The following is a 123,304-nucleotide window of genomic DNA, read 5'->3' as shown; positions in this document are numbered from 1 at the left end:
GGGCAAACCTTAAACAAATTGAAACTACAGGGGTGTATTTGTCACGTTTTAAACTATAGGGGTGGAAGTGGATGTGTCAGAAACTAGAGGGGGTGTAAATGTAATTATCCCAATACAATAATAAATGAAGAAAAGGGAAATAATTTTCACACTCGCCTGCATACTTGCATAGATAATGACGCCCCTAACAGTATCAAACATAGTCTTAATAGTTAATTAGTTGTTAATTGCTTAATGTAATTAACAACAGGTACTTGGAAAAGTACAAGTGAAGAGAAGCTAAGGTGTGCCCAGCCAATCTTCTCTATAAGATAATCCTAACCCTTTGATTTGTCGAGGTTTAAAATGCACGGCATAGTATAAAAACATCCATGGATCAAAGAGGATCATCCTATGGAGAAGATATTCTATTCACATCCTATCTACATTAGAGCCCAACAAATTGTTGGGGCCCGGGTAGAACTCACCCTCAAAAGCTAGCCGTTAAGGGGAGGGTGCTCGAATCCTTTTAAGCCCATCCACATCCACTCACTTATCCGATGTGGGAGTAATTGCTTTCACGTGGAACCCCCCCCAACAATCTCTCCCTCCACGTGAAAGCACCATGGACAATCTTGCCCCTCCACACGGAAGCAACGTTTCCCCTGAGGGATTTTTCTATCCTCGGAGGCATACCGGGGTTACCGAGATTCTTCCCCGAGGGATTTTTTCATCCTCAGAGGCACACCGAGGTTAGCACACCCTAGCTCCGATACCACTTGTTAGGGCCGAGTAGAACTCACCCTCAAAAGCTAGCCTCTAAGGAGAGGATGCCCAAATCCTTTTAAGCCCATCCACATCCACTCACTTATCCGATGTGGGATTAATTGCTTTCACGTGGAACCCCCAACAATCTCCCCCTCCACGTGAAAGCTATTGGTTGAGGAAACGTCTTCCCCGAGGGATTTTTCCATCCTCGGAGGCATACCGGGGTTACCGAGATTCTTCCTCAAGTGATTTTTCCGCCCTCAGAGGCACACCAAGTTACCACTCCGTAGCTCTGATACCACTTGTTAGGGTCCGAGTAGAACTCACCCTCAAAAACTAGCCGCAAAGGGGAGGGTGCCCGAATCCTTTTAAGCCCATCCACATCCACTCACTTATCCGATGTGGGATTAATTGCTTTCAGGTGGAACCCCCAACAATCTCCCCCTCCACGTGAAAGCACCATGGACAATCTTGCCCCTCCACGTGGAGGCAACGTCTTCCCCGGGGGATTTGTCCATCCTCGGAGGCATACTGTGGTTACTGAGATTCTTCGCCGATAGATTTTTCCGCCCTCGGAGGCACACCGGGGTTACCACGCCCTAGCTCTGATACCACCTATTGGGACCCGGGTAGAACTCACCCTTAAAAGCTAGCCGTTAAGTGGAGGGTGCCTGAATCCTTTTAAGCGTATTCACATCCACTCACTTGAACACAAACACCCCCCCCCCCCCCCCCCCCAACAATCTCCTCCTCCATGTGGAAGCACCGTGGACAATCTCGTCGCTCCACGTGGAGGCAACGTGGGAACTATGAGATCTCCCCCGAGGGATTTTCCATCCTCGGAGGCACACAAGGGATTAATGAGATTCTTTCACGAGGGATTTTTTCAGCCTCGGAGGCATACATGGGTTACCGAGATTCTTCCCCGAGGGATTTTTCCATCCTCGGAGGCACGTCGGGGTTACCACGCCCTAGCTCTGACACCACTTGTTGGGGCCTGGGTAGAAGTGTAGAACTCACTCTCGAAAGCTAGCTGTTAAGGAGAGGGTGCCAGAATCCTTTTAAGCTCATCCACATCCATTCACTTATCTGATGTGGGATTAATTGCTTTCACGTGGAACCCCCCCAACAATCTCCCCCTCCATATGAAAGCACCGTGGACAATCTTGCTACCACGCGTAGGCAACGTCTTCCTCGAGGGATTTCACCATCCTCGGAGGCACACCGAATGAATTGTTTTGTTGACCCAAATAATGTGTGCCACACTTTATTTATGAGCTGCACGTATTAAATAGTGTCCACATCATGAACCAAATAATTTCCTGAAAGTGGAAATTAAGGAAATAGGGCTAATAACATCACGAACTCTTAGTTTGGCGGCCGCCACATCTCTTATCTTCTTTTCTTTTAGGTCACATTTGGATCCCACAATATTTAGATTTGGACTTCTCACATTTGCAGTTGAGTTTTGGATCTTGATCAAATCCTTAGATTTCTAAATCAGCTACAACAATGGAAAAAAATCCGATTTTCAAATCTGTTTTGCAAGACATTATTTGGAAATCAATATTTGTGGCGATTATCTTCACCCTCGCTACTCCTCGACTTTGCTGCAGCAGCAGTGAGACGTCCCCCCCCCCCCCCCCCCTCTCTCTCTCTCTCTCTCTCTCTCTCGTACAGCATGAGGATGATTGATGTATTTTGTATTCAAAACTCAAATCCAAATACAAACACAAAAACATGAGGTATCCGAACATGACCTTATTTTCTTGGAATGACACACAAAAGGGGTAGAAATGGTGAGAAAGGTCGTGGAACTATCATTCACCTTATGAATGAATTGCCTGGTAAACATAAATGCCGAGTAAAAGGTGAACCAGTCAATTGCTCGAGAAGAAGCACACAAAGTCATAAAAATTATTGGAGATCTGCAAATTTTCTTTTTTATATTTTGAATCTCAAACCTAGAAAACTTGGGTGGCCTTGAGGACATTTAAAACCTTATAAATGCAAGGTTTCCGCTGACAGTTAAATATCATAGAGTAAATTTGTTTATAACCATTAGGGATCTGGTAGGCAATTTCATGGAAAGCCATTTCATGGGTCATTATTGCATGACAGAACAGCCCCATCATGTGAATTAAATGAATGAGACAAAATCTGCTAAAAATTTAGCCTTTGCGGCTGTTCTCTCCTGCACAAGTGAGCAGCGAAATGGCTTTCCGTAAAATCGTCTAGCAGATCCCTAACTATTAAATATCTTATACATGTAAATTTCTTAATTGCTGTGACCATGTGGCTAGCACTAAACCAAGACCATGGGAGTTGTTTTGTGGCCTCAATTGTATACACATAGTACCGTGTAAGACCTAAAAATTGATTGGTGGCATTGATAACAATTGGAATATTGTGCAGTTAGTCATTCTCATTTTTTTTTTATCAAGCCTCCGTTTCTTGCAGAATAAAGTAGGCATAGAACCATTAGAACAAATTTTACAGCCATTCTTTCACTTAAAAATGGCCGTAAAATTTGTTTTTATGCACATTTTGCAAGTGCCTAAAGTAAAGTACACACACCAACCATTAGAAAGAAGTGAAATGCAAATGAAAATAAAAGAAGCAAACATATTGTAAAAGTTCTGCAATCTAGGGCTGTCCTACGATCACTTTTCTGATATATTTTCATGGGATGTATATTCACCCCCTTGCCCCTTTTACACTACAAATGGGTGGCCCAAGGAAGAAAGAGAGGGCAAATATATAATTTCCCATTTTCTTTCTCAAAATACAGGGTTTTAACTTTTAAGTTTAAAAATGTCAAACATTTGACTTGTAAATGGTCCGGTCCAAAGACTATGCAGTGGGCCCCACCAGAGCGTCACATGAATGGTCGACGTAAGGGGGATAGGGTCCACACGCTTTGATGTCTCCATCTGACTAGTTCTTATCGAGTCCAATGTCATTACTCTTTGGAGACTTTTCTTTTACATTAAACTAACATTTAAATGAAGCTTCAAGGTCTTTTCTCTTTGAGAGCTTCAAAGAAGCCACGTTGCTTCTAACACGAGTAGGCTAGCTTTATCTCTATAAATGAATGAAATTTCACCATTCATTCATCAGTAATCTCCTGGGTTGCAAGAACAATTCATTTGCCAGAAACCCATCTAAGATTTTCCATTACTTATAGTTCTTCTTTGTTCTTGGAATGCAAAAACAAAAGTCCTAGCTAGCTCTATCACTCTATTTTCTAACAACCCATCTCTATTTTTGCGGTGTTTTTTGTTCTAGCAAGCTTAGAATTGAGAATTTGAGAGATGGGTACTCTCCTCGATTGCCGAAGACTTCTAATTACCTCTCTTGTTTTGGCTTTCTTTGTCTCTCTAACAACTCCAACAGTTGAAGCTAAAATTCGGCTTTACAATTGGGAGGTGAATTATAAATACATGTCCCCAGATTGCTATCAGAAGCTTGGGATTGCCATTAATGGAAAATCACCAGGCCCTACTATCTTGGCTCAAGCAGGCGACACGATCATTGTTAACCTCACGAACGGATTGGGCACTGAGAATATCGCTGTTCATTGGCATGGAATTCGACAGGTAATTAACAATGTTCAAGTTCACTTCTATGGTTTTTCATTCAAGGTTCAAGAGTTTTTAAGTTCGTATATATATACATTATTTACATGTATAACTTATATTGTGTATATTTATTTATTTATTTGCTCGTGTTGGACCACAGATTGGATCGCCATGGAGCGACGGAACGGAAGGTGTAACGCAGTGTCCGATTGTGGCCGGAGACACTTTTCAGTACAAGTTTGTTGTTGATAGGGTGAGTTTTATTAACAAAAATCAATTTTTTTGCTTAATTTCAGATTGTCTTTTTCCCTCTTTGAGCCCATGTTCGTAGTTGACATGAAACAAATGCTTAGAAAAGTTGAATTAGGTATATATATATATATATATATATATATAGAGAGAGAGAGAGAGAGAGAGAGAGAACATTTCCTACACACTTGTGTAGGTAAGTTACCTACACACTACCTTAAAATACAGTGGGGGCCCACATTGTTTGGGTGATCCAAACAATTCATTTGAATGGTCCTCACATAGATAGGGTGTCCACAAAAAATCAGATCCATAGGATCATCCCTACCCTTCGATTTGTGGAGCTAAAATGGACGTGTATAAACCTTCACAAATTAGTCCATTTTTTGCCTCCATAGTTTGAATGGTTAGGATGATCCTATGGATAGGTGTCCAATAACTAATTGTATCATATCATGGTATTGTTTTAAACATGGAAGTAGAGATAGGTGTAACTCACCTTCTATTAATTTCTTTGGAAAATGACAGCCTGGGACTTACCTGTACCATGCTCATTATGGAATGCAAAGAGAAACCGGGCTCTACGGCTCAATTCGGGTGTTGGTTAAGGACGGTGAGGTCGAACCCTTTTCGTACGATGAAGATCGGAGCATTATCCTTAACGATTGGTGGCACAAGAGTACTTACGAACAGGCAACCGGCCTATCTTCCATACCCTTCCAATGGGTAAATGAACCTGACGTAAGTTTCTAAGCTCTACTTTGCTATAATTATCAGAACTCAGTTTATAAACCAAATCTAGCTTCTAATGAACCTAAAATTTATCTGATCCATTGTCTTTTCAGTCTCTTTTGATACAAGGAAGGGGACGATTCAATTGCTCTCTAATGACTCCTTCAAGTCCGGGTGCTGGAATTTGTAACATGACAAATCCAGAGTGCTATCCTTACCACTTAACAGTGGTGGCTGGGAGAACATATCGCCTACGGATTGGAAGCCTCACTTCTTTATCTGCTCTCAACTTTGAAATAGAGGTAATTTCTATGGTCCCTTAAGCACCTTAGCTATGTACCCAAATGACATTATAGTAACAAATTTTCAACACAATAAATACACCTTTACTTGAGTGTATTATCAATCATCTACCGTCCATTTGGAAAAGGATGTCGAGTTAGTATATCACAGTTAGATATTGATACACTATCTTGAGATCCATTTTCTTGAATGGTAGAGGTGCTGGCGGATAACATGACTGTTGTGGAAGCCGATGGGTACCTTGAAATCACTAAATGAATGGATGGTAGATGATCGACTATACACTAAATTTTGGTAATATATCCATGACACTTAGCACTTAAGTTTTGTGAGTATTGCTTGCTAAGTTTTCATTTTTATTGTTGTTACAGGGCCATAACATGACTGTTGTGGAAGCAGATGGGAACTATGTGGAACCCTTCGTGGTAAAAAATCTTAACATTTACTCCGGTGAGACATACTCGGTTCTGGTGAAAGCCGATCAAGACCCTTCCAGAAACTACTGGGCTGTGTCACACGTGATTAGTCGATTACCTCAGACCCCACCCGGTTTGGCCATCTTCAATTACTACCCCAATCATCCACGAAAATCCCCTCCCACTCCTCCCCCAACTGGGCCCCTCTGGAATGACACCCAAAACAGATTTGATCAGAGCCTAAAAATAAAAGCCCACCATAATTATATTTACACCCCCCCTCGTACCTCAGACAAACAAATCATCCTCCTCAACACCCAAAACAGAATTGATGGCATCACTCGATGGTCCCTAAATAACGTGTCCCACACATTGCCTCATACCCCATACCTAATCGCCGTTAAAGAGAACTTAAAAAACGTTTTTGATCAAAACCCACCTCCAGAAACTTATGATTATAAGAACTTTGATATCTATGCCACCCCTAATAATTCAAATGCTACATATGGGAATGGAATTTATAGGCTAGAGTTCAATTCTACAGTGGATATTATTCTACAGAATGCAAACATGATTAGTGCTAACAGTAGTGAGACGCATCCGTGGCATCTTCATGGGCATGATTTTTGGGTGTTGGGTTATGGGATTGGAAAGTTCGATCCGGAGAAGGATCCGAAGAATTATAACTTGGTGGATCCGATAATGAAGAACACGGTCCCGGTTCATAAGTACGGTTGGACGGCATTAAGGTTTATAGCTAATAATCCGGGTGCTTGGGCTTTTCATTGTCATATAGAATCTCATTTCTTTATGGGTATGGGTGTGGTGTTTGCTGAAGGAGTGGAGAAGATCGGAAAGTTGCCGGATTCTATCATGGGTTGTGGTGAAACTAGAGGTTAACAAAGGACTTAGGGGTCCGTGGTTGGCTAGCCGAACAAGCCCATTCTTCTGTATTCTTGTTGATTATTTGTTTTGACGTATTTTTTTTTTTTTTTTTTGGAATGATTTATTTGTTTTGATGTGTCTACACTCTACACTATATAAAAAGGAAAATCAAATGGAAATTACTGACTTTCAATTTCATATGAGCATACACTCAATCTTTTTGTAGCCGTTCTTTTGAAGAAAAAATACTGCCCTTGATGCCACCCTCATGGAATGATTTTTGTCATTTGTAAAGTACGATAAAAAGCACAAGTCCTTAAATCGATCATTTTTCACCCATAAGTCTTAGAAGTGAGATCTCTGTTTATCATCGGTGTTAGATCCAGTAGTTTGCCCTGTGATAGCCCGTCAGATCAATGGTCCTGATCATCAAGCACATATGCCACGTGTGCAGTGGATCATGATCGTTTTCGTTCATATTATCTTGCTGATCGATCTCATAAAATTAACTCAAAATAATTTCATTGCAAATAAGTACTGATATTGGTAGTTCATAGTGTGAGTACTGAGTATGACTGGGAGAATGACTATCCCTTTTTTTTTGGGAAGTGATATATACGCCCCTGTTGATTACTTGGGACACCCAGCACCAGTGTATCAATGAGTGCAGAGGGGCTGATGTACTTCACGTCGGAGGGATTCTATGGTTCTGATTGCCACACTGCTGCTCGGTGTCCCAAGTAATCAAAAGGGGCGGATATATCACTTCCTTTTTTTTTTCTTGTAATGCTTCTTCTGATTAATTATTGAGAGAGAGAGAGTATTTTATTTCTTACAGCCAACAATTTATTTTGTTTTGAGAGACATAGCATCTAGGTAGAGAACATGAAAACACAAGGAGGCACATGGACAGATCTATTATTTATGACACTTAATTAATGCGTGTGAGGGGGTAGAGAGTATTTTCAGGAATATGTGGCTAAAAATAGGCTGAACAAAGATGTGGATTATAATTTGAAAATGATAAATGCACTGGGAGATGATATTTTCACCCCTCTTCGGTACGCATTCGCCCCCTCATAACGTGAACAGTAGGCAACTTAACACTTTTTGACGGCAAATCACGTAAAAAGGGGCGAATGCGTACTGCATAGGGGTGAAAATATCATCTCTCTAAATGCGCTCCTTTTCTTTACATGGGACAGCCAATTTGAATCCTTCCTGCGCGGAGTAAATCAGCCGCTTTTCTTTACATGGGACAGCCAATTTGAATCCTTCCTACGTGAAGTAAATCAGCCCCTCTACAGCCATATATACACAGAGGTGTGTTAACGTTGGCTTCAATTTTGCAAGTCAGTTACGTCACATGTTGGGTTTCCTTGTTAGATAAAAATCATTATTATATTGGGACTCTAGGATTTATCTCTTTAGAAGATAATTTCGAAGAGGATTTCTAGATTGAAGGGAGCCCTTGCAAAAAAGAGGTGAAATGAAGAAGTGATGTATGAGATTTGGCTAATAGAGGCAAGATGAGTCTCGGCAAGTTGGTTTTTTACATTCCGGGAAAAGTAAAAAAACCGTACAGTAAGGTTAGCTGTCACCCTCTTAGGGTCTGTTTAGTTGTGCGTAGGAAACATAAATGACGTGGCAGAATGATATGGAAAGGAAAAGAAACTGCTAAGAAAGCAGTAGGAGTGCGCATTCAGTTGCCATGAAACGGAAAAGAAACAGTAAAGAACAAATCTGGAAAAAATAAAAAAAGAAGAAGAAGAGGGGTTTGATCGAACCATACAAGAACAGATCCATAACTGGTCCGGAAAAAATACATACAAGAACATATCCACAAAGATCGAACCATAAAAATACATGCAAGAAAAGATCCGAAAAGAAGAAGAAGAGGGGAAGGCGAGCACGAAAGAAGTAATACCTGGTTTTGCAAAGGATGGAGAAGACGAAGCTTCCACTGACGAGTGGCGAAGATGAACCCTCTTCTTGGCCTTGCAAAGGATGGACAAGATGAAACCTCTTCTCGATGGATAAGAAAAACCCTATTTCCACACACCGTTTTTTGAGTCGTTATTTTCCAAGAGTCACGTTGTCGCGGAATTTTTTTGGAATCCGATCGTTTTAGTAGGAAAAAAAGTCACGGAAATGGGGCCTCCACGTAGGATTAGACGGATTTCACGTCATCCTGGCGCTTCCTGAATCCTAGCAACAAAACGGCGGTTTTGTGCCCTTTTCACGGAAAATACACCTATTTTCCTTTCCATTTCCGTATCTGAGGCGCAACTGAACAGACCCTTAAAGAAATTTTGATTTTGGTGAGTTGCCCCGTGACATTAGCCATAGTGCGTGAGTTTGTGATCAACAAAAAATGTGAAACGTCTCCAAGTGTTGGGTATTTTCCACACTCTTTAGAAGAAGAAATTCTAACCGTTCTTCTTGGGCACTCTCTTGAGGAAAGCGAAGGCGCTTGGATTCTAGGGTTTGATATTGGGTTCTCTCTTGGGTGAGAAAAGAGGAAGAAGAAGCAAGACTATTCTAGGGAACGAAGGCGCTTGGATCCTAGAGGACGTAGAGATTATTTCTTTTGTAATCCGGAGAGAGCTTGGGCTTTTGTAATCCGGTGGGTGCTTCTTGTAACCCAATTATTTTTCACTCTGTTCACTTCTTTTCCCCGGAAAGGAAAGGAAAGGATTTTGTTTTCCTTTCCTTTCCAAGTGACATGGCAGAAGGAAAATGAATCTAGGGAAACTGTCAAGGAAAATGTTTCGTTTCCCTTGGAAAGCCTCTTTCCGATATATTTAATCAGAAACCAAATCTCGAGTAACAGGGAAAAAGTTAATTTCCACATCATTTTCAGCTTTTAAATAAGAAATTCCACATCTGATATTATTTTTCTTTGGAAAAGAAGTGAACACAGAAATTCTGTCTTGTCAAGGTCTTGTCAGGGAAAAAAAATGGTGTTTTCCAAGAAAAACAGTACTAGGGAAAAGAAGTAAATAGAGCCATAGTGAAATCTTTTGAAGTCTTCTCCCGTGGACGTAGCCACACACATCGTGTAGTGAACCACGTAAAATCTTGGTGTTCTTGTGTGCTTTTGTTTGTGGTTTGGCTTGCACATTTATTTATTTGTTCTTGCAAATTTACTTCGAGAGCACTGCGTATTGTTAACATGTAAATCCGAAAACGCTTTCGTGTTCGGATGGTTAACTTGTCCCCACGGAGGGCTGATTTTGAGCCCCAATTCCGCAACAAGGTGGCCATCCCAAGTAAATAAAAGGGGCAGATATATCACTTCACTCATAATAATATGGTCAAATCTCTTCTAAAATCATTACTAATTAATTACATCCATTTACTTCTTAATTATCGGGAAAGCAAATTAATGATGATATCTTACGGTTCAAGTTTAGATTTGACTTTGTGCAACATAGAACAAGACAAAATGATTTCACACTCCCCTGCATTGATAATGACACTCCTAACTTTATCGATCACATTCTTGATTAGCTGTTGATTGCTTCATGAGGATTACAACAGCTACTTGCAAAAAAGTATAAAGTAAGGAAAAGAGTATTTGTCTGGATTTGCTGGGCAATTTCACAAAAAAAGCAATTTCACAGTTTGCTTTTGCACGGGAGAACATCCAACTCGGATGAATTAACTGAAGAAGACAAAATCTGATGAAAACTGAGCCCTTGTGGCTGTTCTCTCATGCAAAATTCAGTTGCGAAATGGCTTTATACGAAATTGCCTAGCAAATCACATATCTTTATTAAAACAGTGACCACAAAAATCATTTCACAAAAGGAGGAAAAGGGCATGGGGCTAAGCTACTTGAGCGAGTCATCTTAGAAAATCTAGAAAGTCCTCGTGAAAGCAATCGGACCCACATAGAGAAAGGGCCTCTTTGGATATGCCGAGCAATGGCAGAGGAGAGACTTTGCAGTTTCTGATCAAGTGGTAATCGATTTCAAGCACATTGTTGTTTGATCACCTGTTCCACGAAATACCCCCAATGAAAAATTTATTATAAATGCACATTTTTTTATATAGTGGATAGGACTAATGATCGAGGGCGAGCCTTGGCGCGATGGTAAGGTTACTCCATTGTGACCTGATGGTCACGGGTTTAAAAGTCACCGAAACAGCCTCTCTGCAAAGCAGGGGTAAGCCTGCATACATCTAGCCCTCCCCAGACCCCGCAATGGCGGGAGTCTCGTCCACTGGGCCGCCATTTGTAGGACTAATGATGATGACATGGGTAGCCTTCGGTCCCCAACACATGTACAATCTTGTATGATGATCGAGTTCGTTCATCTTGTGGGTAGTCAGTTGATGTCAGGTCTAATTGGATGATTTTAACCCATTGATCAACACATGGTTAGAAAGCCACCATTTTAGAGGCTTACACATTTCAAAAAGAGACCGAAAGACGTGTGTTCATCAACCATGTTGCCCTAAAATTCTTCGCTTTAAACCAAACCAAAATTAGAACAATTGGATTCCGTCGACCGTTAGAAACATATGATAAATTCACACATTCACCGGAAATCACCTCATTTTCATTTTTCATTAAGGCTCCGTCTATTTCGCCGTAAAAATGGACGTAAAACAAATTTTATACTCATTTTTAGGTGTAAAAATTACACCCAATTTAATTGGAAAGAAACTGAGCCTAAAGTTAAATACACGACATACAAAAGATGGGTGATAAATGCCTCCCCTGTCACATTTAGTATTTTTGTGACATCTTTCCATGGTTCTGAAACACATGCGAGGAGTGACCCTGGTTAAGAGTCTCAATGTACACACAGTCCGATGGATAAAAAAATATCTGAATATTAATGGACAGGATTTGGGCATAACAGTTTCATCCAAAAGTATCCATTGGATTAAGATTCGAAGGTGTGAAATTATCTCTAACGGTGACCCATAACGGATCAGAATTGACACTGACCAAGACACATGTGGATCCGATCCGGATTTATCCTACCATCACTTCTCCACTATTATTTTCTTTCTCTTCTAGAAAACCTGGCTTTTATGTTCCAATGTCAAACTTCTGACTTCTACACAGACTCGTCAAAAAAGACTGTCTTGATCGCCACTAGATTATGGTAACCAGGAGAAGGAACCTTTTTTATCCTAAGGTCCACACGCTTAGATATCTCTCTCTGACTGCTGCTTATCGATTCCAATGCATTCCTCTTTCGGTGCATTTGGATTGATGGAATTAGGAATCGATATCACATTCAAATCCTATTCCAATTCCCCTTTAAAGGGTATGATAATTCGGATTCTAGTGTTTGGGTATGCACTGGAATTCATCAAAGGTATCTGTTAGAGAATAAATCAGATCTTAGATTGATTAGGCCTAGTTTAGACAACCCGATTTGTTTAGGTAACTAGATTAGATTATGTTTATCTCTTTCCCTTCTTATCATTATCCCTTCTATGTATATCCCTACAAGTTTTCTATATAAACACTCAATGGGCCCTTTGTAATTCATCCAAGAATTAATAGAAAATCTTCCCTTCCAAATTATCATGGTATCAAAGCGGGTCGATCAGACCTCGCTGTGCTGATCACAACACACCATGGTTTTAAATTTTGGTTTTGGTACCGGTTTCGGACTCCACTGAAATCGAAATTTTGGCCGAAATCCGGCAAAACCGGAAAAACAATATTTTATTCGATATAAAATTTCGGTCAAAATTTTGGTAAAATATTAATTTAATTTAAAAAAAAAAGGTTTTTGGGTGAAACTTTGAAGGCAAACGAAATTTCGACCGAAATTCCAAAATTTCAGATGAAATAAAATAACGTTTCAGGTATTACTGATTTCGGTGTCGGTCTCCACCGAAATCCGAATTTCGGTTGAAATTTAAAACCATACAACACATGCATCGTTGTTCTCTGGTGGACGGCCGATCGATCTACCCGTCCGCCCGACAATGGTAATCCTTTAATTTATTTTAGCATTCCATTTTTTTAATCCTCGTACCAGTTTCATTCATTTTCTGCTTTCTTCTTTTGCGTTCTCCCTCTTCTTCACAATTGGATCGTCTTGGTGTAGATTAGGCAAGTAGGTTAAGAGAGGCAACCTAGCTAGATTAAGCAATAAAATTGAATTAGAAATTAAGTTAGATTAAAATCTTCTATTGTAACACTTTCCCTAATTATGTTGATTTCATTCTATATTTATCATGTAAGTGCCCTATATAAGCAAAATAGTAATCTATCCAATATCAGTGAAATCTTCTTCTAATTGTACAAGTCAAGATCTTACAAGTCAAGAAATTAAGCTCGATTAGAATCTTCTTCTAATATTAGTGAAATTTTCTTCCATCTGGTACCTTCACTAACATTTAAATGAAGCTTCAAGGTCTTTTCTCTTGAGAGCTACAGAGGAAGCTACGCTGCCTCTAACACTGTGAAATGAAAGTAATTTCACCATTCATTCATCAGTACTTAATGTTTCGGGTTGCAATAACAATTCATCCTCTAGAAACCCATCTAAAATTTTCCATTACTAATAGTTCTGCTTTGTTCTTGGGGTCCAAAAACAAAATCCTAGCACTGCCATTTCATTTTCTTGAAACCCATCTCAGTTTCTGTTCCGGGCGTAGTGAAATAAGAGAATCCAAGATCTATCACTCAATTTCCTAAGAACCCAATTCATTTTTTACCCTTTTTTTGTTCTAGAAAGTTGAGAATTGAGAATTTGAGAGATGGGCACTCTCCTGGATTTCCCAAGATTTCTACTCACCTCACTTGTTTTGGTTTTCTTCATCTTTCTAACGACTCCAACAATTGAAGCTAAAATCCGGAGGTACAATTGGGAGGTGAAATATAAATACATGTCCCCAGATTGCTATCAGAAGCTGGTCATTGCCGTAAATGGAAAATCGCCAGGGCCAACTATCTTGGCACAGGCAGGTGACATGATCATTGTCAACCTTAAGAACGGATTGATCACCGAGAACGTCGCAGTTCACTGGCATGGAATTCGACAGGTAAGATTAATGTCCAAGTTCACTTCTATGAAGATCTTGTTTTTCCTTTCAAGGGTCAGAGTTTTTACTTGATTGGGGCTAATCACCGAGATATATATATATATATATATATATATATATATATGAGAAAACGGTTCCTACACATATGTGTAGATAAGTTATCTACACACTAGCTTAAAATACAGTGGAGGCCACATTATTTGGGTGATCAAAACCATTCATTTTTAAGGCCCTCACATAGATAGGGTGTCCACAAAAAATCAGATCCATAGGATCATCCTAACCATTTGAACTGTGGAGGCAAAAAATGGATTAATTTGTGAAGGTTTAAAGACATCCATTTTACCTCCACAAATCGTAGGGTTGGGATGATCCTATGGATCTGATTTTTTGTCGACACCCTATCTATGTGAGGGCCTTTAAAATGGATGGCTTGGATCACCCAAACAATGTTGGCCCCCACTGTATTTTAAGCTAGTGTGTAGAGAACTCTCTACACATATGTGTAGGAACCGTTCTCTCTCTATATATATATATATATATATATATATATATATATATATATATAACGGTTCCTACACATATGTGTAGAGAGTTCTCCACACACTAGCTTAAAATACAGTGGGGGCCCACATTATTTGGGTGATCCAAGCCATCCATTTTAAAGGCCCTCACATAGATAGGGTGTCTACAAAAAATCAGATCCATAGGATCATCCCAACCCTACGATTTGTGGAGGTAAAATGGATGTCTTTAAACCTTCACAAATTAGTCCATTTTTTGCCTCCACAGTTCGAATGGTTAGGATGATCCTATGGATCTGATTTTTTATGGACACCCTATCTATGTGAGGGCCTTAAAAATGAATGGTTTGGATCACCCAAATAATGTGGCCCCCACTGTATTTTAAGCTAGTGTGTAGATAACTTATCTACACATATGTGTAGGAACCGTTTTCTCTCTCTCTCTCTCTCTCTCTCTCTCTATATATATATATATATATATATATATATATATATATTAGGGTCTTGAGTCTAAATCCCTTCTATTTAAGTATGTACATATACATTATTTGCATATATGGGTGTAAATGGATATTCGAAAATTCGATTACCGTCCGCATCCGAATCCGTTTAAAGCAAATATTATCCGGATCCGTTTATGAGATATCAGGCTCTTAGCGGATGCGAATCTGGTAAATGGTATATCTGATCCGTTTAACATCCGAATCCGAGAAGTACATCATTTTTATTTATTATTAATAATATTATTAATATTTATTTTTAGTAATGACATACTATCTTTTGTTTCTAAAAGAAAAGTGAATTTTCTTTTTAGAAAAAAACAAAAACAAAAAGTATTTTGGGCAAGAAATGAAGTAATCTCTCATTTTAAAGGCATTCTTGGAGTTTGACATGGCTTCTTTATGAAGCAACAAAAGTGGGTTGTAGGATGAAAGAGACAAATGGATGATGGTGATTGAATGAAGATGTCATAGTTTCTAGAGAATTCTAGAGCAAAAAGGCCATAGTCATTGATGGTAAATGGATGGCCATAGAAAGATAAAGTGCTGCAATAAAATGTTCGAATTTACCGGATAAACGGATACGGATAATATCCGAATTCGAACAATATCCGACGGATACGAATTCGGTAATAGATATTAAATATCTGTCAAATTCGAATCCGAATCCGAATTCGGATATTGTATACTGTAATCGAATTCGGATATAGTTATATCCGATTCGAATTCGATCCGTTTACACCCCTATTTGCATATATCTCTTATACTGTGTCCATTTATTTATTTATTTGTTCGTGTCTTACTGCAGATTGGAACGCCATGGAGCGATGGAACAGAAGGTGTGACGCAGTGTCCAATTTTGCCTGGAGACACTTTTCAGTACAAGTTTGTTGTTGATAGGGTAAGTTTTATTAACAGTAAAACAATCGTTTTGCTTAATTTCTGATGTTCTTTTACCCCATTTTAAACCCATGTTCTTAGATACACCATGTAGACCCTGCTGAAGTATAAATGATTAAATAACACCATCTCTAAATTCATGAGGGAAAAGGAATTACAAAACATTAAAATGAAACATGACAACTCAGTATCCACAAGGGAAAGGAAAGAAACTTAGAACAAGAAATTTCACTTCAAATCTATATGATATAAAAGGAGAGGAAGAACGGCCTTACTCTTCCGAGGGTGTTCTTCTCTTCTCAATGAAGGAAAACTCAACACTCTACACAAACAAAACCAGTCCTCAAGAGCTCTATGCCCAGTCCTTAATTTTGCATATTCAAAAACTCCCTCCAAATGAAACCTCCTACCCTATTTATAGAGTGAAGTAGAACCTTCTAGGCTTCTTGGAAGTTAGGCTATCTCCTAACTCTTGATGAGTTGGCAAGGAGCAACAACCAATGACCACCTATCATGGCTTAGATGGCAAGTTTGTTGCACAAAGCCACATGGGCTGTGACATCCTCAATAGTCCAACTCTCTTCACCCTCTTTACTTCACTTTCTTGGCTCCACTACAGAGTCTCCATAAGCCAAAATTCACTCAACACCTACACTGCCCTATCACAATACACATATGCACCTCACTACCACATGGGCACATACTTTAATCAACACCCCTACACACTTACAATGTTGAAAAAAACACATTACACCTACACACCCTACACCCGTGAAGAAAAATATAGCTACCCTAGGTTGAAGAAAGTAACCTGTACTCCTTGGCCGTCCCTGTGTCCATGTCACCAAGGAAATATATCCCCATGGTGAACAGCCCCAATGAGAATTTATACACGAATTAAACTAATGTTATCCCTCATTAATTTCTTCAATCTTTGCCTAAAACTAAAAGTAAACAAAAACATTGACATTGATTGGCCGGTAATGTCTAATTTCTCGGATTAGGGTTTAATCATCGATTTTGGAATAGAAAATAATGGTTTAAAGCACTGATTGTTATCTTTTCATTTGAAAAAACAAAAGATACAGTGTGTTAATAAAATGGGTTTTCTTATTCCCTGATAGCAATCACAACTGCTTTGCTCACTGAAAAGTAAAATCTGTGAAATCATTAAAATTAAAGATAAAGATAAAGGGGAAAAAAGTTTCATTATAAGGTTTGTTTGTTTTTTTTCTAGTTGGGAACCAATTAAATTAAAATAATTCAAAATAGAAACTCTAGCTTTTCACGAGGCCCATATGAAGCCCAGAGTACTTCCCTCTTCCCAATATTATCAGGAATACTCTGTAATATTATAAAAAATTCATGATATATTGGCATATGGTGTTGAAAAACAAAATCAAAGCACAAGAACACACAAACCAAAAGCCGCAAAACAAGAACAAGAGAGAAATTTTTCTATTTGAATATCTTATTTCAAAGCTAAACTGTTCACCACTTCTCTTCTCATTCTCGTTTTTCTTCGTCAAATATATAACAGAACTAAAACCTAAAGTCCAAGTAGTATTCAAACTCCAGAGAGACCAAACACGTCTCCTCCACTTTGTAATTCCTAGATGTAGACGTTTCATTTTCTTATGCTGTACGCAAACAAATCATAACAAAACACAGAGTCCTATCATAACTGCAACTTGTATTCGATCTAACTCATTTAATACTAAATACAACTAACTAACTACAACTAACGATATGCGGTTTCCAAATCCAAAAAATTAGAAATTTCTTCACTAACCTAACTGCGAAACTCATCACTTAGGCCCGGCCCCTCCGACGACGACTCTCAACATATGGGAGGGGATCCAATACAAATATAAATCGAGTAATTGCCTTATCTAACTCAGCTTCTATTGATTTCTTTGGAAAATTGCAGCCAGGGACTTACCTTTACCATGCTCATTATGGAATGCAAAGAGAAGCCGGACTCTACGGCTCGATTCGGGTGTCGGTTAGGGACGGTGAGAACGAACCCTTTTCTTACGACGAGGACCGGAGCATTATCCTTAATGACTGGTGGCACAATAGTACTTTAGTACAGGCAACGGGCCTATCTTCCATACCTTTCCAATGGGTAAATGAACCTCAGGTAAATTTCTCTGCTCTACTTTGCTATACATCTAAACTCAGTGTATACACCTTATCTAGCTTCTAAAGAACGTATAATATATCTGATCCATTGTTTTTTCAGTCTCTTTTGATACAAGGCAGGGGAATATTCAATTGCTCTCAATTGAGTCCTTCAAGCTCGGATACTGGGATTTGTAACAACACAAAGTGCTATCCTTACCATTTAACAGTGGTGCCTGGGAGAACATATCGCCTACGGATTGCAAGCCTCACTTCTCTATCGGCTCTCAACTTTGAAATTGAGGTAATTACTAGGGCCCCTCCTCAAGCACCTTAGCTATCTACCCAAATCACATTATAGCAACAGCATTTTCAACACAATAAATACAGGAAAATGTTATCAGCACAATCATATTTTGATATTTGCACACCATTGCTGAGTGTATTATCAATAATCTACCAACCATTCTGAAAAGTATGTAGAGCTAGTATCTCACCTTTAGATAATGATACACTATCTCTCGAGATCCTTTTCTTGAATGGGTCAGATCCACCTATGTCAGGTCATGATCTGTTTGGATCCCTTATTGGTCGGATTCTTTTGGACCCGACCCAACTTTATGAATCTTGGTAACAATTTATATCTCCCTTGGTGTGTCCTAGGTCCTGCTTACATTACACATTAGGCCTTAGGGTTAGAGGGTGGTAGAGGGAAAAATGAGAGATAAGGACAATCTTCATTGAAATGAAATATTGTTCTTCGTTTTGAGAAGGGTTTTTCAATGAAACAAAAATACCACTCCTGAATAGGCACAATGAATAAAAATTGAAGGGCATTTTCATAAACGTAATTTTCAGTCCAATAATTGGTTTTCTGGCCCTTTATGCAAGGGCTCCTTGCATCTATCATTCCTAAGTAACATACTTTTTTTTGTGAGTATTACAAAGCAACTTACATTTTATTTTTGTTACAGGGACATAACATGACCATTGTGGAAGCTGACGGGTACTACGTCGAACCCTTCGTCGTAAAAAATTTGAACATTTACTCTGGCGAAACGTACTCTGTTCTGGTGAAAGCTGATCAAGACCCATCTAGAAACTACTGGGCTGTGACAAATGTGGTTAGTCGGCCACGTAAACCTCCGCCCGGTTTGGCCATCTTCAATTACTACCCCAACCATCCTCGCAAATCTCCTTCCACTCCTCCCCCAACTGGGCCCCAATGGGATGACACTGATTACAGAATTAATCAGAGTCTAAAAATAAAAGCACACCGAGATTACATTCATAAACCCCCTCAAACCTCCGACAGAACTATCATTCTCCTCAACACCCAAAACACAATTAATGGCTACACTAAATGGTCTCTAAATAACGTTTCCCACATCTTCCCTGAGACCCCATACCTAATCGCCATTAAAGAGAACTTACCACATGCTTTTGATCAGAACCCACCTCCTGAAACTTATGATTACAAGAACTACGACATTTATGGTAAGCCTAATAACACCAATGCTACATTCGGCAATGGGATTTACAGGTTAGAGTTCAATTCTACAGTTGATATTATTCTACAGAATGCAAACATGATGAAAGAGCACTCGAACGATACGCATCCGTGGCATCTTCATGGACATGATTTCTGGGTGTTGGGTTATGGGAAGGGAAAGTTCGACCCGGCCAATCATACGAAGTTTAACTTGGTTGATCCGATAATGAAGAATACGGTGCCCCTTCATCAGTACAGTTGGACGGCCATAAGGTTTATAGCTAATAATCCAGGTACCTGGGCTTTCCATTGCCATATAGAATCTCATTTCTATATGGGAATGAGTGTGGTGTTTGCAGAAGGGGTGGACAGGGTTGGAAAGCTGCCGGATTCTATCATGGGCTGTGGTGAAACTAAAGGCTTGCGAAGACCTTAGTTGATAGGTCTTTCAATGAAGATTTCCAAAATCCACATATTTCTGTGAGGGAAAAAGTGGGTCGGTGGATGGCTAGCAAAACAAGCCCATTATTTTGTTTCTTTGCAGTTTATTTGTTTTGATGTATCTATAAATTCTATACTATATAAGTTTCAATTTTATATAAGCATACCTTCAAACTTTTTAACCGTTCTTTATAACAAAAAAATAACAGAGGGGAACAAAGATGCTTAACTATGGCCAAAACAGGGCTAGAACATAAACTCACAAGGCAACTGAGACCTGGATACAGAAATTAAAACTAACCAACCAGAGCCTCCAAAACTGAATGAGAAAAGAGAGAAACTCCATAGAAGAACCGAGGGAAGGAGCCAGGAATGTGCCTCAGGGGCAAACAAAGGTTGCTACATGATAAACAATAAATTTTACTATGTATAAAAACGGATACAAACACTAACTCCAACTGTTTTCAATTAACAAAATTAATTAAATTTATTTTCTCGGGGCTACGAAATCAATTACTTTCCTTCTTCACTTAATTCAAAAGTTTATAGTCTTTCCCTACAGATTCCCACTTAATTGTTAGGTTACATAGACATGTAAAATTTCAAAAATCATCTTCACAATTTGCATTATTTTTCTTAGGTTACCAATAAATATAGAAGTATGCAGTTCTCCACGGTTGAGCAACAAGTAATAGAAATATAACAAATCAAACTTGGAATTTTCCACAGTAAAAACAAAGGAAATAAAATGGAATTATAGAAGTATATCCAATCAATATAGAAGTTATATAAGTACAGCTAATCAAAAGGAAACAAAATACTAATTGTTATTTGAAGAATCTGAACGAAGGTAATGAATTGATAATATACAACAGATAAAATAGGGCTGGCAACGGGGCGGGTCGGGGCCGGATGTTGGGGTCCCCTACCCCTTCCCCTCTGCGGGGAATTTCCCCCCTCCCCTTCCCTCCCCTCTGCGGGGATGGTGGGGAATCCCCCTCCCCTCCCCGCGGGGAATATCTAATCCCCTTCCCCTCCCCACTTTGGGGACAAATCCCCGCCCCAACATCACCCCCTCTTTAGTCATTGATACACTAATGCTGGGTGTCCCTAATCAACTTGATGCAATTTCAATATATAAAAATGTTATAAACTAACAATCGATAGGCTAGCTGTTAATTAAATTAGCAAGAGATTGGTATAAGGAGTTTGTCTTCTCTTCTTTATATATTGATTGAAATGCTGGGCAGCAACGAACGTCCAGATTTCACTTGTTTGCAGTGTTTTTTTACTTGAAGATTTAATAAGAGAGGGCAGATCCATATTCGGTATTTGTGTGTGGACGATGGATGGATGGACCCATTGGACCGACAGTAGCTGTTGTTGGATGATGGGATTTCCGCACATTGCTAATTGGATTCGATCCAACTTCAATTTTAGATCAAGTGGTATCATAGCCTGCCACTTAGAGTACCCAACATCCAAACCCCATTTTGGATCATTAATTTTGGGAAATGTTATGAGCACTACTGTATTTTGATGATCGCACTCCTGACTTTATTAAAAGTAAGGTATGGCCCGCACCATAGGATGATCCAAACCGTCCATTAGATGGTGCACACCCTAAATAGGTTGCGCCCAAAAAATCATTTCCTTAGGTTGATCCTAACCCTCCGATCTGTAGAGGTACTGAATGATAATATTCCTCTATAGATCGGAGGGTTAGGATCAACCTATGGAAATGATTTTTGGGGCACAACCTATTTAGGGTGTGCCCCATCTAATGGATGGTTTGGATCATTGTATGGTGCAGGCCATACCATACTTTTAATAATAAAATGCAATTTATTTTGGCTACCTATGTTGGCACTACGATTTTTTGATAATTGCATACACTCACTCACTCAGCTTGTCTTTATTATTTTAACATCTGTCAAAAGGTTATTATAGTTCCCAAAATGCTCTCAGAAGCTAATTAAAAGGAAAAGACAAGCTAAGTCTATGTTTGGGGGAATCTTATAGCCGATCCACAGAGTTTCTAGTAGTTTTCCTAAAAAAAAAACACTTAAAAATATACAAAAAAAAATAGCATTGATTAACGGGGCGAGGCGGGGCGGGGCGGGGCGGGGAGGGGACAACTCCATCCCCTTCCCCTTCCCCTCCCCGCACCGGGGAATTTTTAAAATCCCCTTCCCCTTACCCTTCCCCTCTCAAATCGGGGAATCCCCGCCCCAAACGGGGCGGATCCCCGCTTTTTCGGGTGAAATTGCCAGCCCTAAGATAAAAGTGCATGAAACTAATGGAAATCTTAATTGTAAGGATAGTGGTTTTCTAGTGACTAATATGGGAAATCTAATAGAGGTTAATTAAAGTGGAATGATGTTGGAAATCATTAGAGGTTAATCAAATGATGTTTGGTAAGGAGAAGGGAGATTCTTGGTTGGGAGAAGGGAATGTGAAGTTCTTGGTTTAAAGAAGTATAGGTTGAATAACATGAAACGATAGATTAATTGTTTAAAGAAAAAGAAATGGATTCTTGGGTTGGTTGTTAGTATCATGAAAAAATCTTGGGTTGTTTGGAAGTTAGGAAATTAAGGGCAGTAATCGAAGGTTATTGGGTGGCATGGAAGATGGGTTAGAGGTAGTTATTTTCTAGGAAAGATGGGTATTGGGATTGGAAGAAAGGTAGGTGTTCTCGGTTAAATTGAATGGATGGCAATTTGGCAGAAACATGGTTAAGCCCAGAAACATGTAAATAACAAGGCCATTTGCACCCTTTACAATACACACAACATACTTTAGGGAAATAAAGGGAGGGTAATTTGGACATTTTTTAAAAGTAAGTGATATCAGCACGACCATGTTCTGATATTCTCACTGACGCATCTTATCTTCTAGTGTTTAAAGATGTCTTTTAGTATTCAAAGAGCTATCAAAAGGTTATTATACTTCACAACAAGCTCTCACAAGCCAATTAAAAAAGAAAAGACATGCTGGGACAGTGCAACCCTTTAAAAACTAGTATAAGAGTTCTTTAGACTTTTAGGTGGGGGCAACCCAACAACCCATTTTTTGCCAGAACCAATTGAGCAGGGTGATCCACAACCGATGATCATGGGACCCGCTTCCTTCTCTCTTCTTGTTGGGGATTGGTGTGTACAAGAAGGGACCCGAGAGTCTTTCTTATAGAAGTTGATGGGAGGAACTTAACTCCTAATCACTCCTGCTCCCCTCTCAGACAACTCTTGCTTGTTTAAACCCTTTCTGTTAACAACTGTAACTGACCAACTACGTCAATATGGGCTGTTGATCTTGCTAAGGCCGCAACCACGGTTAGGATCATCTCATAACATCTCTCTCATATTTTTTGTGTAGGGGTTCCTTGCCAGAGCAAATATCCAACATCGGAAAAGTGAATAGATGTGGCAGGGCTTATAAGGACCTGGGCACCTTCCATTAATGTCTAGCTTTTAAGGATGACTTCTACCCCGGTCCCAACATTCTGGCCATAAAAAATCCAGCCTGCTGCCCTTGATGCCACTCTCATAGGACGAATTTAGGCATTTGATAAAGCCTGATTAAAAAGAAGATGTTCTTAAACCGTTCATATTCACCCCTAAATCTTAGGAGTGGGATCTCTGTTTAGTATCGGACTTAGATCCATTAGTTTGCCCTGTGATAGCCCATCATATCACTGGTCCTTATCAACAAGCACGTATCCCTCGTGTCAGTTGGATCATGTTCGTTTTCCCTCTTCAATACGATATTATCTTGCTTATGGATTTAATAAAATTAACTCAAACTAATTTTATTTGCAAATAAGGACTGATTTTGGTACAGAGTAGGAATGGTAAAATGGCTATCCTCTCTTGTAATGCTTTATCTAGTTAATCAGAGTTAATCAGAGAGAGAGAGAGAGATTCCGGAACAACAGTTTATTTTATTTCCAGAGACAAGCACATCTAGATAGTAAACAAACACGTACACGAAAACACAAGGAGACACCCGACCACACAAACACTTTATTTTCAGCGTACACTAGATCACAAACAACTACTACATTTGGGTGAAACCCATTGCTCCAAGTGGCTCTTCTTCATTGGTACCGTTGGCCTGGGTCCCATCTTGCTGACTAGGCAGCATTGATGACATGCCATCATCCAGCATTCCCTGTTCTCAGAATACTCATATTGGATTAATAGACTTCACAAAAAAGAACATAGTATTATTAAGTTGCAATTAGGAGTCAAACCTGCATTGGGGAGAAAATAGGTCCAGACATCAAGGCGATTTCATCGCTGAAGGTCAACAAATGCTCATCTTGCTGACTTGGCAGCATTGATGGCACATCATCACCCACCATTTCCTAGTGCAAAAAAATTGGATTGGAACGTAGGCTCCACAACAGTAAAATTAAATATATCATTAAGTTCTAAGTAGGATTTAAACCTGCATTGGAGAGAACATGGGTGGCAAGAGAAACTCAGTTGAGGTGAAGTCTTCTTGCCATGTTGGTGGGTCTCCATTTGCCGGGTCGCTGGCAGCGCTCACGCGACGGTCGCTTACAGGGTCCACAGGAAACCCATTTGCTTCATTGTGTGCTTGATTGAATAAATCATCACTAAAATGAAAAACCAACATAAATTATGTGCTTACCTAGAAACATAAATTGATAACTTATACTTTCATAAACTGAATATTTCCTCGTTTACTTTAATCAATTATGCCATGGTCATAAAATGAAAATTTCCTCCCTTGTTTTTATCACTTAGGCCATGTTTGGCAACCATGAATTTTTTCCTATTTATTTTCAGTTTACTCAGTGGTGACTAAGGGTGGGAGAGAGGGAGAGAACTAAGAGGGAGTATGCAAGGGAAGGCTGAAAAACAAGGGGGGGGGGGGGGGGGGAACTGTACTCAAGTCTCAAAATATGATTTATTTTTCCTTATTTCTTGGCCTTTTCTTCACCCTTTCCCCACTCGTGCCCTCTCAAATCTCTCCTTCTCTTACCCTTCTTACCCCAGTCATTGTTAAATTTTAAAGTGTATTTTTTGGGTAGCTTTATTTATTTTTATTTTCAGTGTTGTAGTGAGGGGAAATATGTACTTTTGTGTCCATGGGCATGTTGGTCTTTTTGCCTAGCTTGCACATGTGCGAGCCACACATGTTTGCTCCATCTTTTCCCACTACCTACCTATTTCAAATTCAAACCTTTACTTGGAACTCCAAACCAACTACTTCCCTAAGCATTTAAGACACCACTTTCCCATACCCACTACCACTTACCTAAGCTATCTTCTCTTTACTTTCCTTGACAAGGACTAATTCTTATTACTTCACTTTTGTAGAGATTCTCCACTACCTAGACCTCCATTGAAGCTTCATTGAAGCTCTCTTGTGTGCAAGCTTTCCTCTTGAAGCTTTTTTTTTTGTGTTCTTTATTTTGTATGTTTTGTTTTTCTCTCATATATTGAAGCACATCTTTTTTGGGCATTGTTCTTCTTCTACTTTGGTTGTTGTTCTTAGGCTAGTTTACTACTTTGGTTTCACTATTTGAGAAGAGGATTTTCTGGTGTTGTGAAATCCGTCTTTCTCTATAGTCATCACATTACGAACTTGTATGTTGTTGAGTTGGTTGGCCGTAACATATATTCCATTGAAAAACATTTCATGGTCACCACACATTGACGTAGTCTTATATTTACACCATCTATCCACAAGATTACAAATTTCAAAACCCACAAGGTCTCAAAAATTCATTTATTCCCAACCTAGCCCTCTATTAGATTGCTACATTGGCACCATTTACCCTTAAAAATTAAACCCTCGTACCATATTTCATTTGTTATCAAAATAACCTAGCCCATTTGAAAGAAATCTTTTGCTAGCAAGCAATGAGAGTAAAAGATATTCCCCTAGGGCCCGTTTGGATGCCTAGACAATTTTGATTTGGATTTCTCACATTTGCCGCCCTTTTTGGCTTGTAATTTGGATCGGATCAAATTCTTGGATTTCTAATTCAAATTTGAAAAAAACCAAATTTCTAAATTTGCTGTGGAAATAAGAAATTGGAAATCCATAGATCTGGCAGTTTCCTTCACCCTCTTTGCTCCTCAACCTCTTCCCTCCACTAGGAAGTACCCCCTTCCCTCTTTGTCCCTCTCTACATGAGTTGTCGGATCTACTCAATTTTTATTCAAAACTCAATTCCAAATCCAAATACAAAATGGGAGGTATCAGTGCTTCTCTAAAACTAATCAAGTTGGATCAATGACATGCATTTCTAAAAGACTAAAACTAATCAAGGTCAGATTTTGTAAAACTAATCAAAGAAAAAATGTTTACCTTGCAGGGACCAACGGATTATGCATCTCGTGCATCCAATCCAGATCATCAAGGTCAAATGAGCACAATAATCGATCGTGCGAGTCCAAATACACCTGTTTTAATTGATAGTTAACCCGTTATCATGATTACTGTTTTATTCCAAAGAAAATATCCCTTGCTTCCTCTCCTCTGTTTACCTCATTGTTCTCATCATCATTTAAATGGACGTTGCCGCGTATTAAATCTTCCTGTAAACGAAAAATTAAAATTCGAAAGGAAGATGGTTAATCACCTTGTTTTAGCTAATAATGAAATTTAGTTGATTAGTTATGGTTTGCAAGACAAAATTGTAAAACTATACCTTTATCTGAGCGATATGTTTCAGCCCCTCGACGAGAAAATTCTCACATTCTTCAAGTTGTTCCAACGAAGTGATTGTGTCGAGTTCTGGCTTGTAGTTCCTACAATGTTTGGGATAAGGTTAAAGGAATTGATCATTGAGACTTGTTCATTTTGGATTTTGAGAATTGATTTCGAGTACAAAACTGATTAATGGACTCATTTTGCGTTTAATTTTGAGTTCAATAATCAATTTTAGACTCATAATCAATATTTCTCAAAGTCCAAATAGAACGGGGCCTAAGCTATCGAAATATACCAAATTTTAAAAACATCAAGGGCACGTTTGGCAACCATGAAAAAAATTTCATGAAATTTTTTAGTTGGAAAACAATAGTTTCCATTGTTCGTTAATGCCTTTCTTTAGGTAAAATTATTTCAGGGAAAGTTTTCTAAGATTAATTTTCTAACAAAAGATCTTAGAAAGTTTTCACATAAATGATTTTTGCCTAAGGTCATGTTTGGCTACCATGATTTTTTTTCCCTGGAATATTAGCGTACCCAATGGTGAGGGATGGTGGGAGAGTGATAGATACAAGAGGGCATTGGGTGAGAAGAGGGAATCAACCATGTCCAATTTTTACATAGAGAGGCCTTCAATTTACGATAATATCCCACTCTAAATTTACCTTAATCATATCATTTTCCTCTAAATTGTGGAAAGAAAAAACTTTCCCAAGAAAATATTTTTCTTTCAATCCAAAGTTCCAAAAAGGGGCATGGAAAACAAAACATGCAATAAAATATAGGTACAGCCAGACCTTAGTCGTCCTTCAACGATTTCCAGTTGATGCTTCAGAAAATCGAACTTCTTTTGAAGTGCCTAAAAATGAGGAACACAATTGAAATGAAATCAATATAAATTAATATCAGAAAGAGCTCTTTAATAAACTGTCACTAGATAAACATCAAACTATTACCTCCACTCTGCGGTAAGAAAGCCGGGGGGAGTGAGACATACAAAAACAAAAGTACTTATTAGAAAGAAAAATAAGTATACCCAATATGAAAACATATATAAAGAGAGGTATTTAACATAAAGAAAAAACTATAAATGACATTTACCCCGCCTTTAGTTTCTGACACATCCACTTCTACCCCTATAGTTTAAAACGTGACAACTACACCCCCAGTAGTTTCAATTTGTATAAGGTAGGCCCCCTCAGTTGACGGTTCGTCCATAGATTGAAGGGATAGGATGATCCGATGGAATTGATTTCTTAGGCACACCCTATCTATGTTAGGGCCCATCAAATGAAAACTTTGGATCATCCAAACAATGTGGGCCCACTGTGTTTTTGGTAGTGTTTGGATTCGGGTATGGGCCCACATTGTTTGGATGATCCAAAGCGTTCATTTGATGGGCCCGGACATAGATAGGGTGTGCCCAAAAAATCAGCTCCATTGGATCATCCTAACCCTTCAATCTGTGCACAAACCGTCAACTGAGGGGGCCTACCTTATACAAATTGAAACTACGGGGGGTGTAGTTGTCATGTTTTAAACTATAGGGGTAGAAGTGGATGTGTCAGAAGCTAGAGGGGGTGTAAATGTAATTTTTCCTAAGGCTCTGTTCACTTCTTTTCCCTGGAAAACGGCCTTTTTTTTTCCTGACAAGACCTTGACAAGATATAATTTCTGTGTTTACTTCTTTTCCAGGGAAAAATATTATCAGATGTAGAATTTCTTATTTAAAAGCTGAAAATGACGTGGAAATTGGCTTTTTCCCTGTTACTCGAGAATTGGTCTCCGATTAAATATATCGGAAAGAAGCTTTCCAAGGAAAACGAAACCTTTTCCTTGACAATTTCCTTGGATTCCTTTTCCTTCTACCATGTCACCCGGAAAGGAAAGGAAAAAGATTACAGAGCCTAAAGAAAAACTATAAATGACATTTACAAGGAAAACTATAAATGACCATTATTCATACCTAAAACAGAGAGAGAGATCTCTAACATGCAAATATGGAAACCTAGTTTAGTAGAAAAATGTAAAAATAATAGCAAGAGAGAGACATGGAGAAAGAAAGAACCACAAACTTGGCTATCCGGGCTGCGATTTCTCGTACACATTTGAGTTCCCTGAAGCTATTGATGAGCTGCTGCATGCATTGTCGCCATGCAAGCAAAAGACAAACAATGATATTTAGGGTGACAAATACCACCATTGGTGGTGAAAACCGAGCTCTAGCTGAGTAGTGTATTACGTCCCCATTTTGGATACGGCTGAAAAAATAAACACCAAGAAAAAGAAATAACAAAGATAGAAGAAATAACAAGCTTAAAATAAGGGATACTTAAGAGAAATCCCCAAAAAGAAAAAAACAGCAAATCTAGTCATTCCATACCATCCTCTGCAATGATCTGGCATTCCAATATAACGGATAATGACATCTTCCACCCTATAAAACCCACAAAGAAATGGTAAGAAAAACATAACAAAAAAACAGAAATGATGGGTTTTGTTTAATTTTCTCTTTGGTACCTTCCATCACCGGCAAAACAGATAAGCCGACCGGTTGGTGTGAACATGATGAGGGCCACATCGGTATCACAGAGAATAGCAAGCTCTAAAGCTTTCTTAATGAGCCCATTTCTCCTCTTTGTGAATGTCACTTGACGAGTGGTTGGGTTCTCTATCTTCATAATGACAAGTTGACAACCCTGGCCTTACCCATGGTTTTCTAAGAAAAGAAGAGAAAGCAAAAGGAGAAGGGAAGGGCAGCTAAACATGGAAAGTGGGAGGTTTGGGATGCTTGAATCGAAGGAAGAGGGGTTGATTTTATAGGAGAGGAATTTAATGTTGATTCCCTCAGTGGGTAAGACTTGTCAAAATTTCCTCGGGGTTTTGGCTGTTTATGGGACGAGTTAGTTTTGGGGGATTTAGTCATTAGGCTTTTAATCTAGGGATATATAAGGGACATGGAGGAAAATAGCATGTTATCCAAGTTGTTGGGCGTAGTAGTGGGTACGTAACATTTTTCTTCAATTTTTCCCTTTCACATTGGGTAAGTCATTAGGATAACTAAAAAAATAATCCAATATATAGATTGAGATGAAAGGAAATCCTCGGAAATTGCTAATTTTACTTCTTAATCCATCCTTTCATACTTATAAAATAAATAAATATTAAGGATTATCAAGAATGCACATCTAAAGGCTGTTAAATATCATGGATTGCATAGTTGTGACACATTTGAAATCATGGTTCTCTTGCAAATCCTCATTTGGGCTATAGATGAGGCTTGTCTTATCTCTAGCTTGTGCAGTTAAAATTCTTGATTATTAGTTTGAAAGATCTTAGTCAAGATGCTATTCTTTGTACATTTTTTTTTTTTTTTGAAATGGCCACATTATATTAAAAAGAGAGAAAGAGCCACAAGACCGAGATGATCTTGGGGGAAATACAACCCACAAGAAAAAATAAAGTTGGAAGACAAAGAAAACACAAGTCATGGCAGTTCATTGTACACTAGAGACATTAATTTTTTTTAATAAGTTTGCTATGGCAGCTAGGTAAGCTTTTTAATCTAATTTTAATTCACAAAGACAAAAATGGTAAATTATAATATATATATATATATATATATATATATATATATAGAGAGAGAGAGAGAGAGAGAGAGAGAGAGAGAGAGAGAGAGAGAGAGAGAGAGAGAGAGAGAGAGAGAGAGAGAGAGAGAGAGAGAGAGAGAGAGTTTTTATATAATGCCCGACCGTGAGGTTGTAAAGGGCGGAAGGAGACAAGACCTCCTGCCTTGGTTTTTTAACCAAGGAAAAGTTAAAAACGGTGCTTTCCCTTGGATTAAAAATCAAGGGAGAGAGGTTTTCTCTCTCTCCGCCCTTCATGATAACGGTCGGCCACCATATAAGTTCTCACGAATATATATATCTTTTCTCCTCTCTACTTTATGAAACATTTTTAGCATCGTGGGCTTGACACTACTTAGAGTGCAAGATGATTTTTAGTTGTTTAACTGTTGCTTTGCAAGTTTCTACTTTTGTCTCAACGATAAATGTTTCTTGTTTTTATTTGTCGTGATTTCTCATACTATGACGACATCCTGGCCAACAACGGACATGGATACCGGAGAAGACCTTAAGACACATTTTGGATTTGAAGCAGATACAAAACAACCAATCCAGCCTTTTTTAAAGATTTGATGGAAACACGTTTGATATATTCTCTTCCATCCCCAGAGTGACAATTGGATGAATACGACATGAGCGTTAAGATTATGAATGAGTGAAAAGTATCATCAATTTCGTTCAAAGGTAATATAGCTAGCCACACTGTTATTCAGTCGATACGCTTAAGGGCGAGGAATGGCTATCAACTACGTACCCGATTGCCGCCTTTTTAATTTCTTGTTTTTGCCGATAAATAATGTTCAAAGAATCCATCTTGAGAATTTCAACACACTTTTACCTCATGTTTTACAAATATTCTTCATAAAACATTCATATTAGGATTGGTCCACATGGATGACGTTGATGCGAAATTCCACTATTAAATTTAAAAGATCGTCTATTATCACTAGATTAAGTTGCGACTCAAAAAATCATCTGACTTCATTGCTTCTAGATTTCCCAAAATTGCTTCTAGATGTTGATAATCCCATTATTACATATTTTAATACAAATTAAGAAAGAATTAGCTTAAGTTTTCCTTCTTTTTTTCCAACAGATAATATCTCCAATCCCTTGTCCTGATGTTGGGAGTCTTCTCTTTATTTTAAAATTCTTTGATTGGTAAAATCTTAGAAGTTTAAGTACTGAAATCTCCCATTAACATAAGAAACTTACTATGGTTTCAACGATTGAAATTTTTGTCCGTTAAACATTTGAATGAGTAAAATGACTGAAATGCCCTCTATTTTCAAACAGAACTTTTTTGCAAGGAAATGATTTGTCCGTTTAATTACATTAAAAGGTAAGCCTTTTTGACAGGGCCATATCTTTACTGGTTTTGTCCTGGAGCTAACGGAAATGCGCCACGTGTCTCCTCTGTCTTGAACCTATCGAAAGACTCGCGAGACGATATTCCCGAGGCCAAACATTTCGGACTCGTGCCAAAAAAGTTTCGGTCCTTGCATTTTCCGTTACGAAACTTTGCACGTGGTGATACGACTCTCTCCATAAAACGACTGTTACACTTTTTCCGTCAGGTATGAAGACTTGAAGAGACGCATCCTTACTGGGGCCGTACATCTGTGGGACCCACATTGTATCTAAAACTGATATGTCGCCCCACTTTTCTTTCCCGGCCAACCCCTCTATCAATATGGGTCCCACAGATGTATGACCCCAATGACAGGGCGTCAATGCATACCTGACCCCAAAAAGTAGGTGCAACTTGGGTCGGGTTCAACCCGAAAAAAACTCGGGTCAGTTTGAGCTCGGGTTCGGGTTGAGGGCTTGGGCAAGCTGGCCCGAGTAAAACCCTACATTTTTTATCATTTTATTTTTTAGTAAGCTTAAAAAGTCAGGTCGGGTTGAACTCGGGTCAGGTCGGGTTCGGGTTGGAAAAAAAACAGTCCTTGGGTTGGGTTGAAGCTCATCGGGTTGGAACTCGGGTCGGGTAGGGTTCGGGTTGAGTAAATGTTCGGGTCAGGTTCGGGTTGGACCTAACCCGATATAACTACATAAGGAATGCATGGTTAGTATTAGCGCAATGGGCCCGTTGTTTGGTTTATCTCGACCACCCATCAGGCAGGCCTATGCCTTATGTTGGCCCCTCATGGCCCAAAGATCTTGCCAATAGAAAAGTCCTAATCATCAATTAAATTAATTTATTTATGACCAATTAATGAAACTCCTTTTTTATATATATTATGTTCTACATTCCAAATTTGACAACCAGGATCGCAAAATCAATGCATTTTTCATTCCAAATTGAACAACCATCTAGTAAATAGGGAAGTGATATATCCTCCCCTTTTGATTACTTGGGACAGCAGAGGGGTTGATGTACTTCATGTCAGAATGATTCAACAGGACTGATTGCCATGTACACTGGCCCTGGCTGTCCGAATCCCTTCCCTAGTGAATAATCTAATCATTATAATGGAGACTAGTCCTGATGTGTGAAAATAATTGGAGGATTCTTTTGCATATTCAGGAAAGAGAGTTCAACCAGCTCTTTCATATTAAAAAAATGTAATCAATCTATAGAAGAGTACTTCAAGAGATTTAAAATCTCCCATGATGAATTATCTACTACTCCAAAGGCCCCTTCAAACTCAGATAAGGTTTGCTTGGCCATATGTAGGCTCCTTGATGAAACCTACTCGATTCTTTACAAGAGTCTGTCACTCGGATTAGGGTGTCACGTTAATAAAACCCCTTGTTTGGTTGCCAATATTAGCATTAAAATCAAGGTTTTTTTTAATCATTGAATGTCTTGTGATTGTCAACCCTTGTCTCTTCCCTATAAAATCCAAGCCAAAAACGACAAAAAGGTGAAGTTTTGCTTGGATCCCTGTGGTGGAGTTTTGCTTGGATCTCTCTATATTGGTAATGACACCCCCTACTACTATTCTACGAGGTTGACATCCAAACACTACTACTATTCTACGAGGTAAGTTCAATATTGTAAATCCAAACATGATTGTCTCCTCTGTGTTAACTACTTCACCATCTTGCTTTGGGTTGCCTCCTTGTAGTTCACCATTTAGACCAACGGTAGATAATAGTTGAATTTTCTCATGAAGTTCTGTAGAGTATAGATACTCACGTACCACTTAAATCTACGAGCAAACACTTCAATCCAAATGTGTACTTGTGAATAGGCTTTTTATTCCTATTGCACCAAGTTTTCATATATATGATGATCAAGACAATTCATTGAGAAAAATAATCTCAAAAGAAGATGCTTGCATACGTCTATATAATCTGATAACCATATTTGAGTATGTTTCATTTCAAAACTGAGAGAAAGTAATCAGAAGGAAACATCTATATATATGCCCCACCTCAACAAACACATATTCAAGTATGCACCAACTAAACTCATTGTCCAACCTCCTATGGGTGCATTCAAAAATAAACCCACAAGCAAATTACTCCATATACTAGTCTCCCAAATAAATCCTTGGTTATACTAAGAAAACCTCATTAGTCTGAATCATGTATCCCTCTCAGGCATTAGTCTAGTGATTTCTCCTCTTCTAGCGCTTATTTCTATTGTGTTGGATCCAAAGGCAGATCGATGTCCCCGTTTCCATATGCAGCAGCATGTAGAGCTTATCTTGCTCTTCCAATTCCTGTTGGCCACAACGGTTCCAATTTAGTCCACATAAACTGTATCATAATATCTAAGAATCAGGGTTTCAAAGTAGGATTTAAACCTCAATTAGAGGAGAAAATGGTGATAAGAAAATTTTGGGGATCTCTGACGATGCACGATTAGTGGTCGATCTTCCGTTTGAGCTACTGGCATTGCTGGTCAAGGATTTAAATAGACGTAGGTGTGGGTCCACTGGTAAACCAATTATTTCATAAGCAGGGTTATATATGGATGATGGTGGAACTCTAGGAATTAAAAAATACATAGTAATGTTACTAGCTAAATGATATAACTTCATAATAAAACAGAGTGGATTTTCTAGGGCACAACAAGGATTGTAATGTTAGACTACGCTATGAGAGTGAAAAAATGGTGGGGCCACCCACCTATACCAAATAAACATTGTTAAACTTTGCTTACTAAATCCTTCCTCAGCATTAAAAAATAACTAAAATTCATAAAATAAAGGAATCGATATCCGCACTCCCTTGTTTTGATACTAGCGGACCTTATATTTTAAGCTTCTATAATTGGCTATCGATAGCTTGTTGGAAAATGTGATGAGTCGCACAAAAAAAAGAGGAATGCCGATGCCCACATATATTATTTTCCTAATAATAGTTCTAAAAAAAAAAAAAAGGGCAGCCTAGTGGACGAGGCTCCCGCTATTGTGAGGTCTAGGGAGGGTTAGATGTACGCAGCCTTACCCCTGCTTTGCAGAGAGGTTGTTTCCGTGACTCGAACCCTTGACCACGAGGTCACAATGGAGCAACCTTACCGTTGCACCAAGGCTCGCCTTCTACTACAATCAAATACTATATATAATGGAAAAATATGGGTGGCCGTGATGAATGATCAAAGTAAGAAACACATTGAAAAAACAAAAAAAAAAGGGTTACAAAAGGGACGTAGGCAAGGCAAGCCGAAGCTTTCTCTTGCACACTTTAATTTCCCCACTTATGCTGGTGGCTACCACGGAATACGACCCGAAGATATAATGCCTATGCCAAGAGCAAGGGTTGCACCCCTAGTTTAAGACAACCAGTATGCCCTCACTTCGAGGGAAAAAAAAAGAGTGAAAGAGGAGAGAGCCTTATTGAAAATGAAACCCTAAGCCTTCTCTTATAGAAGATAAAAAAGACATGAAGGCACTCTTTCAAATGAAAGTACCCTTTCATTTAAAATAACTCTTTTGCAAGATCATGATGTATTTTTACAATAAAAATGTCTTTTAAATGGAAATATCATTTCACAAAAAGAAGTGTCTTTGTAAAAAAAACTCATTTTTATATTTAAAAATAAAATATTTTGAAAATATCCAATTGTGGACATTGCAAAAAAAGTTATTTCAAACTTATGAAAGTAAATTTCCTTCTTAGTTATTAAATACGTATGAATTTACATTCTTTATTTCCATTAAATGCCAATGAGACCGGTTTCACCCGATTCCGACGAGAAACAAGCGACTTATGGCCTTTAATGTGTGAAAAGTGAGAAAAATCATGAAATCGTACAAAACCAAGAGTCGCACTACTGGTCGATTGGGCCAAGGGCAGTCGACTGCGCGAGACGCTGGTTGACCAGGCCGGTTGATCACGGGATGCCGGTCGACCGGGGCGGTCGATCGCATGAGGCTCATAGTTTTATTTTTAATTTTAATTTTATAGTCGCCCTTTGGCAGTCGAGTTTTATAGTCGCCCTTTGGCAGTTGACTACGGGATGGCTAGTCAACCGAGCCTGAGAAAGTGCCCGTGGTGTTTTGAAGGGGATTTAATGTCCCAAGTGAACTCCCTTGTTCCCTAATCAAGTGTTTAACCCCTTTAATCATGTTTTAGTAATGAGAAACCTTGTTGATAGGATTTGGACTCTGATCTTCAGGAGACTATGAGTAGGGCTACCTTAAAGGATTGTTCGGATTATGATTTGCATATCGAAGGAAGGTAAAAGATTAAGCTCCTTATTTAGTACTTTCCCTAGTGTCAATTGTAGTCGGATTTTCTTCCAAACTTCTTTATTACATGAAAGGATTCACAAGATATTTTTGAAAAAAGTATTCTCATTATTTTTACGGGATTTCTCCTGTTTATTAAGACTGTCGTATATTCATGTTTAATCGTTACAAAACAAGCATGCTAGTGTCATTTTTATGCAATAGTTATTGATTCTCAATTGAAATCGTATTTTATATCGAATATTGTTGAAGCTAGTGCATGTTTTTATGGGTTCCCATCACCGGGGTTTAATACTCTGACATAAGATTCTGTCAGTGGGGGTTAATATGCTGGCACATGGTCATATTTTAGACACCATATAATGACCTATTCTAAAGTGAAAGTAAAATATGTTCGTCACAAAGTGGTGACCAAGTGAAAGTGAATTGTGCAGTGGCCTTGTCACAGGGTTATAGAGTGGTCGTGGTTCCAATGATTGTACATTATTTATGAATAGATAGAAGTGTTTAATCTATTCTTAGTGAAATTGCAAAAGAGTGATGTTTACTGATTGATTCATTTTCTTAAATGCAATTCCTTAATTGTCAAATGTGCATTGTTTTTCGAAAGTGATTGAATTTCTCATATGACAAGCCAGATCGATGTAACGGGCAAAGATGTCTTCAATCCTAAAATAAAATTAAGCACATAGAAAAAGGGTGTCTAAATAAGAAAATGGGTATTGAGTAATGGAAAAAATGGAGATAAGGGTTTTGTTCCCTGTTGCAGATTATTGACCTTTTGTGTCCAGAATAATGGGTGGGACGACCACAAGGAGAGAAGGTAAGTACAGCGAGGTCAATGTCACAAAGCAAAGAGAGCTCCTCTGCTTTTTTTATGAGGCCGCTTTTGCTCTTAGAATATGTCACTTGACGCTTAGTCAGATTTCCTATCTTTTGCGGCTCAATTTTCTGACGACCCATGTATGTAATTTAGAGGCTGAGAGAAAGAGGAGGAAGGAAAGTTTAATGGCAGCAAAGGAGGAGCTGAAAAAAGGAAGAAAGAATACTCTGAATTTGCATGCAGTGACCAAAATGGAAGATTTTCAGGAAGAAGCTTTGGATTCTTTTCAGCAAAAAAAGGGTAAGAAAGTACTACACGGCAGAATGATGGGCTTTACTCGTTGCATTATCCCCTCTCTCTCTCTCTCTCTCTCTCTCTCTCTCTCTCTCTCTATTAACTTTTCTGGAGTTGGAAAGCTGGGTTTAGTGAGGACCCCTGCAGGTTTATTAGATAAAGTGAAAGATGACACATTCAGGGTACAAGGTGTTGGGACCAGGGTAGAACTCACCCTTAAAATTGCTAGGCCTTAAGGGGAGGGGTGCCCAAGACCTTATAAGCCCATCCACATCCATTGACTTTTCCTACATGGGATCTTTGCTTTTGCGTGGAACCCCCAACAATCTCCCCCTCCATGTGGAAGTAAAGTGGACATTCTCGCCCCTCCACACAGAGTCAACGTGAAAACTACGAAATCTTCTCCGTGTTGGGCTGCATGCCCTAAATCCAGAAGTTGTCGTATAGAAATGGTAATTTATTGGTTAATGACATCTATTGGATATTCACTGGAGTGTGTGATGTGCTCTTAGACACACATGTGTCTTTAGGTAGCATTTTCGGATTGGTCATGCACATAGAGATTATGTGGCACGGAGATGTGACCATCCAATTCTTTGTAGGCCCTTCACGGTCAGGTTGAGGATGGACACCTCATACTTGCACACAACCGGCATCGATTCTGCCTCCATACACACATTGGGGTGGCCTATCTTGGTCACTGGGGTAGTGGAGCCTAAGCAGGTCAAATGGGTGCGATGAAGAGATCACGTACTAAAAGGATCTCTTAACAGAATCAAAAAAAATTACTTAGTTTTTGTACCAGCATTTCTACCGATACAAAATATTTCATCTGCTTCAGATAAAATGAAACGAGATTGAGAACTATGAGTACCAATGTTGGACTGATTATAGTTGTACGCTTTTAGCCAATCAATTTGGGTGGCCTTCTAAATGAATGTAATATGTTCACAATCATCACTGCATGATGCCTCCTAATTTGAATTTCTAAAGTAATTACTTTTGATTCCAAAGTTCTTTATTTGGACCAACTGGGTTGCTTGGATGCTCACTGTGTGCCTAGCTATGTGGATATAAAGAAAATTCACAACTTCGAAGTTGGGCACATACTTTTCCAAACGGCAAGGAAAACGATCAAAAATTCAGTATTGTGAAACTCTGTAAACCCAATCAATTTAACTCCTACATTTGCGTAGGTAGTAATCAACAAAGGTGTAGAAGTTCAAGACTCTTGACTCGGACTCTGGACCTAACTCTAATCCCACCTGTAACTCACTCAATTTTTCAAAATTAGAAGCCTCATTTCATAGTCCAAGTACTAATTCAAATTTCTAGGCTTTATAAAGGTCGACTTACCTATTCAATTGACCCAAGTCCTAATCTATTTGACCATACTAATTGAATTGTTCGGTACTTTCTTACTTCCTGAACCTTTTAAACGTTTATTATCACAGGATGAAATGGAAATTTTGATTGAGTGGAGGGGTTAGTTACATGCCCAAGGATAGGATCATAACAGAATTATGGGATCAACCAGAGAGCGTGGGATGAATTGTGTAATGAACCCGTGGGATCAGGTGGTTCGTGCTAGTATACCTAATCTTAGATTATAGTTATTTTTAATGCCGTGTGAATAAATGCTTAGTCAATTGCAGGTTCCAAATTGTTATCAATGATTGCTAATGTATTATAAATATTTCTTTTCGTTCATTAACAAACATGACGAAGAACTAAATCATCTGGCAAAGCTTTTAGTCGTATCTCAGTTCTGGGTTTTGGTCGAGCACAGGCTAGAACTAAGTGTAATGACATTTTGGCATGCTAACAGCAAACTTGATTGTCTTCCCTGTTGAAGAGTGTAGTGTTGAGGAGTGCAGTGTTGAATGTTCATTGATGATACATGTTACAAAGCCAGAACACCCAATGGATGTGAAATGGGAAAATTTGATGAGAAATGCCATGCAACATAGATTCCCGAGGTTCAACTTAAACCCACATGCAGATCACTCCATATACTAGTCTCCCAAATAAATCCTTGGTTTTACTAATAAAACCTTGTTAGTCTGAAGCACTTAGCCCTAATAAGACATTAGTCTAATGGGATTTCCTCTTCTTGCCCTTATTACTGTGTTGGACCCATGTCCCCGTTTCCATATGCGTCAGCATGTAGAGCATATCTGGCCATTCCAATTCCTGTGGGCGACAACAATTACAATTTAGTCCCCAATAACCATGTAATAATATATTTAAAAATTAGGGTATCAAAGTAAGAATACAAACCTCAAATAGAGTAGAAATGGTGGAATAAGAATTTCAGGCCTGCGGGATGATGAGGATCCATGATTTTTACTTGACCTTCCATTTGAACTGATCGCTTGTCACAGATTTGAATATACGTAGGTGTGGGTCCACATCTAATACTATTCTTTCATAAGCAGGGTCATAAATCGAGGATGGTGGAAACCTAGAAATGTAAGAACAAGAAATTATGTTAGTTAATGATGAAACTTCATAATAAAACAGTGGTGGAATTTTATAGGCCACAACAAGGAGTGTAATGTTAGACTACCATATGAGAGTGAAAAAATGGTGGGGCAAACCAGGCAACAGAAAAATATGAAGTGGTGAAATGCTAGAAAAACCGAAAACGGATGGAAATATTTCTCCTTATGAACTAGTAATTGAAAACATACCTAACAGGGATAGTTGCATTGGAAGGGGTACAACCCATGAATGTTGGTTATTGTTAGAGCCCATGAACATCTGGTCGTTGTTGTATATAGTTTGGAGCCCCCCAATTCACATTCTCAGGGTTAACCATGAATGGCCTTTCATCTTCCCAGTTTTAAAGTCCCTGTTTTAACCCAAAATTTAATATATTAATCAACTAATTACTATTGATAATCACACATAATTAAAATAATAAAATTCAACATCTACAACAAAAAAGCTTTCCATAGAAGAAGTTTTTACCTTAGAACAGTTGGTTGAGGTCCCACCATGCAGATATGGTCCAGCTGACCCCACATCTGAGCCCACTAATCCCTATTGTCATGATGATTAGGATCTTGGATTAGGTCCCACCAGCAAGGGTATCATATCAAACTATAAAAATGTTTTGTCATAATAAGCTATTAATATAGTCATTTCAAAAAAAGCTATTAATATACTCATTGGCGACAGACAATCCATATCCAAAAGATAGAAATATGTTGCTATATATATTTAGGCAACACAACGATCTAGAATGAACATTTAGAGACTAAATAAGGTTTTAAATAGCAATTAATACCTGTCCAAAGGAAGTTGGTACGCTGGACCAGTTCGCCGAGGTGGCCCCTTGTTGGATTGGAAAATTGCTCCATTATAGTAGTTGGGACAGGTATTTTCCTGTTGAAGTGGCCTCATGGAAACCGACGTATTGGGCTCCACGAGTCCCTAACATGATAATTTTGATATATAATTAAGCACCAGAAAGGAAGATTTCCATGAAGATTTAGAGTGTAGGTAAGAGTTCTACAAAGGGATTAACACCTGTTGAAATGAATCAGCTGGCTTCCAGGACAAGTTTGTTGAGGTGGGGAGTAGCGGTGTTGAGGGAATTTGATGACCCAGTACTATTCCCTATTTCCATGAAGATGAAGATCAAGAATTAGGCCCCCACTAGAAAAATTATGATATAAAGTTGCACAATCTTAAGAAAAAGATATGTAAGATAGATTCAGACATGGGGTAATTTATGAAGTTGGTATATTGGTGTAGATTACTCTGGCTGAGGTCCCCATACTGAATCAGACTCCACAAGAAAAGCATGCAATATAAAGGTCCTAAAAAGAGATAAAAACCTGGTTATTGAGTTGGATATGGGCTGGTGGAGGCTCAGATGACACCCTCGTTTGCTGCCAAGGTGTCACATTTAAGCTGTAGCCACCGCTCATTCTGTTGAAGGCGCCTCTACACATACGGTTGAAGGCATCGCTGCTCGTGCGGATGAGAGCATACATGCCATTTAGGTAGGGATTCGTAGGCAAATCCATTCTTTCACTGAGTCGATCTGGAAATGAGGCTGGAGGAAGCCTATCTTTGAAATATATACAAAGGTTAATCGAAGCAATTAGACATGAGTAAAGCACAAATTTTCTTTTAGTGAGAAATCAACAATCAATAAAAGAATTTATAATAGTAATGGTTTATGGGTGCTAATATAAAAACCAAAACCCTTATATTTTGGAAGACATAGAAGTTAAAAAAATATAAAGCATCCATGCACGTAGAATAGAGCTAATTAATATGATATAGGAAATCATGAATTCCAAGTATGTTAGTGTTTTTTTTTATATTTGAAATGGGTTAGTGTTATATATATATATATATATATATATATATATATATATATATATATATATATATATATATATATATATATATATATATATATATATATATATAGGGGGCGAGGTTTTTGAGCTATAGCTCAGCCTGAGCAAGCCACTATAAATACACCATCTCCATGTTGTTTGACTCATCCAACCCATTCATTCCATAGAACCTCACATAGATAGGGTGTTCCTAACAAACCATCTCCATGCGATCATCCTAACCATTCGATCTATAGAAGCACAAAATGGAGCCATCCATTTTAAAACTCCACAAATCAATGCTTACCATGATCCTATGGAAATGATATCTTACGGACACCCTATCTATGTTAGGTCCTATAGGATGAATGGGTTGGATGAGTCAAACAACATGGAAGATGGTGTGTGTGTGTGTGTCCATAACCTATAGAATGAATGGGTTGGATGAGTCAAACAACTATGGGAGATGGCGTATTTAGTGGGTATCTCAGGGTGAGTGATATCATCTCCATAGTTGTTTATGAGGGTTTCTGAGGGATTATGATTTGTGGAGGTTTAAAATGGATGGCTAGAAAATGGGCTTCTATAGTCTGGTCATTGTTGTTGATAGTTGGGAGCAACCGATTCACATTTTCAGGGTTAACCACTGATGACCTTTCTTCTTGCCAATTCTGATGTCCCTGTTTTAGCCAATAATTTAATATATTAATCAACTAATTATCATTGATAGTCACATATAATTAAAATAATAAAATTCAACATCTATAAGAAAAAAGCTTTCCATAGAAGAAGTTTGTATCCTAGAATTATTGGCAGAGGTCCCACCAAGCAGATAGGCATTCAAGCAAGGATATCATATAAGACTAAAAAATGATGGGACTTAAAAAGGTATTAATAGACATCAGCGATGAACAAAATCCGTCTCACAAAGAGCTACAATGAATATTTAGAGACGAAATATGATTTTGAAAAGCAATTAACACCTGTCCAAAGAAGTTGATAGGCTGGACCAGTTTGCCGAGGTGGCCCCTTGTTGTGTTGGGAAAATTGGTCCATTATTGTAATTGGGACAGGTATTTTCCTGTTGAAGTGGCAGCATGGAAACCGACGTATTGGCCCCCACAAATCCCTAAGATGATGATTTTGATCTATAGTTAGGACCCATAAAGGAAGGTTTCAATGAACATTTAGAGTGTAGGCAAGAGTTCTAAGAAGGGATTAACACCTCTTGAAATGAACTTGGTATCCCTGAGCAGTTTGCTGAGGTGGGTCCTGGTCGATATAGCAGTGTTGAGGGCATTTGATGGCCCACTATTCCCTATTTCCATGAAGATTAAGATCTTGAATTAGGCCCCCATTACAAAAATTATGATATGCAGTAGTAAAATCTTAAAAAAAAGATATGTGGGATAGATTCAGACATGAAATAATGAAGTTGGTACATTGCTGAAGCTGGGTGAGGTCTCCTCACTGAATTAGGCCCCACAAGTTAAGAAACGCAATCTGAAGGTTCTAAGAATAGATAAAAACCTGGTTTGAGTGGAAATTGAGTTGGATATGGCCTGATGGCTGTGATGGCACCCCTCTTTGCTGCCAATGTGTCACATTCGAGTTGTAGGCACCGCCCATGTTGTTAAAGGCATCGCCGCACATGCTGTTGAAAGCATACATATCATTCAGGTAGGGTTTTGTAAATGAGGTTGGAGAAAACCAATGTTTCAAATACAAAGGTTAATCTGAGTAAAGCAGAAATTTTCTTTTAGCAAGAAATCTATAATCAATGAGAGAGGATTTACAAAAGTTGTCGGTTATAGGTGCTAATATAAAGAGCAAAACCCGCATATTTTGAAAGACCAAGAAGTCAAAAAAATTTTAAGCATGCATGGACATAGAATCGAGCTAATTAATCAAATATATGATATCATGAATTCCAAGTACGTCAATATTACATATCTTCTCTAAAAGATTCTATGTAATCTTGTAGGTAATTAAACCAAATTCTAAATCGAGCTAGCTGAAAGTTTCTAGAAGTCCCAAATAAGGTAGAGAGAAATATGAGTCTTCTAAAAAAGAGATGATATTTTCACCCCCCCCCCCCCCCCCCCGCATTACGTGCACGCCCCCTTATAACCTGATTTGACGTGAAAAATGGGCAACTTTATGTCAAATCACGTTATAAGGGGGTGTTACTTGCAGGGGGTGAAAATATCGTCACCCTTCTAAAAAGATGTAGAGAGTTCATCATTATTAGGTGGCAACTTTCCAAAATTCCTCAAAGTTCCTAAATTAGCATGGATTTAAGCACAATTGGGGCTATAATAATTAATATTGTCGGTGGTCGTATTTTATATATGGATTTTTGCTGATTAGTCCCTACATGGCAAAATAATTGCTTATTAGTCCCTAAGAAAAGCGTATTAGCTGAACAGTCCTACTTTTAGACAATATTTGCTAAAAGGTCCCTAAAACTCACGAACTTCAATTTTCTCCGTTTAAAATTTTAAAATGGCAAATTTACTCCCCAACCCATTTAATCAGTTTTAGCGTTTTTTTATTTCCCTTCCAATATTTTAGGAAAAAAACTAGGAAATAAGCAACAATATTATCTCTCCCAATATTCTCGTCAAAAAATCATTTTAGGAATTAAATAAATTGAAAATCCCTCTAAAATAAATTAAATAGGGTCGGTTTGAGCTATCTTTTCTTCATAGATAAATAAAGTAAGAAATTTTAGGATTATTTTTTGTTTCTAACTTTTCTAAGAAATTTCTATCTTGGTTGGATTGTAAGAAATATCTCTGATGGAAAATTACTTCTATGGAAAAAAAAATTTCTTTGAGGAATTATGTCTGATTAATTTAGAGGGATAACATAATAAACCGAAGGTCCCTAACTGAAAAATTGAATAGAGTTGGTTTACCTTATCTTTTTTTATGCGTAAGAAATAAGAAATAAGAAATTTTAGATTTTTTTTCCCTTCCGGACTTTTGTTTTGGGAATAAGAACTAATTAGGGTTTGGCTTCTAATCTTAGGAGAAGAAGAAGGGAGAATGTGAAAGGGAAAGTCAATATCGGAAGAGATAATATTGTTGCTTATTTCCTAGTTTTTCTTCCAAAAATATTGGAATGGATATCAAAAAATGCTAAAACGGATTAAAGGAGTTGGGGGTAAATTTGCCATTTTAAAAATTTTAACGGAGAAAATTGAAGTTCTTGAGTTTTTGGAACCTTTTTAGCAAATATTTTCTAAAAGTAGGACTGTTCAGCTAATATACTTTTCTTAGGGACTAATAAGCAATTATTTTGCCATGACTAATCTGCAAAAATTCCTTTTATATATGGTATTAGATAGTATTAATTATTAAATAGGTATTTTCCACCACCACATACCCCTAGCAACATGAGACATACCCCTAGCTGTTCATGGATTTCAGTGTAAATACCTAAAATTAAAAAAATCTTTAAATATAATATATTTGAAATGGATAAATCTTTATTGATAGAATATGGAAAAAAAATCAAAGATCGAGCATATCTAGAAGAAAATACAAGACAAAAAAGATATTATAGGGCAAAAAGAAGTAAGGACAGCACAGCGGGAGAAAGCAAAAGGTCCCCAGGACGCTAGGTTCACCGGCCCCCTCCCTAGCTAGACGATCCACCTCACTATTTGCCGAACGATGGACGTGCTAAAACCAGACATGCTGACCATCCACGTGATCACTAATCTCAACTATCAAGTCTGAAAATCTCCATGGATATTTATTTAAATATAACATTAAAAAATCCTTGCAAACATATAAATTAGTATTCTCAACTCAACTCAACTAAGCCTTTGTCCCAAATTAGTTGGGGTCGGCTATATAAATTAGTATTCTAATTTTACTAAAAATATTCCTTTCCATTTTAACATAGCAAACCCTTAAATTAAATTCTCAAAAGACCCTTCAACCCTACCCAATTCGATAATTCTGATTTTGATTTCTCTTTTATCGAATTGGGTAATGCTGTGTTTTTCAGTGTCCTCAGGTAAAAGCATTTGTATATTTGCTTGCAGAATGCTTACCCATTTCTATTGCCAATGGAATATACTATTATATGTTAAATTCTTTGCAATTTTCAACGCCTAATTTAGGAAGAACGAAACAAACCCTCTAGCTATAACCCATGTTGTGTTTATGTTGGAGCTTTAACATAAATAAATACTTATTAGGAGTATTTTTAGAAAAGCTAATTTTTAGCTAAATCATGCTTTGTAAAGGCTAAGTGAAATATATTTTACAAATTATAGATTTACAGATAAAATCCATTGATGAGCTTATGCGTACAAGCACACATAACTGCATGCACCCATATAGGCGCACACACAGACATAGACACAGACGCATACATGTGCACGCGCACACACAGATCATGGATGAAATTTTGGCGATTACCTCCAAGGCTCCCATTTGATTGAGTTGCCAACTAAGACAACCAGGCATGGAAGGAGACCACCGGAAGTCAGGCTTGCTTGCAACATCCCCATGTTTTCTTTTCCTATATCACCCATTCCTTATTGTTGATTTGTAAATACTATCACTCGAGTTGGATCATCACATGAACCTCTAATGGAAAGCACTTTCCACAGCTTCTCACCTTTCATGGCTGTGATAGCAATAGACCATGAAACCAAGAATGGCTTGGTTTGGAGCCTTATCAGGGTGACTATCCAAGGAAAGTATAAAAGACATTGGTAGAGGTTGGGTAAGGGGTCTTGTTTTATAGGAAACGAGACCTCGAAATTGACGATATTATGACACGTACACTAATAAATATGACAGCAAGAAATTGACAATATTATGACATGTACACTAATACGAGCGGAAGCACTGGCACTAATAAATATGACAGCAAGAAATTGACAATATTATGACACGTACACTAATACGAGTGGAAGCACTGACACTAATAAATATGACAGCAAGAAATTGACGGTACACGTACACTAATGCGAGTGGAAGCACTGGCACTAATAAATATGACAGCAAGAAATTGACAATATTATGACACGTACACTAATACGAGTGGAAGCACCAGCAATAATAAATATGACAGCAAGAAATTGACGGTACACGTACACTAATGCGAGTGGAAGCAATGGCACTAATAAATATGACAGCAAGAAATTGACGGTACACGTACACTAATGCGAGTGGAAGCACTGGCACTAATAAATATGACAGCAAGAAATTGACGGTACACATACGCTAATGCGAGTGGAAGCACTGGCACTAATAAATATGACCACAAGAAATTGCCAATATTATGACACGTACACTAATATGAGTGGAAGCATTGGCACTAATAAATATGACAGCAAGAAATTGACGGTACACGTACACTAATGCGAGTGGAAGCACTGGCACTAATAAATATGACAGAAAGAAATTGACAGTATTATGACACGTACACTAATGCGAGTGGAAGCACAGGAGGAAAGTATGAAAGGCATTGGTAAAGGTTGGGTAAGGGGTATAGTTTTATAGGAAAAGTATGACAGCAAGAAATTGACGTTACACGTACACTAATGTGAGTGAAAGCACTGGCACTAATAAATATGACAGGAAGAAATTGACGGTATTATGATACATACCGTCATAATACCGTACAAATGTTTAAATTAACAAAAAAATATACATACATATATACATATATAATTGGACTGATTATATATTGAACTCTGTTAAGTATGTAGCAAAAAAATATAGTGGGCCCACATATTTAGGTAATTTAACCTATTCATTTGTTGGGTCACAATGTAGTTAGGATGTGCCACAAAAAATCCTCCCTAAGATGATCCCAACTGTCCCATTTGTTGAGGATTAAAATGGACCGCACAGTATAGAAATCTCATAATCCAACGGTTAGGATGACCTTATGGTTCATCAAAGTTATTAATAAATGGACCTTGTTTTTATTGGAAATTTTCTTTTCAATAATATAAGAAAAGAACAAATAGAATATTGTGAGTTTTCCCATTTTCATTTCCTCTTCCTACGTCACGATTCACTAACTCATTCCAGCAAATGCTTTGTAAAATAAACTTGAGAAATTATATAATGCCCGACCGTGAGATTATAAAGGGCGGGTAAAGACAAAACCTGCTGCCTTGGTTTTTGAAGCAAGGGAAAGTCAACAAAAGGGCTTTCTCTTGGATTAAAATCCAAAGGAGGGATGGTTCTCTCTCTCTGCCCTTTATGATCTCACGGTCGGCCACCATATATGTTCTCAATAAACTTTTCATACGAATTATTTACGAAGGACAGGATGGACTTTGTCCATTGATATTTAAAACGACAACCAAATGATATATCCACCCTCTTTGCTTGTTTTTTCCTTGAAAAGGCATGCGCTTGCGTTTGACTTTTAAGTAAAGACAAAATGCCAGAAAATCGGTGAAAATATTATTCCCTGATTTGCATGTCTAAAAATAGGAACGTGTGAGTTTCCACCTTCTTCTGACCGACACGTGTCAATGTGTCCAAAAGAATTTTCTCCCTCTCCTCAACCTGGCTTTCGGAGCTGCGGATGTCCGTCTCCGGTTCGAATTCCCTATATTAACCCCACAAAATAAGCAGAACATACAATGAACATCCTAATAGGGAGATGATATTTTCACCACCCCTGCAGTACGCATTCGCCCCACTTATAACGTGAACAGTGGGCAACTGTAAACAGTGGGGCGAATGCGTACTGCAGGGGGCTGAAAATATCATCGCCCTAATAGAACCCAAAGTTTATTTAAAGTTATGGACAAATTAGGAAACCAATAGAGATAATAGGGTAAAAGGGTTAATTTAGGAACAAACCTTAATTCAGCCTCGGCTAGGCAGATGATTTTTTCACCCCCTGTAGGATAATGCGCCCCCCTGTTAAATTGAATTGTGGTCGGACTTTAACGCTTTTGAAGTCAAATCACGTTAATAGGGGGGCGCATTGTCCTATATGGGGCGAAAAAATCATCAGCCATAACTTTGCCAGTTTCTCGTTCATGATCCTGAAAATAGTACATAAAATATAAAAAAATAGCATAATTAAATTATAAAGATATTTGAAATTAGGAAAATGATATTGAGATCGTGGGGCCCACCCAACTTCCAGAAATTTTGTGATTTGATTACAAGTAAAAGGGATTTCGTTATAGTAATTACCAAATAAAAAATCTAAAAATTATAAATAAATAAAAAAAGACAAGGACATTTGATTTTAGTGACATATATGTGGTCTAAGGCTGCGCAAAAAACTGGCCAAACCGATAAACCGAACCGGACCGGACCTTTCGGTTTGGTTTGGTTCGGTTCGGTTTTTCTAGGCATTGGTTTGGTCACGGTTTAGAATTTTACCGGGGATCGGTTTTAGTTCACGGTTTTTGAGCTTTAATCCGAAAACTAACCGAACGAACCGAGAAATGAAGGAAAAGACAAACTGATTTTGTGTCACTATCAAGTCTATGGTGAGTTAATACTTAATATCATTTGCAAAGAGAAAATGGGTGATTTAAACAAGAGAGGTGTGCCTATATCAATTCCATGTATTCAAAAGTTATCAATTCCATGTATTCAAAAGTAATAATACATTCACCCCTTCCCCTTAGTCCACGCCTTAGAAGTGTAAAAGAATAGTCATAAATACTTAGAGGGGTTGTCCAAGAGAAGAAAAAGGGGGGCGAATATGGATTGAGTTACTTTATTTGTATTGAACTTATTTATGACTGTGTATTTGGGTTGATGACTTGTGTATTTGTGTTGATGACTTGATTTGGATATGTTCTAAAGTTGATGGTTGGATTGATGGCTGATTTGGATAGATAAAACTTTTTTTTTTTTTGGGATAAGTAAATGTATCTAACTACTTGATTTGGATCTATACTGGATAGACTGTGAACTGAACCGAACCAAACCGGTCAAAATCGGTTCGGTTTGGTTCGGTTATACCCCCACTGGTTCGGTTATGGTTTGGATTTTCTCCAAACCGATGGGATCGGTTCGTTTAAAAAAACCTCCCTAAACAGAACCGGACCGAACTGTGTGCAACCCTAATGTAGTCTCTACTTTTGGGATTTTATTGTGCATTTGATTTTACAAGGCCTGGTTTGACTTTGTATTTTAAGTGTATTAATTTGTTTGTAGCAGAATTATTTTTGTATACTTTTATGAAAATTTAAACTCCTATTTAAGATTATAAGGGTAATGTTCTGGGTTGTGAGTGGATCAACTTCTGATCGGAACCACCTAGAGAGACATGAATGAAGAAATACTAAAAGTAGGAATAGTGAAAAAGAAATAAAAACACATGACTTATTTTTTACTAAAATACAATTGAAATAATATTTAAATTTATAAAAATATGGAAGGTATTTTCATAAAATAGTATAATTGAATTGGATTTAGGATTATCCCACGAGTTTTTGTTAGTTGTTTGGATCGATCCTACAGCAGGAGTCTAAAATGTGTCCATGGATCCTACTAATTCCTCTAGATCTTGTTATGGTCCGTTGGACCCTCTAGATCACCCTAATATTGTTTTTCTTTTTAGAGTTTATTATTCATCGGTTGTGTTGACATATTATTTTACTGAGAAAAATTAAAATACCCAAAAAAAATTCAATGTCAAAGATTTTTCTTCTTTCTTATCTACAAATTAAAAATCAATTAATTTCCTTCATGTGGTCAATAACTAGAAAAAATGGGAGAGAGAGAGAGAGAGAGGCTCTGTCACATCACTTTTTATGAAATCAAGCGCCCTAACCAATAACTATAGCCAGAAATGTTCGTGCATGTATTAATAGAACAAAATATTCGTGTCTTCGTGAGATATCAAACAAAATACATTAGCTCCAGGGAGATGATATCTTCACCCCTTGTAACGTGATTTGACGTGAACAGTGGCCAACTTTAACGCTTTTTGAAGTCAAATCCCGATATGAGGGGGGCGCATGGGTAATGAACCGGGGAAAATATCATCGCCCTACGCTTTTTCCCCCAAAGTGATCCAACATCAAAGTAAATGAAGAAGAGATTGGGGTCTGATTTTTCTTTGAGGAAAATCCAAGTTGTAATTCAAAATTACAAAGTGGTGAACCTTTTGTCTTCTTATGGTTTTGTCTCTCTGTGAACCACTATGTGTACATTTAACGTTAGCGGTTTATATAGCCAAAAATTGAAGTTCCCTCCAACTCTCTAAAGCAAAGTGAAAGACCTTTAGTCCCACATGGGAAGTTTGTGTGGAGGTGAATGGGCATAAATATAGTTCCACTTCTTCTTGTCTTGTGAATGAGAAGAGGAGAAGGGGGTCCTACACACAAGCACAAGTCCATTATGCTCGGTGGGCTTTTGGACATATATACCATACATGCGCGCCAGCCCGGCGCAGCTCGGCCAGCCGATCGCGTGGGCCCAAGTGTTCTTTTCTTTCTTTTTTTCTCTATTTTTAGATCTTTCCTTTTCTTAACATTATCATTATTTCTTTAATTATTTTTTGCTACCGTTTGAGATACGGTTTCCACATGTTTAGTGGGCTGTTTGGGAAAACGTCTTTTACACACTAAAGGGTGTGATGTTTCTCCTTCTCTCTCATTTCTATAAAATCGTTCTTGAGCTTTGGCAAGACGCATCCGAAAGAAAAGTTCTCTCTTTGGTTTTCTTCATCTTCCTTTCTCTTTTCTGCTATTTTTGTTTTCCCCAACCTTTTTCTGATCAAGGCTCTTTGGCACATATAAGCAAGTTTGAAAGGTGTCCGAGTTGAGTGTGTGCACAGCTCTGGAGCAAGAGTTGTTGTATCCTGGAGACATACGCCGAGAAGCCCATTTGCATCGTTGATTCGTATTAGTAGGGGTGAGATTTGCTTTAAGGACAACAAATTGATTTCACGCCTCAACTTGATAAGTTGCGTCTTTCTCTCACTTTTGATTACAATACTGTTCAAGTAAGATTGCAATACCTGATCATTTGTTCATCAACATTGCCAATGTATTTTATGGTTTAGTTCTGATATCCATGGTTTTAAATTTTGACCGAAATTTGAAATTTTGGGTTTCGGTCGGGACCGACACCGAAACAGCACATACCCGAAACCGTATTTTATTTCGTCAGAAATTTTGGAATTTCAGTCGAAATTTCACTCAAAAACCTGTTTTTTTTTTTAATTAATTTAATATGTAACCAAAATGTCGGTTGAAATGACCAAAATTTTGGCCAAAATTTGGTATCGAATAAAATAATGTTTTTATCATTTTGCGTGATTTCATCGAAATTTCGGTTTCAATGAGGTCCAAAACCTGTACCAAAAGCAAAATTTAAAACCACGCTGATATCTGAAAAAATACGGGTCTACTCATACTCAATTTCTAACATACTTCATCATACTAATCTCTCAGTTGACAAGAAAGATCGATGTAACGGACAAAGATGTCCTCGATCCTAATTCCTAAAACAGAAGCACATTGAAAAAGGGTGTCGAAATAAGAAAAAGGGTATTGGCAAATGGAAAAATGAGACAAGGGTTTTCTTCAGAACATTGACCTTTTGTTTTGCAGAATATTGGGTGGACGGGACCGCAAGGAGAGAAGGTATGGAAAGCGAGATGAATGTCAAAAAACAGAGAGAGCTTCTCTGCCTACTTTATAAGGAGGAGCTGAAAAAAGCTAAAAAAAACCGGAAGAACAAATCTGAATTTGCATGGAGTGACCAAAATGGAAGATTAGAAGGAAGATAGACTTTGGATTCTTTTCAGCGAAAAATGGGTAAGAAATCACGACGCGGCAGAATTGCCTCGTTGGCTTTGGTTTCTCTTCTGTGTGAAAAAAAAATGGGTTTTACTCGTTACATTATTTTCTCTCTCTACTGATGTATGAAAAATGATATTTACGGCCACTTTTGTCTGTCTTTTCTTTAAAATCACAGCTTTTTTACAGCCTCTCCGTCTTTTCATAGAGAGGACTATATTTTCGGGAGAACACAAACAAAAGAAGGTGAAAATACCGGAAAAGGGTGGAAACATCATTTTCTCGTAGGATAATTTCACCCCATTTCCTAGCAACTACGACTATAGTCCCTTTTGTCCGTCTTTCCATCACAACAACAACCAAACTGTTGGGGAGTCCACACGAAAGCAAATATCCCATATCTGAAAAGTGAATGGATGACTGGATGTAGATGGGTTGGCACCCAGGTCTCAACACATAGGGGCGTGCCTAGGAATGTGTGACATGTCCGCAAGACTGTTATGTAGTCCTCAGTAGGGGACCTACCTTGGTATGGGACTAGGTGGGATTCAGCCTGGTACGAGATAAAGGGGCTAGCCTAACACCTTCCATCAGCTCTTTTGGCGTATCGGTTAGGTACCTAACAATTGGTTTTGGTTATCACATTTTGGAATGAGTTTTATATACACCTGCCACCATGGCCCAAAAAATCATGCTGATCTACTGGCAAACAAATTGGACTCTCATACGGCACCACTACATATGACAGTTATATATAATTAAAAAAACAAATGAACATACACTCATAGGACTAATTGACTAAATAATCATATAGACATGTGAGTTTGCTTCATTTCAAGACCTCCAGAAAAAAAAAAAAAAAAAAAAAAAAAGAGATAGAAGGATACACATATTCAAGCATGCACCCAAGTAAACTCATGGTCCAATCTCCTCTAAGGGGCATTCCAGAATAAACCCCTTATGAGAAAATCCGCCTGGCAAATCAATCCGATTGTGCACAAATTAGAAGGAAAAATAGAATGCACGAACAAGCCACAAGATGAACACCAAGATTTTACGTGGTTCGGCTAAGCCTATTCCACGGGTGAAAAACACGATCTTCCACTATGAGAAAAAACAAATATAAGGATTATAATGGATTTAACCCAAAACCCAAAACCCAAAACCCTTTCCTTGCTTTCCAACCCAAGACCATACAAGAGAGTAACCCAAGAGCAAACCCCAAAAGAAACCCAACAAGAAACCCAAAAGAGGAGCCCAAGAAAAAAACCGACTTTCTCCTTCCTGATCTCTCCCTCTCTCTTTCTTTCTCTTTCTTCTCTTCTCTCTCTCCTCTTGGCAGCCGACACACCAAAGAGAAAACCAACACCACCCTTGTTTCGCCGCAAGTGAAAAGCATCCCATGTTTTCCCTTTTATATCACATTATAACATAGGTTTCTAAAACCTAAAAGAAAAAAGTTTCGATTCAACGGTTCCTACCTTCCCACCTCAAGTGGTGGCAAATAAGGCCACTTTCCCCAACAACCCCCTATTCAAATAACTACTCATTTGTTAGTCTCATGATTTTTCTTCTTCCTCCCCCTATTTTTGCTGTCCTAGAGCAAGAAGCAGAGGTAGCCTTCTCCATATGCGTTTGCCCATACAGCTCACGGATCAACTCCAATTCCTGCGGGCCCACGATGATTACTATTTAGTACATATAAACCATGTCATAATATCTGAGAATTAGGGTTTTAAGGTAGTATTTAAACCTCAATGACAGGAGAACTTGGTGACATGAGAATTTCTGGTCCCTCCGATGATGTGGATGCATCATTTGTAGTTGTTCTTCTATTTGAACTACATGCATCGGTTGCCGAGGATTTTAATATACGTCGGAGTCATGTGATCCCATTCTTTCATAAGCAGGGTCATATAGTGAGTTTGGTGGGACCCTAGAAATGTAAAAACAAGTAATTAGGTTAGTTAAGGATGAAACTTCATAATAAAACAGAGAGGTTGAATTTTCTAAGGCACGGTAATACTAGATTAAGAAGTGTAATGTCAGACTATCATATGAAAGTGATAAAAAGGTGCGTCCACCCACCTACAAAATAGACATTGTCATTCTTCAGCACTGCAAAAAATTAAAATTCATAAAATTCTTAATCTAATACTATAAAATGGAACAACGTTTTCTAAAAAGGTAGTCTGTTATATCTTATATCCCCGGATTTTTGTATGAAGTATTAGAAATAAGAGTATAAATTACAAGCATAGGAACAATGCTTATGTTGACACTATAAGAGACCATGAATTTATGGAGCTGTAAATGGTTTCTACTTCAATACTTATGTTGACACTATATTACTTAAGAGCATCTGCAATGGAAAAAGCGTATGGACAGGAAATTTTTTTTAAGTATTGTATTTAATTTGTATAGTTTTCTAGAAATTTTTGTTGTAAAAATAACCCCTATTGTTTCCCTAATTCTAGTGGGGCTGTTTGGCACCCTCGATAGCTACTCATGGATTTCGGTGTAAATACCTAAAATTAAAATAAATCTTTAAATATAATATTTTTTGAAATGGCAAAATCTTGATTGATGGAATATGGCAAAAAATCCCAAAGATCAGGCATATCTAGAAGAAAATACGAGACAAAAAAGATATTATAGGGCAAAAAGAAATGAGGATAGCACAACAGGAGAAAGTAAAAACTCTCCGGGACGCTAGTTCATCGGCCCCCTCCCTGGCTAGACGATCCGCCTCACTATTTGCCGAACGGACATGCTAAACCCAGACATGCTGACCATCCACATGATCACTAATCTCATCTATTAGGTCCGCAAATCTCCATGGATACTTATTTAAATATAACATTAAAAAATCCCTGTAAACATATAAGTTAGTATTCTATTTTTATTAAAGATATTCCTTTCCATTTTACCATAGCAAACCCTTAAATTAAATTCTCAAAAGTCCCTTCACCCTTACCCATTCTGATTTTGATTTCTTTTTTATTGAATTGGGTAATGCTGTGTTTTTTTGTGTCCTCAGATAAAAGTATTCGTATATTTTCTTGCATAATGCTTTCTCATTTCCGTTGCTAATGGAACATACTATTATGTGTTGAACTCTTTACAATTTTCAATGCCCAATTAAGGAAGAACGAAACAAACCCTCTAGCTATAACCCATGTTGTGTTTATCTTGGAGCATTAATATAAATAAATACTTATTAGGAGTATTTTTTGAAAAGCTAATTTTTTAGCACAATCATACTTTACAAAGGCTAAGTAAAATATATTTTACAAATTATAGATTTACAGATAAAATCCCGTGATGAACTTATGTGTACAAGCACACATAAAGGCATGCACACATATATGAGCACACACAGACATAAACACAGACGCCTACTTGTGCACGCACGCACACAGATCATGGATGAAATTTTGGCGATTACCTCCAAGGCTCCAACTTGATTGAGTTGCCAACTGAGACAGCCAAGCATGGAAGGAGACCACCTGAAATCAAGCTTGCTTGCAACATCCCCATGTTTTCTTTTCCCATATCACCCATTCCATATTGTTGATTGGTAATGACTATCACTCGAGTTGGATCATTACATGAACCTCTAATGGAAAGCATTTGCAATAGCTTCTCACCTTTCATGGCTTCTATAGCAATAGACCACAACACCAAGAATGGCTTGGTTTGGAGACTTATCATGGCGACTATCCAAGGAAAGTATAAAAGACATTGGTAGAGGTTGGGTAAGGGGTCTGGTTTTATAGGAAAAGAGACCTTGAAATTGACGATATTATGACACGTACACTATAAAATATGACAGCAAGAAATTGACAATATTATGACACGTACACTAATGTGAGTGGAAGCACTGGCACTACTAAATATGACAGCAAGAAATTGACGGTATTATGACATGTACACTAATGCGAGTGGAAGCGCTAGCACTAATAAATATGACAGCAAGAAATTGACGGTATTATGACACGTACACTAATGTGAATGGAAGCACTGGCACTAATAAATATGACAGCAAGAAATTGACGATATTATGACACGTACACTAATGCGCATGGAAGCACTGGAGGAAAGTAGAAAAGGCATTAGCAGAGGTTGGGTAAGGGGTCTTGTTTTATGGGAAAAGAGACCTCGAGATTGACGATATTATGACACGTACACTAATAATATGAAAGCAAGAAATTGACAGTATTATGACACGTACACTAAAATGAGTGGAAGCACTGGCACTAAAAAATATGACAGCAAGAAATTGATAGTTATGACACGTACACTAATGCGAGTGGAAGTGTTGGCACTAATAAATATGACAACAAGAAATTGACGGTATTATGACACGTACACTAATGCGAATGGAAGCACTGGCACTAATAAATATGACAGCAAGAAATTGACGGTATTATGACACGTACACTAATGCGCGTGGAAGCACTGGAGGAAAGTATAAAAGGCATTAGCAGAGGTTGGGTAAGGGGTCTTGTTTTATAGGAAAAGAGACCTTGAGATTGACGATATTATGACACGTACAATAATAAATATGACAGCAAGAAATTGACGGTATTATGACATGTACACTAAAACGAGTGGAAGCACTGGCACTAATAAATATGACAGCAAGAAATTGATAGTTATGACACGACACTAATGCGTGTGGAAGCACTGGCACTAATAAATATGACAACAAGAAATTGACGTTATTATGACACATACACTAATGCGAGTGGAAGCACTGGAACTAATAAATATGACAGCAAGAAATTGAGACATGTACACTAATGTGTGTGAAAGCACTGGAGGAAAGTATAAAAGGCATTGGTAAAGGTTGGGTAAGGGTTTTTACCCAAGATTGAGTCGGGTTTTCCAATTCTAAACTCGACCCTACTCAAGGCCCATGATTTGTAAACCCGACCGATGTTATTTTTCGGGTCAGGTCGACTTGGGTTGGGTAAAAACCGAACCAAGTTACAGCCCTAATTTTAGATCGTTATAGCTATAACTACTGTATATAAGAAAAATCTTAACTCAATCTTAAAAATCCTGCGCTATACATTCATTTTCTTTAGGGAACATCCCTTTTGTTTCTCTGTTATTGAAAATTACTTCATTTTAAAGAAAGGACAAAATGAGGTGAAAATGTCGTCATTTCTATATAGACATGGGTGGAATTACCGAAAAGGGGTGGGAATATCATTTCTCGAACTTTGTGTAAGATCTCTGTAAGACTGTTATGTAGTCCTAAGTTGGAGCCTGCCTTGGTATGGGACTAGGTGGGACTCAGCCTGGTGTGAGATAAAGGGAGCTAGGTATGAGATAAAGGGCTACCCTAACACGTTCCAACAGCTCTGGAGCTTTTTGGCATATTTGTTAGGTACCTATCAATTGGTTTTGGTAATCACATTTTGGAATTAATCTTATACCTACGATTGGCAGACCATGGCCAAAAAATCATGCTGATCAACTCGCAAACAAATTGGCTGTCATACAGCACCACTATATATGACAGTTACATCTAATTAAAAAAGAGAGAGAAGAAGATACATTCAAATGACTAAATAATCATATAAACATGTAGGTTTGCTGCATTTCAAAACCTCCAGAAAAAAAATAGATAGAAGAATACATACATTCAAGCAGGCCCTCGTGTAAACTCAAGGTCCAATCTCCTCTAAGGGGCATTCCAGAATAAACCCCGCATTCAAATAACTACTCATTTGTTGGTTTAGTGATTTTTCCTCTTCTTCCCCTTATTTTTTACAGTTTTGGAGGAAGAGGCAGAGGTAGCTGTGTCCGTATGTGTCTGCCTATACAGCTCACGAATCAACTCCAATTCCTGCAGGCCAACAATGATTACTATTTAGTACATATAAACCACGTCATAATATCCTAGGATTAGGGTTTTAAAGTAGAGTATTTAAACCTCAAATATAGGAGAAATTGGTGACGTAAGAATTTCTGGTCCCTCCGACGCTGTCGATGCATCATTTGTAGTAGTTCGTATATTTGAACTACATGCATCGGTTATTGAGGGCTTTAGTATGAGTAGGACTGGGTCCGCATGTAAACCCATTCTCTCGTACGCAGGGCCATATAATGAGTTTGTCGGAACCCTAGAAATGTAAAAACAAGTAATTATGTTAGTTAATGATGGAACTTCATAATAAAACAGAGATCGAATTTTCTTGGGTACGGTAATACTAGATTAAAGAGTGTAATGTTAGACTATCATATGAGAGTGAAAAAATGGTGGGTCCACCCACCTACAAAATAGTGCTTACTAAATCATTCTTCAGCAGTGCAAATAATTAAAATTCATAAAATTCTAAATCTAATACTATATAAATTGAAACAATGTTTCCTAAGAAGGTACTCAGTTATACCTCATATTCTCAGATTTTTGTATCAAGTATTAGAAATAAGAGTATAAATTACAAGCATAGGAACAATGCTTGCTCCTAGTCTCAGCAATAGGATATAAGAGATTATGAATTTGTGGAGCTGTAAATGGTTTCTACTTCAATACTTATCTTGACACTATATTACTTAAGAGCTTTTGCAATGGAAAAAGTGAATGGACAGAAGAAAAAAAGTTTCAAGTATTGTATTTAATTTGTGAAGTTTTCTTGAAATATTTGATGTAAAAATAACCCCTATTGTTACCCTAATTCTAGAGGGGCTGTTCGGCACTCTCGATAGCTATTCATGGATTTTGGTGTAAATACCTAAAATTAAAATAAATCTTTAAATATAATATTTTTTGAAATGGCTAAATCTTTATTGATGGAATATGGCAAAAAAAAAAAAAAACCAAGATCAAGCATATCTAGAAGAAAATACAAGACAAAAAAGATATTATAGGGCAAAATGAAATAAGGATAGCACAGCGGGAGAAAGTAAAAACTCTCCAAGACGCTAGGTTCACCGGATCCCTCCCTGGTTAGACGATCTGCCTCACTATTTGCCGAACGACGGACATGCTAAAACCGGACATGCTGGCCGTCCACACGATCACTAATCTCGTCTATCAAGTCCACAAATTTCCATCGATACTTATTTAAATATAACATTAAAAATCCCTGTAAACATATAAATTAGTATTCTATTTTTATTAAAAATATTCCTTTCTTAGATTTAGTTGATTAAGGATAGAGATTGAAAAAATAGAAAGTTTGTTATTTTAGAAACTTTATAAAACTATAATTTTTTAGACTTGGTACGCCCTAGATATGGTGTGAAGTTGTTATTAGCTAGGTATTGAAATGAGGATGAGATAGTATTGAATCTTAGATTTAGTTAATGAAGGATAGAGATTGAAAAAATAGAAAGTTTCTTATTTTACAATCTTTATAAAACATCCATCCTTTAGACATAGGAAACCCTAGAGATGGTGTCAAAGTGCTTTTAGCCAAGTTTTGGGATGAGGATGAGATGGTATTGAATCATAGATATAGTTGATGAAGGATGGAGATTGAAAAAATAGAGCCAGCCCTTTTTTTATTTTATTAAGGTAAAAGCCACAAATCTTATTTAATATCTATCTATCTTTGAAAGCTTCCCCATAAATTTTTATTTGTGTCCTCAAGTAAAAGCATTTTTATATTTTCTTGCAGAATGTTTTCTCATTTCTGTTGCCAATGGAACATACTTTATGTGTAGAACTCTTTGTAATTTTCAATGCCCAATTAAGGAAGAACAAAACAAACCCTCTAGCTATAACCCATGTTGTGTTTATCTCTGAGAGCTTTAACGTAAATAAATACTTATTAGGAGTATTTTTTGAGAAGGTAATTTTTAGCAAAATCATGCTTTACAAAGGCTAAGTGAAATATATTTTACAAATTATAGATTTAGAGATAAAATCCCCTGATGAACTTATGCGTACAAGCACACATATATGAGCACACACAAACATAGACACAGACGCATACATGTGCACGAGTGGACATAGATCATGGATGAAATTTTGGCGATTACCTCCAAGGCTCCAACTTGATTGAGTTGCCTACGGAGACCAGGCATGGGAGGAGACCACTTGAAATCAGGCTTGGTTGCAACATCTCCATGTTTTCTTTTCCTATATTCACCCATTCCATATTGTTGATTGGTAATGACTATCACTCGAGTTGGATCATTACATGAACCTCTAGTGGAAAGCATTTGTCATAGCTTCTCACCTTTCATGGCTTTGATAGCAATAGACCACGATACCAAGAATGGCTTGGTTTGGAGCCTTATCATGGCGACTATCCAAGGAAAGTATAAAAGGCATTGGTAGAGGTTGGGTAAGGGTCTTGTTTTATAGGAAAAGGGACCTTGAAATTGACGATATTATGACACATGCACTAATAAATATGACAGCAAGAAATTGACGATATTATGACACGTGCACAAATGCGAGTGGAAGCACTGGCACTGATAAATATGACAGCAAGAAATTGACGATATTATGACACGTGCAATAATAAATATGACAGCAAGAAATTGACGATATTATGACACGTGCACAAATGCGAGTGGAAGCACTGGCACTGATAAATATGACAGCAAGAAATTGACGACATTATGACACGTGCACTAATAAATATGACAGCAAGAAATTGACGATATTATGACATGTGCACAAATGCGAGTGGAAGCACTGGCACTGATAGATATGACAGCAAGAAAATGACACGTACACTAATGCGAGTGGAAGCACTGGCACTGATAAATATGACAGCCAGAAATTGAGGGTCTTAAGACACGTGCACAAATGCGAGTGGAAGCACTGGCACTAATAAATATGACAGCAAGAAATTGACAGTATTATGACACGCACACTAATGCGTGTATAAGCACTAGCACTAATAATATGACAGCTAGAAATTGACAGTATTAAGACACATGCACAAATGCGAGTGGAAGCACTGGCTGTAATAAATATGACAGCAAGAAATTAACAGTATTAAGACACGCACACTAATGCGTGTATAAGCACTGGCACTAATAAATATGACAGCCAAACAATATCTGGCAAAAATATTAGCACGCATTAAAACATGGTGATATACTCAATATGGTGTTATCTTTTTAGAAGTCATTTTCACATGTTTAGTAGGGGTGTCGGTGGACCAAGGCGGTCCCGACTTGGACACAATAGTTGGATCTATGAGATCTAATTTGGATCCATATCCTAAGGTCCGAAATTGTGCAGGATCAAGCTCAAACATAGCCACAAAATCTATAAGTGCATGTTAGATCGTATTAGAGCATGATAATATACAAAAATATCCTTCGTATTGTGAATAAAGGAGTATTTGTGAAGGGTATTTTTACAATATTATATCTTTATCAAAATGATTTTCCATCCTTTGGAAGGAACAAAGTCTAAAGTTGATTATGTCTCTCATCTCATTTCATTACTCCATCTCGGTTCTTCCCCGAACCCTAAATCTTAACTAATTATGCATTAACCTAATCGTAGAGGGTATGCTTTCTGGACACCATCAGCAGAAACCAAGGAGATATATTGGCCTGGATTTTGTTCAATTGGCGGATTATATTTAGATCTTCTTCATCAATTCTTGATTCTTGAGTTTTCCCTCTAATTGCTTCTTTTGGATTCTCTGCTTTAAGCTCGACAGGCTTTAACGCACTGCCTCCTCTGGTGATATGCCTTACTTTGCTTCATTCCTGGTCCGATACCAAGCTAGAGATATCACTAACACATGTGAGAACACATAGGGGGAAGACTCTCGCTTGGCTTTTTCTGGGCCAAAGACATATGGGGTGAGGTTTTCAGCTTGGGTAATGATGGTAGCGATAGCTTCTTCTTCATCTGAGACGTGGCAAGTGTATGTATGAGGTTTTATTTCTTCATCGTCACTTTTCCAAACAAAAGGTTCTATGGTGCAGATAAAGGAGGCGAGGTCTATGGAAGGGGAATAGGGAAAGATGGCATTTGTTCCTGGTGAAGAGGGCTTATGGTTTGGAAGAGGGATGGAAGTGATGTTCGGTTTTGTGGGAATGATGAGGAGGCTCTTGTCAATGAGGTCCTCGATGGCACATTTCAAAGCAACACATCTTTCAGTAGTGTGTCCTTTCCCTTGGTGGAAATCACAGAATTCTCACTCAATGACTTTGCTATTGGATCTGGATGGGGACGAGGTTCTAATTAACAGAGCAAGCTTCTCCTTCTTTACCAAGATTCTCATAATGGACCGAGGCTAACGAGTAAAGTAGAGAATTCCCTCTGGGTCCTGGAGGCTGGCCTTGCAAGAGATGGTTGTGCAAGGGCGGAGTTGGAAGGCTTTGCCTTTCTCCCCCATGTAGTGTGCGTATAGGGGTGTTCCTCTTTTTCTTTTGCTCGTGTTGTGTTTGATCATCTCGATCGCCAAGGCAGCCCCTTTGTTTGTTCCTTCATTCATATTATTAATTTCATTCTTTGCCATTAAAAAAAAAAACACCATGTTCATATAGTATCTTTAGTTCAATTTTTTTATGATTTCCAACGCTATATGGGGTATTCTGGTACTGATTGAGGATCCACCAAATCAATAATCTTAATCACACCCAAGTTTGATCATTAGATCACATTTTGACAAAGATATATTGGCTCGTTGAACCATAAAGTTAAGCTCTCAGCTCTTGCATCTCTATTTTTACCTCGTAAAACTTAGTTATAAAAGTGCATGTTTTGTTCATGAATCATGTCTGTGGGATTTTCATGTTATAATAGTAGTAAAAGAATTAATATTCCCACTGCAGTTTACTCGTTTTATCTTGAAAATGAAATCAGAGTCAGGAAAAGAAAAACAAAAAGTGGTAGAATGCTAGAAAAGAGGATGGAAATATATGACTTTCCAAACTAGGAATTGGAAACATACCTAACAGGGTTAGTTTCATTCGAAGGGTGGGAAGTAGAAGCCATGAACGTCTGGTCGTTGTTGTTGATAGTTGGGAGCAACCAATTCATATTTTCAGGGTTAACCATGGATGATGTTTCTCCTTGCCAATTTTGGTGTCCCTGTTTTAGCCAACAATTTAATATATTATTCAACTAATTATCATTGATTGTCACATATAATTAAAATAATAACATTCAACATCTATAAGAAAAAATCTTCCCATAGAAGAAGTCTGTACCCTAGAATTGTTGGCAGAGGTCCCACCAAGCAGATACGCATTCGAGCCCACTGACCCCTATTATCACGATGATTAGGATCTTGGATTAGGTCCCACAAGCAAGGATATCATATAAAACTAAAATATTATGGGACTTCAACAGGTATTAATACACTCATCAGGGATGGACAAAATCCGCCCCATAAAGATAGAAATCCGCCGCTGTAAATATTTAGGCGACACAGAGCTACAATGAATATTTAGAGACGAAATATGATTTTGAAAAGCAATCAACACCTGTCCAGTGGAAGTTGGTACGCTGGACGAGTTTGCCGAGGTGGCCCCTTGTTGGCTTGGGGAAATTGGTCCATTGTGGTAATTGGGAAAGGTATTTCCCTGTTGAAGTGGCATCATTGAAACCGATGTGTTGGGCTCCACGAGTCCCTAACATGATAATTTTGATATATAATTAGGCACCACAAAGGAAGATTTCCATGAAGATTTAGAGTGTAGGTAAGAGTTCTAAAAAGGGATTAACACCTGTTGAAATGAATCAGCTGGCATCCAGGACAAGTTTGTTGAGGTGGGGAGAAGCGGTGTTGAGGGAATTTGATGACCCGGTACTATTCCCTATTTCCATGAAGATCAAGATCAAGAATTAGGCCCCCACTAGAAAAATTATGATATAAAGTTGCACAATCTTAAGAAAAAGAAATGTAAGATAGATTCAGACATGGGGTAATTTATGAAGTTGGTATATTGGTGTAGATTATTCTGGCTGAGGTCCCCATACTGAATCAGGCTCCACAAGAAACGCATGCAATATAAAGGTCCTAAAAAGAGATAAAAACCTGGTTATTGAGTTGGATATGGGCTGGTGGAGGCTCAGATGACACCCTCGTTTGCTGCCAAGTTGTCACATTTAAGTTGTAGCCACCGCTCATTCTGTTGAAGGCGCCTCTACACATACAGTTGAAGGCATCGCCGCTCGTGCTGCTGAGAGCATACATGCCATTTAGGTATTGATTCGCAGGCAAATCCATTCTTTCAGTGAGTCGATCTGGAAATGAGGCTGGAGGAAGCCTATATTTGAAATATATACAAAGGTTAATCGATGCATTTAGACATGAGTAAAGCACAAATTTTCTATTAGTAAGAAATCAACAATCAATGAGAAAATTTATAATAGTAATGGTTTATAGGTGCTAATATAGAAACCAAAACCCTTATATTTTGAAAGACCTAGAAGTTAAAAAATTATCAAGCATCCATGCAAGTAGAATAGAGCTAATTAATATGATATAGGATATCATGAATTTCAAGCATGTTAGTGTTATATATATATATATATATATATATATATATATATATATATATATATATATATATATGAGAAAAGAGTTCATGAGCTCGAGCTCAGATAGCTAATCTGAGCTCGAGCATCAAAAACTCATGTGAGCCCATAGTTTTGGGGTGATCCAAAGCATTCATTGCTCGAGCTCAAATAGCTAATATGAGCCCGAGCGTCAAAAACTCATGTAATCCCAGTGTTTTGGGGTGATCCAAAGCATTCATTTGGAAGGGCCTTCCATAGATGGGGTCTGTACCAATAATCAGATCCATAGGATCATCCTGACCCATCCACTTTTGGAGGTGTTAGGATGATAAAATGAAGCTGATTTTTGGTGGACACCCTATCTATGATAGGGCCTTTCAAATGAATGCTTTGGATCACCCCAAAACACTGGGCTCACATGAGTTTTTGACGCTCGAACTCAGATAAGCTTATTTGAGCTCGAGCTCAGAAGCACTTTACTATATATATATATATATATATATATATATATATATATATATATATATATATATATATATATATATATCTGTGTGTGTGTGTGTGTGTGTGTGTGTTCTAGGGTCCATCGCAAAAGGCATTTCGCGGAACATCTATTGCATGAGAGAGCGGCCACCTCATGAATAATGACAAACTCTGTTAGAAAGTGAGCCTATGTGGCTGCTCCATCATGCAAAAGACGTTCTGTGAAATGCCTTTTGCGATGGAACCTAGCAAATCCCATAATGATTGTAGGTAGTCTTGTAAATCAAATTTGAAATTGAGCCAAAAGTTTATAGAAGGCTCTAGAGAAGTAAAGACAAATCATAGTCTTCAAAAAAGATCTAGAGAAATCTAAGTCCATCGATCATTATTAGGTGGGAAGTTTGCAAAATTCCTCAAAGTTCGTAGATTAGCATGGCTTAAGTAAATGGAACTACAAGAATGTCTCTTTTAGCAGCCGACATTTACCGGTGGTCCCTAAAAAAAAAACCGCCAGAATTTTTTTTTCTTTAGCAGCAATCTATTAATGACCGCCGGAATATGTGCCATTTGCAGCTAAGTTGTCTAAGTTTGTACCGGCTGTCTTTTGAGTTAGCCGATAAAAGGGGCAGCCCAGTGCACGAGGCTCCCGCCATTACAGGGTCTGGGATGTATACGGGCGGTTTTTTAAGACCACCACTAAAACAATGTGACATGCTGCTGGTTTTAGCAAATTAGACATAGATTATATAGGCGGTTTCTATATGATCACCAATAGAAAGGCTAAAAAAAGACCGCGCAAGCGAAATTTCATTTCCCTCCTCTCCTCACCGTAAAAGAGGAAGTTTAGGTAGAAAAAAAATGACCCACCCTAACCTTCCTTCCTTTTTTCACTATGACCCCTTTCCCGCCCCCTTTTACTGGCAGCCACATGACCACCTTTACCAGCGGTCATGATTGCCGGTAAACCCAATTTTATTGTAGTGTAGTTTGTACTTTCATACTTCTATGTCAATGCTATCTTACTAAAGAGCATTTGCGTGAGACGAAGAGTATGGTGGGAAAATTTTGAAAACTAATGTATTTAATTTGTCGAGTTTTCATGAAAATTTGATGTAAAAATAACCCCTACTAATGTTACCACCCATCGGCACTCTAGATAATTTATGGATTTTGGTGTAAATACCTAAAACATTAAAAGAAGAAATTTCTTTAAATAGAAAGTTAAAGAAGCCTTTCAAAAATATAAATTAGTACTCTAATTTTATTCCTTTTCATTTTGACATGGCGCGCACTTAAATAAACTTCTCAAAAAACCCTATATTCCCAACGTCTCTCCCTCTTCTTCCCATCCTCATCTACATAAGGACAATTGAGCTCTCTTCCCCCAAAAAAAGTCCTCTCTCGGACTTTTCTATAATACGAGCTTTCTACTGTACGTTTTTCTTAACCATACAAGCCTTCTCTACACAAATACAAAGTCGAATTTACATTTTATTATTTTCCAAACCATTTTATTTTCATCTCGGTCTCACATGTCATGGCAACACCCACATCGAATCGTCAGCCTCCATATCGATGATCAAATAAGGCTTCTACGGTCTAATCTTCTCCTATTATTTCATATTTTATTGATTATATTCATTAGATCCATAGATAAATTTCAAGTAGATCATCACAAGAGGGACTCTTAAATTTCAAGTAGATCTCCACCCAAAAACCCTAACCCTAGCTCATCATCTTCTTCACAAGAAAATGAAGCATTGTAATCGCAGCTAGAAATTGTCTAATGGTGCCAGAAGAGAAGAGAAATTCATACAATCAACATTCCTTAACACAATTTGACTCCCCACAATTCTCCTCATAATCTGAAAGGTACATGCCAAATGGAAGTAAGCAACCAAACAATTTAATTTCTGTTAGCATCATATCCTCTATGAAGGTGCACCAGAAAACAAGCTTTGGGAGATCATTACATGATGGATTAGATCCCGTAGGCTAAAAGGGACATACGATTAAAAGTGGGTATTAGGATAATTGTACACTGGCGAAAATCAAAGAAAATAAAATAAAATACTTGTCCAGAATAGGAAGTTATAAATTTGGTTAAGATTTGAATAGGATTAAAGGGGTATAATGGATGTTTATCTCTTTAATTGTTAAGAATGGAGAGAGGAACGCAAAAGAACAAGACTTATCCCACGTCTGGGGGAAACCCTCTGCACATGTGCAATTGAAGAAGAGATTATTATTTCTGTTGGGGAAGGTCGCCTTGTTTCCCACATGTGGTGGGAGGTAAATTTGGAAAGAAAGACTTTAGGTTTTCTGGGAAACCTAGAGTATAAAATTACTATTAAAACGACACAAGGTCGGCGCGGCAAGAGTGGTGGCTGAAACGAGTGAATATCTCGTCGTTAGAGAAAGAGAGTGAAAAAGAGAGAGGAGAGAGAGAAAAAGAGAAAGAGAGGAGAGAGAGAAAGAAGAGAAAGTGGACTTTTCTTCTTGGGTTTTTCTCTTGGGCTTTCTTCTTGGGTTTTTCTCTTGGGTTTTTCTCTTGTACGGTCTTGGTTTGGGAAGCAAGGAAAGGGTTGCATGTTTTGGGTTAAATCCATTATAATCCTTGTATTTAATTTTTCTCATAGTGGAAGATCGTGTTTCTCGCTTGTGGAGTAGGCTTGGCCGAACCACGTAAACTCTCGGTGTTCATCTTGTAGCTCGTTTATTTTACTTTTCCGTTTAATTTGTGCACGATCAGATTGATTTACCCGGTGATGTTGCCAAAATTTGCTTGACACAATCTAGCGGTGATAGAGTCGATCCTGTAAGCAACTTGCACTCACAGAGTAGATGTTAGTAGACCCGGAATTATGGTTACGGACGATACTTCAACATTTAAGCTAAAGATCGGTATCACAGGAAAATTGAAAGGAAGGAGATGAAGTTCAGAAGTCTTAGTAATGAGGGTGAATGGGAGGGGATGTGACTGAACTTGGTCTTCCCAAGTTGCCTACATACCCCTTTGTTGAGGATCAAGTCAGACATAGATCCATTATGAGTGCAAGGGTCCTTTTTTATAGAGAAAAGAGTCTGCAATGATTAGCATCTTACTATTTTAGGAGTCTTGCCCAATTGGTCAACTTCCCCAAGAGATAAGTTTTTATCTATTTTTTATAGATATCCTATTCCTAAACGAGCAAGTTACTTTTTAATAGATTTCCCTTAGTTGGAAAGCCACCGCCTTAGAGCGCATTACCTCTTTGAGGGACGGTTTCCTAACTAGAGACGTTGCTATTTATAAGGAGAGGATAAAGTCCCTTAATAATTCCTTCTAAAACTAGTGAGTCGGTTCTAATTATTCGGAAGTGCCACATGTTGACCATCAACGGTTAGTGCCGATTTTACCCCCAACACCCGGTGAATCTTCTAACAATTTCATTCAATGCCTTCCATTTACAAAGAACTCTTTATTTGTAATAGACTTCGACTCTCCTAAAATAAAGCAATTGGATGACTCCTAATCCTAATATGAAGGAACAACTTCCTAAAATAAAGATATACGATTATTCTCTCAACAATAGCAAATCTCCATCAAATAGAAAGAGATAAGGATTGCACCCCTAAACTCCTAAATTGAAGGAATCAGATCAATCCCTCCAAAACATAAAATCACAAACAATTAAAAAAAGAGATAACGATTGCTTATTCATAGTGCACGTAACATCCCCTCCCCCTTGAGACAAGCCTTGTCTTCAAGGCTAAAATTCCTCGTCTGGATGTTCTTTCACTTCTTGAATGTCTGGATATTCCTCCTCTTCACCACCTTCTAATAAGAACAGTTGTTGTTGCTTGCATCTATGGCCCATGGCATATCGTTCGTCACAATTATAACACAACCCCTTTTCCCTTCTCGCTTCCATCTCAGCTTGTGTTAGCCTACGAATAGGAGGTAGGGATAATGGCGAGGGAGTCTTTGAGCTAGAGTTCTCTTGCAGTGCTTCTTTAATAGGAGGTAGGGATGATGGCGTGGGTGCGATTAGCGAGCTCCTCGAAAAGGAGCTCCTCGAACTTCTCTTAATATGTCTTGACCGATCCGATCTAACTCAGTTTAGTCAATTCTCCAATTGAATCCTCGTATGCCATTTGCCCAAAACGGATGGATAAAGATTGCACAAAATCTACCCAACTAGCAGGTCTTTCTTTGGTTTTCTTGAGCCAACGGAACCAGTGCAGGGATTTTTCCTCCAAGTGAATGGAGGCCGGTTGTACCTTCCGTGCTTCATCGATTTTATTGAAGTCGAAGAATCTCTCACATTGGTACACCCAACCCTTGGGATCTTCCCCATTAAAACAAGGAAACTCAATCTTTGCAAATAGGGTAGGTAATGACCCATTAAATGAAGATGATGGTTCACGTGATGGACGTGACGAGTTAGCGTGAATGTGGCCCTCAGGTGAAGAAACCTTCGTTACGAGTTGATCATATTTCAGGTTCACGGCCGCCACTAGTTGCCTAAGCTCCGTCATAGCCGCGGTTTGTTTTTCCGAACGTTCCTGCAGGTTGTCTAATTGACTCCTCCAAGCGTCTAGCATCTTGTGCTCCAGTCCCCTCTGGCATTATCACCTTCTTCATAGGTCAAGAAACATGCTCTGATACCAGATGTTAAGAAGCATGGAAAGAAGAACACAAAAGAACAAGACTTATCCCACGTCTAGGGAAAAACCCTCTGCACAAGTGCAATTGGATGACTCTTAGTCCTAATCAAGGTTTTAAATTTCGGACCGAAATTTCAGGTTTCGTTCAACTTCGAAACTGAAATTGTAGATACCCGAAACGTTACCAAGTTTCGTTCGAAATTTCGATCGAAATTTCGGCGGAAATTTAAGGAATTTCACCCAAAAATCTAGATTTTTTTTAATTATTCAATACTTTCCTGAAATTACCGAAATTATTTGGTTTCGTGGATTTCGCCCAAAATTTCGGTTTCGGTGAGGACCAAAACACTTTCCGAAAGCGAAATTTGAAAGCATGATCCTAATATGAAGGAAAAACTTCCTAAAATATATGATTATTCTCCAACAATAGCAAATCTCCATCGAATAGAAAGAGTTAAGGACAGCACCCCTAAACTCCTAAACTGAAGGATAAGATATTCTCCAATTTCTTCAAATTTTCTAGTATTCTAATTCTCCAATTGGCTGGTATCGAGATAAAGGGGTGTAATGGCTGACATTTAGGCTTTGTAACGTTTTAAGCCACTCTTCATGTGATGATGCTTAAATTCCTTTGCCACTCTTCATGTGATAATTCCTTTGCCACTCTTCATGTGATAATTCATTTGCCACTCTTCATTTAGGCTTTGCCACTGTTCATGTGATAATGCCATCATGAAGAGTGGTGAAAAATAAACAAGAAAAATCCCTAAATAGTGATATCCCTAAATGTAATAATTTATTTAGCAGTCAAAATTAGTGTTGCCTGGTTTGGTTATCACTTTGACTCACCACCATAGAAAAAAAAAATCATTACTTGAACCGATTCATAGCACAATTTTCATTAAAAAGAACAGTAAATTTTGAAACAAAGCATGTATGTTCACATTTTTTGTATCTGCATATACCAAAAAGAAAGAGTGTGATGGTTTTTATTAGATTTTCTATTTTTGTTGAGTTTTAAATTTCTAACGACATTCCTTCAACCTTGCTTTATATTATACAAGGAAAGTTAGTGACACTAAGTTTAAAATAATGAGTTTTTTGCCTTAACTGCTTTGAAGCTTACAAACACTAATACTTTCTCATAAAACTAGAAGCACTTAGCAAATTATATCGAATCATACTAAGAAAATAACTAAAATGAACCAAAGAGCCAAACCAAAAGATTAAACCAGATTCATATGGAAGATGTGAACAGAAGAATGGGTAACACTAGCCAACCCTCTATGGTGATAATACTTCTAATAAATAAGGAAATGATGATGAAAGCGGCAATGATGATTATGATGATATATAGATGATGATGTTAGGACATAATAAAAAATATACCTTGGAGAAAGAGAAGAGGATTCAAGGATGAAGGGGGTGTGGTTAGGTTGATTTCCCGTCGTATTTTCTTCCTCGGGGTTAGACATGGGTTTCTTTCCAGCCATCTCCTTCAATCATAGGCAAACGTTTAAATTAATAGATAATAAAATATAGCTATGCCTGATACATATGCTGTACAAGAAAAAAGACCCTGCTACCCTTCTGTAGGCATTGGATAAGTATTTATAGATAATAAAATATCTATAAAAAATATGGGAAATGGTATCCCTCCCCCCAACATTATTAGTTAAGTTTTAAAGGCAAAGAAACGTTAGAGGGGGTGAATTTATCATCAAGTAGTGAACCGTTCTCACAGAAACCATATCAGGGGTGGGGGGAATATCATTTCCCAAAAACAATTTATTATTTAACCTGTACTTATAATACCATTAAAAAGAAAAATTAAAAGTAGCATTTTTTTTTTTGAAGAAGGCAACAGAATATGTATATATATAAATATGAATAAGAATAACCGAGATGGTCCTGTTGGAACAATGAGCAGAGAAAATAGCAAAATAATAACTCAAGGGGGGAGATAGTCAAAACACTCCAATTCGGCCCGAGAAACACCGCTCTTAGCCAGGGAGTCGGCTGCCACATTGGCCGATCTCCGGACATACTGAAATACCATGGAGTAGCCATTTGCTCTATCCTCTATCTCCTCAAAGAAAGGCACAAGTCGCCAAGGGGGAGAAGCGGCTCCCGAAAGCCAGCGAATAACGTTTACGGAGTCGCCTTCGACTATCAGTCTGTCGCACTCCAAGCGAGGCATGGAGAGAATCCCACAAAAATTAAAAGTAGCATTAAATGGCTAAATACTCATTTAGGAAGTGAAATTCTTTTAGATGAGGGAAATTAGGTTATTTAAAAAAATGGTATATTTGTTAAATAAATAAAAAAACAATAAGAGATGAGTGTCATATACTCTCTCATGTAATTTTGGTAAAAATTTTAAAAACTTTTGTATTTTTTTCCATATTTTTCACCAAGTTTTTTATAACCTCGTTGAGTACGTGTTTCACTAAAACATGTTGAAAATGCTCAAAAATTACTAAAAAAATCTAAAAATTGTAGAGACCGTTTAATATCTTTATCTTGTTGTTTTTAACAAAAAGAAAAGTCCAGTAATTCTTTGTAAAAGAAAAAATTACCCTACTATGATGTAAAATTCAATAAAAAAAATATACCTTATTATGATGTTTAAATTAATCAAATGTTTCACATCAATAAAAATAATTTAATATGATGTTTAAATTAATCAATGTAGAGTATTTTTATTTCTTTACAAAGAAAATGTGTTTTCCATAAATAAAAAAAATAAGATAAGGAAATTACATGGCCTCATACAACTTTTAAAAATAAAAGATAAGATATGGATTCTCCAACATTTTTAATTTTGTAAAACAAAAAAAATCAATGAGGATAGCAAAAACATAATAAGGCTAAATTAAACTCAATTAAAACTACGGAAAAATTCCAAAAAAAATTCAAAAAATTACTGAAAATTGCATGAGAGCCTATGACACTCTTATCTTATTGGTTTTTTAATAGGCATACCTTTTTTCTAAATAAAAAAAATACCCTCATCTAAAATAATTTCACTTCTGAAAAGGGTAATTTAGTCATTCCATTGTATTTTCACTATTTTTTCTTTGTAATGGTATTATAACTTGATTTGAATCTTTAAAAAAACAGTTTTAATATTTTTTTAAATTATTTCAAGTTTTTAACTATCTAGGTTGAGTTTTCACTATCCATGTTAAGTTATTATGTAACTCAAATAAAAATCTTGAAAAAATTCTAAATTTTCAAAAAAAATATATTAAAATAGGATGATAAAGGTGTTATAGAGTCAAAAAGGATTTTGGGGATTATTTTTTTTTTAATTTTTGATACCTTTTAATCTATTTTAATTTTAAAATGAAAATTCAACTAGTTTATGAGAAACTGAATGATGGAATTTAAAACTAGATTACCTTATGACATATTATAAAAAAAAAGGCGATGATATTTTCACCCCCCTGCAGTACGCGTTGACCCCCTTTTTAACGTGATTTGACGTCAAAAAGCGCTAAAGTTGCCCACTGTTCAAGCTATAAGAGGGGCAAATGCGTACTGCAGAGGGGTTGAAAATATCTTCTCCCTATAAAAAATGATAAAAGAATTTTAAAAATGGTATTTTCGCAAAAAAAAATTGGAAGATAATGGTGTTATAGAATGTCAAAGAATTTTTGAGATTTTATTACAATTTTTTTATATGTTTTAAATGTTTCAAAATTTTTAAAACAAAAAATAATAGAGGATTTAAAAAAATTCAACTTGGATAGTTTAAAACCAAATTAACATATGTCACAGGTATGAGGGTAATTGTAATAATTAGTTGCAAAAAGACTATAATTAATTGGTTTTTTCTGGTATTTACGTGGTGAACTCTGAAAGTGTAGCAATAAAAAAAACAATGAGCCTACATATTTAGGTGAAGTATACCATTTATTTTTTAGCCCCACTGTGGAAAGGACTTGCCACAAGATGGTATGGTAACCGAATTGGGGACCGACAGAATAGAGATAACAGGGTTAGTTTAGCAACAAACCTTAAATCAGTCTTTGTTACACTCTGCTAATTTCTCGTTCAAGATGCTGAAATAGTGCATAAAAATATTTTAAAAAAAATAACATAAACTACGAAGAAACCCATGTTCGAGGAATTTTGTGATTTAATTACAAGCAAAAGGAATTATACTATAGTAATTACCAAATAAAAAACAAACAAAAAGTAAAACAAGGAAGTAATTACACCCCCATAACATTAGGATTTTTGTGGCATGCATGTGGGCTCCACTTTTGGGATTTTTTAGGACATATCATGTTACAAAGGGCTAGTTTGTCATTAAACAGTCGTGAGGGCGAGGAAGAAAAAATACAAATGGCTTATTTTTACTAAAATACACCTAAAAATAATATTTGAAGTTATAAAAAATTGGAGTGTATTTTCATAAACTAGTATAATAAAATAGAATTTTGGATTGTCCTATGGGCTTCTTTTTTTAAGTTCTCTGACTTGGTAGAGAATTATTTCATACGATGAAATATGTCCATGAATCGTGCTAATGTGTCTAGATCCTGTCTCTTTAAGTTCTGATTTGAATGGCCCATGTGTTGTTTTTAGAGCTTCATCGAGAGAGAGAGAGAGAGAGAGAGAGAGGCTCTATCACTAACACTTTTTAAGATCTCAAGCGGCCTCACCAAAAACTTTAGGCAGATATGTTCGTGCATGTCTTAAAAAGATTAAAATATTAGTGAGATAACAAATAAAAGGAGATAAGTTCAGAAGGACAAACCAGAGAAGAAGAAAAAAGGACCCCTCCTTACCTATTTGTTCACAAAAGGACTGCAAGTACAAAGAATAGCAAATACATTAGAGCCATATTCCCAAGACACCAACAAAGAAAAAAAAAACAAAAAGTGATAAAAAAAAATCCAAGCATACTAATCTCTCAGATGACAAGGCAAGATCGATTTAACGAAATAAGAAAATGGGTATTGGAAAATGGAAAAATGAGATCAGGGTTTTCTTCAGAATATTAACCTTTTGTGTCTAGAATATTTAGCAAGGACAGAGAGAGCTCTTTTGCTTTCTTTACAAGACTGCTTCTCTTACTATCTGTTGCAACACACTTTTGCATGTGAGGGCTCATATATGTATATTTATAGGCGGAGAGATAGAGGGACATGTAATGACAGCAAAGAAGGAGCTGAAAAAGAAAAAAAAAACGGAAAAAGAGTCTGAATTTGCATGGAGTTGCGAATATGGAAGATTATGAGGAAGCAGGCTTTGGATTCTTTTGAGCCAAATATGGGTTAAAATCCCGACGCGGCAGAATTGCCTCTTTGGCTTTTATTCTTCTTTTGTGAGACAAATGATAGACTTTCGTTACAAGACAAGCAAAAGGGGGATGGAAATATCACTTCCTCATATGGAATATCATTTCCTTAAATGGTAATTTCACCCCATTTGGACGGATTGCCACATCGTAGAGAGACGTCATTTGTTGCAAAATCTAGTGTTTCTGTTCGATGAAATTTGGCTGTTTTCTTTTGTTTATTATTTAGTTTGGTCCATACAAGTAGAGATTTTAGATGTAAGAATTTTGGGGGTTTAATTCGTCTTCTTCTTTTTAATTAGATTGAACATGTTAGAAGTGGGATGTTTGTTTCACAATCAAAGTCGAGACGGAAGATGGATTAGAGGTCTTGTTAGGTACCTTACCAATACGGCAAAAGCTCCAGAGGGAACTCATTAGGCAAGGCCCTTTAAACATGTCTCATACCGGGTTAGGACCCACTCAGTACAATACGTAGGCGGGGCCCCACTTAGGACCGTAACAAACCACCACGCTTTTAAATATGCCGTCCTTAGTGACTCACTCTATGACAGCTTTCACTCTAGCCTTTTTTTCCAGGTACCCATTTCCACAAGTGGCCTCATCCGAGACTCGAATAGGGGACGGGGTGATAAATGTTAGGTACCTTACCAATACACCAAAAGCTCCAGAGCTTATGGAACGCATTAGGCAAGGCCCTTTAAACCTGTCACATACCAAGCTGGGTCCCACCCAGTCCCATACCTAGGCAGGCCCCGCTTAGGACCGTAACAGGTCTTGAGTTCTAGATTGTTCCATTTTCTTTTTGTTGGAATTGGGAGATGACTCCCCTAAGGATAATCCCTCTCCCCCCTTCTCTAACATGAATTGTGAGCGGACTTTAGCGCTTTTTTAGCGCTTTTTGACGTCAAGTCACGTTAAAAGGGGGGTGTATTATCCTAAGGGGCGAAAAAATCATCTCCTGTTGGAATAATGTAATTTGAGATTTTAAATGAACAAATTGCGGGGATTTGGGTGCTTTATTTTTAGATTAAATGTAAATCAAATCATTCTATTAGATGAACTAAATGTCCGGTTGATATCTGTTAATTTCCATGTTAAGTTTATCACTTTATCTTGCTCAAAGTTCTGCTGAGAAATGTTAATCGTGATTGGAAATGATCGACATTCACACTATATTCTACTGTGACAGAAGCTTCCAAGTCTAGGATACCCACTGCTTACTTTTCATTAAACATAAAACAGGGGAACGATATCTTTGGAACTCTTCCGTAAATGTTGTCTTTGTTCTTTTTTTTTATACTGGTCATAATTAAAATTTTACCAGTCACAGTAGATGAAATACTTGTATTGGGGATAGAAACATAAGTGATGTAAATTTAAAGCCAACTAACACACATAACCGTTAGTGATGGTTTATGAGAATGCTGTTTGAAGTTGAGTTCTGACATCATGTTGTTTTCATCATCATTCATCAGCTGATAGGCTTATATATGTGTTGTGTTTGAAGTGTTTAAATAATACAAGCTTTCCTAAGAAATTTCTAGTTGTATATTTATACTTTTTACCAAGCAATTTGTTTGACAAGTGAAGTTTTCAAGCAACAAAATCCAATTCCCTTAGCCGATTAAGCTGCTGCACCCGTTAATTGCAGTGAAAATAGAGGGAGAAACTGTCAGAAGGGTCAAAAATCATGTCAAAAGGTAAAAAATACAAAAAAGAGCGGTTGGAGGGCATATCTAGAATTTTATTTTTAAAAGAAAAGGACAGATTTTGGACAAAACAAGACATTTCATCCTGTTTCATCCAATACGGACGAAATCGAATGGAATGGACATATGCATAATGAAATTCCAATGGACATTTCAGAGATTTTATATGGTGTAAGCCCTTGTAGTCCCGTATTTTTTAAAGAGTACGGTACGGACTACATCATGGGACGATCCAAACCGTCCATAAGATGGAACACAACATAAATAGGCTGTTCCCCATAAATCATTTCCATAGGATAATCCTAGCCCTCCAATCTACAAGGTTTCCATAATATGCAGTTCCTCTATAGATCGCGGGTTGGGATCATCCTATGGAAATGATTTTTGGGGAACACCCTATATACGTTGTGTTCCATCTTATGGACGGTTTGGATCATCCTATGATATGGTCGGTATGGTCCTTTTTGAAAAAGAAGGAACTATAAGGGCTTACACCATATAAAAACTTAACGTTTCATTCCTTGTTTCTGTACCAATTTTCCTACTCGTACAAAACCTTTCCAACAGACCACTCTTCTCTACTATGGAGGAAACCTTACATCGAAGGGATCACTCTACTCTACTATGGAGGAGACCTCCTCAAACTCCAAGGGAGCCCCAAGCTCTCAAAAATTTGCAACAACCAGGAATGACCAAAAACACAGGCACAGCCCTGCACCTCTATTTATAGATACGGTAGAAGATTCTAGAAGCTATCAGCTAAAATATTCTACAAGTGGTGTTGAGGCTGCTTGTGGCACATTCACATCCAGATATTCTACAACGTTCACACGTCCAATTTTCTTATGTGCATGCGGCTTTTGTTCTCATCTTCAACCCCTTGGAAAAGACAGGGCACCCTCGGATAATCATTGCCACCTCTCTTCTCTTTGATTGGCTACCTCACAAGTCCAAAAAACTCATCAGGTAGTACGTAGTAACAAGACCATGGGACCTACCAATAACACAAAACATCTCAACCCCATGAATGTATTAATGTATAAAAGATAAATAACGCCTTTCTCAATTATATAGCTTAAGCTTTTGGAGAAGTTGGTAAGTTAACATGGTATTAATGCCAAAGGTCTCGAGTTCAAACCTCCCGGATAGCAAAAATCCACATGCGATGGTCGGCCCAAAGTGGGACCACATGTGCCACTTGTTTGCCAAGTGGGCCACACGTGCGGGGGAGTGTTAAAGTATAAAAGATAAATAATGCCTTTCTCCAAAAGCTTAAGTTGGTAAGTTAACCGGCAATAGAAATATCTGCTTTTCTGGCCCAGACCCCTTTGGCAGAGCTACATGAGGCGTTAGTGTTGAGTTGGGCCAAACTCCTTAGTAGGCCCAACTCAATTTGGCCCAGACCCCTTTAAAATTTGATCTTACGTATATATAAGCCTGCCCATAAATCCGGCTCCGCCACTGCTTGGACACAACTCTTTCTAGTTGATTTGAGGAATCTGTTCAGTCGCCGGTTGATCCATCTTCTTGGGATTAGCAGGGACTACGAGGTTGGAAATTTTACAAATGGTTTCCTTGTGGCCAAATTTATGACAGCATTTGTAGTAGTTAGAAATCCTTTCGTAAATGAACTCCCCCCCCCCCCCCCCCCCCCCACCCATCTTCCTTTCTGTCCAGGGAATCCTAGCCATAAACGATCAGGGAGATCATCATTGATTCTTAGTTCAACACAGAGTCTTCTAGATCATGTAGAAGTAGTTCCATCGATTTTCAGCACTCTTCCAACCAAACCACTCACAGAGACAAGGAAATCATCATTATAGCAGAACAGTGGGAGCCTAGGGAGGGTGATCCATATGGGAGCAATTGGGAGTTCTTCACCTGGAGCATAATCTGGTGTCCACCTTAAGAACCGGGGTAGGAGACCTTGAATCTTGATGTTGTTTGCCAACCAGACTGACATGAAATCACTATCAGTGCCCAGCCTGATGAGCAGGTGTCTCTGATCCATGGTTTTTATACGGGATCTTTCGAGAGAGAGAACTTCTGTTTCAGTGTTTCTCTGACCAGAGCACGAGGAGGTCTTCCATAGGAGCATTTCGCAATTAGAGAGAGATTGAATGTAGCAGAACCATTCAGGATATCCTCTCCATTGAAGTAGATTGCAGGTTCCCCGTAAGGAGTTTTCTCTGCAACCTTCACGCCGTGCTCATCCTAGGCAGGAAGAACCGCGTGATAACTGCAGCAGAGAAAGAGTTCCTATAATATATAAAATTTTGATGATCCACCCCGAGGCTGCATTCTTTTCTGGGTTAGAAAAAAACAGAAATATCTGCTTGGGTTTGTTTAAGTACATCAATCCTCGAAGATTGTTGACCGTATGTCAATGAGGAAATGTGTGGAACTTGCACATTTCTGTCTCATGCTAGACCCAGCCCATTCATAGCATTTCATGCAATTTTGGAAGGGGTAGTTCCCTGGCTCTGTGAAACTGGTTTTCTACCAATGCGGTTTTTCTAGTATTGATGAATATTAAATCACGTGCCCAAGATTACATATCATAGCATGGGCACAATAATTTGATTAGGGGTGTGTGATGGAATCCGTGGTGAGGCATAGTTGACAGTGATGGCCCATACCATATCTTGATATTCAAAGTTAAGAAATGCTTTCGAATTTTTCGATGAATGAATATTTAATTATGGTGTGCTTAGAGATATCATAATATACAATAATGAAATATAATTGCCCGTAGCGCCCTTATTATAATACGTGCTCAAATTTTGGATTTGCTTGATTTTCAATTTGCAAAATAAGAGACGTGTTTTTTCAAAATTAGTTATTAAAATATATGTTTATTTTGTAGAAAATAATTATTTTACTAAGTTTTAACAATTAATGGAAATACATTTCATACATGATAACTAGGGAGAATATGAAAGCAGACATCTTGAATTGTACAGATGTAATTGGAGAAAGGGAATTAAAAAACCCAATTTGATGCTTGTTTAGTAAAATATCATGGAATATGTTGCGGATGTGCACAATGGCATGATGAAACTATGACTATGATTGCTTTGGAATCAATCTCTGATCTATGGAATGGCAACATTTGGACATTAAGGTGTGAAATTGGTTAGACCTTAAAAATCATGTTTCATTTATTTTAGAAGCTTATTCTTCACTCTTTGCAATTAGCATGTGGGAGATAGAAAAGGTCTTATCCTTTTGAGTTCCATCCACAACTATTGATATTGGATCAAGGGATTTTAAGAGCTGGTAGTGTACCCCCTATGCTTGTTGGTATAGTTTTGACTGAGAAAATCATTTCATTTATATTCCTGTGGTTGCTCATTTTATATGTTGTGTCTTCTTGTCCGTGTGAATGTCACTTCTCCATCATGTGTAATGCCTCCGGAGTTAACATGTGAGCCTTAACCAGCAGGATGCTTTTCAGGTGAATCTCCACACTGGTTTTTACTTTTGTATTTTCCATGTATGGTGGTTTTTCATTTTATCAAGAAGAATATCTTTTTCCATTTCTCGTAAAATAAACAGAGTTATAAACCATATCTCATAAGCCTTGCACATATATACCATTGGCATATACACTAAACTTGGTAAGTCTAAATTCTAATGCTGATAACAAATGGACTTCCCTCAGTAGTTCATGTTATACATATTTGTAATGCTCTACTGCCTCCAGCAGGTGTTTTTTTTTGCAATTAGCAACTCATCTTCATTTATTCACATTATCATTTTATTTTTTATTTTTATTTTTTTTAATAGGTAAGCTGGGATTGAACCTCTGAACTCAGGGTTGAAGAACAAAGCCTTGACCAATTGAGCTAGGGGCTCAATCCCAATTTTTTGGTAGGTAAGGTGTGATCGAACCTCTGACCTCCATGTTGAAGAACAAAGCCTTGACCATTGAGCAAGAGACTCAATCCCCTACATTATCATTTTATTACCATTCCAGATCGGGTAAAATCCGCTCAGCAACCAGGGGAAGCAAAATGAAATCATGATTTTTCCAAAATAGAAGCAATCACTATAGATATCATAACCGATCACCATCAAGAAAGAGTTAAGAGTATTACACAGCTATTGACTCACCAAATCATTTACATCACCTATTGGCTATTACAGATAGTCACAGCTCGCAGGCAAAGGAGAGCTAGAGCAACATGATCATAAAATTCCTTGGGATTTCTATGTTATTTCCCAGTTTATGAGAAGGAAACATGTGATAAGTAAGAGAACATAAAGAAATTGACTCATGAAACAAAAATATTAGACTGACACTGCTTATCTTGCCTATTCTATGAAATTATCTAAACTAGTTAGTTCAATTGACTAAGTGGGATGACAAAGACAGATGTGATTCTGTCTTCAGTCAATTGTACACTAATTTGAGCATGGGTCTTACACAGGTGACTGCGATGAAACCCGCGAATGCTGCTCTCTTTTATGACATCCTTTTCGTAGGAATGTACAAGTTATGATCCAGCAGTGTAGTGCAGAATAAACGGTCCCTTCTGTAAAAGTGACCTTCCTTCTTGCTCAATCTCTTTGTTCCTGTAGAAGTATAACTGATTAAATAACACCAACTCCAATGGCTTAAGCGTTTGGAGTAATTGGTTGTTTCACACGATATCAGAGCTACAGGTTCTGGGTTCAAAACTCACGACTCCATGACATTAAAAGTCCACATGTAAGGCCAACCCAAAAAGAAGGGGCCACACGTGAGGGGAAGTGTTGAAGTATAAATGATTAAATAACACCAACTCCAACAGCTTAAGCATTTGGAGTAATTGGTTACAGTTCCTATAAAACAACAGGCGGGTGTGGGTAAATCACAGACATATGGAACAAAAAGCAGTGGAAACTCTGATTTCCACTACAAGGCAGAGGTAGACAATCTGCAACGGCACTGTGTTCCATTCTGGCCATTGCCCAGCTGCAGAACTACATAATAGAAGAATGTGGGACGCGACATATCTTTAATGTTTTGAATACCTCTGTATCCTCACTTGACTAGTTCTAGTTTTTGGGCTTGTTCTCAACTCAGATGAGATTAATCATTTTCTTCTGACCATAACCGAAGATTTAGTACTTTTGACATCACTTGTTTTATAATGCTAAACCGCTAATTTGTTCAGAGCAATTTATTGAGTTTTATTGATTCAGATTACTTAAATAACTAAGTTGTTTCTCTAAGTTTAGGGTCCAACGTAGTGGATTGGATTTAATGCTTGCTTCAAACAATTAATCCAAAATTTTGGCATGAATCATGGAACATACAAGTTTTAAGCGGCATTGACATGTTTGTTCTTGTGATGTTGAGGAAATTAATCAGTTCAATCAGAATTGAAAAGGAAATATGTGTTCAGTACAGGTTAAGTATTAGAAATTGTTATGAAAAACCCCAGTAGCAATCTTCAATTTCAATGGCAAGGCAAAACGAAAGAACCAAACACAAGCAAACGCACAAAGACACAAATATTTATCTGGTTCAGAAAAGCCTACATCCACGGCAGAGGCAACGAGAAAATCCACTATAAGAACAAGAGATTACAAGAGAAGATCAATATATCTCACCACACCCACAAGAAACCCTAATACACCATTTTCTCTTGCTAAGCTCTAAACCCTCTTCTCAAAGACAAGAAACGAAAATAAGCCCTAAAACCCCTTATTCTAATCGGGCCGAAATCACTTAAAAAAGGGCCGGGCCAAACTTGTTTTGGATTTTGAGAATCAATTGAGTCCAAAGCTGATTGTTGGACTCAAATCAAACATAATTTTGAGGAAAATAATCAGCTTTGGACTCTAATGGTTAATCAAAATTCAAAACAGAAAAGGACTAGGGATTACAGATTCTAATGGGTAATCCTTATGGGGTGGTTCATGCAATCCTTGGATAAGCTGCTCTAGGATTGCCTATCCTGCTTCAATAAGATTATCGTGAAATTATCTTGCCCAATGTTCATCCATTTTATTCTGGTAATATTTTTATCAAAGACAAAGGCCAACATGAACAGAGCAAATGAAAATATCAAAAGCAACTCTAAATGAAGGGAAGGCCCTTTTGCAACCCCCATTACAACTGAAATTTGAATGCAAATGAAATTCAAATGAAGACATTAATGAATGTGTTGCACTTGCAATAGATACGTGTCCACTTATTAGTAGGGCTGCAACTCGAGCCGGGTAAAACCCGACCCGCATCGACCCGACCCGAAAATAGCCTGGGTCGGGTTCAGGTTTCATGGGTTTCGGGTCGAGCCGGGTTCAGCATTCAAAAGCCCGCATGAATCTCGGGTCGAGCCGGGTTTGAAGGAGCCCGACCCGACCCGACCCGAGTTACATAAGTTATAGTATGTATATTTTTTTCTATTGTTAGTTAAAAGTTAAAGGGATAGTTACATTTACACCCCCTCTAGTTTCTGACACATCCACTTCCACCCCTATAGTTTAAAATGTGACAAATACACCCCTGTAGTTTCAATTTGTTTAAGGTAGGCCCCCTTAGCTGAAGGTTCGTCCATAGATTGAAGGGTTAGGATGATCCGATGGAGCTGATTTTTTGGGCACACCCTAACTATGTCAGGACCCATCAAATGAACGCTTTGGATCATCCAAACAATGTGGGCCCACATTATTTGGATGATTTTTTGGTAGTGTTTGGATTCGGGTAGGGGCCCACATTATTTGGATGATCCAAAGCGTTCATTTGATTGGTCCTGACATAGATATGGTGTGCCCAAAAAAATCAGCTCCATCTGATCATCCTAACCCTTCAATCTATGGACGAACCTTCAGCTGAGGGGGCAAACCTTAAACAAATTGAAACTACAGGGATGTATTTGTCACGTTTTAAACTATAGGGGTGGAAGTGGATGTGTCAGAAACTAGAGGGGGTGTAAATGTAATTATCCCAAAGTTAAAAGTGAAAACCCACGCACCCACTGTTACTGTATGTGAGTGTAATTTCTGCTTCTATGAGTTGAGTTGATTCAAGTGTTTGATTCAACATTGTTTGATTGTAATTACAACATTGTTTGATTACAGCATTGTTTGATTCAAGTGTGATGTGAGTGTAATTACATCATTGTTTGATTCAAGTGTAATGTGAGTGTAATTTCTGCTTCTATGAGTTGAGTTGCCTTGCCAAACAAGAATTTTCCTTAAAAATTTGCGTCAACGTGAATAAACCCGACCCGACCCGAACCGACCCGAGATTTATCATGGGTAGGGCCGGGTTTGGGAATCGTGGGTTTTCCGAAAAAAAACCCGACCCGACCCGACCCGAGATATTTCTCGGGTAGGGTTGGGTTCTCCAAAACCCGACCCGCCCGACCCGAGTTGCAGCCCTACTTATTAGTACTAATGTTGTTTTAAGTACACTTGCTTCTTCAAAGAAATTCTCTTTCCAGCCCTTGGCTGGCCCATCACCATGAATTAGAAGAGTATATGCTTGCTAGGAACCCTTGTTTCACTCTCGATCCCTTCCTATGGAGAACTCGCGAGCTTTGAATTCGACTTCTTCTGTTTTCTCTTCATCAACATTCTCTACTCAAACAATGTGAATCTCTTGATTATTTTCTACCCACGAACCCGACAGTTTCAACTCAATTTTCATCGCGGGTTGGGTTGATATTTCCTTGAGTTGGGCTGCGTTAGAGTTAGGGGTGCAACTCGGGTTGGGTTGGTTCGGGTTGAGGCCAACCCTAACCCAACCCGAGATAGCATTCCCTCAACCCTAACCCGACCCAACCCGAGCCTCGGTTTGATAATGGTCAACCCTAATCCAACCTGCCTCCAAATCGGGTCAGGTTGAGTCGGGTTGGTCTGGGGTTCATCTAGGGTCAAACAGAAAAATACAAGGAAAAAAAACATAATCCTAAGAAAATCATGATAAAATTATAGGACAGAGGTCGGTTCGGGTCGGATTGCAAAGGCCTCATCCCTAACCCAACCCAAAATTAAATCAGGTTGGCTTTTTCCAACCCTAACCCAACCCAACCCGAGCCAAAATCGGGCATAACCCGTCGGGTTCGGGTTGAGCCTGACCCAAGTTGCACCCCTAGTTAGAGTTACGAAGAGCTAACCCGATTTAATTTTGTGTGTTGGGTTAGGTTAGTGTTAAGAAAAGCCAACCATATTTAATTTTGGGTTGGATTTGGGTTGAGGCCTTGGGCAACCTCACCAGATGACATCTTCCTAGTTTTATTGTGATTTTATTGCAATTTAAAAATCTATGGATTTCGATTTTTTATTTTATTTTTGTATTTTTTATTTTTTTTTGCTTTACCTCGGCCCAACTCGAACCCAATTTGTTCCAACCCGGCCCAACCCATCCCAATTTGTAAAATCGGGTTGGGTTAGGGTTAAGATATTTTAAAGTCTGGTTGGGCAACTTGGGCTAGGGTTGCCACGAGCCAGGTTGGGTTACGGTTGTGGTTTTGGGTCCTTGCGCTAGGGTTGGGCTCAGCCCGACCCAACTCGGCCTGAGTTGCACCTCTATCTGTTAAACCCTTTTTTCTGGCTCTGTTTTTTTTTGGAAGTCAAGCAAATCAGCTTCTCTCACCTTTTATTTGGATTCCTTATTATGGCTCACAAAGATGTGTGAGTACACAGGCATGTGCAGTATGGATACCTAGGAACAATAGACAATTAATGTACACCATATGGATAACAAAGTAAATACAGGTAGCTGTTCCTTGCCAACCCACACCATTGTCATCATTACCCAATATTTTTCCAGAACTCTATATCCACCACAGGCTCTAGTGACAAAAAAAAAATCAAGGAAAACCCATTTAAGGAAAACAATTTTCCAGAACTATACCCACCACGAGAGAGGGAGAGGGGGAAAAAGAAAAAGAAAACCCCAGATAAGGAAAAAAAATAAAACAAAATTCTGATCAAGCCCTGGAAAACCCTGCAACTCTTTCAAGCCTCATCTATTAAATACAAAATACTATAATCAATTGTTTCCTGTGGAAATGGAGGTGGAGAAACTAATCAAAGGTGGCAGATGGACAAAACCCCATTTTGTTTTTCTATTGATCATTTCTTTTACATGATAGAACAGGCATTTGGGTTTTCATCACTGAACATGGTGGTGAACTGATCATCCTCTCTGGTTGCTATGTTAGAGATGGCAATGGCTTCAACATTCCTGACATAACCAGGAGGGGCCTTCTTGTCATAAGCTTGTGCAATATAGGGATGAGCCACAAGGTTGTAAGGAACATAAGGCCAAATCTCAGCCTTTTTCCCTGTAGATTTTACCTTTTTCAGAACTTTGTTGGCCTCCACATACCCAGTTACAGTCACCTTCTGTTGCTTCCTATTTATGTCCACAGATTGAACTCCTACAAAGACAGTATAGAAATATATCAAATACCATCACAAGATAACAGAGCCACCAACACATTACAAAATAGAGAAGGAGAAGAAACAAACCATTCATTGAAGAGAGGGCTTTCTTGACTTTAAGCTCACAGCCATCACAATCCATCCTGACTTTAAGTTCCACAGTCTGCAACATCTTTTTCTTCTTTTTATGACCACTGCCCAATAAACCTGAGAAATATTCCATAGTGCCTCCCATGTTGTATTTTATGAAATTTGTTGAAAGATGATTTCTTTGGAAACTTTTTAGAGAGGATGGGACTAACTCTATCTCAAAATGAGCTTAGATTTTGGTTTTCTTATGGGTTGGAAGGACATATGAGAGGTTCCAACGAGAGAAGAGCTGAGTAATGAGAAAATGACAAGACAAGGTTGTTCTGTGAAAATAAAACTGAACAAGAGCTGAGAAAGATGGCAAAAGATCAAGAAGGCTGTTGTTCTGTGAAAAATATCTGAAGAGAACTGAATATTTATATAAAATCCTGATGTGGGTTTCCTTAGAAACACCAAGAAGCTTCCTATGATACCTTTCCCAAGCAAAAAAGTTTACACTGCTCCTTAATTCTTAACTTGCTCTGAAGTCTTAAGCCTCCTTATATAGACCTTTTAAAAAGCAGGAAACAAACAACAACCCAAAAGCTGTTTCACTGAACAAATTAGAAAGGAAAGTTATTGGAAAAAGCCATTAAGAGTGGTTTTGTTGGGACTTTGCTTTAATAAATTTGAATTTGTCTCCTCTGCATGACAGTATTTAATCCTTGTAGTGCAAGTAAGCTGTTGTAGGCAGTGGATTTGAGCATGGTGTTAAAAAAGTCTAGTTAAAGGAGAGGATGGCAGATGGGGAAGTGGTCCAATCTCAAAATTTAAGAAATGTGTTGTGTTGGAATCTGATTGCATCAGCAACTGCCACGTGTAGGGTGACTTGGCTACCACATGGCAATAAGTTTCCAGTCAATACGCAATAGCTTTCTGTATGTTGACAGGAAAGGGTAGTGATATATTCGACCCCTTTTCTTCCTTGGGCCAGCCCCCTCTAGTGCATCTATGACTACTTTTTAACACTACAAGGAGGTTGCCCGGGGAAGGAAAGGAGTGAATATATCATTTCCCACAGGAAATTGTCTATGGGTAGCCTAATGTTTTGGGTTGCTTCTGGGTGGCTTATTAGCCTTGGATTGGGCGGTGGGATTTTGAAAAATGAAAACAACACATGAAGTTTGGCTGGATTGACAGGTGGCATAAAGCTAGTAGAGAAGCTTTCAAAGCTGGCATTTTTTATATTTAAATTTCAAGTCTGTCTCCACAAAAAGAGGGGGAATGATACTTCCACGCCTTTTTTCAGCTTTTATACTCTCTTTTGAGAGAGAGATGGGAGATGAGACATACACCCCCCTTTTTGTGGGAATATCATATATTAACACTAGAGAGAGAGAGAGAGAGAGAGAGATGGGACATGAGACATCCACCCCCCTTTTTGTGGGAATATCATATATTCACACTGGCACAATTTGATAATAGGCAAACTCACCTTGTCTTTTATTATTTAATTGGGTCTTGGGAACATTTTGGGAATTGTAATAGCTTTTGACAGCTTATTACATATTTTGATAATGGGGTGAACCCGGCTTCTTTTACATCGTTAAACCACCTGTCAAAAAGGAAATTCCAAACCCAAAAAGCTCTCAACAACCAATTAAAACGTGTAATACAAAGCGAGCTCGCCACACTATCAAAATGTAGTCAAATATATATATAAGGAATTGAGAGACAAATTTGGAAAGCTATTTCGCGGCTCACTTTTGCAGAAGAGAACAGCCAGCTCAGACTAATTAAATGAATAAGACAAAATTTGCTAAGACGTGAGCCTGTGTGGCTGTTCTCTTCTACAATGGCTTTCAACGAAACTCCCTAGCAAATCTATTTACAGGCAGTTGAAAGCTATTTCAATTTGGAAAAAACTCTCATCAACTCAACTCAACCCAACAAAGCCTTTTTCCCAAACTAGTTGGTGTCGGCTAAATGAATCCTTCAGAAAAATTTCATGTAGAAGGTGGAAATAACTCTCATCAACCAATTAAAAAATAAACGACAGTAAGTTCGGCCCATTACCAGTGAACCTTATACTATTGGACGGTCTAGATTGATGGGCATGTGTTGTGTATTCAATGAAAAATGCGATTTATAAATCGGAATCGTGGTGTATAATCTATTAATTGAAATAGAGCTCTTTCCAAATGCATATAATAGAGGAAGTTTTTAGTAAGAAAAAATGATCTCCCAAGTCGTCAAATCTAGAATCACTTCTAACTGAGTGGGCAACTCATCCGTTCAAAGAAGCAAAACTTGGAGCCATGTATTTTTTCCCAATGTCATTTTCCATTTTCTGAAGAAAGGGAGGTGAAAAATGGGTCCCGAGAATGGTAACCAAATGCGGCCTTACAGTCTATCTACATCATTTAGTGTATACTTGGAAGTTTGGTGTGTACATTATTAATAGAACGATAGCCCTTTCCTTCCAAACGCATATACGTCTCTGACATTCTTTATGAGGGAAAATGCTTTTGCATCATATAAAAGTATACTACTTGCAGCTGCAGGCATGCATTATAAGGCTTTTGCTTTTGTTTCATCTATTTATTAAGAGAAGATGCTCAAGGTGTAGCTTCTTTGTAGACCTAACAATGGCACTCTTAACTATATTTAGTGCACACTTTGTTGTTGTTGGTTGTTGATGGCATTTCTGGAAGTATAACAGCTTTTCAAAGCTAATTATATAAAGTGGGGAATGCCACTATTGAGAGAATGATGCAGGTACATCTTACTATCTTAGCCGTTTGAAGGCTGAATAATCCAGATCCATGATAAAATTGATTCAATCGTGCAGATCAAGTGCTGAATACTTCAAAGCCATGATCAAATATCTTTAAACCCTTGGATCTATTATCAGATGAAACAAATAGATGATCATGTTCGAAATTATATCAGATCATGTTACAAAAGGGCTGATCATCTAAGATTGCCAGAAGATCGAAGGTATAAGAGCTTCCATTACTGCTCTGCGTTAGAAATGGAGTGCAATTATTATACACCCATATTAGGGTTGATATTGTTGTACATCCATGGTTTAAAATTTCAGTTTCGGTAACCGTTTCGGACCCCACTGAAAACCAAAATTTAGGTCCGAAATTCCAAAATTGTGTAACACTTTTTTTTTTAAAATAAATAATGGCATTTAATCAAAATTTCGGACCGAAATTTGGTAGAAGGCGAAAAATGAAATTTCAGAAAATTTCGGTTTCGGTAATTTCGGATTTCGGTCGAAATTTAAAACCATGTGCACATCTATGGTTTTAAATATCACAATATATCAGCCCATATATAGATAGATATCAGAATCAGAAGAGGGTTCTATATGCCCTTATATCAAGAATACTCGAGACTATCTTGGAATCAGATGAGATATCAGTATCGATGAGGACTGATTTGGTTGATAAATCAAGACCTTAAAACCTTGTGTACATCTCTACTATGTGTTTCCTTCTGGTCACCAATCCGGGACATCCAAATTGTGGACTCACTACTTCAAACAACTGGAGCCTAAAACAATCACTCGGACAATCCAAACACTCAAACTTGGTCATAATTGGCCACTAAAAAAGAAAAGAAAACGACAATGATTCATTATGAATAAAACTATATCTATTAATCAGATAGTTAGGATTGTTTGATTGGTATGACTTTTGGACCTTCATTAAGAAAGAGTAAGGGGGGCTCATAAAACCACTAGGACTGAACTGTAATTTTAAAATGTAAGATCTCTTACCCAAGCTAGTTCTTGGGGTGGAGTCTCATACCCAGCAGAGGAAAAAAACAAAGGAAAAGAAAAGTGGGTGGGTAGAGGAAAAGCACAAAGGTGCAAAAAAGGAAAATAGCTAATAAAAAATGGGCATGCACCAAACATTGGCTATATAGAAAGTTAATCATTGAGTGTAATTGCCAGGCATTGTTAGCAATACATAGATATATGGAGTATGGACAACTCTAATGGGAAAAAGGAAGTAGTGGGTGTCCTCAAAATTCATTAAAGAAAGCATTTCTTTACATGGTCTCTTTTGCATGCAACGAAAAGCAGCAGTCACGTCCCTCTTTCTGAACTGCCACCATTGCAGAGTTCATTTGATGAGGGAAAAATGATATGGGAAGCTTCTGGTTTTGATTCTCTTAAAAGGAAAAAGCAGTTTGTTTGAGAGTGGCTTTAGTAAAGGTAGAGAAAGAGAAGTAGAACCCTACCTTTTACAAAAATGAGTTTAGGGGAACATGGTGGGGCACATAAGCACCAATCATGCTTAAACAGAATAATGGCTCCCTAGGGCCCACCACACACCATCCAACCTAAAATTCCAAAATAGTAGACCCTAGAAAAATACCCATAGGAAGAGAAGGATTAAACAGCTTGGTATTTTCATATTTCCACCCTCCTTTTCAGCAATTCTACCTGTTTTTGTGGTCTTTTTTCCCAAAAAGAAAAAACAACAACATTTTCACCTCCTTTTGTTTGTCTTTTCCTGAGAAAAACTTCATTTTCACAGAAGGAGATGAAAATTTTGTCAAATAAGGGTGGAAATATCATTCCAAATACACACGCACGCACTCATAAGGGAAGTCATATATTCGCCCCATCTTTTGTATTTATGACTACTCTTTTATACTACTTTGATACTACAAAGGCTGGTGGCTCTGGCTTGGGGAAGACAAAGGGGAGAATATATCATTTCCCTGTAAAGGGAACTGGACATACTATGAGTGAACATCAAGGCTAAGCTTCATGGATGTAAAGTAAAACAAATTTTGCACCCATTTTGAAGTGAAAAAATGGGAGTAAAACAAATTTGCACCCATTTTTAAGTGAAAAAATGGGAGTAAAATTTGTTTTACTCCCATTTTACCTGGAAAGAAACAGGACCTTTTTTTTATTGGTAAGTTAAATGAAACTTCACGTGTAAAGTAGCTGGGCATTTACACATTAAGTAGCTCTCATGCTTTGGGTAGGCTACTATTTTCCATCTTTTTCTTTTGCTCTCTTTTCTTGAAAACGGGAAAGGAAGAGGATTCTTCCCTAATCACAGAAAAGGGATAGCTTACATATGAAAAAGGAGAAAGAATATATGCACGCCTCATAAACTCAAACGTATTTGGGCCCCACCACTGCTTGTCCACAAGGGAAAGAACGCACCAAATTTAAACCATCCATCCTACGGTTAGGATCATCCAAGTGTATTTTTTGTACTATTGATGGGCCCCACAGTATAAAATCCAAATGAGCAAAATATTAAATATACAATGGTGGTGTTGGCTAATCAGCACGGTTTAATTGCAATTTGGAACACTAAACATAAGCAAATATTAATTGAAATTTGGAATGCTAAACGCTTTTTGGGGGGAATGTGTGGCATGGTCTGATGATTGAGATGAGCTTCACCCACATAGCCTTGTCTAGTGTTCAACCAAGAAAAGCTAAACCATTGATTTTGCAATCCTTTTAGCAATGGGTTTTCCCTCCAATGTGTAAATAAAACCATTAGGGTCACCTCATGATCTTCTCCATGTGCCCAGGTTTCTGTCTGCAGCCCGAAAATTAATTGTTTGCATTAATCTAAGTCGCTCATCTATTTACTAATCCCTATTTTGATGATGCCACTTCAAATTTCTATTAACTAATTTCAATACAATTCACTTTCAAGAAGCCACAGATACACACTCAAGACTTTCACCTTCAACGACTATCAGCCATATTTTCTGGTGTTAGTGATCCCACAGGAAACAATAATTACATGGAATCTAACACATGTATGACCACAATCAATACTTTCTTAAATGAAAATTATGAACTAATCAATAATTAATAATAAAATAACAGCTACTATCAATAAATAATACCACTAGCACCATTCAGATATTTCTCTACCTACCTAGGGGATAGGATTTTTTTTTGTTTTCTGAATGAGGTTAAGGGAACATACCATGTCCGTCATGATTTCTATATAAAAGGCTACATGTCTCCACCACAAATTCTAAAAGAAACTTAAATTCAAGGCCCCCTTGTTTTAATACTCACTCAACCTCTATTTTAAATTTTTATAGATGCTGGTTACAGTTCACCAAAGAGACAATCAGATGGCTAAACATAAAATGGGGTTGCCAATATTAAATCCCACTTCTAAAAACTCGTCAGAATAGTAGAGGAGACGAGCGCGTCACAAATTTGAAAAGATAAGATAATAAACAGGGTCCTTACATTTGCTTCAGTTATTATTATAAGCTTTCTGCCATCTTTTAATTACTCAACAACAGCTTAGAACAACAAATAAAAGCTCAACAACAATCAGGAATGAATATTTATTAAAAGGACTCAAGCAAAAACAAACAAAAGATTGAGAGATTTGAAAACTCATGTAGAAGGATAATAATATAGAGACAAATTCAATTCCTACCAGCCCAAATCAACCCAATGACCTCAAAAAACAACATTGGATAGAACAAAGACTGCTAGGAATATTGGATTTACAAGCGTATGTAATAGGTGTAATCAGAAAACTAAATAATCCAACTCGTATGACTGGAAATAGCCAGACACAGTAGTAGCAACCACATCAAACCAAATCTTAGAGACACAACCTGTGGTGGGGCAGCAGAGAGATTGGAGGGAGCCCTCCCGGCAACTGCCGGAGGAACAGCATGACCTCCAGGAGAACTCTGTTGCTCATTTGTGGGCAATGGGTTTTCCGATATATTGTGTGGAGGTGGAGTTAGTGGTACCACCATACCATCAGTGAGATCAATGCCTGTTCATAGATAAGTAGACACCAAGTTTAAGTATTAGGATGTATTAGTTAGTGAAGGTGGGTTGAGAGCTTGAGCAAACTCACAATTGGAACGTGACCATCCCAGCTTTAAATTTTCCCGATCAAACACAATCCGATAACCCGTCATCAAATTTTCTGCATTAGATCGCAAAAAGATCAGTAAAAATAAGGATTACAGTTGTCAGAGAATAATCAGAGCAATGGAAAGGGAGTAAGAAAACTCACGTCCAATACTCCCAATATTGTCTGATGTGGATTCTAGTGCTAAACAAAATCCAGTAAGCACATCCTGCACCATTAAGTGGGTGATTATTATTTGAAAACTGCTGTCTAATCACTCAGTTAAATTGCCCGCTTGTTTAGCCAGTTTTTTTAATGAAACTTTATTAATAAAAAGAGAGAACAAGGGGACCTCAACCGAGCTAATCAAGGGCATCATTCAGAAAAACAAGCAAGCAAAATACATCAACCCCTCATAGAGGGAGGTGATCAAGCACCTCCAAAATTTCTCAATCCACACTACACGGAGCCAGCTGATCCACCACACCTTTCGAAAGAGGGGAGTACATGCTGGAAAGACTTGGCATGCCCCTCCATAGTCTCTGGCTGAAGTCCAGGATGGACCAGCTGCGCTAGGGAAAAGAATCGAAGAACGGTCCAAAGTCACCAGAACAGAGTTAGAGACTTTTGACTTCCTTCTTGACACTGGAGGGGAAGTTGTGTTTCTTGTATATTTTCGGCTTTTTTTCTAGTGTTTTTCTTTGTATATTTGGACCACCTTGGTCTCCTTGCTTTAGTTAATTAAATTAACAATTGAAAAAAAAATACACACCTCTTTTTCAGAGTACGGAACAATAGGATTGACAGCCACAAAGCTGCTGTTCCCCGCAAAAATTAGACTCAAGGTAGGAACAATCTTACTCAAATCCAGTGAACTGTTCTCACAAACCACAGGAATATCAGTGCAAAAAACGTAACCAAGCCGCCAAAGTAAACACGAAGTTTCACTCAATCTACCTCGAGTTGTAACAGTACTCCCAAGGTTCGAAGCTGAACCTCGACGCGTTCATTTGTCCGTCAAACTATGATTTAAAGAAGTGTCATGTCAAATCAGAAGGAAAAAGAAAACTTATTGGAGACACAGGACGAGAGAAATACCTCTGCAGTGACTCTTTCATAAACATCATTAGGAAGATATGTGAATGATGATCCACTATCAACCAGTGCTTGGAAGCTTGTTTGTTTGAGACATGCACTCCCAATACAAAAACTCTCCACCCCCACAATATAGGTAGGGCTGAACCAAAACCAAGAAAATGCGCCTCAGATACATCTCATAGCCAAAAGATTGAACAAGATCAGAAGCAACAAAAAACCAAATTTAGTGCTAAAAACTTTTCCAAGATAGAAAAACTTATGGAAAGTATAATAAATACAATTTATTTAGAGAACATGCGCATGAAAAAAAAGAGTCAAAAGCACCCACTTATATACGCACAGGTTTAAATTCATGCCTGACAATTAGGGTCTTCACAAAGGAGCCCCAAAAGTCATAACTCAAATAGTAGAGAGAGACAAATATGTCTTTGGATGGCTTACTAGTTTCCGTTCAAAGTCAAGAATGGAGTAGACTGCTGGGTAGATAATCCTTGATCCCCAAAGGAAATTCTCCCAGAATAATCTTCTGCAAAACACATCGAAAAAGAATTCCGCACCAATCCAGCTTTTGCGAGGAAACTTGGAACAGAAATGTTCCCAAATCCCAAACCAAGAACACCATCGGGAGCAATTCCTTCTAAATAACCACCACTTTGCTTCCTACCGCAGCTGCACTCAACAAGAAGAACCTTCTCAGGCATCACTATAAACAATCATGTGGAAAAATAACTAGAATGGTTATTTTTTTAATGGAAAATTAACCATGCAAAAAAAAGACCAGAATGGTAAGCCGGATCATGAACAGGAAACCAATAGACTATACCCTATCACGACAGGAGTTTGCACTGTACTTGTAGATGCATGGACACTGTTGGAAGCCAAATATAAAGTGTCCTCAACCAAAAACCCAGAACTTGATGTGTTTTCTGAAGTGTAGGTAGAAATGTAAGGGCAGGGCTGCTTTGGACTTTTGCAGTTGGATCCAGATTCACATAATACGTGATCGCAAGGGAGGTGCTTTCCTGTGCTTGATTGAGATGGCCTGTACACACTTAGATCTCTATCCTGCATAATAGATGCTCCATATACCAGGGAGCACCTGCCAATCAATCATCGGAAATTTAAGTGCTAAACCTGTTACTACTTAGCAGTACCTCAAAAGTTGACAATGCTATTCAAGCAAAGCATCAGGATAAAGTCCATTTCATTTGCCTCTAGGAAGTAAATTGAGAGAAAGCATCAGAGAACTATACAGAATCAATAGCGAATGAATTACTACTAAAAATTATCAATTTGTACTAATGCACACAAATCTAATGCAATTGAGTTGTGAGTTTTAGAAATAGGAACCATCTTAGCACACAGTAATTAGCAATAGTGACATGTAGTCCGATAATATCAGTAAATTAACAATGAAAAGAAAGACAGTTCCTACTCAAAACAATTCATCTCCCCAACATGGACTGGAAGGATAAGGTGTAAAGTCACTATAAAAGATTCAACATTCAGAACAAGCCATAAGATATAGAAACCCCCCAATTAGCAAATATCACGAGACTAATATCAAGGTCATTTACCCCGTAATTCATCGGATAGCCTACAACCCATTTAAAGCTACAACTAAAACTCAACCTTCCAGGGAGGATCATGAGCAAGAAAAGTCAAGTTACACTCCTCACAAGAACAAGGCCATCTCATCCAGCAAGGCACCAGATACATGAGAAAGCCATTGCATCTAGACCTAGTGAAGCTCAGCCCATAAAATTCTACGGTTAGTCCATAAATGGGTAGAGCACCTGGGCTAGCAAGGTGAATCAGAGGTGGGAACAACACCATATGCAAAATATTGGTCTTCCTATAATTCTAGGGGTAGTGGAAAAATAACCCCGCAGCAGCATTGGTCAGTTTCAGGAAAATATCAACAAAAAAAAGTTCGGATGAGAACTGGGTACGTAGGAACTTACTAGGACACACAAATTCCAACATAGGTACTTAGTAACTTACAAGATGGCATTGGCAATGGCTGATAGGTTCATTTAGAATGCTGGAGAATAAATGTTTCCTTCAAAGACGACCCTAAAAAAAGGAAAGGAGAGGAGGCCTTTGTCAAAGACTGTTTCTTGCACTTTGAGAATAGGATTATTTGGGTGCTATCCTTCAGACGAAACTTTTTTGACAGGGAGTTTCCATCGGTGACCAGGTTGTTCGAGCTTCTAGAGAATTGCCACATAAAGCAAGACGGCTCCGATGTTAGGGTGTGGATCTGGAACTCATCTGGGGAGTTTTTTGCCAAGTCTTTTTACCTCAATCTCTTGTCGTGCCCTGATTCCCCTGGTATTGCTAGATCTTGGTCCATCCCAGTCCCTCCTAGGGTTGGAGTCTTTGGGTGGGCTGCTATTCAAGATCGTATTCAGACGGTGGACTTCTTAATGGAGAGAAAGATGATGATCGTTAATCATTGTGCCCTTTGTATTGAGGATGGGGAATCAGTGAATCACCACTTTATCCATTGTAAGCTGGCTAGCGAAATGTGGAGTAGTGTTTTGAAGAGGTTTGGTACTTGTTGGGTTTTCCCCAAGGACTTTTCACAAGCGTTGGAGTGTTGGTTCTTTTCTCCATGGGGGAAAGGAAAAATCTTATGTATATATCTTTCTTAGTGGTAACTTGGGTGTTATGGAAGGAAAGGAATGATAGAATTTTCAATGGCGTGGTGAAAAGTGCCCCCTACCTATCTTCAAAGTTGATGACCCTCACGGCATTCTGGGCAAAGTCCATTTCATGCTTTTCCTTTGTTTCAGACTTTGATCTTTGGAATGATTGGAGATCGGTTTGTTCAAGTGTCGAGATCCCTATCCAAGTCATTTAGGTTTGGAAGCCTCCGGATGTGGGTTTCCTTAAGTTAAATTTCGATGGATCTAACCATGGCAACCCAGGCCGACGTTGGGGGAGTATTAAGGGATGAGAATGGAGTGGTCGGGTGAGCTTTCGCAGGGCCCATTGACGTTGCAGACTCGAGCGAGGCGGAAGTGCAGGCTGCTCATCAAGGGATTAAATTATTTGGGGAGGTGGTAGATCTCAACGAGTTGTGGTGGAAGGCGACTCCCTTAATGTCATTCGTTGGTTAATTGGTTCCCACCCTGTTCCTTGGCGGTTTGCGTCTCTTCAATGAGATATTAGATATTTTGGGCTCTGTCACCATGTTATATCCTTCCGACGCATTAGGAGATTGACCAATGGAGTAGCAGATAAGTTGGCTAAAAGTGGAGTGCACTTGGAGGCCTTTGAGCAATATGATTTTCTCCCTCCTTGAGTCCTTGCATTCTTCTCTCCTTTGTATATAGCTTGTATATTCTTGCTCGTCCTTTGTACCTCTTGACGATCTTGGTCTTTTTAATGAAATTTTTTACCATTAAAAAAAAGGAAGAAAATGAAACGAAGAGGGAAAGAAAATCCCGCTTAGATATCTTTGTCCACCCTTCTCGTCAAGGTTCTAAATTTCCATTTCGGTTTAGGTTTTGGTCGGCATTGGGATGGAAATGTTTTGGTTTCGGTTGGAAATCTTGAAGAAGATCCTATAAAATCACGGAAACATATGGAAACATATGCAAATGATGGACATTTACGATGAAACTTTAGGAAGTGGCAGAAGAAGTTTAGAACAAAGGGTTGAGTAGGACTTTGAGTTGGGGGAAGTCTATCGATTTTTATTTTCTTTAAATTGTAGAGCATGACAGGGTCGAAGGATTGAGTAGGGCAATAAGTTGTTGGGGGAAGTCTTATCTTGTTTTTATTATCTTTAAGTTGTCGAGCAAGATTGGGGGGCTCTATATATGTACACTTCAAGCCACAAATTAATTTATGGCTGATTTATGAATAAAATTATATATCTTGGTTTTCTTGGTTACAAAATCTTGGAGGTGTGAAGCCTTTCCTTCTTATTTCAAGAGTGATTCTTGGATTTTCAAGATGGGAAGCCTAGATCCAGAGGGATCACACTAGGCTTTTTATGGGAGGTAAGCAAGGATCGAACCTATCACCTCAAGGTTGAGATGCAAAGCCTCAACCATTGAGCTACAAGCCCAAACCCATACTCTAGGCTTGATCGTGGTGAGAAGCCATTACATAGGGTTTGAAGCCCTAGTATCCTAAAGTGGTTCCAGGTTAATATTCTAATCCATTTTCCTTGTTCTCTTTTCTTTATGTCTTCCTAATCCTTTCTCCTTGATTCCATACTCTTTCAGAATTACAAGACACCTTTTGTTTTCAACCCAAGCATTTCCTCGTTCTTTATTAGCTTTCTTTGTTTCCATTCCTCATTTAGGGAATGGACCACCCTAGGATATGTTATCTTAGCCGATTTTTTTTAAATGATAGCCATTATATACTGAAAGGACCGAGATGGCCAAAATACAACGGAAAGATACAACCGAAATACAATAGAGAAACAACAAAGAAAAAAATAGGAACTCAAGGGGGCATATGGTCAAACAAAGTTAGCTCAATAATATTAACTCCTTGTCTAGCAAGACCATCTGCCACTTGATTAGCCGAACGACGAACATGATTGAACGTTAGACAAGAAAAGCCTTCCCAATCAAGCATCTCATAAAAAAGGCTATCAAATCTCCATGGATGAGAATTCGAATCTTGAAGCCATCTAATAACGTTCATGGAATCTCCTTCAACCATCACATTTGATACATGATCTCTAGCCAATAGTTTTATTCCTTGATGGACTGCACGGACCTCCGCCTCGGTTGCATCCGTTACGCCAATAGGACCGGCAATAGCCCAAATCGTCTCTCCCACTTCATTTCGCAATACCTCTCCAATACCTGCCGGCCCCGGATTGCCCAAGCTCAACCCATCAAAATTTAGTTTGAAGAAACCTTGAGCCGGTGGAGCCCACTCTTGAATTACTTTTTGCTTAATTTCCATACTAGTGCATACCTCTCTCCATCCTTCCCATAAATTAAAAGCTGAGATGAATCTAAAAGATGGGAGAGCTTTCGCCCAAGATATCACCAAAGCTAACGCTTTAGAAAAAAGAACGGCATAACTTTTTGACCTCCCCTTAAATACTCTCGCATTCCTTTCTTCCATAAAACCCAAATGGTTGCCATAGAGGATACATTAAATAAAGGATACACTCTATTATCTTAGCCGATTACAAAATCAAGAACGAATTTTGAACCAGTCTTGATCAGATCTTCATATCTTTTGATCCAACGGTCCGATCAGGACCAAATTTTGTAGTATCAGTTTACCAGCTGTCATTACATATCCTGAATCAATTTGAAAAGACGAGTGAATCTTGATCTCGGATCAGATCTGAGTCATCCGTTTTCAAGGAGCAGAAAACCTTGTAGTTGAACCCCAATCAAAGATCTGGCGGCCCAACTGTCACCAAAATTGGATAGATTGATCAAGCAGTCATCAACCTCCATACCACTTCATTTCGGTGGAGAGCGTATATCTCCAACAGCACATGTTATAAAGGGTTCCTTGGTTCTAAGAATCTGGAGGTCTGATCACAACTCTTTTTTGTTAGTTTCAATTCTAAAGCCTCCCATGGTAAGCCAGAATTCTACCAGATTCAAACTTACCATAGGAAGGGTGGTCTTACAAGTCATACCATTTCTTTATCTTTTGAGGAAAATCCTCAATTGAAAAAGTGAAAAGAGACCACTTGCAAATGTGGCAAGAGGGTTGCCAAACCCCCCACACCTTTTTCTCCCCAAACCGGACCAGATTCAGCATCCTTATTCCTTGGCCAGCAAATCAGCTTGGATCCATAATTTCATAAAATGTGTTTTCTAATTGATGAAGACTATGTTGCATGGTACAGGTATGTGTCTCAGAATGTGACATAGGTACTGAGTGTCAAATTCAGTAAACCTTGCACAAAGGATCCTTGGATTGGCAATATATTATAATCAATTAAAAATATAATAATTTCTACTTCAATAGAAATATAACCTTCTACTTCAATGAAAAAAAAAACTTGCTATTCGGATGAATAGAACATGAAACTTATGGATAAACGTCAAGTTTGTTGGTAGAAACTAAAAGAAAAAAACAAATAAAAGAAATCAATAGCTATCACACCCAAATCAATGGAGTCTCATAATCCAACAAATGTCCAAAACGAGTAGTTCACCCATCTCTCTCTATTTTCTGATATTTAAAACCTTACCTCCATGTATGTGTACGTGGTACGCCTAGTAGTACAATATTTATTTATTTTCATCATATGCATCTATTTTGTTTCTTGCCGACTTATCTCTCAAAACCAACATCTATATAATCTAAAGATGATGCTGTGTGCTACCAGTTGGATCCATTGAAAGGAGGTTGGCAACAACATACCTATGATACCAATATAACCACCTAAATCTCACGACAAATTGATAATACCTTTAAATATCACGATATATCAGGCAATATGTTTTGATATTTAAAGGCCCGATATATTGGGCTCGTTTTATTAGGGGTTATATTAATCTATACAGTACTGATTCCAGAATAATAGGCAGTACATTTGCAATTGGATTTATTTTGTATTTTGCCTACGATCAGTTTTAAAGATTTGTGTACAATCTGAGTAGCCTATGCAAATCCCTCTACTTATTTTATATTTTTGTTTAATGTACAAACAAGGGATTCCAATGGAAGTAGCAGAACCTTGTGGAAATTGATCTCGAAGATATTTCACCAGCAATGACTTTCCAAAGGCAACAACAAGAAAAAGCTTCAAAACTCTGAAACTCTATTGCAAATGCAATGTGGAATGACCAATGGTGACTGCAGTCCATCTTTATCTCATTGGCATTCCTTGTCACTGCTTCTACATGTCTTTTAAGCACCTATAGGAATTTAATGCTATTGTTTAATGCATTAAAACGTCCCTTCATTATTTCATAGACTATTGCGAAAATCAGGTTAAATAGTTCTTTTTATTAAATTTTTTTAACAGGTACTCATCGTTATGGAGTAGGCGAGGAGCATTCTCCTCTAGGACATCCTAGTGTAGATGGTATTATTTGGTTTGGTTCAAATAGTTCTGTGACCAATAAGAAAGATATTGAGGTTACATGTAAAATTGAAACTTGCTAACTATTCTTATCTTTCCTTTTTCCTCAAGTGATGGTAAATCAGCACATTAGCTCGATCTTTTTCATTTCTCCCATTTGGGTTCATGATCCAGTTCTTTCAAAGTTTGATAAGGTGTATTACGCTTTAATAATCGAGGACTTATCTTGATGTATATTGCAGACTTCATTGTTTGAAATTTGAAGTCATAAACGTTTCCATCATCTTTTCCTGCAGGAGAAAAAAAATTCAAATGCAGTAAAAACTAAAGAATCAATATCATCAGCTTTTCTTCATGGGAATAATATGCTTTCCATGCATATTGCCAATTGTGCATATTGCCAATTGTAAATAATCAAGTGACTGATTATTTTGGTGTTTTTTTAAGTTTGATTAGCTGTATTATGTTGCAAGAGAAAAAAATTTAAATGCAGTAACAAATCGATATCATCAGCTATGCTTCATGGCAAAAATATGCTTCCCATGCATATTGCTAATTGTAATATGCACTACATTACCTCAAACTATCATGTTCAGAAATTAACCATGCATATTGCAATATATTAGCAATAATATGCATGAGAAGCTTAGAAGTTACATGCATATTATAATCATGCCTTAACCATCGGAATAGCATGCTTCCCATGCATATTGCTCAGCTTTCGTAACCATAGCTTATTTCCTCAAACTATCATGTTCAGAAATCTCAATTGATTGCACTATCAAAGAAGAGAAAAAAGAGATAAAATATTAGAAAGAAAGAAAAAAATATCTTCAATATGATGCCAAAAGAAGTTCTGATAATATGCAAATCAAGCTAGAGAGCTATTAACACAGTTCCAATCTACGGATGCTATTTCAAGACTACCGGGATCAATAAAGCAAGAGGTACAAGAGCATGTTATAAAACTCGATACAGATTATATTGAAGGAGTAGCGAACGAGAAGGGAAAAAACTTATTGTTGTGGAGTAAAGTAACGAGCCCAGAATGCTTACGAAAGCCAACCTACCAGATCACGGGTAGACAAGGGAGCACACTCTATGCAATCACATGGAACCCAAAACAAATCACTCCCAGTATCCAATGCAACAAGAAATGAAACATTAGGCGTTCCGATATCGATCCATGTGTAATGTAACCTGTCAAGAAATACTGGAACGCCTCAAATGATTGATGCTAAAGATAGTGTAAGTTACAAGACAAACATTTCCAGCATAAACTAACAGTGAAGGAACCAATTTAGGCTCCATGGAACTATTTATACAGAAAATTCCATGAAGGGGTGACCTATCATGTCCCAGAACATAATGAATCTAATTCCATGTCATACCACAGTAAGTAAATGGTAAAGAGTAAGGTCCCACCATTATTATTGACAACAGAAACTACAGCAAACAAGAGACAAGAGTGTGTACTTAAGAAGTGGGACAATCAAATAAATTTCCAAGTAATGCTGTGTGAAGAGGACAATCAATCACGTATTTGTGAAATAACAGGTTCAAGATTATCAGTTGGTTGTTAGGTTGGTACCACCCTTTTTTTTTTGAATGGCTGGGTTAATAGTTTTTTTTTTAATGGCTTGGCTTGGTTAATACTTAGTAGTTGAGAAAGCAAAACATATCAAATAGAGATTAGAGACATGTAACTTCAAAGCTTTCTGCATGTGGCTCCATCAATGTAAAAAGACAAAAAGAACATAGCAAATCATGATATATGTAAATGTTATGGAATAAACGAAAAGGTAGCATAGAGTTTGAAATGCATGGAAAAAATAAAGAAGCTCAAGTGTCTAAATTTTAAAATTTTCCAACATTATGGATGATTTCAAAATTCCAAATTGAAGGTTGCATATTAGGTTGCTCCTCTAAAACATAAACTTGAACCATGTTCTTGCTTCAGTTTTCATTTACAAGTTGAGATATTACTGCACTATCATTCAACAATTATGAGGTTGAGGAAAGGGAAATTAGTCATCCACATTTTCTTGAAATTGTGAAAATCATGAACTGTGATACTGATACCAAGATAAGAACATCTACACGGACACAGAAATGGAAATTGGAGATATGAATTGGCAGTTTTCTAACTCTAGGACATGGATAATATGAGATACGACACAAAACACGTATAATTTATAAATAAAATGTCATAAATTTTAACTAGATTTAATAAAAAAAATTTGAATGGAACATTAACTTGGAATATTGAACTAGTAATAAATTTAAAATAGCATATATAACTCACTAGTTCAAAATTATAATTGGAAATATGTGACACTAATAAGCTCGAAGAGAGTGGCATGTGTTTCAAACATTATCATTATTTTGAACAATAGAAATATTCATGAAGTACCCGACTATTTAAGTACGAATATTGGTACCGTAGCATATCAGAGATGGTACGTTGGGCTTGCACAAGTATTCAAATATCATAGATCGGAAATAAATAATGTGTATTTTGCCCCGTAGCCGAGCAACTTGCGCCCCATGGAGCAGTATGAGGGGTTTTACAGGCAGCAGGGTTTCTGGTGACTTCCACAACCCTCCACACTAATCGCGAAGACGAGGAAGTGGAGGGGAAGAGGGTAACAACAAGTAGCAAAACTTTCTTGTATGCCATGATTTTATTTCTTTAATGCTTCTCACAGTTCTATGCCTTAAAATAGAAGCACTAACCATTTTATATAGAGCAATCGAGGTAAATGGTGGCTAAAAACTAACTACGGAAACAATTAAAATTCAAGGTAAAGAAAAGTAAAACAACTAAATTTTACCTTATCAGCTACTGTGGAAAAATTAATGCATTGTGCCACCAATGGTAATTTCATCAAAATGTGTGTTTTGTCGGTCTCATTTTAAATAGCAGTCTTTTGGTAATAACATAATGCACCACATGCCTCTCTGTCATTCGATCCCTGAGAGCACCTCTCCACTATTGACATTGCTAAAGATCTGGGTTAATGTTCAACACTGTTTTTATTAAGGGTTTTGCTAACTCAACAACAAAACGCACGATCAAAATGGTACAGAAAGACTGATTTTGGACATCCAATGTTATCTAAATGTATTCAATTCAAGACGCTGCAAGCGTTCTTCTTCTCTAAGCCAGTATTTCTTCAAGCTCCTTAGGAAATACTCTTCGCCTATAACATCCACGCTCGTCTTCTTACCAACGGCTCAAACTCCTCCTACCTCACAGACACTACATAAAAGAAAAGAAAACCAAACCATATTCTCAAGCCTTCTTTTATTTCATACTTAACCATAACATATCATACATAAAAGAAAAAAAAGTGCACACATAGTACATACTAATAAAATACAAGCAGCAACCTTCTAGTATTTTGCCCCGTAAACAAGCAAGTTGTGCCCTGCAGGGCAGCATGAGGGATTTTTCGGGCAGCAGGATTTCTAGTGACTTCCACGGCCCTCCAAGCTAATCGCGGAGATGAGGAAGTGGACGACGAGAGCAACAACAAGTAGGAAAACTTTCTTGGGCGCCATTACTTTGTTTCTTAGATGCTTCGCTGATGTGGACCCCAATCTAGACTCTACTAGTGGTACTAAAGAAGGGGGAGTGGCTGATGTGGACCTCACTCTTGATCCTACACTTGACATGGCAGCACAAGTAGAGGAAAAGATTATGCAAGGGTTAGAGCCTCCAAAAATTCTAAGGTGATCGGAAAGGTTGAAGGACAAGGCTACCAAGAGAGGAAACAGGGTGTGAGGCTAGGGATGTAATTTGAGTGCATTTGAGGGGTCTTTGTAGTTAGACAACAAGCTGACAAGTGGCAGCCATCTAACAAGCTTGATGGGCCTCAATAACCCCAGCCCTCACCTATAAATAGAGAGGAGGAGGAGAAGAAAGGGACGAATTTTCCTTGACATTGTTTGCAATTTTTTTTCTCTTGCTGTAATTTCAGTTCAGAGAGTGCTTTGAGGATTCTGTAGTAGTGAAACTGAGGTGTGAATGTTGGAGGAAAAGCTCCTGCAGCAGAAGGCTCTTTTCTTTCTCATCTTCTTCCCTGTTAGTTCAGGTGAGGACCTCTTGTATTTCTGCTACAGATCCATGAGTTAATTTGATTCTTATCCTTTGCTTATACCAAATCTGGCCTAGATCTCTTGTTAGCTTAGATTCATTTGAGTTTCTTTTGAATCAAGAGTTAGAAGAGGGTTAAACCATGTCATTTGAGTTAGAACTTGCATCTAGCATTCTTGGAATGATGTAGATCTGGTTAGAATGAGTGAGGTCCACATCAGCCACTCCCCCTTCTTTAGTGCCACTTGTAGAGTCTAGATTGGGGTCCACATCATTCTCATAGCTCTATGCCTTATAATAACAGCACTAACCACTTTATATAGAGCAATCGAGGTAAACGGGGGCTAAAAATCTAACTACGAAAACAGTTAAAATAAACAACTAAAAAGGTAAAAAAACCTTACCAGCTAGTGTGGAAAAATTAATGCATTGTGCCACCAAATGGCAATTTCATCAAAGTGTGCTTTTTGCCCGTCTCATTTTAAATAGCATTCTTTTCGTAATAACATGTGTAAGGTTTTTTTAACTTTTCAGATGTTTTACTTATCTTTACCCTGAATTTTAATTGTTTTCATAATTAGATTTTTAGACCCTTTACCTCGATTGCTCTATTTAAATCAGTTAGTGCTGTTAATTTAAGGCATAGAGCTGTGAGAAGCATCAAAGGTGCTCTCAAGGATAGAGAGGCATATGGTGCATTATGTTATTACGAAAAGAATGATGTTTAAAATGAGACCGGCAAAAAGCACATTTTGACATCTATCTTTTGAGGACTTCTCCACCTATCTCATTACTAATTAGCAACTCATAATAATCGTATACAACGCAAAATTCGTAGAGTCAGAAAATCAGAGTAAATCTCTACAATTTCACATGATCGACGCAACTGCAACCAGATATCAAACAACTTCTCATTGCCAAAACATATATGAGAACTCAAACCCTAAACATAAACCGATCAACCAAGTCACAATATAGCTAACTCCATAATTTAGCTCACCAACCATAGTTCAAAAAAATCAATCAAAAGAAAAAAAAAAGTTGAATAAAAAGAGAGTAAAGCTGACCATCCTAAGTCATTTCCGAACGAGAGGGTTTTGCTCCCCTCAGATGGGAAAAGAGACTGATAGCGAGTGCCGAGTTTCATCTTCTGTCTCTGCAAATCACTGCTCGCAAGATGCCGATAGTAATCCCTACTCCCTTGCCTCGGCCACTGACCAAAGAACTCCCCCTTTCTCGAAACCCTAACGGCATGGGCTTCGTCTGAGAAACGGTGGATGAACTTAGAAGAGAATGTGTTACAGTGACAGCTCCCCAAGAGGAAAACTAGGGTTAACAGAGAAATGTTGAAGCGAGTCTCCATCCAAAACAAGATTTTTATGAGATAGAAAAAGAAAGAGCGAGAAAGACAGTGATCTAGGGTTTCAGGAGTTGAAAAAAAAAATAGCGAGACGGTGAAATCTTGGGTTTTCGAAGCTGGTAAGCGTGAAAATTCATGGATGTACTTAGAAATCTGAGGAAATGCTAGGCCGAGAAAGAGAGAAAGAGACTAGGGTTTGTTAAGCACCGTTTCGAGACTTAGGGTTTCTGCCATTTTGAGTTTCGATCCAATGAAAATCTCTCTCTCTCTCTCTCTCTCTCTCTCTCTCTCTCTCGCACTGTGAAAAGGTGTGCGGATTTTCGAAACCTCTGTTTCAAGACCGTTTTAGAGAGCACGCTAACATGCGCCGAATGCGTAGATACCTTGTTGGTATTACAGGAGTTTTTATATGCTTGGTAAGCCAGTATAGTCTAGTAATTAAAAAAGTATTGTACCGCTTACCCCCATCCAAAGCTTCCATTTGATGGCCAGGTTGTGCCCCAAAAAATCATTTCCATAGGATGATCCTAGCCCTACAATTTAGAAAGGGCACCATGTCACCCATCAAATGGACGGTTCCGATCATCCTGTGGTGTAAGCCTTATAGTACTTTTTGAAAAAATACTGGAATATACAGGCTTACACCATATAAAAACTCCTATTACAGACTGGCACGACCAATATGCCATGGTGGGCCCGCCTTTGGTTTATTGTGGCTGTCCATCCGGTGGGCCTCACTCTAGATCACTGATGGGACCATAATTCCAACTAGGGCAGTGTGTTCTATACTTCTATCTATCAGATCAAATGTACTTTTGACCATTATACTTTTTTCACAGGCTCTAATCTGACGGTTAGGATGATCCGATCCACATGATTACTCATCGAATTGAGGATTTCAGGTGTGTCCCCTTCGTGATCTGTTTGGTTGCGTTGTAGTAGTGCGTATTACGCACCCTGCGTAATACAGAAAATTTTAATTTTCTAAGCAGGGTGGGGTCTACCACCGAAAGCAAGCTGGTCCCACGCTGACGTGGCACGACAGAACGTGCGAGCGATTGCGAATACTGGCATCTGGCAGTGTGGGCCCCACCTCCAGTTTTTCGCTTTTTGCAGGTGGTATGTGGCTGCTGTTCGTATTCGGGAACGCAAGATTCCCCACTTTAAGAAGAGAAATTCACGTGACCACATGACGTGGCATATGATCTGGCCGACCATCTCGGCCACTTCTCTTTTTTGGGTTTTTATTTATTTTTTATCAGATTTTTTAGTATATAAAAGGTTGACGTGTGTGCAAGGTACTTATTCGGAAGCTTCCTTTGGGTGTTTAAGGGTAAAATAATAACTGAGTATATTTTAAATCTGAAATTATATAGTTGGCTTACTAAATTCAACTCTTTGTACCCGGTTCTTCTCCTTTGCAACTCCAGTTCTTCTCCTTTGCAACTTGAAGAGAATGAAGAAAAAAAAAAGGGAAAAAGAGGGAGAGGAAGAAAAAGATGGAGAAATAGAAGCGAGGAGAGGAAAAAGAATAATCCAAGCAGGGGAAAATGGAAAGCGCCGAAAAGAATGGAAGGGTTGAAAAAATGGATAATAGAGAAAGAAGAGAAAAGACGAGAATTTGTAAAAAAAATATAGAATTTGGGTCGACTAGGTAAAGATGGGGTTGAGTCGGTGAAATATGGGGGTCGACTCGGTGAAAGATCGGGATCGACTCGGTAAAAGATCAGTTGAAAAGAATGATTTGACTGGAAAAAAGCTAGGAAAAAACATTGAGCCAGCCCCATCTTTCACCGAGTCGACAAAAGATCAAGTTGATTGTAAAAAAAAAAAACCATTAGGATGACCCCATCTTTCACCGAGTCGACTAAAGATTAGGTCGAGTGGAAAAATAAAAAGAACATCTGGTCCCCCCCCCCCATCTTTTGCTAAGTCAACCCCATCTTTACCTAGACAACCCTAACTTCGATATTCTTCTTCTTCTTCTTCATTTTTCTTGTTCTTACATTTTTCTGGCGTTTTCCATTTTTTCCTGCGTCAATTCTTCGTTTTCATTTTTCTTCTCTCCCTTCCTTTCCCTCTTCAAGTTGCAGCGACAATCGGTGGTGCAACAAGGAAGATAATGATGAAAAAACAAAAGAATTTAGAGAAAAAGAAGAAAAAATGGACTTTCGAACTGTACGGTGCCCTACCTCGATGCAAAGAGTTCAAACTACCAGCCGTAATGTCGGACTTAAAATGTATTCACATTTGTTAGCAGATTCCAGCAGAAATGCATATACAAATAAGGGCCCACTTTGTGAGAGGGGAGATTTGGGTCGTCTCACCTCTTTGCCCGATAGTGCATGTGTACGGGTGTGCCAAAACTATCATGGTTCAACATGTTCGGTCAATTTCGCTCTGAAGCAGCTTATAACTAGGGGTGGACATGGTTCGGGTCCAAACCGAGGAGCCGAACCAAACTGGCCACTTTGGTTCGGTTCAGTTCCAAATTTAAGTGGTTCGGTTCCGGTTAAGTTGTTTGGAAACTGATTGCAATTGGTTCAGTTCTAGGTTTGGGATCTTGGAACCGAAAACCGAGAGTGATGACGTCCCCCCACAAACGGATAAAATCACCCTCTCCCCATAATGGTTCCGTGAGAATGGTTTACTATTGCTTGAGGATAAATTCACTCCCCTTTAACATTTTTCTTTGCCTTTTAAGTTTTAATCTTAACGTTTTTTGTTGCCTTTTAAATTTTGTTGAAGAGGTTGATACATGATCACATGGTGGTTTATTAAACTTTCATGGGCCAATCTTCAGATTCATTTCTATAGTATGATAACTGAGTCCATGCATTCCATTAATTCATCCAATAAATGGGAAAAAAATTATAAAATGAAGGTTGGGTAAACCCAGAACCGAACCAATCAAGTTCGGTTCTGGTTCGGTTCGGTTCGGTTCCAAAGATAAGTAGTTGGGTTATGGTTCCAAATTCCGGGAACCAATTGCAATTGGTTCACTTCTGGGTATATCCCAAAACCGAACCGAACCGAACCATGTCCACCCCTACTTATAACTGAGGTTCGTCGGTAGATAGTTTGGTCGCTTTTAGGGTTTCCCGCCAAACAAGCTATGACTTGAAAAATCTCGCTCATCAAACTATCCTATACATCTTATTTTTCATTTTCCATGAGATGTACTTTGGTCGTTTTTCACGAAATATAATGCTAAACTCAAGGGCACCCTTGCAAAAAATGGGTTGAAGGGGCGCCACCATTGGCTGCATAGCCTGCATGCCACCATTGAGCGTTTACAATGGCTGCACGCCACCATATGAAAAGTTTTGAGGATGTGGACCCCTTAACAGCTAGCTTTTAAGGGTAAGTTATACGGTTATACCCGGGTCCTGAATAAGGCTGGAAGCATAGTCCGCTATCAATTAGGAAACTTGTTGGCCAATAACATGAATCCAGAGATACTGGCAAACCGAGGATAGCAATTTAGGTGTAGAGTGCAACTAAGAGCATGCAATGACAAACTATTAATATACCATATCATACACACTCCAGACAGCTCTAATAGCTCGGCTTTAAAGTCTTGGATCGTCAGATTCTAGAATAATTCTGCAAGTGAGTATGAAACAGAAAGATCAATTTATCAGCATTATAGCAAGGCCACTAGTTACAGTAGTATTTGATACACTCAAGTGAAGCATTGAAACATGCCACTATTCTCACCTGTAGGTTTCCTAAACAAAAGAAGAAGAAAAAGCTGCAACTATTTGAATGATTTTGAATTATCATCTTGACAAGACCACCATTGCAGTTGATCCTGCCAATTAAAAAAATTGACCCCGCCGATCAGAAAAAATGGGGAAAATTAATAAAACCGGCGGGATCATGGAGAAAGAAAAGGAATTGAAGAGGGGTGCAAAATCTGGAACTTGGAAGGTCTATTCAAAATCAAGCAAGGCTAATAGAAATAGCATATGATTGAAGTAGCGATAGAGCTTGCTCAATGATAACCCTGTTCCTCGCCCCCTTCAGCTAAAAAGTTATCGACCCGATTGATGACAGACTCAATGCCGTCCCCAGATTGATCATCCTCTCTCAACTGTAAATTAAGAAAGAACGGCCTATTAGCAAATTGGAACTGCATAAAAATATTTTTTAATCGTTTGTGCACGAAGCTCTGTGTGGAGTAATCTGATAGAGGACTTGCCTTTAATGAAGAGGCTATATGCGCTATAGTATGAGCCAGCATGCCCCCTCCGCCAAATGGAATAAGGCTAAAATGCCGCACATTTCCCTTCAAAGCATCAAACTGTAATAAAAATTGAAAAGGTATAAAAGATCAAGCAAATGGTATTGTCTATTCAGTTCAGTCAATGTCTAGTTTTGGGTGTGAAGCTTGTGAATATGGAAAACATCACAGGTCAATGTCTGTGTAGTCAACTCTGATGTTTGGGGACCTTGTTGTGTGCCTATTATTTTTTATTTTAATTATTTTACTATCTTTGTAGATGATGACTAGAAGAAAGGTCAGAAGTTATTTCCGTTTTCAAATCATTCCATTAAGAAATAAAAATACAGTTTGGCAATGATATTTAGGTCTTCCATTCTGACAATGCTTTAGAATATGTGAAAAATGATGTTGCTATTTTATTTTATTTTTGTTGAGAAAGATATTATTCATCAAATTTCTTGTGTTTAAACTCCTCAACAAAACGGGATAGCTAAAAGGTATTGGAAATTACTCTCACTATAATGTTTCATATGCATGTCCCAAAATGTTATTATTATTATTATTATTTTTGCTCAGGGGGAGATTGATAACTATACAAATTGAGGCTCAAACATAGTCCACTTGCATGGTTTGATAAGTTTTGTCAGGTGATTACGAACTAAGGCTTTCGCAGGAGTCATGCAGATCACTCGATTTTTATTCACACATAGGCATCTGAAGTAGTGCAATGGAATGCAACAAAGAAGTATTTAACATTCCACACTAAAAACTTGGGACATCCGAGGTACTTTTTGGTTACTGAAATAGAGCCCGCAGGCAGTAAGGTGTTGCCCTTTCTCAAAAAGAAAAAAGAAATAGACCATTATGAATACGAATGCTTGGGGTTAGACCAGTTGACACTCCAATGAAATAGTTTGAATGTTAAATCCGGTGATTTTGAAAACAAGAAGTATAGACGATTGATTGGGAAATTCATATACTTGACGGTTATTAGACCAGATATCTCCTTTGTTGTGGGAGTTGTAAGTCAGTTTATGGAGAATCCCAAACAGAATCATTGGGAAGCAGTGTTCAGAATTTTAAGGTATCTAATGAGTGCTCCTAGCAAAGGACTTGTGTATCATCCACGTGGAAATCTTGACACTGTTGGTTGTTCATATACAAACTGGGCAGAATCTTAATCTGACAGTCGGTCGACTACAGGTTGTTGTACACTTGTGAAGAAGCTAAGTATAGAGCTATGGCAAATTCTACATGTGAACTTTTCCAGACTCTAATGCAGGAGTTTAAGTTTCCAGTGGAGAAACACAAGCTTGTATTATGTGATAACAAAGCAGCAACCCACATTTCCAGTAATTCAGTTTTCCATGAGAGAACCAAACATATTGAAGTGGATTGTATCTGAGATGCAGTTATGAGCAAGAAGATATGCACTCTATATGTTAAGTCTGAAAATCAGTTAGGTAACATTTTCAACAAAGCTCTTGTTTATAGTCAGTTATCATGTGTTCCAAGTTCGGCATGGGTGATACATACGCTCCAGATTGAGGGGGAGTGTTGAAGTGGATGATGTAGTCGGCCCATCGCAGGGCTCACACTTCTCTCTTGATTTATTATGTATTGATAGGTCTTATCCATGAGTGGCATACTCGTAATAATAGGGAATAAGAACATATCTAATATATTTTGGGATTTTTGTGGGGTACACTGAACCTCACGAATTCTCCACTCCCGTGTGATTCTTTCTCATCCTCCTCCTTGTCTAAATTACCATGTTTAAACTTTTCACACTAAACCACATGCCATTAAAAAATAAATAAACTACAAACCAAAGCTACTCTAATATGTAAGTTCAAATGTGACTATTATTTTGCATTGATTTAGCGGCTGTATAAGAGTGGTTGAATCAAGTGGAAATAGATAGAGGATATAAATAAGCATTGGTCATAACAAAAAGACAAATTTCCATAAGCTTACCTTCTGATTTAATTGCAACTGAGTATCTATACCAGAGGTCAGTGTTTCTCTAGGAAGGGATTGAAACACCAAATCTAGAAGTGAGTCCCCGTCAATGCCTTCAAGAGAAGTGTACAAAGCATCTATCTCAGCTTGAATTGGTAAACCCTTCGATAGTGCATCTTCCAACGAAAGTGCTCCCTGCAAGATCCCAGATATAGAAACACGTGTATATGGGAATACTACTCACAATAAAAAATAATGTTCAAAACGAAAGCCTTGAGAAAATGATTTTTCAAACCTCTTAGTTTTCATATAAGAGGTTTCATTAACTCCTAAAAGAGGTTTCATTAACATAATAAAAGCATTCAGAAGGGATTCGTATTAAAAAAAATAGCATGGTTCAAGAAATAGTCCCAATGTCCTACTGTTCACTTAGGGCATGTCCAATGTCATGAAATAGCAAGCAACAATGCCCCATATATACGCAGCATAAAATAATAAATACCTATTTAAATTGTTTTACAGAAAATTTACCACAGCTATGCACTAAAGAAAAGTAATTTCATCTTTTGAGGCATTGTCTAGAAGGCTCAAACAAGCAAAAACCATGGGATGTCATGTATGAACTCTTTGGGAAGTTGAGTATGCATTATTCAGTCTTTCAAAATGCGGATGTGGGTCAAAACGCAGCCAAAGCAAATCCTAGTCGACTCACTACGATGCGGTCGAGTACTCGGCTGATGCGGTTGAGTACTCGATTGACTCGTTCATAACTCGGGAGAGTCAAAAGTAGTTTTGATTAACTTTGTAGGGCAAATGCAGACTTGGACAAAAATGCGGCCAAAGTAAAAGGGATTTGACTCATGGGAGTCAACGAGATGCGGAGGAGTTTTGAAACTATGCATTATATGTTGAGTTGCATCCAACTGGAACTATTAATGCCGCTCTGTTTGCTAGCTAATGCCAAGTCTTCCAAAAACAGTTACTATTTTCAGCTAATACAGCCGTTTTTCCTGTCCTTAAGAAATCTATATTGTCATTGTTATTCACTATCAACACATGGAAATGTGGATATCTTAAGTAGCAAAATGGGCCTTTTTAAAACTCTACCATGTATCCCGGTGATTCAATGTATGTTCATAATGCAAAATAGTATCAAGGAAAAAAAAATAGCAGCAACATAAAGGATTCAAGAAAAATCAAGCAAAGAAAAGAAATAAAGTGAAAAAGAAGAATGCTAAACTCAAGGGCTCCCTTGCAAAAACCGGATGAAAGGGCAACCCCATTGGTGGAATGTCACCAATGAAATTTCAAACAATTCGGCCGAAATTTCGGCACATTAATGAAATATGTTTTTTTTACAGAATTTCATCTGAAATTTCAGTAGTTTTGGAAAAAATTTCAAAAGAAATTTCGGCCGAAATCTGGACCGACATCAAAGTTTGTACTTTCGGTGTCGGTCCGGACAGACATTCGAAATTTCGGTGTTGGCCGAAATTTAAAACCATGCATGAGGTATGAATAATAATACTAAACGAGAGAAAACTAATCATATCCTATTAAAGAGAGAAAAGAAACTTGAGCTGACAGATAAGAAATTAAGAGCATCAGGGTCCAACTTCAAAAAATCAGCAGATAAAAGAGGCAAAAAGGAATGAAAGTTACATATACAACCTTATCTAAGAGTGCTGCCTCTTCAGCATACATTAGTTCCCTTGCCCTTGCATCTTTGATATCCTTCTCATACTTCTCCTGAAGTATAGCAAATATAAGGACAAGAAATGAAGAGAAATAATAAAAAATGACCCAAGTTTGTGAACACCACCATCAGCTACCTAGTCATAAAGAACAAAAATCGTGAATTATGCATCATAGCCATGGTTTTAAATTTCGGGTCCGAGACTGAAATTTTGGCCGAAATATTGGGAAAAAAATTATTAAAAAAGCATTTTAAGGAAATTTCAACCGAAATTTGGTAAATTTTGGAAATTTTGGTTTCGTCTGATTTCGGTTTCAGTCTTGACTGAAATCCAAAATTTCGGATTTCGGTGGAAATTTATCGGATTTCGGTGGAAATTTAAAACCATACCTTCAACATCCTCTTTTCTTCACTATATATGCGGGCATCGAGTTCAGCTTGCTTTTTTTCAGCAGCGTGAATGGCTTCTATGAAATCTAGGACTAGTTTTCCACCGTTGGATATGACTGTATCCTTCAAACCCTCTCTGGTAACTGCAAAGGCCTTCAGTTTCACAAAATTCCGATTCAAGATATGGAAAATAGGCAACAGAATGGAAAGTACATGCACAAAGTATCCCAAGCAAGGAACGCATACGGCATGTGAAAAATTGTTTTCCATGAAATAACCTCATTTTCATTGGAAGAAGGTGTGGAACCATCAGTAGCCTCTCCATTTAAGGAACTCCCGGGACTGACTTCATCACTCTCCCTTAGAAGATATGAATCAGATAGGGGACTTTGTACCTCGGTTTCCTCACCAGGTGCATCCTGCAAGAGAAATATCATTTGAAAAAAATAGACAAAAACTACAATGGAAAAGCAAATGGCTTTATAAAACTATATGCAGTTATTTTTCCAGCAGAAACATGAAACTGTCCACATTTTAGCTCAATCAATAATGTTAGGACAGCAAGCTTACATCTAAGGTCCCGGTGATTTTGTTGAAAGTAAACAATAATTGAGGCCAGCTTACCCAATATAAACTTACGGAAATATAGATGTCAAAAGACCTGTAGATTCGTTGGGAAATGTTTTCAAGAGAAAGGACACAAAACATCATTGGGAAACAGATAATTGCAAAAGAAAAGGACATAAAAGCAATTCTTGGTTAAAATGTTTTGCAAGGAATGCATTCTACAAAGTACAAAAAATACTTCCAGAAGATTTAGACATGTGTGCTGCATATACAGAAAATTAACAAAACAGAGACCAGGATGAAGGAGGCCTGATTCGGTCCCACGGGAGAAGAATTTGGGATCCTCTCATTTTAGTTGCTGGTACTGATATGATCTGTAAGCAAACATGGTAGTGGGTCCCATCTCATGTCAGGGATATCCAATAGTTTCACCAAACAAAACAGTATACGACAAACACCTGTGGAAAAAAGCATTTTTTCCAGATAAATTTAGTAGTGATATAGGCAAAGATGAACAACATTGAGGCATGCCTTAGGCATTTGATTGAACGTTAGATGAAGAGGTGAAGCTTCCTTTGCACCACTTGCTTCAAAACTTGGTGTATGGTCAGTTCCCCCATTTTGTTCCACTAATGTGTGAGTGTTGATAATACCACTTTCCAAAGTTTCCTTGTGAAAAGTGTCTTTCGATAATGTTTCCGACTGACTATCATGGTGATTTGGCATCAAACTACCTTCCACCTGGCGTTCACCTTCCCCGTTGCTCTGCGGATTCTTAAGATGCGGAAAATCTGAATGAGCTTCACTCTTATCTGGACCATCCTCCACATTGGGGCTAGAACTGCTCAATTCTCCATTACTTGGAATAAATAAAGGGTCTTCCAAATTTTTAATGTCCTTCAAATTTTTATTTTCAGCATAGAACTTACGAGATTCAAGAGAAGAATTCACTTTAACATTAGGTTGGCCTATATAGCCCGTTTGATAAGCTGCCATTACAGCAGTACCAAGTGCAATACCTCCAATGATAATTTTTGAGATATTTCCTGAACCTGAAGGCTTTTCCGGGGGGACAGATCCTTTGGATGCATTAGGCTGAGATGCGGCAGAGAACTCCTTTCTTCAAGATAGAAAAGAGGAAACCTGCTTCTTACCAGAGAACAAACACACATTATGAATATTTCAAATGAAGAAATTATATCAATCATTTAGGAGTTGAGAAAGTAAGAAAAGCATAAAAGATAAGCATATCATACCTGTCAAAAGAACAGAAACTATAAAATAAGCATATCTGTCAAACGAACAAAAACTATAAAATTACACAAAAAAACACTTAAACATTGTAAACCAAGAAAAAAAAATTCCAAGAAAGTCTGGCGAGAATTTCCAAATCCAGGATAAGGTTTCCATGATGAGTCCGCCTCCAAATAGAAAAACAAGTAATATTGAATTAGAGTAGCTGTTGATAAAAAGAAAGGCACACAAGCCATTACAAAGACCCAAAACAAAACAAAAAAAAAGAAGAAAAAGGCAAGACTACAATTCCGACATCTCAACCCAGATGACTACTTCATTACAGAAGACTCTAAAAGTTAGCTAATATATCATTTTGGAGTTTCTCAGCACTCGGATGTCACAGGGATTATAATATGAAACGAAAGACGAGAAGAGGAGGATACTAATTCTGGTATGTTCAAAGGTAACCCTCAAACTCAAAGTTGAATGTCAATAAGTGAGAGTTCTCCGGAGGAAGATATATGTAGCCTAAAAAAAAAAATTTATTTTTGCACTAAAACAGTAAAGTAATAGCTGATCCTAATTCTATGTTTTGATTAATGCATTAAGTCATATTGCCTTTTACTATTCAAACAGCTGTCAAAATTCAAAAGTTATTATAGTTTCCAAAAAACAAAGAGAGGGAATGGTGCTGATGTGCTATTGCCTTTTTCTTTTTTTTTTTGTCTTTATTCCTTTTCCAATTTCCAAGGAGAACATAGAGTCAGAGAGAGGGAATACGTTTTAAGTTTTAACATTTTGTGATATGAGGGCGGGGACGGGGCGGGGATGAGGGGCATACATTCCCCGCAGGGCAGGGATGGGGATCAAGGTGGCAAACAGGCCGTGCCGTGCCGGCACGACACGAAAATTAACTGCCCGCGGGCCAGGCACGGCACGGCACGATGGCCACGGGCCTTGCCGTGCCAGCACGAATAAGCAGGAGGTTAGGCACGGCACGGCCCGTGTTGTGCCGTCCCGTGCCGGCAAGAGAAAATAGCCACATAAACTGCCTTTTACACTGATTTTTGTCGTGCCGCTTCTCGTGTCGTGCCGGTTCGTGCCGCGTCCCTAAACCCTCAGCCCGGCAAGGCCCACGTCTTCGAGCCGGCACGGCACGGTCCATGTCACTGTAGCAATCGTGCAATGCCAGCACGGCCCATGTCGTGCTGTGCCGGGCGTGCTGCGTGCCGGCACAGCCCAGTTGCCACGTCTAGATGGGGATCCCCCGCTTTCCCCGAAGCAGGGACGGGGAATGCAACATCCAGCCCCGACCCGCCTCGTTGCTAGCCCTAATCAGCTACCGACGGAAGGATTGCAGTGTACCAGTCATATTGGGTTGCAAATGAGGTGGGTATGCTAAAGTTCCTAGCCTAAATAATGTAACTTATCTCTGAACTGAAAGAAGCATCACTAATGAGAACAAGAAGAAGAAGACTTTAATTATTATTATTATGTTTTGAATGGCAATTTTAACTCTAATATATGGGCAGCATTTCCCAATGTGCTAACTTTAAGGTTTAAACAAATGCTATGAGTGTCACGCCACGACCCAAAATCCGGAGTCGGGTCAGTGCGCCGCATGCCCGTAGGGTCGGCCCCACAAGCATGCAAGACTCATACAAAATCAACCATACATAATATACGGAGCTGCTAAATAAATTGCAGAAGCATAATCTATTTAAATCATTAAGATCAAATACAACATAAGAGGTTCATAAACATCTTCTCACTGCTAGGGCTCCTAACAGAGTGCTTCACTGCTTCACATTCTTCCAAATGACGTATCCAAACTCCTCACTGCCAGTCTCCACCTTGCTCTTAAACTCCACAGTGTGGCTCTGCTTCTCATCCACCCTTTTAAACATCAAGAATGTTGGTTTCATAGTAATCTCCACTTTATCAGGCCTTGAATTTTCGACGTCAACAATATAGTTCTCGGCTCCATGACTAACTTTGGTCACAACCATTTTCATATGAACAACATTGGATTTATAATTAAATATGACAGAGAAGGAAGGGTAATTCTGATAACCTGGTTTTGAATTCGTCATTGAATAGTCAATGGAGATCTGAACGATCATCTCCATCTGAGACCTTAGTGTAATTGAGGTTGCATAAAATGCTGATATAATCAGCCGCATCCGAATTGTAAATGAGCCTCTGATTCAACGCCAATTGGGGGCAACATGTCCGGCTCCGAAATCAAACGGGTTAGCGAGACCATAGTTAGCAAAACGTGATACGGCAAAAATACGAAACGGGAAAAATTCGAGTTTAATACGGCATTGGTTCAAAAAAACGTAGTCAAAATAATGGTAAAAAATGAGTTTAAAACTGCACCTGAGTTTTAAAAGTAGTTTTATACGGCAAACCAATAAAATGAGTATTTTTTTTAAAAATCCCGTATTAAATGGTGTTTTGCTAACTATGAGCGAAACCGAAGTAGTCGTTCGCAACTGTAGGACGGAATTTATTGTCGACCATGATGCCGTCGTCATTGATGCTGATCGGATCCCTGCCGGAGACCAATTCGGATGGGCTTCACGAATTAGCGCAGCCACGCCACCAATATGAGGGCATGACATGGAAGTTCCTGAAAGCATGTTGTAATCTACCCTCCTCCCCGGGTCTCCCTTCAAGGGTGGGCCACGCCGCCAGTATGTTGAATCCCGGAGCGATGATGTCGGGCTTGAGAAGCTCCGTGACGAAGATACTTGGACCTCTGGATGAGAAGATGGCCACCATCGGCGCTCTTTCTTCCTCAATTTATGTATGAGGGTCTAACATTAGCCTAGCTAATGGATTCTGGATACTGTTTATGTAAGAGATTAATGCCATCCATTCATTGTAACCAACTGTTAAACAGGACAGCACCCGCTTCCTTAGCACAAAATTTGGACCTGCTAGAAGTGCACGCAACTATCTTTCCCTTCACCTTATCAGGAATAATCAGCCCAACATCACAATTTAAAAAAAAAAAAAAACTAGAGGATACATGTTGGTTGAGTTGACCTTGATGTTGTAGAAGGAAGCGCCAAACAGAGTATATCCGTTTCCCAGCTCAACTTGGACAGGAAAACTCCGATTGATGGACCCTGCACCGACCGTAGTAATCCAGGGAGCATAATTCCGAACCATGGATCGTTGGAGTCCATCATTTCCCACCGATCACACCATGAATATTCCCCTTTGCACGACTGCAAAGGCGCCAATTGCGATTGCATCATCATAGAAATGCAGATTGCCAGCATTACCAAGGAAAAGTGAGAGGATGTGGACTTCATCCTCTATAGCTCGCTCCATGGCTGTGAGGATGTTGGAGTCATAGCAACCGTTGTTCCAACACACCTTGTAAACTAATATTGTCTAATGTATTTCTTCTTTTGAGACTCTCAAGTCGTCTCGAAACCAATATTGTCTTATGTATCTATAAATGAGGAATCAAGTTGAGAGTAGTTTGCAGGTTATTAATTTTTATACTAGAAACACTGCATGTGAGTATACAACCCATCTGCAAACTACCTGGGGATCATTCGATCATACATTGCTTAGTAAGTTATAGTCCAATTGACCTAGTTGACACCGAGAAAATTTTCACACTAGCATCTTCTTGCAGATATGTTATAGGAATGTAATGTCTAAATGCATGCATTATATTTATGGAATTGCTAGGGTCCATCGCAAAAGGCATTTCGCGGCTGGTCTGTCGCATGTCAGACCAGCACCTCGTGATGGACCCTAGCAAATCCCTTATATTTGTAGTTATAAAAAATTCAAAAAAAAAACTCAAATAATTTTTCTGGACTGGGAAATTCAGAAGATTTTCATGTTTGCTTCATTCTGTGAATAGAAGCGACTTGAGAATTCCATATCGAGTTCCATGTGCATCCATATCTTTCCTACGCAGATAAAACACATCTTCTTTTTGGGCCTATTTGGGATACCTCTAAAAACTATTTGAATATAATCTTATATGCAAATGGTTTTGAAGTTAAATAAGCTTTATCTGCAGAATAATGGTTCTGCTCTCCATGGGGTAGAAATCCCTGAACAAAATGTTCTTGGGATTGACTATCCTCTTTGGATCATTTTATCTTGAAATTATCTTGTTTAATGTTCACCAATTTGTTGTGCTCATATTTGTCCAAGAAAAGGAGGATGGGAACTCTATCCAAGGATAAAATATACCATGGTATGCTATTTCCGTGAAGAAGATCCCCAATCTGATGGCTTCTAAAGTGGCCATAAAACCCTATTTCTAAGACTAATTAAAATATGGCATCCAAAGATGCTCTTCAATCTTTTTGACATCAGGGTATCATGTTTTCATATTGATTTCACAATTAGAAAGGCAATATTTGAAAGTCAGTCATTTGATTTGTGTCGAGGTAACGCTGATGAATGGATTTTGGTTTATGTAGTACTCATTGGTGGAAGAGGCTCTAGAGACTCAAAATGCTCTCGACAATCTGCAATGGCCCCGAACGGAGGACGCCTTCTGACAGCTGAGTTTGTCGACCCTCATGAAGTGAAGATTCGCATTGAAGCTCCCCCACAGTCTCCGGTACCCCTCAGTACCGGCCTAACTACACCCTCAGCCCCTTCCATCCAACCTCAATCTTCCCCTCGTCAACATGTCCTAAGGCAACAGCTACCGCCCCCACCTTCCCTCCCTCCACTCCCGCCCTTAACCAACCCACCTCTCATAAGGGAACGCCTTCAACTTCCGCCACCACCCCCCAAGAAACCAGACCTGCCTGTGCTCACACTCGATGATCTCTTCAGGAAAACGAGAACCACCCCTCGTATCTATTACTTGCCATTGACGGAAGAACAGATTGCAGCGAAACTCGCAGTACAAGGCAGGAACACCAATGACTGAGTATCAATCTATTATAAGTGAGTTTTGTTGTTGATATGTATTGTTGGTAAAGATGAACTAATTCTATAATGATCGATTCTTTGCAGGTTCTTAGTTGTAGCTGAAATGAGCCTGTTGAGTTTGTGCAGAACTGATGAGAATCCTTCTTCAATTTCAATTTGGGTTTTCTGTACAGTGGTTTTGGGAGTTCGAGGTTGTCGTCGGCCATGAACACTATCGGCTTGAAGAGTAGGGACTTCTTGTTTTCATGTTTGATTATTTTTAGATCTAGAATTCAATCTTTAGTTAGCATTAATCAGGCCCCAGTGTATGGGATGTTCAGATTCTGACTAATACAGGGTAGATCAAAATTTAATTGAACTGTTGTTTGAATTCCTTTGCTTTGACACTGCTTAGAATCTGAAAATGGGTGTCATTGTAAATGGAGGCTTCTTCCATGCTATGATCCAATTTGCTTGTGCTGAGATGTTTTTGAAATTAATGGTCAATGTGTGAAGTTATATTAGAATTTATAACTGAAAATTCAGATTGAAGGGCTTCAAAATTCACATAATTGAGGGTATGAATGGTTTTTAACTTCTAAATAGTACCGAACATCTAGCGGCCTGCTAGATCAATGGCCTCGATGATCACTGTATATTAAACCCGTATGGTGGGGCCTGCTTTTCAGCAATGTATCTATTATGGTGAGAGGAAGCCCCGATAATGATAAAGTTATCTGTTGTGGTGTGGGTCCCATTTAGAATATGCCGTGGATTGTTGCCATGTGATCAAGAGCTTGCAAATAGACGGTTAAAAGAGGACGCAGGCAAGGGAGGGCATTCGATGGTCAAAGTTACATTGATCCAATGGTTAAGATCTCTTTTTGTCTACAGTGCAGATCTAGGCCGAGCAAGTGATCTTAACTTTGCACGAAATTTTAGATGGTGCTAGCATGCGAAGTCCAGTATTTTTTGAACAGTACAGTGGGGCCAACTTCAACTATGTAAATATGTTGTACGATGCAGATGACTCCATAGGATTGATCCTAACCCTCCAATCTAGGCACAGAAGGTTAGGATCATCTATGGAGATGATCTGCGGCGTACAGCATATTTACATTGTGGCTCAACAAATGAATGGTTTGGATCATCCGTTGAAGTGGGCCTATTGTAATTTTCGAATAGGGAAAAGGTTAGGATCATCTTAAGGAGATGAGCTGCGGCGTACAACATATTTACATTGTGGCCCAACACATGAATAGTTTTGGATCATCCGTTGAAGAAGGGTCCATTGTAACTTTCAAACACAAAAAAGGTTAGGATCATCGTACGGAGATGATATGCGGTATACATCATATTTACATTGTGGCCCGACAAATGGACAGTTTGGATCATCCGTTGAAGTGGGCCCATTGTAATTTTCGAATAGGGAAGTGATAAATGCGGCCCTTTTCATTACTTGGGATACCCAGCCGCAATGTACCGTGGCAGTCAGGTCCCTTAAATCCATCGCAAGTGATGTACACCAGCCTTTTGCAGCCATAGATAGAGTGGAGCTGGGTGTCCCAAGTAATGAAAAGGGGCGCATTTATCATTTCCTAAACCTGCATTCCTTCCTCAAACATACTCATTGGGTCCCAC

The 123,304-nt window shown here is 38.2% G+C and overlaps 7 protein-coding genes, 2 long non-coding RNA genes and 1 pseudogene across 12 annotated transcripts; 3 read left to right on the top strand and 7 right to left on the bottom strand.

Annotated features, from left to right (window-relative positions):
* Nucleotides 1-3,836: 3,836 nt before the first annotated feature.
* Nucleotides 3,837-7,111, top strand: LOC143848805 (Cupredoxin superfamily protein). The gene is made up of 5 exons (XM_077357870.1): nt 3,837-4,346; nt 4,489-4,581; nt 5,106-5,318; nt 5,423-5,611; nt 5,984-7,111. The coding sequence occupies exons 1-5, from the start codon at nt 4,062-4,064 to the stop codon at nt 6,926-6,928; spliced, it is 1,725 nt and encodes a 574-aa protein (XP_077213985.1). The 5' UTR covers nt 3,837-4,061; the 3' UTR covers nt 6,929-7,111.
* Nucleotides 7,112-13,277: 6,166 nt separating this feature from the next.
* Nucleotides 13,278-20,099, top strand: LOC143848401 (L-ascorbate oxidase-like). The gene is made up of 5 exons (XM_077357343.1): nt 13,278-13,936; nt 15,769-15,861; nt 17,791-18,003; nt 18,106-18,288; nt 18,959-20,099. The coding sequence occupies exons 1-5, from the start codon at nt 13,652-13,654 to the stop codon at nt 19,910-19,912; spliced, it is 1,728 nt and encodes a 575-aa protein (XP_077213458.1). The 5' UTR covers nt 13,278-13,651; the 3' UTR covers nt 19,913-20,099.
* Nucleotides 20,100-23,837: 3,738 nt separating this feature from the next.
* LOC143848946 (uncharacterized) lies at nt 23,838-29,405 on the bottom strand. The gene is made up of 11 exons (XM_077357990.1): nt 29,128-29,405; nt 28,991-29,044; nt 28,659-28,868; nt 27,564-27,570; nt 27,405-27,466; nt 26,606-26,705; nt 26,442-26,492; nt 26,263-26,357; nt 24,367-24,538; nt 24,170-24,283; nt 23,838-24,087 (listed from the first exon to the last, which is right to left on the bottom strand). Exons 1-11 carry the CDS (start codon nt 29,286-29,288, stop codon nt 23,974-23,976), a joined length of 1,140 nt encoding a protein of 379 aa, XP_077214105.1. The 5' UTR covers nt 29,289-29,405; the 3' UTR covers nt 23,838-23,973.
* Nucleotides 29,406-33,532: 4,127 nt separating this feature from the next.
* Nucleotides 33,533-34,292, bottom strand: LOC143849147 (uncharacterized). The gene is made up of 2 exons (XR_013235572.1): nt 33,992-34,292; nt 33,533-33,907 (listed from the first exon to the last, which is right to left on the bottom strand). It is a non-coding gene; the product is annotated as an uncharacterized LOC143849147 (long non-coding RNA).
* A 4,568-nt stretch (nt 34,293-38,860) lies between these two features.
* Nucleotides 38,861-46,118, bottom strand: LOC143849095 (uncharacterized). 2 transcript variants are annotated; one of them, XM_077358148.1, is made up of 11 exons: nt 45,793-46,118; nt 42,887-43,010; nt 42,582-42,674; nt 42,340-42,485; nt 40,844-41,075; nt 40,533-40,622; nt 40,291-40,436; nt 39,972-40,103; nt 39,692-39,852; nt 39,279-39,462; nt 38,861-39,191 (listed from the first exon to the last, which is right to left on the bottom strand). In XM_077358148.1, the coding sequence occupies exons 1-8, from the start codon at nt 45,906-45,908 to the stop codon at nt 40,094-40,096; spliced, it is 957 nt and encodes a 318-aa protein (XP_077214263.1). In that variant the 5' UTR covers nt 45,909-46,118; the 3' UTR covers nt 38,861-39,191; nt 39,279-39,462; nt 39,692-39,852; nt 39,972-40,093. The 2 variants fall into 2 exon arrangements, with proteins under 2 accessions (XP_077214263.1, XP_077214264.1); XM_077358149.1 differs by having other exon boundaries at nt 39,972-40,043; nt 45,793-46,109.
* Nucleotides 46,119-50,693: 4,575 nt separating this feature from the next.
* Nucleotides 50,694-52,312, top strand: LOC143849016 (uncharacterized). Its single transcript, XR_013235518.1, has 2 exons — nt 50,694-51,322; nt 51,933-52,312. It is a non-coding gene; the product is annotated as an uncharacterized LOC143849016 (long non-coding RNA).
* On the bottom strand, nt 52,260-60,399 carry LOC143849015 (uncharacterized). 2 transcript variants are annotated; one of them, XM_077358066.1, is made up of 5 exons: nt 60,123-60,399; nt 58,069-58,258; nt 57,776-57,981; nt 53,875-54,057; nt 52,260-53,789 (listed from the first exon to the last, which is right to left on the bottom strand). In XM_077358066.1, the coding sequence occupies exons 1-3, from the start codon at nt 60,239-60,241 to the stop codon at nt 57,871-57,873; spliced, it is 420 nt and encodes a 139-aa protein (XP_077214181.1). In that variant the 5' UTR covers nt 60,242-60,399; the 3' UTR covers nt 52,260-53,789; nt 53,875-54,057; nt 57,776-57,870. The 2 variants fall into 2 exon arrangements, 1 of the variants encoding a protein (XP_077214181.1); XR_013235517.1 differs by lacking the exons at nt 57,776-57,981; nt 58,069-58,258; nt 60,123-60,399 and adding an exon at nt 55,570-55,903.
* Nucleotides 60,400-85,667: 25,268 nt separating this feature from the next.
* On the bottom strand, nt 85,668-86,837 carry LOC143848880 (heavy metal-associated isoprenylated plant protein 23-like). Its single transcript, XM_077357935.1, has 2 exons — nt 86,218-86,837; nt 85,668-86,126 (listed from the first exon to the last, which is right to left on the bottom strand). Exons 1-2 carry the CDS (start codon nt 86,363-86,365, stop codon nt 85,828-85,830), a joined length of 447 nt encoding a protein of 148 aa, XP_077214050.1. The 5' UTR covers nt 86,366-86,837; the 3' UTR covers nt 85,668-85,827.
* A 5,701-nt stretch (nt 86,838-92,538) lies between these two features.
* On the bottom strand, nt 92,539-107,043 carry LOC143847848 (Eukaryotic aspartyl protease family protein). The gene is made up of 10 exons (XM_077356640.1): nt 106,387-107,043; nt 102,291-102,420; nt 95,011-95,252; nt 94,629-94,856; nt 94,188-94,326; nt 94,047-94,111; nt 93,862-93,964; nt 93,255-93,318; nt 93,093-93,164; nt 92,539-93,008 (listed from the first exon to the last, which is right to left on the bottom strand). The coding sequence occupies exons 1-10, from the start codon at nt 106,680-106,682 to the stop codon at nt 92,761-92,763; spliced, it is 1,587 nt and encodes a 528-aa protein (XP_077212755.1). The 5' UTR covers nt 106,683-107,043; the 3' UTR covers nt 92,539-92,760.
* Nucleotides 107,044-110,330: 3,287 nt separating this feature from the next.
* On the bottom strand, nt 110,331-117,219 carry LOC143848803 (MICOS complex subunit MIC60, mitochondrial-like; annotated as a pseudogene). The gene is made up of 7 exons (XR_013235478.1): nt 116,542-117,219; nt 115,234-115,374; nt 114,956-115,108; nt 114,541-114,618; nt 112,885-113,064; nt 110,884-110,985; nt 110,331-110,775 (listed from the first exon to the last, which is right to left on the bottom strand). The product of XR_013235478.1 is annotated as an MICOS complex subunit MIC60, mitochondrial-like (transcript).
* Between the last annotated feature and the right edge of the window lie 6,085 nt (nt 117,220-123,304).

The sequence above is a fragment of the Tasmannia lanceolata genome, unplaced genomic scaffold (assembly GCF_043159265.1).
Source record: "Tasmannia lanceolata isolate RefF3 unplaced genomic scaffold, GAP_Taslan_0.1 ptg000016l, whole genome shotgun sequence".
NCBI lineage: Eukaryota > Viridiplantae > Streptophyta > Magnoliopsida > Canellales > Winteraceae > Tasmannia > Tasmannia lanceolata.
This window is presented reverse-complemented; position numbering and strand designations above follow the sequence as displayed.

Excerpts from the sequence above, each read along its gene's own strand:
- LOC143848946 (XM_077357990.1), bottom strand. The coding sequence starts at position 29,288 with ATGAAGATAGAGAACCCAACCACTCGTCAAGTGACATTCACAAAGAGG. Across the intron at positions 29,045-29,127 it reads TGTTTTGCCGGTGATGGAAG|GGTGGAAGATGTCATTATCC; the intron begins GTACCAAAGAGA and ends TGGGTTTTATAG. Across the intron at positions 26,358-26,441 it reads ATGATGATGAGAACAATGAG|GTGTATTTGGACTCGCACGA; the intron begins GTAAACAGAGGA and ends CAATTAAAACAG.
- LOC143848401 (XM_077357343.1), top strand. The coding sequence starts at position 13,652 with ATGGGCACTCTCCTGGATTTCCCAAGATTTCTACTCACCTCACTTGTT. Across the intron at positions 15,862-17,790 it reads ACAAGTTTGTTGTTGATAGG|CCAGGGACTTACCTTTACCA; the intron begins GTAAGTTTTATT and ends GGAAAATTGCAG. Across the intron at positions 18,289-18,958 it reads CTCTCAACTTTGAAATTGAG|GGACATAACATGACCATTGT; the intron begins GTAATTACTAGG and ends TTTTTGTTACAG.
- LOC143848805 (XM_077357870.1), top strand. The coding sequence starts at position 4,062 with ATGGGTACTCTCCTCGATTGCCGAAGACTTCTAATTACCTCTCTTGTT. Across the intron at positions 4,582-5,105 it reads ACAAGTTTGTTGTTGATAGG|CCTGGGACTTACCTGTACCA; the intron begins GTGAGTTTTATT and ends GGAAAATGACAG. Across the intron at positions 5,612-5,983 it reads CTCTCAACTTTGAAATAGAG|GGCCATAACATGACTGTTGT; the intron begins GTAATTTCTATG and ends TTGTTGTTACAG.
- LOC143848880 (XM_077357935.1), bottom strand. The coding sequence starts at position 86,365 with ATGGGAGGCACTATGGAATATTTCTCAGGTTTATTGGGCAGTGGTCAT. Across the intron at positions 86,127-86,217 it reads AGCCCTCTCTTCAATGAATG|GAGTTCAATCTGTGGACATA; the intron begins GTTTGTTTCTTC and ends CTGTCTTTGTAG.
- LOC143847848 (XM_077356640.1), bottom strand. The coding sequence starts at position 106,682 with ATGGAGACTCGCTTCAACATTTCTCTGTTAACCCTAGTTTTCCTCTTG. Across the intron at positions 95,253-102,290 it reads CCTTGTCTACCCGTGATCTG|GATAGAGATCTAAGTGTGTA; the intron begins GTAGGTTGGCTT and ends TCTATTATGCAG. Across the intron at positions 93,009-93,092 it reads GGGATGGTCACGTTCCAATT|GCATTGATCTCACTGATGGT; the intron begins GTGAGTTTGCTC and ends ATCTATGAACAG.
- LOC143849095 (XM_077358148.1), bottom strand. The coding sequence starts at position 45,908 with ATGGGTGATATAGGAAAAGAAAACATGGGGATGTTGCAAGCAAGCCTG. Across the intron at positions 43,011-45,792 it reads ATCAAATGGGAGCCTTGGAG|CATGTGCGGCGATGCCTTTA; the intron begins GTAATCGCCAAA and ends TGCTTTCAACAG. Across the intron at positions 40,623-40,843 it reads ATATCCAACTCAATAACCAG|GGAATAGTACTGGGTCATCA; the intron begins GTTTTTATCTCT and ends TCATGGAAATAG.
- LOC143849015 (XM_077358066.1), bottom strand. The coding sequence starts at position 60,241 with ATGGAATGGGTGAATATAGGAAAAGAAAACATGGAGATGTTGCAACCA. Across the intron at positions 58,259-60,122 it reads ATCAAGTTGGAGCCTTGGAG|GGTTCCGACAAACTCATTAT; the intron begins GTAATCGCCAAA and ends TTACATTTCTAG. Across the intron at positions 57,982-58,068 it reads CAATTTCTCCTATATTTGAG|GAATTGGAGTTGATTCGTGA; the intron begins GTTTAAATACTC and ends GTTGGCCTGCAG.